The sequence below is a fragment of the Anomaloglossus baeobatrachus genome, unplaced genomic scaffold (genome assembly GCF_048569485.1).
Source record: "Anomaloglossus baeobatrachus isolate aAnoBae1 unplaced genomic scaffold, aAnoBae1.hap1 Scaffold_52, whole genome shotgun sequence".
Classification (NCBI taxonomy): Eukaryota; Metazoa; Chordata; class Amphibia; order Anura; family Aromobatidae; genus Anomaloglossus; species Anomaloglossus baeobatrachus.
Window position 1 is genome coordinate 654,568 of NW_027444564.1, and position 107,482 is coordinate 762,049.

Sequence of the window (107,482 nt, forward strand, 5' to 3'; positions counted from 1 at the left end):
GGGAATCTTCTGGTCCTGAGAAATCCAGGTACAAAGGGGAATACTCCAAAAGGGATCATTAATCTCAATCCTGTTAAGAGTCCCAGCTTGGGACCAGTCCGATTCAAAGGGATAGATTTAGGGAATCAGATAGAAAAGTATTTTGGGGGGGACTGTGAAAATGCAGAATGTTTTTCTTTGTGCTTTTCTACTGTGAGGATACAATGACTCTTCTATAACCAAACTTTCTTTTTTATATGAGTAAGAAGGAAGAGTCTGTCTTCTGATTACTGCTGGAATCAGGAAAGCAAGTATGTGTATATCAAGGTCAGCAGCTGAAGACTGATACAAAGGAACGGAATGTAGATGTGATAACAAATACTGGCGAAAGTCAACATTTATGGCCTGAGGTGCTATGTGTCAAAATCTCTGCAAGATAAAGAGTTGGAGAGACAGTAGGGGGCTAGAGGGGAAGTCCCAAAAAAAGTATAAACGTCACAGGTTTTAATATAGCCAATGGCATACTTAGGAATTTTACTAAAAGATTAACCCATTACTGTTCTCTATAAAAGGCTAGTAAAAATAAAGCAAAGCATTTACAAAAGTGCGTCCAGTTCTCTCTGTGTAGGAGACCATCATCTGACCCTGCAGGGATCCGAATGGAGTCAGCCCGCTCCTTTGGTATCCACAATTCAAATGAAAAAAGTCGATCCAGCACAGTTCCAGTATATAAAATTAAAAGTCCTTTATTGGAAAAGCATTAAAAGTCCATTATGCCATGCTGCGAGGACGCGTTTCGGACTAACAGTCCTTACTCAGTCTCAAAATATCTCTCAATGAATCCAGACTAAAAACATATGGCACAGGACATGAGGTCAGCAATCAGTACAAAATTTGAATATGCAAATATACAAATTAATTCAACATTACACATGCAACCAGACAAGGAAACGAACAAATACATTTTCAATAGAAATACATTACATCATTTTTTATATTTAATCCAGATGGGACCCTCGTTTCCATCTCACAAATCCATTTTACCTCTTTATATTTTAACATTCTTTTTATATCTCCTCCCCTCCTAGGTACCAGAACCTTCTCCATGCCGCTCACCTGCAGGCTACTCAAATCACCTCCATGGACACTGAGAAAATGCTGGGAGGCTCGCGAAGGGCTCCTTGTTGAATTATTTAAGACATCGTACAGTGCAAGAAATCACATAAACGACATTTATAGAACTACAGTTTATCATTGTTCTGATGCTATATTGCTTGCCATTAGTATATGATGAAACATTCTTTGTGTTAGTAACATATTTACACAAACCGCAGGTTTTTCCATCGCACTTATATGAACCACTTACTGACAACCAATTCAATGTATCTGTTTTTTTGGACTTGTTCATATGATCACTGGGGGACAATAATGCACCCAATGTGGCGTTCGTTTTTTAAACAGATTTAACACCTCCCTCCAGTATGCGGTTTAAAGTTTCATCAGCCGACAAAACCGGTAAGAATTTTCTCACAATGTGCACTATGTCATAGTAATTCTTGCTGAATTTAGTTGAAAAAACTGGTTGCACATTGTGAGAATTTCCCTTTTTGTTCTGTTCAAGGTACTGCTCTCTAGATTTGGAGCACACTTCTGTTTTAGATCTTTACAAAAATTTTTGGGAGTAACCTTTAGCAACAAACCGTCTGTCTATTTCCCTATCCTCTTGCTCCAAATCAGACATCTTTGTACAGCAGAGTTTAGCCCTTACATATTCCCCAGTAGAGATATTTTCCACTACAAACCTTGGATGGCAACTAGTCACATGTAGGATTGAATTTCCTGCTGAGGGCTTGCGGTATAATTTACATTCAATAATACCCTTCTCCATGTTTCCCATCAGTACCATGTCCAAAAATTGTATTTGCAGTGGATCACTCTGATATGTGAATCCCAGATTATATGGATTGTTATTAATAAATGAAATAAAATTTTCCGTTTTATTTGCTCTATTTTTCCAAATAATCAAAATATCATCAATAAATCTGAGGAATATCGTATGATATCGAATAATAGTATGTCTGGGCTGAACGGATTTTTTAAATTAAAAATAAATTCCTCCTCCCACCAAAACAAATAAATATTCGCTAAAGATGGTGAAAAACGTGACCTCATTGACCATCCCTGTGTCTGTAAATAAAAATCCCCCAAAAAAGTGAAATAGTTTTTTAACAAAAAAGGGTAACCTCCAGGATGTATTGTTGTAATTCCTGTGAAAAGTCAGAGTATTTTTCCATTTGAGTTTTTAATGCCATTTTGGCCAGGTAATGCGGGATGGAGGTATATAATGTGCATACATCACACGTTAACCAACGATTGCCCACCTGCCACTTTATACCATTTAACACATTAAGTACATGTTTTCTTCCTGAACAAAACTCGGAGAGGCTTTAGCTAAGAATTGGAGGCGTTTGTTTGTCCAGCCACTCCGAGAGATGTTCAGTGACAGACCCTATGCCCAAAATAATGGGCCTGAAACTCAGCGGGAACTGGTCTTTGTGAGATTTAGGGAGAGCATGCATAAGGGGAGTTATTGGATGCAAAGGGTTAAAGTAATCCTTTTCTTTTGCTTTATTAACCCTAATGAAATCCCTTCCTCTAACAAAATTTCCAATGATTTTCTGATGTCACTAATAGGGTTGTGGGATATTTTTTTGTAAATACTGCTATCCTTTAACATCCCCTGTACCTCCCTTTCATATAAACCCACATCCATGACTTCAATCAATCCCCCTTATCAGAATTTTTTATTATTATATTGGTGTTGTGGCACCCTGGACAAGCCAGGTCGTCACAGGTACTGCAACAACACACCCCACACCGTGGCTAGGCACATCAAAGTCAGACAAAAATCCTTGTTGCCTCCCTCCAGGGGCTGATGTCCACACCAGGGGGTGGAACCAGGCAGTTGGCCCCACCCACCGAGGAGTTCACAGTCCTGGAGGCGGGAAAAGGAAGTCAGATCAGTTTGGAGTTGAGAGAGTGAAGTAGTAGAGGAGCAGACTGACCGTGTCCAGGTACGTGGCCCGGGCACATACAGCAAGGTTGGCAGACGGTGGTGACCGTCTGCAGGAGAGGCCGATTGACGTAAACCGTAAGGACCGGGGACGGGAGGTGGCCCGCCGGTACCAGACCGGGGAGCGAAGAGAAGCCAGCACCATTCGGCAGGGCCTACGGACCCCGACCAGGCTTGGAGTCGCAAAACCGACTGTAAAACCGGTCAAATCCGTTAGCGAAGGGAACCTCCTGGGTTTCCCAGCAGCAAAGACCCGATTGAAGGCAACCGCTTAACCCGTGAAGGGAAACACAGTCACCGCCAAGGCTACAGTTCTCAGGGCCAGAGCCTGCGGGCAAAAGGGGCTCCCTCAGCATCCATCCAAGCTGGGGAGCAGGTAACTGGTGGGAAGCCATCAGGACCAGAAACATACTACAGGTGCAGGGAAAGGCAGTCACCGCCAACCTACCGGGAGAAAAGCCACCGCAGCCGTCTGTGGGACCCGTCCATCCAGCCGTTTGTTTTACCGGAGACTTTGCATTCATCATTGGCTGAGTGAGTACCACCGTGCTGTGTGGCACCGCGCTGCCCCCGCACCTCACCAAACCCCGCCATCCACCCTTCCAGTCACCATCACCGGGCCCCGGGACAACCAACCCCTACCCACGGAGGGGGAAAACAACATCCAAGCTGCTCCCTGTCATCGCTCCCGGGATCCCCGTCTAGAGCAGTGGTGGTGCCACAACCTCACCACAACCGTGGGCGGCGTCACGGACAATACCCTTCAAATCCCAAAACCTTCCCCTTTTCACTCACGGGCGAGGAGCGCCGCTCGAGTCCCCGGATCCGGCCCACCGCTCGAGCCACCGAGCAGCAAGCAAAGCAGCCCCAAGCCGGACCCGAGCGTGGTGAGCGCAGCGTCCCCTCCCCGCCCGCGACAGTGTTACTTGTTAATGATTTTACAACCCTTTTTTCTCCTGATGTTAAATTACGGGACACTATACCACTTTCTTTATCTAATTTAATTAGTTCTTTTTCTACAAGGTTCTGAAAATCCTCCATCTGTTGACAACGGGTTTGGGTGGGGTAATAAGATGGGTTAGGTACTCTACTAAATACAGTTCTGTCATTTATATTAATATCAGCCATGCTGTTATCCCCTAATACACGCAAATTTTGCAGCGCCATTTGTTCCGGAAAAGAAACCATTGGAGTTAAGTCATCCCGACACAAAGTCAGCAATACAGATTCATTTTCATCATAGAAATGGTTTTTTTATAGTCAGTCTCCTTCCAAAACGGTTCACATCAAGAATGGTTCCCAGTAAATTAAATTTTGTACTTGGTTCAAAGGTTAAACTTTTTTCCAACAATGTAATTTCATGTGTATTAAGAATAGTAGCAGATACATTGACTACTGAAGATATATTTGCTGTTTCCTGGTGTGATACCCATGCTGGTGATTTCGTTCTGTTTGAATGTTTCCTACCAGCCCTTCTTGGTTTTTTTCTTGATTTTTTCAAACTGGAAACGTGTTTCTTGGCGATAGGGCAGAGGTCGATGGCATAGTTGTTTCAGTTTCTGAAAAGCCCGTATTGCCATCAGAGGTTTCAGGCTCTGTAGAGGAAAAACTCACTCTATTTTCTCCCCATTTATTTTTTCCTCATGATGGATCTAGGGAGATTTTGCCGAAATTGATACCAGGTGTAACGAATCATCTGACCGTGCAGGTATCTGTATGGAGAAAGGTGTCAACATATTGGAGGGAGGTGTCAAGTTTGTTTCACAAAAGAACGCCACATTAGGCGCACTATTGTCCCCCAGTGACCATATGAACAAGTCCAAAAAAGCAGATAAATCCAATTGGTTGTCAGTAAATGGTTCATATAAATGCAGTGGAAAAACTTGCGTTCTGTGTAAATATGTTACTAACACAAAGAATTTTTCATCTTATACTAATGGCAAGCAATATAACATCAGAACAATGATAAACTGTAGCTCTGTGAATGACATTTATATGATTTCTTCTACTACATGCCGACTGCAGTACATAGGTCACACCACCAGGACACTGAGAAAAAGAGTATCGGAACGTGTACAATGTCCTAAATAATTCAACAAGGAGTCCCTCGGGAGCCTCCCAGCATTTTGTCAGTGTCCATGGAGGTGATGTGAGTAGTCTGCAGGTGAGCGGCATAGAGAAGGTTCTGCTACCTAGGAGGGGAGGAGATGTGAAAATAATGCTCCAATATAAAGAGGTAAAATGGATTTTTGAGATGGAAACGAGGGTCCCATCTGAATTAAATATAAGAAAAGATGTAATGTATTTCTATTGAATTGTTTGTACGTTTCCTTGTCTGGTTGCATGTATATTGTCAAAATAATTTGCATATTTGCATATTCAAATTTTGTCTGATTGCTGACCTCATGTCCTGTGCCATATGTTTTTAGTCTGAATTCATTTTGAGATGTCTAGAGACTGAGTAAGGATGTTAAGTCCAAAACGCGTCCTCGCAGCATGGCATAATGGACTTTTAATGCTTTTCAAATAAAGGATTTTTTTATTTTTAAATACTGGATCTGTGCTGGATCGCCTTTTTTGAATAGTGATCAGTTGTTGTATACATGCTCTCAGCACTGACTGACAGCAGGTTCTATTGCTGAGCGGCTGTCAGTCACTGCGGGGGCAGGGTATATATGTGGTAATAGCAGACATTTCCCTTATCTTCCCACCAGTATCGCTCGACATCAGCAATAAAAACTCGATGCTGAAGATGGTTTCTTATTTGGATTTTTTTTTTTACGGGTTTAACAGCAAATACAAAAAAATCACAATAATAAAGTACAATGCAGTGCGGAGTCCTTTAACCCTTTCCATAACGCCCTTCGCTGCCACTTTGATGCCCATATTTGTGCCAGTTTTATTATTTTTGTTGCTGCTTTTCAGTGTATTCACATCCGGGCTCCGCACTGCAGTGTATTATATTGTATTTATTTTTGTAGATAAAAACCTTTAATACAAAATTAAATTCACTGTTTATTTAGTTTTTATTTAATTCTAGTTTTACTGAATCACTGGGGGCTGCCATCTTGGATTTGCTGTGTGTAACGACAGTTACCTTCTTTATGGCAGCCCTCTGTGCATTCACTCTGATAGTCGTGTTCAAACCCTATACTTAATACAGGAAAGCTCCCTGCTGTGACCTGGATGCGCCCCCTGGGCTGTCCAGATCACAGGAGAGGGAGGTGATCGGCACCATCTCTGTGCAGCCCACAGCGTATGCTATGTACTACACTTTCCCCCTGTCACCCGTTTGGCCTGTGAGAGTACTGGGGCCCCTCCCCCTGGCGCCGCTGCTACCATCTCCAATGACACCCTCCCACCGTCCCCCCCTGTTACCCACCCGCCGTCCCCCCTGCTCCGCGGCCACTACCCTCCCTCCCCCGCTCTCCTTGTAGCAGCTGCTGTGGGCAGGGGCATAACTACCATGGTCACAGAGGTTGCCATGGAGGCCTGGGGAGGTTGACTGCATTATTATACATGGAGGCCTGGGGATGCTGGCAGCATTATTATACATGGAGGCCTGGGGAGGCTGGCTGCATTATTATACATGGAGGCCTGGGGATGCTGGCAGCATTATTATACATGGAGGAGTATGGGGCTGCATAATACAAAATGAAGGACACATTATACATGGAATATAGGGGTGCATTATACATGGAGGAGTATGGGGCTGCATAATACAATATAAAGTTTTATGAGGTTACGTTATAATACATGTAGGACTATGGGGGCTACATTATAATATATCGAGGACTGTGAAGCCTACCTTCTACATGGACTATGGGGGTGCATTATAAAACATGGAGGACTACGTGGTACAGTATAATATATGGAGTACTATAGGGTGCATTCTAATACAGTTAGGTCCAGAAATATTTGAACAGTGACACAAGTTTTGTTATTTTAGCTGTTTACAAAAACATGTTCAGAAATACAATTATATATATAATATGGGCTGAAAGTGCACACTCCCAGCTGCAATATGAGAGTTTTCACATCCAAATCGGAGAAAGGGTTTAGGAATCATAGCTCTGTAATGCATCGCCTCCTCTTTTTCAAGGGACCAAAAGTAATTGGACAAGCGACTCTAAGGGCTGCAATTAACTCTGAAGGCGTCTCCCTCGTTAACCTGTAATCAATGAAGTAGTTAAAAGGTCTGGGGTTGATTACAGGTGTGTGGTTTTGCATTTGGAAGCTGTTGCTGTGACCAGACAACATGCGGTCTAAGGAACTCTCAATTGAGGTGAAGCAGAACATCCTGAGGCTGAAAAAAAAGAAAAAATCCATCAGAGAGATAGCAGACATGCTTGGAGTAGCAAAATCAACAGTCGGGTACATTCTGAGAAAAAAGGAATTGACTGGTGAGCTTGGGAACTCAAAAAGGCCTGGGCGTCCACGGATGACAACAGTGGTGGATGATCGCCGCATACTTTCTTTGGTGAAGAAGAACCCGTTCACAACATCAACTGAAGTCCAGAACACTCTCAGTGAAGTAGGTGTATCTGTCTCTAAGTCAACAGTAAAGAGAAGACTCCATGAAAGTAAATACAAAGGGTTCACATCTAGATGCAAACCATTCATCAATTCCAAAAATACACAGGCCAGAGTTAATTTTGCTGAAAAACACCTCATGAAGCCAGCTCAGTTCTGGAAAAGTATTCTATGGACAGATGAGACCAAGATCAACCTGTACCAGAATGATGGGAAGAAAAAAGTTTGGAGAAGAAAGGGAACGGCACATGATCCAAGGCACACCACATCCTCTGTAAAACATGGTGGAGGCAACGTGATGGCATGGGCATGCATGGCTTTCAATGGCACTGGGTCACTTGTGTTTATTGATGACATAACAGCAGACAAGAGTAGCCGGATGAATTCTGAAGTGTACCGGGATATACTTTCAGCCCAGATTCAGCCAAATGCCGCAAAGTTGATCGGACGGCGCTTCATAGTACAAATGGACAATGACCCCAAGCATACAGCCAAAGCTACCCAGGAGTTCATGAGTGCAAAAAAGTGGAACATTCTGCAATGGCCAAGTCAATCACCAGATCTTAACCCAATTGAGCATGCATTTCACTTGCTCAAATCCAGACTTAAGACGGAAAGACCCACAAACAAGCAAGACCTGAAGGCTGCAGCTGTAAAGGCCTGGCAAAGCATTAAGAAGGAGGAAACCCAGTGTTTGGTGATGTCCATGGGTTCCAGACTTAAGGCAGTGATTGCCTCCAAAGGATTTGCAACAAAATATTGAAAATAAAATATTTTTTTTTGGGTTTGGTTTATTTGTCCAATTACTTTTGACCTCCTAAAATGTGGAGTGTTTGTAAAGAAATGTGTACAATTCCTACAATTTCTATCAGATATTTTTGTTCAAACCTTCAAATTAAACGTTACAATCTGCACTTGAATTCTGTTGTAGAGGTTTCATTTCAAATCCAATGTGGTGGCATGCAGAGCCCAACTCGCGAAAATTGTGTCACTGTCCAAATATTTCTGGACCTAACTGTATATGGAGAATTATGGGAAATGCATTATAATACATGGAGGACTATGGGGGTGCATTCTAATATATGAAAGGTTATGTGGGATGTTTTATACTATATGGGGCCATTATAGTATTTGGAGAACTATATACAAGGGGGGAGAAAGATACAAGCAGGGGATGGGAATGTTTTGTGCTGAGGGAAAAAGGCTCTTTCCCTCAGCACCCAGCTTTCCCATGCTCTGCTATACATCTCTCAGCACCCAACTTTTCCATGCTTTGATATGGAAAAGCTGGGTCCTGAGAGAAAGATATATAGCAAAGCATGGGGAAGCTGGGTGCCGAGGACAAGATGGATATCAGAACATAGGAAAGCTGGGTGCTGATAGAGGGATTTCAGATCATGAGAAACCTGGGTGCTGAAGGAAAGCCAAGTGTCAGCGTCATCCCGTAGCTCGAGTGTCAGTGCCATTATCCCGTACCCCAAGTGTTGGTGTAGGTGGAAGGGGGGGCCCAAGTCTGAACTTTGCACCGGGGCCCATCAAACTCTAGTTACGCCACTGGGCGGAGATGAGCGGGACGTAAACATCCCGCCCACCTCCTTCCTTCCGCATTGCTGTCCGGGAGCCGTAGGACGCAGGTAAGATAAGATCTAGATACGCATCACTATAGGCAGGGAACGGTCGTACACCATTGAGGCTTCCATTCAGAAGGGACGGAGCTGCTGGGAACAAGCCAGGGACTTTGTGGTTTCTGTGTGAGTGGTAACCTTTGTGTGATTGTAAAAACATTGCAACAAGTGTACTTGAAGACTGATTGCAATGTATGTAACTGACTTTTTGACTGACTGGCAGTTTTGCTGACAGGTTATGATTTCTTGTATGTGTGTATGTGGATGACCTGCCATTTGTGATGAGCACTGTTGGTTTGGTGAGAACACCGGTATGTTGTGTGACTTTGTAAAGACCGCTCTCACATCCTGGCTACTGACACTGACTGTCCCAGCCTCATGTCTGACAGCTGCCAAATTTGTGGCTTTGAAAGCACTGAACGCTGCCGACTTTTACAGCAAGACACTGTCTCATCTCTGCAAGCAGACGCCGGACGTCCTCCAACTAACCTTTCTCATCTTGCAATGTCCTGCTCTTGCCCACATTCTCAGAGAGTCTGGCATATTATGCATAAATAGCGCATTGCGTGGACTCCATTGTGCCTGTACTACACGACCCTGATCAGCCTCTCACTAACACGGCAATTAATCCGCAGAAACTATATCACGCACCCTGATAATACGCTGCTTGTTATAGGTTTCTCTTTAGTTATTTTTGCTGCTCTTTTGGTGTTACGCATGCAATATCTTACATACCTCTTCAGTGAGCGCTGTTTATAATCACTATCTTTGCTCTGCTGTAAGTGCGAGTCCTTTTTTCTGCCATTTTTGCAAAAAGTGTACTGCACCTTTAAGACATTGAGCTTTGAATTTATGGGCTAAAAATTGTGATACAGGTCTATTGGGACACCCTGATAACATTCCCAGGGTATGATCAGCAGTGCATAGGGTTTTGGTTGTTCTAGTCCTCTCTTTAGCTCCCTTTACTGCCATCTTTGATGTTTTTGTGTGACGCCCTGACAAAATCAGGTTGTCACAGAAAACTGCACACATCTTCGTGTGGGATTCGGGATTCCTCCTCCTTGGCATTCCAACACAACCCCACACAGGTATAAACATCAGCCACAAAAGTCTAGTCACCCCCCCAGGACAATAGTGACACACCAGTGGGCGAGGCCAGGCAGATGGTGACACCCACCTAGGGGTCCTGAGGTGTCAAGGGGAGGGAACAAACAGATAAGCTTACACAGTGGAAGTGAGAGGAGTGGAGTGGTAGTCAGGGGTTGTAGCTCCCGGACTACCTAAGCTGACTAGGTGGCAGACAGCAGAGCAGGGCCACAGATGTCGGAGATCCAGTTGCAGGAGACCTTAAGTGGACCTGGGCAGGGTTATAGCCTGCCGGTGCCGACAGCGGGAATTCGGTCCGGAGGCCATGCACAGTCGGGGTACCTGGACCCTAGGGCGAGGACAGCTGCAAGTACCTTTCCAATTAACCAGCAGGGGACAAGATTCCAAGTCTTGTCCCACTAACAGCCCAGATAGAGCGAGACGGAAGCCCAACGCGGGAGATAAGGCGTCTGCAAGTGCCTGTTAAAATTCCAAGGGTCAGCTCTCGTGGGCCACATCTCCCACAGAAAAGTCACCGGGAGTGGACTTTTCCTGTTTCATAAGGACTAGTCAACACACAAGACAACAACACTAGAGTGCAGGAGGAAGAGCCCCTGTTCTGTCCACCGCTGTGCGGGATCCGAGCACACACCTCCGGAGGCTACCAGTTTCCGGCAGTTGATTTACTATCTGGACTCTGTGTGATTTTATTCAAAACAGTGAGTACACCGGTATCATCCGGTCCAGCCCTGCAGACTGCGTCCCAGCACTCCACTTACACCTGGGCCTCTGGACAACACCTCCCCTACCCGTGGAGGGGATACCATCCTGCTGCCCCGCTCCATCAGCCCCGGGCATCCCATCCAAAGGCAGCAGCGGTGTCACCAAAAATCACCACAACCCATGGGTGGTGTCACTGACAAACTCTCCCCTGTAAATAACCCCCTTTTTCACTTGTGGGCGACGGATGGCTGCACGAGCCTGAGTCCGGCTGCCACTCGAGCCACAGCAACCACCCGGATCCGAGCGTCTGAAGCAGCCCCCCTGCCGTGTTCTATCCCCCGCCCGCAACATTTGTGCCGCCCCTGCATTGGTCGAACCGCTCGGATCCGGGGTTGCTGTGGCTCGAGGGTCTCCGGACCTGGGGGCCCGCGGCCACTTCAAATGTAAAGGGTGGTATTTACAGGGGAGTGAGAGTTTGTGACGCCACCCGTGGTTCGCGGTAAGGTGAGTACTGCCGATGGGAGTACCCGGGGGAGATGGAGTGAGGCAGCCAGATGACGTTCCCTCCATGGGTAGGGGAGGCCCGGGACTCTGGATGGTGGAGTGAAGGGGCGTGGGGTGCAGATTGGAAGCAGGTGAGGACAGCGTACTAACTCAGGCCGTGTTGGTATTGATGCGACCATAAAGCAGACTCTGACACAGAAGTAAACCAAGTCTCTGAATGCCGCTGCCACTTCACGGGAGCTCTAAACCAAGTCTCTGAATGCCGCTGCCACTTCACGGGAGCTCACCGGGAGTCCACTCCCGTTGGTATTGCTGATGGTCTGTAACCTGCCTCCATGCACTAGAATTTAGATGTTTTGAGTGACCCATCTAATTAAAGGTGTCGGGGTCCCACTCCCTACTGTTAAGTAGGAAAGCTGTGCTCTCGATGGCTGACACTTGGGATTTCAGTGGGCCGCATAGGCTGGAAAGCCCTATCCCCCTCTTTGTCTTGGTGCCTTCGATCTCTGAGCTCTTAGGGAAAGTTCATAAAGAGACTATCCTCCACAGGTTAATTATCAGGTTGCGTGAAGCTTCTCCCTGATCTAAGGTCCAGTACCTCGCCGTGCTCGGTACCGGTTCGGTTACTAGATACTCCGGTGCCAACCGTTCTCCAAAACTAAGCCTGGCACCCTTTTCTAATACCCTGCGACCGGGTCTCCGACTCCTCCGGTCCCAGACCACCGTCTGCAACCTAGCCAAACGTCCCACAGGAAGCTCCAACTCCCTCAGCTCCTCACTCTCTGAGGGCTACTTCTCAACTCTAGGGAGCTGCTACTCCCAGCTCCTCACTCTCTGGGAGCTACTTCTGTTCTCTCTAAGCTTTCCTCTCCACTTCCTCTCACTGACTTCCTCCGTCCCACCCGTCTGCTTGACCCCTAGGCGAGTGGCACTTTTCCAACTAGACCACCCACTGGTGTGCTTGACAGGGTGTGGTGTGAGGTGTGACTAGAATTTGAATGCTGATGGAGCAATACCAAAGGTTAGGATTCCAGAACCATGGGGGGGTTGAGTCTTGCACCAGAAGAGAAAGGAGTGCAATACCCTGTGACACCCTGAATAGGTCAGGGGCGTCACATTTTGAGTACCTAACATTCCTCCTGATTGGGCATTGTTTATAGTCATTACCTGCCTTACAATATTTACCTGCTTTCTGTGCCATAGAAAAAAACGTTGAGTGATTTAAGGGTTTTCCAGTGTAGCGTGCTGTACAGCTGCTCATGTGGAAAACCAAGGGGGGAGAAGGGCCCCATATTATTATTTTACCTACTCTGTGATACTGGGATCCCAATTATAGATTAAATTACTGCAGTAAAGTACAATGGCTGCTGGTGTGCCACAGACGTGAGGTACCGGCAGTGCAGTCACTGAAGTGGCAACTCGTGTGCCCCAGACATGGGATATCACGTAGTAGTCACTATTTACCTTGCACAGTGTCGAGTGGTGTGGTGCGAGGTAAGGTCCTACCCTTGAAAGCAACATGGATGCAGAGACATGGTTCTCTGCAATTATTATTGTGGTGTGGTTGTTGTCATTCCGAGTTGTTGCAAGGATAAGAACTACACAGAGTAGATCCTCATCCAATAAGGATGAGGATGTGGAGACATGGACTCCTGCAATTGATGTTGTACAACACATAAAAGGCGCAGAAGCAATCAAAGGCTGTAGACTAATGTTAGTAAAAGGTGAATGCAGGTATGAATGAAACACTGGCTGAACAAACATGGCAGGATTTCCTGACTAACTGTAAGGGATAGCTAGAGCACCATAATAAGTTTGACCAGGCCATAATGTGGAATGAAGTGGCCCAAGAAATGACAAGGACTGAACATAAGCAGAGGCGTATATAGGGGGGGCTGGTAGGGCATCTGCCCTGGGGGCAACTGTCAGTGAGGCGCTGTCGGGCTGCCTGATACAGCGGTGTGAAAGTCTGTTCGGTGGCTGCATTTGCGGCCCTGTAGTGGGAGCCGGCCATTCTCTGAGCGCAGCTGTCATGCTGACAGCCACACTCGTAGAAAGTGCAGCATACGACTCCCACTACTCAATTGTCCTTGTATATGTCAGACGCGAGGACAATTGAAGTGTTGATCGCTGGTGCTGACTTCCGGGTCAGAGTGACAGCTGTCATGTGATCAGGTCAGCTGATCACACTGCTGACCCGAAAGTTAGAGCCGCAGCGCGGAGGTAGCAGAGAACACTGATAAGTTTTCCAGTGGAGCTGAAGACACGGAAGAGGAACAGTATGGGGTGAGAGGGGAGTATCTATACAAACAGTAAGGGGGAGAGAGGGTGGGGGAGGGAACTATCTGTGGACAGAGTATGGTGGGAAGAGAGGATGGGGAGGGGGAAGTATGAGGGGTGATGCATGGGGAGAGAGAGGATGAGGTTTGATGCATGGGGGAGAGAGGATGAGGGGTGATGCATGGGGGGAGAGGTTGATGGGTGATGCATGGGGAGAATGAAGATGAGGGGTGATGCATGGAGAGAGAATGAGGGGTGATGCATGGAGAGAGAGAGGATGAGAGATGATGCATGGGGAGAGAGAGGATGAAGGGTGGTGCACGGGGAGAAAGGAAGAGGGGTGATGCATGGGGAGAAAGAGGATGAGGGTTGATTATGGAAAGAGAGAGGGTGAGGGGTGATGTATGGGGAGAGAGAGGATGTGGAGCGAACTGGAAAGAAGTTTTGAGGACACAGAATAAAGAGCCACATGGTATGAGGAGCGAATGGGCAGGGAGTGAGGAGGAAAAGTATATGGACACACACAAGGTAGGGATGAGACAGTAAGTGATGAGAAAAATGTGAGGGGGCACAGAATAGAGACTGGGTAGTGGAGGGGGGGTTTTATGGAGAAGGGGCAGAATGGGAGGGCAGTGTGTGGCCATAGCAAGGAGGGGGAGAGTGATGAGGGCACAGTTTAAAGACTGGGCGGTATAAGGGGACACAGTGTAAAGGACAGTGTGTAGAGTGGGCTCAGTATGGAAAGGGAGGGAGCGTGGAGGGCATGTACCATAAGAGGGACAGTGTGGGTCATATTTCATGCAGAGAACACAGTGAGGGGCCATTATTTGTTCTGGGGCACAGCGTAGGGCAGATATTTTTAAGTAGAAGTTTTATAATCATTCTGCTATTTTTAGGGGCATCGTGCCGGGATGTGCTGCAGAAGACTGCAGAAGATGGACATCTGCAGAGACGAGATGAGAATGTGAAAAGTAATCATGGCGTCAGGATAAGATGAATAATAGAAACGACTCAAAGACAACATCATCTATAAAGGTACCTGAATGTAAATGTTTATTTGTGATAATGATTATGTCTCATCATTAGGCCTCGGTCCTACTTGCGCATTGGTTCTTATGTAAGCGCAATGGGACCCCCACTAATCAGCTGTTTTTGGTGCAGGTGGCTGGAAATGCTTATTTCTGGATCTGCTCTGTCCTCTGATAGTGTCCGTGGCCGGGTACTGCACATCCGCCTCATTGATTTTAATAGGAGACTGCTGCCACTATTAGAAGACGGAGCAGATCCAGAACGGAGTATTGACATTGCTTGGGATCGCCATCAAAGCAAGGTGGAGGACTGGATTTAGACAGGGCTGGAGCTGTTCAGGCAGACATTCATTGACTGAAGATGGACCAGAAGTTGTTTTTATTGGTCCCACATCTGTAACATCTCACGGTACATTTCAGACTGAGGCAGAAAACCGGAGACAACCGAGTCCTGACCTTTCTCCCCTGCTCCTCCTGCCTAGGACAGCAGACAGAGGCGGGTGAACAGAGCAGGACCCAACCTACAAAGGCCCACCCACAATGCACAACTTAATCAAAGTGCAGTGCATTTCTGCAACTTTGATTAGACATTGTATTTAAGCAACCAAGCAACCCATTTCTATAACAGGTATGCTTGGATTCAGCATCCTTGTGCCAGTATGGCACTGCCTTTACGTCATATAGCAAAATCCTGGTGGTTGGTTCTCTTTAAGATTCCTTTCTCAAAAAATTTTGTTATGAGGAGAGCATATTTTGTTTGCAATGTAGAGAAAGGATCCATAGTTGAAAACCATTAGTGTATGGGGTTGGAGAGAATATTTTTAGCTTCCTTATATTCATCCCTGTTTTGGATGACTATTCCATCCCCCTTGTCAGCGGATAGTTAGTATATCTGAATGATTGCATAATGATTTTAGTGCAACCTTTTATTTTTTATATGGGCTATTTTGGGCAGATGGTAGTGTAAAATTTCTGATTTTATTGAACTCTTCAAACAGCAAGTACAGGAAAGTGTTCAAAAAATGACCTTGGCTTTCAAAGGGATAAAAGCTTGATTTTGAAAAAACATCAATATGTAGTGGTGTGTCATATAGAAATTAGAAAATTCATAAAGACCCAACAACACTCCTATGAAGTTGACCCCCTTCTTTGTAAACAGGTAACTAAAGAGAATCCTTTAGCAGATGTAAGGCTAATCTCAGCTTAAATGCATAAGAATGCAGAAAAGGACAAATTTATGACCGATAGAGATAAGAGCAGCAGTTGAACAGAAAAATAACAGAGAAATTCAAATCCTTTGTTTCCCCTTATAGAAAGTATAAATTGCATTGATATAATAGATACAGTAGGAAAGTCACATTTTTGAATTTGTGCTAAAGTAGAGAATGCAAAGCATTGTTCCGCATTATTGGTAGACTGCTGGGCTCCCGCCAAATGGATATCGGCCAGTAAGATGAAAATATCTATGCAAGGTTTCCTATCTATGTAAACATAACATGTAAAAATCTATGTAAACATAAAATTGTGATAGGAAAGATGTCTGTAATATCTTCCACCTGGGACCTCCAGGGGTGAAGTTATCAAAAAGTTTGGGAATCTCATAATTTTCTATCTTTCACTGAAGTCCAGCCGTGTTATGAGTCACCAGAAGGTAAGTATGTGGGTGTAACTTGTGTTAATAAAAAACTAATTCCAATTATGATCGTCATTCAATGAAAGGAACATTGCTGTGTAGGATTGTTCTACGTTCCATTGGAATCCTTCTCTCCAGAAAACTGAAGTCATTACTGTGACCCAAGTTCAGTAATTTTCCTTTTGTTATTCCCGTTTATTTTATGTAATTGCATATGCTGTATTATTTTGTTCCCTTTTGTTATATATTTGTGTATTTTTATAAACACAGTCTACTTTTCTGATTAAATATATAAAATTTAATAGCGTATGCCTTTGGGATGTGGTTTATAGATTAAGAGGAACAAAGCTATTTGTAACGTTGTACAATCAACCTGTATAAGCAGAGACCCTGACTCCAGCGATGTGTCACTTACTTGGCTGCTTGCTGACGTTTTGAAATTCAGTTTTCTCGGTTTAAAATCTACCAGTTCTCGAAATACTGCTCTGTGTATAACCTCACCCACATCACTGATTGGCAGCTGTGTACAATGAGCATAGACAGAAAGCTGCTAATCAGGGGTGGAGTTATACATAGCTTATGGAGATAGAGGATACATAGCAGCAGGTTACTAGTTCTCTAGTGATAATCCCCTAATGATAATACAGTGATTTTATCAAAACTACAGCAAGCAGCCCAGTAAATGACACATCACTGGAATCAGAGTCCCTCTCTGTCACAGGTGTGTCACGGGTGGTGTCTGGCAATAGAAGGTCACAGCGCTCGGCTGTGCAAAATGTTCCCTAACTTTCTATTTTTCTTGCTGTTAGTATTCTGTGTACTAGGTATCTCCTCTCTGCTGAGTTTTCATCCTTTTACTTTAGGACACTGGGGAGCTCCTTTTTCGTTCTGCTGCTAATTATTTGTATTTCCTCTTGGGTTAAAATATTCTCATTTTTCCTGGACTTATGGTAGAGATATTCAGTTCCTTCACAAGGTCTGGATGCAAGCAGGTGGCTTTCACACACCAGTAGAACCGTTGTTGCTCTTTACTGAACTTCTTACTGAGTTGTCTAGCGGTATGTTTTTTGTTGTTTGCCTTGTTTGTTATCCGTTTGTGTCCTTTAGTACCTAGTGATCTTTATTAAGAGCTCATCCCATCCGTTCCCTATTTAGGGCTCAGTTCAGGGTCAGCCTAGGATCAGGTATCTGGCTCGGCGCATAGGTGTGGAATCTATATAGGGTGGTGAGGTAACTCAGGGGCCCAGCGGTAGGCTTGGTCAAGGCTCTCATCTCCCCTTCCCTAGGCACAGGGTTTCCCTTCTCTTTCGCCGTTCGCTTGGTACTTCACCATTCCTAGCGTGACACTGTCTCTACATTATTCTGATTTTTAATTAAGTGACCGAATCAAATTGAATTCACAAAACCCCAGCATAGGTATCATAAATGTTACTTGCTCTTCATTAGGAGATAGGCCCCTTTCAGTTCTCGTCTCTTCTACACCCATAATCTAAACTGTAATAAAGGTTTGTGGGCAGAGACGAGTGAACCTAAACAGTAAAGTTCGGGGTTTGTACCAAATACAGACTTTATACAAAAAAAAATCAGTGTTAGAGTTTGGAGGTCGGGTGCTTTATGTATCCTAACCACTCGGTCTAGCATCACTGTGCTCGGGTACACTCAGTGCTCGGGCCAGTGCGAGCCGCTTGAAGTGTTTGAATGGCTTTCACGGGGAAGTAAAAACATTGTTAGAGGATGTATTGTGTACAAGGAAAAAACTCAGTCATCCCTCCCCCGGTAATAAATACTCTGTTAATGGCTGGATGCATGTGGGCGGAGACCCAAACTGCCCAATCAGTGACTTCCAACAGGGTTCAGGACCAGTCTGGTTCCCGAACTGAACTCTATCTAAAATATAACAGAAAAAGCTGAACCGAAACTTCAACGGGTCCACTTATCTCTATTTGTGGGTAAACCCACTAAAAAAAATAGTCCATTGGATATCAGACGGATAAAATCCTTTAATTTTTTAAATTACAATAATTATCCTTTGTAAAGGGATCATTTTTATAACAAAGAGTCCAATTTCTACGGTGGCCACGCCTGATTCATGAAGTGGTGCATGCCTCCTCATGAATCTGGAGCGTTTGACGAGTGGCATGTGCCTCCTAGTGTCATGCTAGAAATATTACTCCCATCAGGGACTGGAGTGAAATTTCTGCCATAAGGAACACCACAGCTCGTCATGAATTTAAGGAGCTGTGGTGTCATGCCCCCGTCCCACCCAAACCGAGTCAATATTAGAGTGAAAATGGCAAAAGCCACCAATATTTGGCACAACTATGAATTGATACAAATTTTTGTGACTTTTCAAAGCTTTTGTGCCATTTGTTTGGCATAAAAGCTTTGATAAACTGAGACCAGTATCTTAACAACCTACACATATCTGAATGCAGAATGCGATTCACTTCTCCCTTGTCACGGCTGGGGATAGAAGCTATACCAGCCGTATATTACAATACAAAGGCAAGGGGAAAAGAATGCCTTATCACTAGGGAAAGGGGGAAGTGGTGACCCCTGACAATACAGCTCACCCTCAATGCCTTCACCAACCCTATATAGGTTCTGCACCTGTCGCTGAGCAGGAATACCTCACCCTAGGCAAACCCTGATCTATGCCTAAGTAAGAATGGCAGGTATGAGCGCTTTGTCAACACCACTAACGCTAAGGGAGACAAAAGGAATCAATACAGGGGAGACACAAATGCTACCACCTGAGCCCAGGTACATAGCAAAATTCAAACACTTATCTTAGGAGTAGCTACCACAGAAGTCTGTGGAAAAACAAGAGGAGACGACCACTGTAAACCACAACCAGGAACAACTATAAACCTCACCCAAAGCATCCAAGGGTGAGGTTTATAAAGGAAGTCAGAGGCTCGCAACAGAGGAAAAACTGACAGTTTCCCAGAGTCATAGAGTCCGCTGCTACAGAAACAGAGAACTGTAAGTTAAGAACACGTTCTGCAAATCTCTGGGAGTTTCCAACACTTCTGCCATTGGATTTTCTGCCAGCCGTGACAACGCTGTAACATCCCCTCACTATTTTTGTGCTAAATGCCTACAGCTCTGCCTCAACTCCAGAGGTTTGGAGGCAAAATCATCACATCTAAACAATAGAGAAAGACAGGCATGAAGAATATACTGTACATTTACAAGCATTTATTAACGAAACAAGTTTTGAAATGCAATTATATACAATGTGATAGAATTATGAGTTCCTATCTCCAATCTGGGGCTGCGCTTTTTAGTAAATAAATCAGTGAGCAACCGGAGATTAGTGAATTATCTAAATATAATCCAGTATCAAAACCTTTCACAAATGTTCATAAAGGCTCTCGAAATACCCAACTTACTAGCAAAGTGGAGCTCGAAATTTCATTTTGCGGGATCTTAGTATGCAGAACGGGATCCCACAAATCTCTGCAGCTGCTCTAAGCACGAGACATTGCTCTCTCAACTAATCCAGCGCTGTCACATACTTTTTAAGGTTTTACTGAACTGCTTAAGAAGGATGCCGCAGAGCTGGGGTCGTAGAGCTCACTCTTTCACTGAGAGAGTGATCATCACTGAGGGTTTTGAGATCTCACAATCTGAAGTTCCTTTTGGGGGACATTAGGGACACTTCAAAAAGTTTTGGTACTGGATTATATTTAAAAAATTCACTAATCTATGGCTCTTCACTGTTTTAGTAAATAATAAAGGCAGCCACAGATTTGTTATAAGCACTATTTAAAGGGAAAGTCATTAAACACATTGCACTAGAAACTGGGGGATATTACCCTCGTAACAGTGTCAGCAGCAGATCCCCCCCATAACAGTGCGTCATGACCACATTCTTATGGTTTGAAAAATACGATAAGTTTAAAAAGAGAGAAAATGGTTCTTTCCCTCACCAATTCTTACTTGAGCAATTGTAGCCAATTTTTGGATAAAACCCTTTGAATTATAGTACATCATAATGGCTTCTCCCGTGTGACTCATCTGACAACAGGACCTGATTAATGATACAAAACATTTGGCAAATTCTGAAAGCAAGAATGGCTGCTCTGCTGGTTTTCTGACGATTAGCAAGACTTGATTTACCAGTTAAACATTTCAATTATTCACAACATGATAAAGGTTCCTTCCCTGTGCGGCGCCATCATATGTTTAACAAGATCTGATTTCTGAGAATTACATTTTCCACATTCAGAACATAAAAATGGTTTATTTTGTGTGATTTTTTTGATGGTAAAAAAGATGTGATTTCCTAGTAAAACATTTACCACATTCTGGGCATGAAAATGGCTTCTCCCCTGTGTGATTTGTTTGATGTCTAACAAGGTGTGATTTCCGAATAAAACATTTCCCACACTCTGAACATGAAAATGGCTTCTCCCCTGTGTGACTATTCTGATGTCTAACAAGATATGATTTCCAAATAAAACATTTCCCACACTCTGAACATGAAAATGGCTTCTCCTCTGTGTGAGATCTTTGATGACAAACAAGATCTGATTTCCAAATAAAACATTTCTCACACTCTGAACATGAAAATGGCTTCTCCCCTGTGTGATTTTTCTGATGTCTAAAAAGGTAAGATTTCTGAATAAAACATTTCCCACACTCTGAACATAAAAATGGCTTCTCCTCTGTGTGAGATCTTTGATGACAAACAAGATCTGATTTCCAAATAAAACATTTCTCACACTCTGAACATGAAAATGGCTTCTCCCCTGTGTGATTTTTCTGATGTCTAAAAAGGTAAGATTTCTGAATAAAACATTTCCCACACTCTGAACATAAAAATGGCTTCTCCCCTGTGTGATTTTTCTGATGTCTAACAAGGTCTGATTTCTGAATAAAACATTTCCCACACTCTGAACATGAAAATGGCTTCTCCCCTGTGTGAGATCTTTGATGACAAACAAGATCTGATTTCCAAATAAAACATTTCTCACACTCTGAACATGAAAATGGCTTCTCCCCTGTGTGATTTTTCTGATGTCTAACAAGGTAAGATTTCTGAATAAAACATTTCCCACACTCTGAACATAAAAATGGCTTCTCCCCTGTGTGATTTTTCTGATGTCTAACAAGGTAAGATTTCTGAATAAAACATTTCCCACACTCTGAACATGAAAATGGCTTCTCCCCTCTGTGAATTTTCTGATGTGTAACAAAGTAAGATTTCCGAATAAAACATTTCCCACACTCTGAACATGAAAATGGCTTCACTCCTGTGTGAATTTTCTGATGTCGAACAAGAACTGATTTCCTGATAAAACATTTCCCACATTCTGAACATGAAAATGGTTTCTCCCTTGTAGGAGCCGTTTCATGTTTCACATCCTTTCTGTAACTTTTATTTTGCTTACAATTCTGTGATAAATCGTAATTTTGGACTTGTTTGAAAAGATCAGATGATAAAGCTTTCCGAGGAAGGACCGAAGGTATATCTGGGAGAGCAGCACGCTCTTCATATGTATCATGTGCGATACTTTCATCATCTGTTTTAAATTCTGACGATATTAGAGGTCCATCTGAACTCCTGATACACTCATCTGCTAAAAATAAACACAATGTTATTATTTTTTAATGATATAATTTTGAAAGTAGATTTTTTTAAATGATAACATTAGAAATTAAATTAGGAAACAAATTATTCTGAATCTGTTTTCCAATTTCGAGATCTAAGAGTTACATCTTCGTTAATTCGGGTCTCCCATTCCAAGCACCAGTTCTCTGGAATGTGCTACAGTAAATAATCTGATTGATTGTCGCAATGTGACTGTAGGATAATGAGGGACAGGGGCTCCTATACCGTCTCTCATGCCAGGAGACCTTAGGCTATCCCTAACCTCTGGATTACCCTGAACGTGGAAGGAAGGGAAAGGAGTATGATGGAAATACAGATTACGACAGACGGGAAAACCAAAATTCAGACACACTGCAAACTCACAGAAATAAACAGTGAGAGACTAAGGCGAAAAGCAAGAGCAGGAAGGCAAAAACAAAAAGACAACAAGGGTTAACACCACAGCTGCTCACAGCAATAATGCACAACAACCACTAGTTTGTATCACAACACATCACCAGACCTGTATAGGTAAACTATTGCTGGCATTAATGGAATAGTCCAGCCGGCATATACAGAAGGGGAGCGAATGATACTGGCTCCACAACAGCATGTGATCAAAGACATTAACACGGAGCACAGCAGAGAATAACTCTTGCTAGTCTTACTAAGTATGTGGTTTGACGCCTTCATCTCACTGTGCTGCTCTCAGACACCAGAACAGTTATCATGCAGAGTGCCAGAATGCTGAAATCCATGGATTATACTACGCCCTCTGATGTGCCATCTATATGTGTGCACATGCATAATTTATAGTTAGCATATGTGCTTCCATATTACATAGGTTGTGGATCAGCTGTTATTATTTTGTTGCATATATTCCACTTTGTTGCCCTTTTCCATTGTTATTTCAGCCTTCATATGCACATTGGTTTTATAAATTTATTTATTATACTAGAAGGTGGCCCGATTCTGCGCATCTGGTATTCTAGAATTTACGTATTGTGTAGTTAATGTATGATTTTTGTTTTTATATATATATATATATATATATATATATATGTTGTGTGTAGTTACCAAGTGTTTGAGTGTTTGTGTAGGGCGCTGTACATGTTCTGGGTGTTGTCTGGGTGTGGCGGGGGGTGAGAGCGGTGTTGTTTGTGTGTTGCGTTGTTTGTGGAGCGCTGTGTGTCTGTAGCGTTGTGTGTGTTGCGCAGTTTGTGTGGGTGTGGGGTGCATGTGTGTGTTTTGGGGGGAGGTATGTTTTGTGCAATGTGTGTGTTGTGCGGCATGTGCGTATATTTGTGTGTGCCGCGGTGTTTGTGTGTTGGGTGTCTGTGTAGGGCGGTGTTTGTGGTTCCCAGTGTGTGTATGGTGTGTTGTGCAGTGCGTGTGTGGCGGTGTGGTGTGTGTGTGTGTTTTGGGGGGAGGTGTACACCCCCCATCGTGCTCCATCCCCCATGCTGCGCACCCCCCCATCGTGCTCCATCCCCCATGCTGCGCACCCCCCATCGTGCTCCATCCCCCATGCTGCGCACCCCCCATCGTGCTCCATCCCCCATGCTGCGCACCCCCCATCGTGCTCCATCCACCATGCTGCGCATTCCCCATCGTGCTCAATCCCCTATGCTGCGCACTCCCCATCGTGCTCCATCCCCCATGCTGCGCACTCCCCATCGTGCTCCATCCCCCATGCTGCGCACCCCCCATCAGCCTCCATCCCCCATGCTGCGCACTCCCCATCGTGCTCCATCCCCCATGCTGTGCACCCCCCCATCGTGCTCCATCCCCATGCTGTACACCCCCCATCGTGCTCCACAGTCACACAGACAGTATACACGTACACATCTGATCGCATACACTCACACCCCACTTCTGCCTGTGGTGTCCCCGCAGCTGTGCTGCACACCGTGCTCCTCTGCTTTCTACCGACACGCACACACCTGATCGCATACACGCACACACCCGATCGCATACACGCACACACCCGTTCGCATACACGCACACACCCGATCGCATACACGCGCACACACCCGATCGCATACACGCGCACACACCCGATCGCATACATGCACACATACGCGCACACACACTCACAACATCCGGAGATACCACATGCTTCTGGCCATGTGATCCTCCGGCAGGTCCTGGAAGATCACTGCACGCACAGGATCGCCACCGAGAAGCAAGCGATATCACGGGATGTTGTGAGTGTGTGGATGCGATCTGATATGTGTGTGAGCTGTGTGTGAGAGTGAGTGTGATCTGATGTGTGTGTGTGTGTGTGTTCTTATGTGTGTGCGTGTGTGTGTGTTCCGCCGCTGCAGGACCTTGATACGCTCACCTGGGAGCCGGTGTACGCTGGTAACCATGCTAGACAAGATTACATGGTTATCAGCGTACCCCAACCCCAGCTCGCACGGGAGCCCACACCAGCGTACGCCATCAACCCCAGCAATGCAAGGGTATGTGTCGGCTGGGTTGGCAGCGTACGCTGATGTGGGCTCCCGGGGGTACAGCACTCACCTGGGAGTCGGGTCTCCGTGTCGTTTCGGGGAATGCGTGTAGGGGGCGGGGGCAGAGCGAACGTGCAATGCGTGAGGGGGGCGGGGCGAGAGGCCAATCCGTGTGGGGGTGGAGCCTGGGCGAGCGGCCAATCCGTGCGGGGGGCGGAGCCGAGGCGAGCGGCCAATCCTCTGTTTGTCACCGTAAGGACACAATTTTGGAGCAAGACAGACAGACAGACAGACAGAATAAGGCAATTATATATATAGATTATATCAATGAGTTATTGGATACTGTTAATAACAAAATGGTGGCCATCAGCGCGCATGCATATGTACCCCTCTTTTTGAAACATAGCAATGTCCTTTCTTTTTCCAGAAAGACTTTTTATTAAAGTGACCATGTTTTCTTAGCCGTATTATCTTTGTGCTCCATATATGCAAACTGAGTCTTCTGTACATCTGTAATATATATATATATATATATATATATATATATATATATAAACACACACACACACACACACTCTATTGTCAGGGTTGCAGATATGGAGGATGAGAAAGTTCATCATTATTTGGTCTGTCTATGATGGCACGATCTGTGTACTTGGTTTCCATGGTCACAGAACATGAACCATGTGACCTCCTCACTTCCTCCGTGCTGCTTGACCGCATGCAGATCATGGCGGGCCCGCCTCCCTCTCCACATGTGGAGCTGCACATCCACCAGATACCAATTTACGGTAATCACATTAGCTTTATTAATTGTCCGGTTGATGTTATGTGTCACTTTCCCCTGATGAAGCTGCAATAGGCGGCGACACGTGTCGGGCAGACTGCCTGACTGTCCCTCTTTCCTTGGGTCCCCATATTTTTCTTGCAGCGGTTACCAGGGTCCAGACATGGTATTGTAGTAGCCAGGGATTTATATTCTCCCTTGCACAGTATTGATTTTTCAACTACTAATTCAATGTGTGGGTAAAGGCTTTTTCCTTTTTAATAGGGTATTGTCTTCTGGTTATCCGTGTCATTCATTTTTCCCATAGGGTCTTTATAATCAGTTATCGGTAATGGATTATTATAGAGGCTACTCTTTATAATACATGTCTGGAGACCAATTGTGACATTGTATACCTTGATTGTAGTCTTGGCCATTACAGATGTAACTACCGTATTTTTCGGACCATAAGACGCACTTTTTTTCCCCCAAATGTTGGGGGAAAGTTGGGGGTGCGTCTTATGGTCTGACTATAGGGCTGCGGCTGGGAATGAGGGTGCTGCAGGTCATCGGGGGCACGAGCAGGCAGCAGCAGCGCCTGCCGTGACCACGTGGGCCCGCTCATTACATATGCACGCCCATCCTCCCGCCCATCTCTCAGCGCAGAAGCCGGCGCTGACAGGTGGGCGGGAGGACGAGCGGGGACGAGCGGATAGTAAAGAGCCGGCCGCATGATCACCCCTGGCAATTACAGCCTGGAGTGATCATGTGCGGCTGTATTCACTGCCCCCCGCGCGTCATTACCAGCGCGGGGTGCAGTGAATCAGTGCACTCACCCGTCCCCGTGTGTGGAGCCGGCCCCCTGCAGCATCGCGTCTTCCTGTCTGTGCCGGTCACCTGATCTGTGCTGAGCCGGTCAGCTGATCGGCACAGACAGGAAGATATCGCGATGCAGCAGGGGAACGGCTCCACACACACAGATCAGCGTGCCAGAGAGGAAGATATGATCGGTGCTGGAGGGAGTGAGGAAAAGGTGAGTATAAACGTTTATTTTTTTCTCTGTGCTATAGGATACAGGCCATATACCAGGATGGTATATGAGCACGATGGGGGCATATAGCAGGATGGGAGTACCGTATATGAGCAGGAGGGATGGGGGGGGGTATGTGAACAGGCTGGATGGGGGGGGTATGTGAACAGGCTGGATGGGGGGGGTATGTGAACAGGCTGGATGGGGGGGGGGGGTATGTGAACAGGCTGGATGGGGGGGTATGTGAACAGGCTGGATGGGGGGGGGTATGTGAACAGGCTGGATGGGGGGGTATGTGAACAGGCTGGATGGGGGGGTATGTGAACAGGCTGGATGGGGGGGGTATGTGAACAGGCTGGATGGGGGGGGTATGTGAACAGGCTGGATGGGGGAGGTATGTGAACAGGCTGGATGGGGGGGGTATGTGAACAGGCTGGATGGGGGGGGGTATGTGAACAGGCTGGATGGGGGGGGTATGTGAACAGGCTGGATGGGGGGGGGTATGTGAACAGGCTGGATGGGGGGGGGGTATGTGAACAGGCTGGATGGGGGGGGGGGTATGTGAACAGGCTGGATGGGGGGGGGGGTATGTGAACAGGCTGGATGGGGGGGGGTGGTATGTGAACAGGCTGGATGGGGGGGGGGGGTATGTGAACAGGCTGGATGGGGGGGGGGGGTATGTGAACAGGCTGGATGGGGGGGGGGGTATGTGAACAGGCTGGATGGGGGGGGGGGTATGTGAACAGGCTGGATGGGGGGGGGGTATGTGAACAGGCTGGATGGGGGGGGGGTATGTGAACAGGCTGGATGGGGGGGTATGTGAACAGGCTGGATGGGGGGGTATGTGAACAGGCTGGATGGGGGGGGTATGTGAACAGGCTGGATGGGGGGGGTATGTGAACAGGCTGGATGGGGGGGTATGTGAACAGGCTGGATGGGGGGGTATGTGAACAGGCTGGATGGGGGGGTATGTGAACAGGCTGGATGGGGGGGGTATGTGAACAGGCTGGATGGGGGGGGTATGTGAACAGGCTGGATGGGGGGGGGTATGTGAACAGGCTGGATGGGGGGGGGTATGTGAACAGGCTGGATGGGGGGGGTATGTGAACAGGCTGGATGGGGCGGGGTATGTGAACAGGCTGGATGGGGGGGGTATGTGAACAGGCTGGATGGGGGGGGGTATGTGAACAGGCTGGATGGGGGGGGGTATGTGAACAGGCTGGATGGGGGGGGGTATGTGAACAGGCTGGATGGGGGGGGTATGTGAACAGGCTGGATGGGGGGGGTATGTGAACAGGCTGGATGGGGGGGGGTATGTGAACAGGCTGGATGGGGGGGGGGTATGTGAACAGGCTGGATGGGGGTTTATAGCAGGATCATATACAAGGCAGGAGGATCATTACCAGGATGGGGTACCTTAGTAGAGAATTTGGGGACATTACCCCCATAACAGTGTCAGCAGCAGATCCTCGCCCCATAACAGTGTGTCATGACCACATTTTTTGCTTAAAGTTTTATTTTCCCATTTTCCTCCTCTAAAACCAGGGTGCGTCTTATAGTCCGGTGCGTCTTATAGTCCGAAAAATACGGTACTTCTTGTATTTTGTATGGCCACTCCACAGGGGTCGTCCTTTAAATTATTCTGTTATGGTGTTATATTGTGACATTGTTGTGTCCTGTGGGTGAATTCTAATATAGGAAATATTCATCACAGGTTTAGCCATTTGTCATCTTTTCACTATACCACTTCTTATCCTGTATCCTTATTATTATGTTTTGCGATAGACTATATCCACTATATATGCTACTATTATTCTCCTTTCACTGTACCGCTGCTTTATAGAGGTTTTTTCTATTTTTGCCGTATTTGTATATAATTTTCCCTGGGGACCATATATATATAAAAAAAAATATATTTATCACATAATTATATGTAGTGTATGGGACAGATGGCTGTTTTGTTCTTAAATGATTTTAATCGTCTATCTGTGTTTTGTATGTTCCGGACACAATAAAATTTATATACCTTGTTTATACAGTTAGGTCCAGAAATATTTGGACAGTGACACAAGTTTTGTTATTTTAGCTGTTTACAAAAACATGTTCAGAAATACAATTCTATATATAATATGGGCTGAAAGTGCACACTCCCAGCTGCAATATGAGAGTTTTCACATCCAAATCGGAGAAAGGGTTTAGGAATCATAGCTCTGTAATGCATAGCCTCCTCTTTTTCAAGGGACCAAAAGTAATTGGACAAGGGACTCTAAGGGCTGCAATTAACTCTGAAGGCATCTCCCTCGTTAACCTGTAATCAATGAAGTAGTTAAAAGGTCTGGGGTTGATTACAGGTGTGTGGTTTTGCATTTGGAAGCTGTTGCTGTGACCAGACAACATGCGGTCTAAGGAACTCTCAATTGAGGTGAAGCAGAACATCCTGAGGCTGAAAAAAAAGAAAAATCCATCAGAGAGATAGCAGACATGCTTGGAGTAGCAAAATCAACAGTCGGGTACATTCTGAGAAAAAAGGAATTGACTGGTGAGCTTGGGAACTCAAAAAGGCCTGGGCGTCCACGGATGACAACAGTGGTGGATGATCGCCGCATACTTTCTTTGGTGAAGAAGAACCCGTTCACAACATCAACTGAAGTCCAGAACACTCTCAGTGAAGTAGGTGTATCTGTCTCTAAGTCAACAGTAAAGAGAAGACTCCATGAAAGTAAATACAAAGGGTTCACATCTAGATGCAAACCATTCATCAATTCCAAAAATAGACAGGCCAGAGTTAAACTTGCTGAAAAACACCTCATGAAGCCAGCTCAGTTCTGGAAAAGTATTCTATGGACAGATGAGACAAAGATCAACCTGTACCAGAATGATGGGAAGAAAAAAGTTTGGAGAAGAAAGGGAACGGCACATGATCCAAGGCACACCACATCCTCTGTAAAACATGGTGGAGGCAACGTGATGGCATGGGCATGCATGGCTTCCAATGGCACTGGGTCACTTGTGTTTATTGATGACATAACAGCAGACAAGAGTAGCCGGATGAATTCTGAAGTGTACCGGGATATACTTTCAGCCCAGATTCAGCCAAATGCCGCAAAGTTGATCGGACGGCGCTTCATAGTACAGATGGACAATGACCCCATGCATACAGCCAAAGCTACCCAGGAGTTCATGAGTGCAAAAAAGTGGAACATTCTGCAATGGCCAAGTCAATCACCAGATCTTAACCCAATTGAGCATGCATTTCACTTGCTCAAATACAGACTTAAGACGGAAAGACCCACAAACAAGCAAGACCTGAAGGCTGCGGCTGTAAAGGCCTGGCAAAGCATTAAGAAGGAGGAAACCCAGCGTTTGGTGATGTCCATGGGTTCCAGACTTAAGGCAGTGATTGCCTCCAAAGGATTCGCAACAAAATATTGAAAATAAAAATATTTTGTTTGGGTTTGGTTTATTTGTCCAATTACTTTTGACCTCCTAAAATGTGGAGTGTTTGTAAAGAAATGTGTACAATTCCTACAATTTCTATCAGATATTTTTGTTCAAACCTTCAAATTAAACGTTACAATCTGCACTTGAATTCTGTTGTAGAGGTTTCATTTCAAATCCAATGTGGTGGCATGCAGAGCCCAACTCGCGAAAATTGTGTCACTGTCCAAATATTTCTGGACCTAACTGTATATTGGTGTGCACTTGTTTCTATTGAGGCCTTTTTCTCCACTTTTACTTTGGTCACATGACGTGATGTCAAAAATGTTCTTAAGCAGTCCTATAATTGGCATATAAACACTGCAGCCGCTAGGAGAATGGGGGCCTGTGTAATTGCCCAGTTTGCTCTCCCTTTCCCCTAATATCAGTCCTGCATGCCAGCCTGTGTCCTGTTCAGTTTTTTTAGATTCCTAGAATTAAAAGACCTTTGGTTACATCATGTCACATGACTTCATCAAAGGTCCTTAAACAATCAACCTTAGAATACAACTGATGGGGACCCTAAGAGACTGGGGTTCCTGAGAAATTGCACAGTTTGACTCCTCCCAATACTGGTCCTGACTGTAACTAGGGCTTATTCTCGGTATAGGGCTTATTTTCAGGGAAACAGGGTATTTTTGACGCCCTGGCCAGGCCAGGTAGTCACAGATAGGGCCCCGCATTACACCTGTCCCCTACAAGGTAACACACAGCCGACCATATACACCCTAGTCACCTCCCTCAGGGCTGATGGGCACACCAGGGGGCGGAACCAGGTGGTTGGAAGACGCCCACCAAGGAGTCCTGATAGCCTGAGGCAGGAGAAAGTAGGCAGTTGAGTTGTAGAGTTCAAGGAGAGTGGAGGCCAGGCCTGTGACAGGGCCTGAGGAAAACTAACAGGTGCCAGGGTTGGAGCCCTGGTGCCTTTGGCTAGGAGGCAGACGGTGGTCTCGTCTGCAGGAGCCAGGAAGACAGCTAGGTGGAACCGGGACAGGGTTGTAGCCCACCGGTACCGACCCGGGGAACCGACCCGGAAACCGGAGCACAAAGGGGGGTACTCAGACCCAGAAGCTAGGTCCAGAAACTACTGGGGACTAGTTAATTAACTGATTGAGGCCAGGACTCTAGGTCCTGTCCCACCCAAAGTCCCGAAAGAAGACAACAGCCCACCAAGAAGGGAGAAAAGGCCACCGCCACGGCTCAGAGATCCCATGGGCCAGCGTCTGCGGATAAGGGCTCCCTAGACTGTCACAAGCCGGGAGTGGACTCCTGAAGTTTCAGGCTCAGGTATTCCAACATTCACAAAGGTGCGGGAGAAAGGCAGAGACCACCAGCCGGGTGGGGGACCAGAGCGCAGCCCACCATTATTTTGGTTTACCAGAGACTCGTGTGTTCAATAATAGTGAGTACAACAGCACCCTGCGGTCGCCCATCTCCCTGCACCAACGCCCACCAAGTCCTGGGGCCACCATCCCTGCCCACGGAGGGGTTAACAACTGGCTGCACAACATCTCCCCCGGGTGCCCCGTCACAGCAGCGGTGGTGTCCAACCTCACCACACACCGTGGGTGGCGTCACGAACTCGAATACGGCCCAGCCGTACATATACATCCGGCACACTACTAATTTCCGGTAAGAACCAAGGAGACATAGTAAATTGAAAAAATCTTTTTTCTTTTATTTTGCTTGTGAGATTGTGAAAGAAGTGCTGTACAAAAGTCCGCCAAGACGTTTCGGCCAATCGGCCTTCCTCAGGTCGGACAAACTGGAGAGCAGCAGGAGATGAAGGAGTAGAAAATGAAAGTAGATGTACTTGACCGTATGTTGGACAGCAGGGTAAATGGTGGTATACACAGGAATACCTATGTGGTTATATTGTGAGTAGTGGGTCACTCTCTTGTCAGGAGGGCAAAGTGAGTACAATGTTCCTCTGGTAACCGCAATGTGGTAACCGGAAATTAAGTGTAGGGGATCACCAAGTTTCCTCAAATGTGACACAAGACCTGTGTTAAGGCAAGCTTCCAGCACGCTTTAGTGTAAAGAGATCATTATGCTTCCATGTTCTGTGTATGCTGTCAGCACTCTTAAGTGCTCAGGGATCCTGTTATGCCAAGGCGGTTGTAGCTCAAGTGATTATTCAAGACCAGGGGCTGGAGGACAAAATATGGTCAAGGGGTATATAGAACAAGGCAGGACCTGACCCAGGTAGTTACCTATGGCTCCAGTGATTAGGCATAGGAGGAGGTCCAGGAAAGGTGAAGGGAGTCCGGGCGACTACCGGCGGGTATCAGAGGTGCTGGGAGGCTGAACCGCGCGTCCTGTGCCTCCCAGCACCTCTGATACCCGCCGGTAGTCGCCCGGACTCCCTTCACCTTTCCTGGACCTCCTCCTATGCCTAATCACTGGAGCCATAGGTAACTACCTGGGTCAGGTCCTGCCTTGTTCTATATACCCCTTGACCATATTTTGTCCTCCAGCCCCTGGTCTTGAATAATCACTTGAGCTACAACCGCCTTGGAATAACAGGATCCCTGAGCACTTAAGAGTGCTGACAGCATACACAGAACATGGAAGCATAATGATCTCTTTACACTAAAGCATGCTGGAAGCTTGCCTTAACACAGGTCTTGTGTCACATTTGACGAAACTTGGTGACCCCCTACACTTAATTTCCGGTTACCATATTGCGGTTACCAGAGGTACATTGTACTAACTTTGCCCTCCTGACAAGAGAGTGACCCACTACTCACAATATAACCACATAGGTATTCCTGTGTATACCACCATTTACCCTGCTGTCCAACATACGGTCAAGTACATCTACTTTCATTTTCTACTCCTTCATCTCCTGCTGCTCTCCAGTTTGTCCGACCTGAGGAAGGCCGATTGGCCGAAACGTCTTGGCGGACTTTTGTACAGCACTTCTTTCACAATCTCACAAGCAAAATAAAAGAAAAAAGATTTTTTCAATTTACTATGTCTCCTTGGTTCTTACCGGAAATTAGTAGTGTGCCGGAGTTACCATACTCCAATTACTGACTTTTCTCCAGAGCACCTACGCGAGGTGAGGCAAGGTCTTTCTCTTACGGATTTTGTACATATACATCCAACCCCCCACCTTTTCATGCGGAGTGTCCGCAGGACCCCTGGGTCTGGAGACCCTCGAGCCACCACCCCTGAAAGTCCGGACTCGAGCAGCGGCGGCTGCTGGTCACGGGGGCGGCACATATTCATAAACTCTCTGCAGGTCTTTGAGTTGCCTTCATAACAACATATAGAAGGGACTAGAAACAAACAGCAGAAAAAGCAGAAGCAAAGAAAATACAGCTGAAAAAAACAGAGCAGAAAGCCTAAAAATGTAAACACAAAATTAGTGCAGAAAGTACATGAGTAGATATCTCTTACTGGATAGAGCTGGAGGAAACACATCCTGAGGAACATCGGGATCTTCTTGTTTACAGTCCTGTGGGAGAAGAGGACGGGGACCTCTCTCTGGTGTTGTCCTCTTACTGGATAGAACTGGAGGAGACACATACAGGGACTGAATTCATTCCTTACATACAGATAATTATAGGCCGTGTGTATTTAGTCCTGTCTATTACCTGGTGATGTGAGGGGCTGGGGAACCTCCATCATGACGTCCTTGTACAGATCTTTGTGTCCTTCTAAATACTCCCACTCCTCCATGGAGAAATAGACGGTGACGTCCTGACATCTTATAGGAACCTGACACATACAATGATACCGTCACCCCCGATCCCTTCATAGCGTTACTGTATAATGTCCCAGCAGTGTCACCTCTCCAGTCAGCAGCTCAATCATCTTGTAGGTGAGTTCTAGGATCTTCTGGTCATTGATGTCCTCATGTATCGGGGGGTGAGGTGGAGGCCCCGTGATTGGGCTCAGGGGTCTTCCCCATCCCTCAGACACAGGGGCCTGACAGCGCTCACTAGAGGTCTTCTTCACTACTGTGTAATCCTGGTTATGGAGAGACACAGTAATAAATCTCACTCCAGACATTTCCAGAGTCCTCACCTCTCCAGTTCTGTCCATCTGTTATTCCCATAGATAAGAATGATGTAATGTGACGTCATCAGAATCTCTCACCTCTCCAGTAAGCCGGAAGAGGATCTCTAGGGTGAGGTGTAATATCCTCTCCGCCATCTTGTCCCTATCCATATCCATCCTTGACGGGGCAATCAGGAGAATTCTCTGATATAGAAGATCTCCACTGAGAGGATCCGATATTGTAGGGACCTGAATGGGGAGAAGATGACAATGTAACATCATAAAGAATCCTGTACAGTAATATAATTACTGGAGACTTTATATCCGATCACTGGCTGCAGAAATAACGCTAACATGTATGGCATGAAGGAGAAGACAATTCCTCGTTTTGGGGCTGCAGGAACAGAAATAAAGATTCTTGATCCAATAATATTAAGAAGTGTCTTTTACTTGACATGTATGGCACGTGACTATTTTATAATATTCATCTGTTTGCTTGTTTTGGGGGGGGGGGGGGGTTGTATGTTTGCAGGTTTTTAGTTTTCCAGATTTTTTTGGCTGATTTTTAAACTGCAATTTTTTTTTTAATTTTTTCAAAATTACTGCATAATAATGACACTGAAAAAGATGTGAGTGTGCAGGAGGACGAGAAAACCAACCAGGGCCAGGAAGCTGCTGCCAAGGCAGATAAAATAATAGGATGCAGTGAACGAGGCACAGATGCTCCGGACAAAAACAGTTTTGCCTCTATACAAGTCACTAGTGCGGCCACACTTACAATATTCTGCACAATTTTGGGCTCCAGTGAATGAGGAGGACATAACTGAACTAGAGCGGGTGCAGAGAAGAGTGACCATTAAAGGAATGGAAGGACGGCAATAGGAGGACAGGTTAGCAAGCTTGCGGTTATTCATTTTGGAAACACAAAGGCCAGGAGGCGATTTTATTACAATGTACAAGTATATCAGGGGCATGACTGAGATATTTCTAATGAGCTTTTTACAACTGAGGCCTGCAATGATGACAAGGAGGTTGAGTCATAATCACAGATGGGGATTCTTTACTGTAAGAGCAGTGAGAATATGGAACTCTCTGACATATGATGAAATAATTGTTGATAGACTACAAAAATTCAAGGCGGGCTTGGATGCCTTCTGTAATAAGTATATTATTGAAGGTTGTCAGGACTAGATTTTGTGATGGGTCTGATATTTTTAGAGTCATGAAGGAATTTTGCTCCTTGTAAAGGTATTCACACCCCCGGAACGTTGCACTTATTTTTACATTACACCAACAAAAGTAAATGTATTTTATTAGGATTTTATGTAATATACCAGCATTAAGTAACAAGTATTTGTGAAGTGTAAAGGAAATGATAGATGGTTTTCTAGATATTTAAAAATATAAATCTGAATATTGTGATGTGCATTTGTATTAAGCCCCTTGTAGTGTGATGCCCCTGAGTGACCAACTCCCTCCAGAAGTCACATAATTAGTAAATTGAGTCACCTGTATCATTTATTCTCAGTATAACTACAGCTGTTTTGTGAAGGTTTCACAAGTTTTGTTTGAGAACATTAGGGATCAAATAGCATCTTGAATACCAAGGAACACACCAGACAGGTCAGGGATAAAGTTGTGGGATAAAGTAAAGCAGGGTTCAGTTAAAAAAAAAAATTAGACAAAGTTCTGACTAACCACTTTTCAATCCATCATCCAAAAATGGCAGGAGTATAGTGTGGAGACACAATGGTCAGTGGGTACGGTCGTCCGCTGGCCTGGCTGTCTTCAGAAAGACCGCTCAGACCAGGACTCATCCCACTGAACACCCGCACTCCTTCCTTGTGGGCAGAACACTACTCAGACAACACAGGGTGAGGGAACCACACCTTGATAGGACGTTACTGGTTCACCAACAGGAAAAATCATATTGTACATTTCCAGAAAGATCCCAAGATGGTACAAGTGACAGAGTCTCATCCATCCATTGTCTCGCATGGGATTAGAAACTTTGCGACTTCGGGGCTTCCTGGGCCAACTATCCCAGTTAGCAGCAGCTCGCTTTTGATGAGCACCCACTGAGAGGAGATAGCGGCAAGCTTAGAAAGATGACTGAGCACAGCATGATATGTAGCCAGGCAACTGAACTGTCCTCACCTGGGTTCTCCAGGCACAATTGTGGGCTCAGCATTGAGCAGTGAAGCAGATCTGTGATCTTCCAGCTAAAAATGTGGATTTTAGGCTGAAGTCCTGCAAAATTAATGTGGAAAGAGGAGCAAAGCCCTTTTATACCCCTCAGTTCTCAGTTCAGGGTATTGTATCTTACAGGATTGGTGGGAGATGGCTGTTCTCTCATTGGTTCAGTTCAATTCGACTGCATAATATTCCTCTATCAGAATGGGTGAAATAATGAGAGAGGGATCTTTACCATCCTTTGAGGATTTACAGACCCAATCCCCCTCTAGACAATTAAAGTGGATGCAATATATACAGCTAAGGTCATTTGTAAATTCCAAATATGGTGGGGGGGGGGGGGGGACGATCTCCCCGAATAATACCGACCACACCATTTGAACAACTATTCTCAAGGGAGACACCACACCAGATCTCATTAATAAGTAACCTATTAAATAGACAAGGGTCGGGGGACCCCAATTATATCCGGGCATGAGAGAAGGAATTGGGATACGACCTCACAGAGGAAGACAAATAAAAGGCATATATATTCTCCCATAAAATATCTGTAGCGAGTAATGAACAAGAAACAGGTTACAAGCTACTGACGAAGTGGTACCAATGCCCCACTAGAGTCCATAAGGCATTCCCTTTGGTATCAGATCGTTGTTGGAGATGCGATAGGGAAAAGGGAACCATGGCGCACATATGGTGGGAGTGTCAAGGAGTGGCCCCATTCTGGTCAAAGGTGTATCAGATTTATAATCAAATGACGGAGGAACGAGTCGCGCCATCATTCAAAACCGCAATTCTATCAATCCTTCCCGGATCCATAGGGCAACAGAAAAAGAGTCTGCTGCGCTTCTGTCTAATAGCGGCACAAGCAGTTATCCCACGGCACTGGCAATCGACGACGCGACCTAGTATGACAGAGTGGCTGACGGAATTCTCCCATATATTTCATATGGAGGAACTCATCAGAACTCTCAGACTCACAGGAAAAATGTGTGAGGTTGTGGCAACCTTGGATATCATTTAAGGAAACAGCGGTCTTTTCTAATATATTCCGGTAGCAGTATCCGGTCCCCCCGTTTCCCCTTGTCATTGTCTTTAGATCTCTCCTCTCTTCTTGGTTCTCTCTTGATCTTAATTCCTTGTTTCATATGTATTAAGTTGGAATAAATCATTATGTTCCAGGGGTCCAGAGACAGCTGGATTAATAGTAGAGTCTGCAGTGGAGTTTGAGGATTACCCCAAGAGTACAGTGATAATAATACAAGGCAGAAATGATATGAATATATGAGAGTATGATATGTATATACGCTGTGTTTGATATTAACGTAATACTTTCCTATACTCTTCTTTTTCTTGTTTTCTGTATTTCTTAAAATTCTTTTAATAAACACTGATTGATTATAATATTCCTCTAATTGAAAATAGTCACAGAGGCTGAGGCAATCCATATTTAACAGGCAATAGGGCTCCGATCAGTCTGACATTAAACAATGGCTAACTTCTCTTGATTTGGCAATCAAAGAAACAAAAGATCTGGCCTAATTAAGAACAGTTCACCCCTCACACAAATCTCCAGATGCTTAGTTGTCACATATAGCACAACTGTAAAACGACAAAGACATGGCCGTCCACCGAAAATGACATCCCAAGCAAGGAGAGCACCAATTATAGAGAAGCAGGTAAGAGGCCTACGGTCAGTGGAAAAGCAGGAGCGATCCAGAGATCAGGGGGAAGAATCTGTCCACAGGACAACTATAATGCCTGCTTTACACGAGACGACCAATCGTGCAAAGTATCGTCGGGGTCACGGTTTTTATGACGCACATCCAGCATCATACAAGATGTCTCGTGTGACACCTCCTAGCGACGCAGTATCGCTCACAGTCATGTACTCGTCGCTAGGTTTTATAAAATTGTTTATTAAACATGGCGCTGCTTGTTCATCGTTCCCGTGGCAGCACACGTTGCTCCGTGTGACACCACGGAAACAATGAACACAGCTTACCTGCGTCCCGCGGCACCCGCCGGCTATGCGGAAGGAAGGAGGTGGGCGGGATGTTTAAGTCCCGCTCATCTCCGCCCCTCAGCTTCTATTGGCCGGCGGCTGTGTGACGTCGCTGTGACGCCGAACGTCCCTCCCCCTTCAGGAAGAGGATGTTAGCCGCCCACAGCGACGTCGCTCAGCAGGTAAGTACGTGTGACGGCGGTTTAACGACTTTGTGTGACACAGGCAGCGATTTGCCCGTGACGCACAAACGACGGGGGTGGGTACGATCGATTGTGAAACCGCACGATCGGTCGTCTCGTGTAAAGCAGGCATAAGTCATAAACTCCACAAATTTGGTCTTTATAGAATAATGGATATTTTTAAAAGCAAAAGAATAAGAATTGAAATTTTTATCATACACGCCTTCATCCAATTTACCTGAGATAGAGCTGTTTTATAAAGTAGAAGGGGCAAAAATGTCACCTCTAGATGTGCAAAGCTGGTAGGTGCATACCCCCAAAAGCCTGGCAGCAGTAATAGTGAAAGGTTTGTCCTGCAAAGTATTCACTCAGGGGGCTGAATACTAATGCACATCACAATTTTCAGAGTTAAATTTCTTAACATATTTAGAAATTCATGTATAATTTCCTTTATACTTCACAAATGTTTGCTGCTTTGTGTTGGCATCACATAAACACCCAATAAAATCAATTTTTTGTGGCTGTAATGTAAAAAAATGTGAAAAAGTTCACCAGGTGTGAATAGTTTTTCTTGCACCATTTTGAAACAAAAAAATAAAGGGAAGACAAAAAAAGTGACTTAGAAAAACGCAACAGAATTGATGAGTTGGATGTAAGTTTTGTGGTATGGAGCCCGTTATACCGGCAGACGGGATGTGACCGGAGGCAGAAATATTCAGGGAAGTGAAAGATTTTACACTTTCTAGATAAATCCTCTCTTCCCGGGATGTAACGGCCTCTAATGCCGGGATCACACGGCCGGATAAAGAATCATCACAGCTTCATCCAGAAAACTAGGACAAGTCTTTTCTTATTTGTCATCCATATACAATCCGGTATTTACAGCCGCTATTAATAATTTACAAGACCATTTACAGCTTCCTCCATTACAGAACTGCAATGTATCCGTAACGCAATGTCTGCTGTATGGTGGAGCTGGTGGGAATCTGATGGTTTGTGCAGACACAGACCTGAATGGACGAGTCTCCTCCGATTTACGGAAGGCACTAGAGGATGCTGGGATTATTCTCACACGCAGATTCAGTCAGTGAGAAAGAAAATCCTCCATCTGCACTGCCACATCCAATAACAATGGTCTGAGGGCGAGACATTGTGTTATTTTATGGACAGCACTGAAAATACAGTAGTGTGAACGAGGACTAAAAGGAATCATCAAAGCTCTTATCTCTCCTAATCCTGCCATCTCCACCACTCTCATTACACAAGTATGTAACGGGGTGCCGGGGGTGCCTCAGGAGTCGCTGAGTCGGCCGCTTCATGCATCAGGCTAACCCTCGGCACAGCCGTCACTAATGGGAAAGGGGAATGTTTTGTGGGGCAGAGTGTGGATGGCAGGAGCGCGCTGACCGACTCAGGAAGACTCCGCAGACAGGCATCAGCTGAACCAAAAGGCATTTCATTACACATGTCTTCAAAACAGTCTCGGTACACAAATCTTGCAGCATCAAATCACAATTCCTGCCGGGGAAACTGTTCCTGTTTTCTCTGTTCAGGGGCCTTGCCCGGCTACTCTCGTTTACTTCACCTAGGCTCACACTCCGGTTAATGCAGACTTGACCCACACACTTCTGCTTCGCCGGCTAAGCCTCTTCGGGTCCCACCTGTACACTGCTGGTTCCCGATCCGGACACTTTCCTTTCTCTCTCTCTGGCTAACTGCCACAATCGCTCCCACACTCTGCCCCTGTTGCTCCTTCTCCCCCGTCCCAGCAGACACTACACTTTTTCTCTACAGCAACCTCTCACCCTCCCCCCTAGACTGTCCGGCTCCTCCTCTCTCCTGTACTGTTCCTATGGGGACAGCCGTCCCACCCTGACATCTAGGGGAGAAAACCCGTTACTACCATAAAACACAATTAACATTAATATTAACATCTTTAGCTACCCCAGCGTGGGGTGTCTTCAGGGGGAAAACTGCACCTCCGTGTAAGGGGTCCGTCCGCCCCTTACATTCCTCCCCTCTTTTTGCCTTAGCCTCCCGGCAAGGCTCGAATCTGTAAGACAAAACCTAACCAGCAAGGCAATCTCTTGATAAAACTTTAAAACCTTCACATAAAACACGATCAATGGGCACGCAAGTCCGGCGCCCGGAGTCCCTCCAAGGGAGCTCCCGGTCTTTGTAGCATGTTTGCCCGGAGGCTCTCCCAGCACTTACGGTCTTTGTAGGCAGGAAGCAACAGACAATAAAATCTCCGTCACAATCACGGAGGGAGTCTTTGCACAGTCCGGCATCAGGCTCCTTCCGGGCTCAGTAGCTTGAACGTTGCTACAACTATAAATCTTCACCGGTTCTTCTTTTTTTTTTCTTTTTTTTTAACAATACCGGTTCTCAACGCATATATGTCCATCACCTCCGATAGCTGTGATTCACGCGGGGTGGTAGGCGCGCAGCCATTCAGTCCGCTGGGCCCTAACATATTCGGAGAGGGATTGGCCTGGCAAGCGGCGCAGCCTTCGGAATGGTTCATAATTGGCCTGTGACTCTGATTCCTCTGTCTCCGGTTTTGGCTCTTCGGCCCCCGGCGGGCGTGACGGGGTAGCTGGACGGGACAGCTGTGGACTCCCAACAACGACCACCGGGTGCGTCACCATACTCTGGCGAATCGCCAATACCGCTGGCGTTCCCTTTTCCGGCTCAGCTACCGGTCCTGTAACTACTTCTGGCGACACCGCCAGCGTGTTTCTTGGCCGACCAGTCTCAGCCAGCACCGGTCTCTGCTGCGTACGTCTCCGGTACGGACATTCCTCCCACTCGATCTCCTGTTGCCACTGTGCGGCCTCCAGAGCAGTGGGCATCCGGGTCACCCCCACTGCAAACAGGCCCCGACATCCCACTTCTCTCCGGAACTTCACTTTCTCCCCTGGGTACAGGGTATGGAGGCGTTGGGGTAACCCCTCAATGTCCAGATTGACCCGGTTATAAAAGAAGTGATCCCCGGTCTCGTCGTCTTCTATGAACCCGTATCCCTCGGCCTGATTAAACTTGACCACGGTGCCAATGCTACACTGCCGGTCAAATTCTTCACTAAGGGGTCCGGCCATCATCTCCCGGGCCACGGTCTCGGCCAGTAGCCTTTCTTGCACCGGATCTATCTCAGGCGGCGGGGACTGTCGTCGGGTTAGGGGCGCCGGCTTTACCGGTTCCCAGAAAAATCCCCACTCATCTTCCTCAAACTCCGGGGCATGTTGCTCTCCCGGGGCCGGAACTTCTGTGGAGGCTGGAGGTCCTACCTTGACTGGCGTAACCACCTCCGGACTCTGAAGGGGTGTTCCCAGTGTCTCGCTTCCCGGCTGCACTTGCGTCTTGTAAGTGGCCCGGACCTCCGTGGATGTTTCTCCGGTCACGGCATCCCACGAAGTGACCCACGTTACTTTTGCGGGCCGCTCCGGACCTCCTGGCACAACCGGTAGCTTTATGGTAAGTGCCTCCTCGGCTACACTCCGCCTCGGGCGTCCTCTTCCCAGTCTGGTAGTCACCAGCGCGCCCGCGGCAGCTCGCTTCTTCGTCTGCGTCTCCATTTTACTTAATGCCAGTTGCTGAGTTGGCGTCTCCTGTGGCTTTTCCTGTACAGGCACCAGGGAAGGTGGAGACGGGCCTACTTTTCCCGCTCTTGGATACACTCCACCCCTAGCCTCACTCACTAGGTCAACCCAGCATAGGCGACGCCTCTTTTTCTCTGTAGCACCGGCCGCATCGCTCGTCTTCATCAGCATCTTGGGGCCGGTACCTCCCCTCTTTGGGCGGCGCACTCTGCACTTCTTTTTCTTCGCCGGCCAGCTCAGGGTTCTTCGTTTGGCGCCAATTCTTCGCGCGCTCACTGTGTTCGTGAAGATGGCGGCCATTTTAGCACCGTCTTGCGACTGGTCCAACGCTTTAGGCACCACTTGATCTTCACATTCTTGGATCGGGACCCCCCGCAGATAGTCTGGATCCTGCCGACTACGCCACATGTAACGGGGTGTTGAGGAGAGCCATAAGATGAAATACTTAATTAACCTCTGAACATAGAGCACTGTGGGAAATGTGTTCAATGAAATGAATTCTCTATACATAAGCCAGTCACTCTAAAGAGGAAGCCAAGATGGCCCCCGATGACATCACAGACCCTACCATCAGCATGGATCCACCAGATGATGTCCCTCCCATCACCATCACCATGGATCCATCCGATGACGTCATAGACCCGCCTACAATGACGCCCACCAATCAGCTCATGGACTAACACATTGTTCAACCCACTGACCAATGGACACATCCAAGTATGCTCACTGTGGGGCTGTCCATGCCCCTTTGCAAGGTTATATCAGAGCAAGCTCAGTTGTAATAAAGCAGAGCATGGGCTGACTTCTGTCGAGGAAAGATGAATATCCGACTGTGTCTGATCTCATTTTTCAAGCATGCACTCGATCCATACCATTTAGACCAGGCAGTAGGCAACTAGTGATCTCTGATTAAGAGTTCACCTTAACATTATTGGTGCCCAACGTGGAGCCAATAGACGGAGACACCTGAAATCCTGATGAACCGACAACTGGAATGGCATGACGTGCTGGACACCCCAGGAAATTGATCACTTCCAAACGAGAGTACGGTAGGTCTGCTGATTTTTCATAATCTGTAGTCTTCCCGTGGTTTCGGTGGGATGTGTGGCACTGATTGCCTGACTGTGTCCGGTTTGTTGGGGTATCTGTTGACGGGCAGACGGGTCTCATGGCTATTGGCCATATTAATCTCGGAAGAACCGTCACATATTCAGTTGCCTGCTGCCTCTTCTGTATTTGTCTTGAGGAGAGATTGACTGGTAGTTAAGAGAGCATGTGGGTTTATGAGTTCTGTTAGTTGTCGCCTGTGATATGGTTTGTGGTTCTAGTGGAAACTTAAGTAGTTAATACGGTTTGGTACAAGACCTAGAGATATAGGGCAGGTTTTAATTGGTCAGGTTAGGCACGTGTTTTTCACGGGCTCTCAAATTTGTTGATATGGTAAAGGATATTGTCTGTGGTATAGTATACGGTTGTCGCCTGTGGTACAGTTTATGGCTCTGTGAGGAAATACGTGGGACTGCTGGTACGTGGTAATCTTGGGGCCTAGCGCAGTGTAGCGTGGAATGGCTGGTACAGATACCATTGGGGCATAGCGTTTAAGTTGCGCATTGTGGCTGGTACGTGGTAGTCTTGGGGCCTAACGCTGGACGTGAAATGGCTGGTACGGATACCATTGGGGCTTAGCGCAAGCTTGGGTGATATAATTGGTATGAGGTATCTTGGGGTCTAGAAAAAGCGCTGGACGTGAATCGGCTGGTACGGGCACCTTGTAGCCAGGGGTGACACCATTGGTGTCTTTATGAATTACGGACCATGTAGAAACTGGGCAGGGACACCGTGACGAGGCGCCTGCTGCAGACTTAACAAAAACATTACTTAGTGTTCAAGTTGTGTGTCAGTTGTGAGTCATCGTCTCCTGTCTTTGTTTGTTGGTTTTGTTGGTGTTGTTTATCTTGAAAGAAAGATTGAGAAATTGATGTTGTGTCTAGTTGTGCCGGAAAAATCCGGATGAAAGTGGACTTTGTTGGGATGTGGGGACTCTAGGCCGCAATCCTGTGATAAACCATGTGCTATTTTTGGTAGCAGCCATTTTAGGTCAGATTTTAAAATGGTGGACGAAGCACATGGCTGAGGCATGATTGAGACAAAGAAAAGGAAGTGAGTCAAGGGATGTGTGAAGAAGACCATGTGCTCTGTAAATGTTTAAACAATGGATTGGATGGCGTACTATATACTTAGACAGAAAAATAAGTGTTTTTATCTATAATTAGACTTAGATCTAGGACATATGTGTGTGTGTGTGTGTGTGTGTGTGTGTGTGTGTGTATAAATATATATGTATAAGTACAGACTATAGAAAATGGGGAGACAAAGTTTGAGCAGATGTGAGGTCAGTTTTCCCTTTTCTCTGCCACATGTTCCTACAGATTTTAAAATGGTGGATGAAGCACATGGCTGAGGCATGACTGAGACAAAGACAGAGAGTGAGTATGGGGATGTGCAATGGATTGGATGGAGTACTATATACTTAGACAGAAACATGAGTCTTTTTAACTGTAGTTGGATCAGGACTGTAGATATCTGAATGTGTGTATATGATATATATAAATGTATGTGTGTGTCTGTATAAAATCCAGACTATGGAATATAGGGGGAAATAGTTGAGAGAAAAAAAAAAAAAGTTTACCTTCCCCTCCCCCCACATGATGCTGAAATCCCAACAAAGAGAAGGAAATCACGTGCTGTGGAGCCATTTTCTACAGGCCTCAGTGGAGCTGACAAAACTGCAGCCACTGAATAACATGAAGTGTTAGTAAATGTTTATAGCATTAAAAGATGGAATATTGAATGATTGGGTAGTTGTGGAAAACACTAAATATAGATCCAGTGTGCAGGTTGGATTGAGTCAGGATAGTCACAAGGAGCAATATCTTATTAATTAGTAAGCAATAAAAGAATAAGAGGAAAACCTTAAAATAAACGTACCTTAAAACAGATCTGATGAAAATAAATAAATATTCCATTCTGATAGATTGATCCTGAGAGTTGTATGTTTTAAAAATAAATAAATATATAAAAGATAAATATATCCATGTGAAGAGAGGTCGCAATGTTGAGTTGTCTTGCAGAAGAAAAAAAAAAAAAAGAAACAAAACCTGTTTTTGGCTACAGGGGGAGGAGGAAAAATACAGGTTTACCACTAGAGTTTCAAGTTACAAGGGGGGTTAGTCCTATCTATTGTTTTGTCATAAAAAGGCAAAAAGAGGGAAGAGAAAAAAAAAAAGGGTTTCCACATTTAATTCATTGCAAATTATATTGGAAAAAAGGTCATTGACAATAGTTTTTTTATGTTACTAATTTTATCCTAAAGGAATAAAACTGAATTGTGGAAATGTTTAGATTTATTGGTAGATACAAGAGCATAGGAAGCTGTTTAATCAGATGGATTTCTATGGTAAAGCAGCAATTTATAAAAAAGTAATAGTATTCATGGACAGAATTATCACAGAGATGCTGAAAATTTCCTGATAATTTCCTCAATTTTGCAAATATGAACGCCTCTATATCCACAGGTTGTGTTATCATTAAGATTATAATTGTTGTTAATAATAATAATCTTTATTAATAATATATTAATAATTACAATAATTTGGTTTAAGGTATGTGGATGATTTATGGCATTCTGTGGTTTATATATAATGTATTGAATCATCTGTTTTCTTTTTATAGAAAGAAAGATTGTAATGCAAATTTCTGTGGTTCAAGCGAAGGTTGAAAAGCCATTGAAATGGATTTCCATTATGAAATGATACATAACACAATATTTCTGGTGTTCCCGGTTAGGTACAATCTACACAATGTGACTTTTATTCCTAAATGTAGAGCTCTGGGGCCACACATTTTTTTAATCTAATTATGCTTTGGATAATAGATTCAAAAAGGGGGGGGGAGATGATGTGGAAAGTCACGCCTATTGCTAAGTTTTTAATTTGTTCATCGATTGGGTTTTTCTATTAAGTGTTCTTTATATTTTTATCTGTAAGGAGGATACAGCAGACAGACATACATCTCATGATTGCTCTGATGTAACAAGAATTGTCAGGTTTTGAACACGTCTCAGATGAGCCCATTGCTAATGCAGATTTTGAGTTTTTCCGTAGATGGATCCAGATACCAAGATGCTGGTTGATTCTGCACTGGATATGCTGAGGTTACGCAACATGAGGTAATAAAAATCAAACCACTCCATCCTCTCTCATCGGAATAGGAGAATGAGTTGCAGATTTGCGATCACTGTGGTTTGTAGAGCGGAAAGGGGTAAGATAGTCAAAATGTGGATATAGGCAGCAGCCGGAGGAGATGCTCGCACAGGTGCACAACAAAGAAGCAGTGAATGGGCCTAGAGTTGAGAGTCCTTTACCAATGCAGACCAGTACCTCGGTGGCTCCTGTCACGTCGTCCGTGACATTGGTCACTCCTTGTGTTCTTAAATCCTTACAGGAACAAGCGATTCAGCAAGGAACGGAGTGTGAGACGCAGGGAGCCAGTGACTGAGGAAAATCTGTGGATAAAGGGCGGTAAGCTTTCTCTGCCGTGAGCGTTCTACTCAATAATGGCCCAGGTAACCCATGTGACAAAGGTGTTGGGATGGACAAGATATGGGCGGCACCACTGCTCAGTACCCAGGTGGCCACACACATCCAGTCTAGTAAAACGTGTGCCTATTAAGGTAGAAAAACTGTAAAGACCTCGTAGCAACACCCCCCTCATCCGCTCTACTGCTCCGGTGATTGCAGATTAGTCATATACATCTACCATGAGTAGGTTTATATGAGTTTTATGCGTGTTGTGTGAGTTTCTTTTCAGGCCTGCTCTGAAACATATCCAGTGTGGAAAACATTACTGCTGAAAAACTCATGGTGCTGGTGGTATGTAAAGATGGAGTTCCTAAAAAGCGGTAAAAGAATATATTCTATACCAGAGGTCACTATAGAGATCAGTACCTGGGGATGCCCCTGATGAATCCCCGTCTCCCATTGTGAAGAGGGGAGAAATGCGTTGCGCTTCTTTCAAGCTAAATGTCTGACAAATATGCGTTTATTTTATTAGCCTGAGTGTGAATTGGACAGTGGAGGGTCTGTGATTGGACGAGATCTCCTCATGACTTTACCTGGCCTTATTATTATGATATTTATACAGTGGGTACATGTTATACATGTGAGATATTTAATTTCTTTTAGGGTTTGGTCCTTCAATTTGCTTTATCATATTGATTTAAGCTACCAAACAGCTATGTAAAATATAGAGTTTGAATATTTAATCTTTGGGAATTAATTGGATATATATAATTGCATATTGACGCCTCTTTATCCCCGGTATCTCATGGATTCTATATTCCCTCACTGACATTAGCAGCACGTATAAGCTTAGCAGTGTAGGGATAGGGAGGGTGAGCCGTCGGTGAGCGGGGGAGGCAATTCGCCTTATAGGGTGCCGACCTCCGCTGCGAGGTAGGGAGAGTTTAGGGCTATTGCCCCAATCCCTGCCCCCTCCTTTATTGGAATATTTAATTGTGTCTATAGTCAAATGGGTGTATGTTGTTTGGAATTTTAATGATTATAACATAATCATGTAACGATCCACAAGATAATGGTGGACGCTGCAAATCATGTAATAAATGTTCGTTTTCCTTAATAATTAGATCTTTATATAAGGTATTTTTGGTTTAGTACCTAGAACGTGATTATATTTCTCACAGATACTGCAGATACAGTGTGATATCCTGACCAGTGATGTACGAGCCGTATACAACTGCCTATATAGTGTGTTAAACATGTGTATCCTCCAATTCCAGATCCTAAATCAGTGTCAGGAGCACGTGGTCTCCAGCCAGGAGACTTGGTGATCCTAAAAAGACAAGTCAGAATGAGCCATGAGTCAGAATCAGGTGGACCGATCCAGCTTATCCCAACCACAGCAACTTCCATGAAGCTTGAGGGAAAACCCATCTGGAGACAACAACCACTGTAAAGAGTCCATCGTACCAGCAAAATGAGGGTCACAACACACATAGTGCTGGATTCTCTCACATAGAACCTTATGGAGAATTTCTAGATTGGGGATGATACATGGGAAATAACCATAACCAAGGGAACAATGGGTACAGGAACATTACAAAAATAAGGGCTCATGGTGGGAAAAACATTATCTGACCTGAACCAATCAATTATTTTAAGGGTTTAAGTGACTTTTTAAGGATAACATACACTTGTAGGTAACTGGTATTGTTTTATTTGTTGGTATTTGAAGCCGTAAAAGTGCTACTCTGTGTTACTGAAAGTAATCGGATCCATGGGAAAGGAAATCTTGTTAAAGGCCTCCTGGTGGTAGATTATAGACCCGAGACAAGAAGAGATCCATTAGTGTTGTTATACAATCAGGTGTATTCGGGTAGAAAAGTCTCGAAGACGCGGACAGCACTCGGATATTGACTGAGAATCAGTCTTTCAGAAACAGTAATGCTAAAAGCTGCAGCATAACAGTAAGAAGCTTATTCTTACAATTGCCTTACTCTTTCTAATCGATTAATCTCAAATTCTGAGTAAGCTCTTCGGCATTAAATAGTCTGTTCTAAGGACTGGTTTGTTACCTATACCTCTGTGAACTGTGTGTGCGGGATGTGATCAATTCTCTGATCAACAGTCTGTACCAGTGGGGGCAAAGGCTTAGCATTGCTTGTATAGGGGATAGCAAAATGAAAAGAGTTGCAGGTAAAGCATTAGAGCTGATTTGTTAGAGGACCACAGTAGGGTCAGAAGGTTAATAAAGTATTTAGGGGGGACTGTTGAGGAGAGCCATAAGATGAAATACTTAATTAACCTCTGAACATAGAGCACTGTGGGAAATGTGTTCAATGAAATTAATTCTCTATACATAAGCCAGTCACTCTAAAGAGGAAGCCAAGATGGCCCCCGATGACATCACAGACCCTACCATCAGCATGGATCCACCAGATGATGTCCCTCCCATCACCATGGATCCATCCGATGACGTCATAGACCCGCCTACAATGACGCCCACCAATCAGCTCATGGACTAACACATTGTTCAACCCACTGACCAATGGACACATCCAAGTATGCTCACTGTGGGGCTGTCCATGCCTCTTTGCAAGGTTATATCAGAGCAAGCTCAGTTGTAATAAAGCAGAGCATGGGCTGACTTCTGTCGAGGAAAGATGAATATCCGACTGTGTCTGATCTCATTTTTCAAGCATGCACTCGATCCACACCATTTAGACCAGGCAGTAGGCAGCTAGTGATCTCTGATTAAGAGTTCACCTTAACAGGGGTGCCGGGGGTGCCTCAGGAGTCGCTGAGTCGGCCGCTTCATGCATCAGGCTAACCCCCGGCACAGCCGTCACTAATGGGACAGGGGAATGTTTTGTGGGGCAGAGTGTGGATGGCAGGAGCGCGCTGACCGACTCAGGAAGACTCCGCAGACAGGCATCAGCTGAACCAAAAGGCATTTCATTACACATGTCTTCAAAACAGTCTCGGTACACAAATCTTGCAGCGTCAAATCACAATTCCTGCCAGGGAAACTTCCTGTTTTCTCTGTTCAGGAGCCTTGCCCGGCTACTCTCGTTTACTTCACCTAGGCTCACACTCCGGTTAATGCAGACTTGACCCACACACTTCTGCTTCGCCGGCTAAGCTTCTTCGGGTCCCACCTGTACACTGCTGGTTCCCGATCCGGACACTTTCCTTTCTCTCTCTCTCTGGCTAACTGCCACAATCGCTCCCACACTCTGCCCCTGTTGCTCCTTCTCCCCCGTCCCAGCAGACACTACACTTTTTCTCTACAGCAACCTCTCACCCTCCCCCCTAGACTGTCCGGCTCCACCTCTCTCCTGTACTGTTCCTATGGGGACAGCCGTCCCACCCTGACATCTAGGGGAGAAAACCCGTTACTACCATAAAACACAATTAACATTAATATTAACATCTTTAGCTACCCCAGCGTGGGGTGTCTTCAGGGGGAAAACTGCACCGCCGTGTAAGGGGTCCGTCCGCCCCTTACAAGTATAACACATATAATACTGGAGGATAAAACAAGACCGAGCACAAGACCTTCACAGCTGTCTACACATCATAGGGAGATTTCATGGCACCTTCTCTCCATCTACCTGATGATCCTGAGGAACATCGGGATCTTCTTGTTTACAGTCCTGTGGGAGAAGAGGACGGGGACATCTCTCTGGTGTTGTCCTCTTACTGGATAGACCTGGAGGAGACACATACAGGGACTGAATTCATTCCTTACATACAGATAATTATAGGCCGTGTGTATTTAGTCCTGTCTATTACCTGGTGATGTGAGGGGCTGGGGAACCTCCATCATGACGTCCTTGTACAGATCTTTGTGTCCTTCTAAATACTCCCACTCCTCCATGGAGAAATAGACGGTGACGTCCTGACACCTTATAGGAACCTGACACATACAATGATACCGTCACCCCCGATCCCTTCATAGCGTTACTGTATAATGTCCCAGCATTCCCAGCAGTGTCACCTCTCCAGTCAGCAGCTCAATCATCTTGTAGGTGAGTTCTAGGATCTTCTGGTCATTGATGTCCTCATGTATCGGGGGGTGAGGTGGAGGCTCCGTGATTGGGCTCAGGGGTCTTCCCCATCCCTCAGACACAGGGGCCTGACAGCGCTCACTAGAGGTCTTCCTCACTACTGTGTAATCCTGGTTATGGAGAGACACAGTAATAAATCTCACTCCAGACATTTCCAGAGTCCTCACCTCTCCAGTTCTGTCCATCTGTTATTCCCATAGATAAGAATGATGTAATGTGACGTCATCAGAATCTCTCACCTCTCCAGTAAGCCGGAAGAGGATCTCTAGGGTGAGGTGTAATATCCTCTCCGCCATCTTGTCCCTGTCCATATCCATCCTTCACGGGGCAATCAGGAGAATTCTCTTCTATAGAAGATCTCCACTGAGAGGATCCGATATTGTAGGGACCTGAATGGGGAGAAGATGACGATGTAACATCATAAAGAATCCGCTGTAATAATACAATTACTGGAGAGAATAAGGGGAAACATATAATGAGAACATTCTGGGGGAACATTATACTGTGTGGGGGCAGAAAGGGGCCGAGGACCGAGGGCAGAAAGGGGCCGAGGACCGAGGGCAGAAAGGGGCTGAGGACTGAAGGCAGAAAGGGACCGAGGACCGAAGGCAGACGGGTTTCCTCACTTCTGGCCTCTCATAGTTGGGTCGAGTGAATCTATCAGAGACAAAGGAACAAAAGCTTCATGATTCATAGAAATCAGCAAGAGAAAAACACCAAGAAAGTCTCAGCGCTGAAGGGGTTAATGCTGCCTGTGACCAATAATGGGGAATAACCACACACCTCCACCTGCAGAGCCGCTGTCATGTGTGACAGTCATGTGGTTTCTGGCTATAGAAGGTCACAGTGTCTGGCTGAGTAGAATGCTCCCTGACTTTCCATTGTTCCTGCTGTCAGTATTAATTTCCTGCTGGATTGATCTCTCCCCCTTTTGGACCCAGCAGGAGCTCGCCTTACACCAGATAATCAGCATTGTATGGGTGCTTAAATACCCGATACTTCCTTGGACTGATGCTGGTGATATTTTTTAGTTCATTCAAGCCTTGGTTGCAAGCAGGTGACTTGTACTCCTCTGTGGTATTGTCGCTGGTATCTTCTACCTGTGTCACCTGTAGATAAGTAGTTCATGCATTTCCCTGTGTCCTCCTTGTGTCTTTAGTGGGGTTGATGAAGAGCTCGTCCCACCCATTCTCTATTTAGGGCCCAGCAGTAGTTATAGCTAAGGTCAGGTATCCGGCTCAGCGCAGAGGTGCGGAACCTATCTATAGTAGGGAGGGACCCAGGGAACAGCAGTAGGTTTGGTCAGGGGTCACCAGCTTCCCTTTCCCTAAAAACAGGGTTTCCCTTACCTTCCTACTTGGTGTTTCCCAACCCCATATCTAGAGTAACAGCCTCACAGTATACATGTGGCTGCTCTGTGCTTCCAGGACCTGTGATGATGTCACATGGAGGGGAGGAGTCAGGGGTCACATGATCAGCTCCTCAGTGTATGCAGGACTCTGCTGTGCTGGTTGTCATGGTGCTGGATGAGGGGAGGTTTATGTGTGGGGTCAGGAGGGGTTTACAGTGTGGATGTAGCAGAGCCGTGTGTGTGCGAGGTGTACGGAGCGGAGCCGCGTGCGTACGAGGTGTACGGAGCGGAGCCGTGCGTGTACGAGGCGTAAGGAGCGGAGCCGTGCGTGTACGAGGTGTACGGAGCGGAGCCGTGTGTGTGCGAGGCGTACGGAGCAGAGCCGTGTGTGTACGAGGTGTACGGAGCAGAGCCGTGTGTGTACGAGGTGTACGGAGCAGAGCCGTGTGTGTACGAGGTGTACGGAGCGGAGCCGTGTGTGTGCGAGGTGTACGGAGCAGAGCCGTGTGTGTATGAGGTGTACGGAGCAGAGCCGTGTGTGTACGAGGTGTACGGAGCAGAGCCGTGTGTGTACGAGGTGTACGGAGCAGAGCCGTGTGTGTACGAGGTGTACGGAGCGGAGCCGTGTGTGTGCGAGGTGTGCGGAGCAGAGCCGTGTGTGTACGAGGTGTACGGAGCGGAGCCGTGTGTGTACGAGGTGTAAGGAGCGGAGCCGTGTGTGTACGAGGTGTACGGAGCGGAGCCGCGTGTGTACGGAGCGGAGCTGTGTGTGATCGGCTTTATATAGGCCTCGGAAGCTCCATACATGGAGCACGCTGGATACTAGCAAAACCCAGTGTGGAGCACAAGAAAGTTTAGCGGACCGGGGTATAGGGAGAAGAGCCCAGACCAAGGACAAGGGTGTGACAGGACCCCCTCAAAGGGACTCCCCCAAAAGACTTTGTAACTGCGCCATTGAGAACCATGGTCTTGGTTTTCTGTCAGGGGGTCACAGTGAGGTAATGGAGGCTGTAGGGAGACAGGAGACTGAAAGCCGTGGACGGACATGGAGCAGATATCCTGGAAAACCTGGGACGAGCAGCAGAGGCACTACCAGTCACAGGTATACAGCAGAAGCCCTGGAGACCTCAGACAGGCTGCAGAGGTACTGACACCCACAGGCAGACAGGTAACTGAGGTATTGGAAGCCGCAGACGTCCTGGAGACCTCAGACAGGTGCAGACATACTGGAAGCCACAGGCAGATTGGTAGCTGAGGTGCTGGAGGCCACAGATAGTCTGGAGATGTTCTGGAGACTGCAGACAGGTCGCTGTGCACACACAAACTAATAGTCCTAATACCAGGACACAGGTGAGTATCTTGGTAGCCTTATATAGGCCAGTTAAGCTCAGCACATGGAGTGTGTCCGGCTACTTGCAAAGCCCAACGTGGAGCACAGGAAAGTTTAGCAGAGCGGGGGAAGGGGCAGATCCCAGACACGGGACAGGCGTGTAACAAGTGGATGTGGTCAGACAAATATCCAACAATGATCTATAAAATTGTGACAACTCTGAATTTCTCTTCCCCTTACATCTATTGATTATTTTCTATTGATCTATTCTCCCCTTTATCAGTGAATACCATTTATTTTTATCCTTTATCAAGTAAAATAATAATTGCAGATAGTGAAAGTCATTCTTCTGTTACCCAAATCTCTGCTGAACATTACACAATGCACATATCACATTCCTCTAAATAATGGGCACAATCTAGTTATACCTTTATCAATCCATTCTGTGACATTCCCAAAGTGCTCACAATTTCTGTTCTTCCAGATGAGTTTGATATGAGTTGTGTTCCTTTTTTGGACATTTATTTTTCTTCAGATGCTTCCACCAATAAAGTTGACTGCAGAATCTTCCGGAATACAATCGCGGGTAACTCCCTTCTTCATGCGGGGAGTCGCCATCCCAGGCATGTCATCAACAACATTCCCACTGGGGAGTTCGTCAGGGCCAATAGATGCTGTAACACTGAAACGGCATATCCCTATGAATGCAGGATCATTGAGAACAGGTTTGCCAATAGAGGCTATTCAAGAAAGGTGGCTCTGGAGGCTAAAGATAAAATGTCAGATATTACCAGGGACCAGCTTTTACTGAATAAACCCTCCAGAACAGATGGGTGTAATCGTGCAGTTGTATTTTCTATGAAATACAGCATTGATTATTATTCCATTATCAATATTGTTAAAAAACATCTACCTATTCTCAATACGGATGAAATCTCCCAAAACATTTTGCAAGAAGGAGTTAAATTTGTTTCCAAAAAAAATGGCACCATTGGATGTATTGTGTCTCCGAGTGACCATACCAGCCGGCGCATTGCTGTGGGGGCTGGAAGTCACGATAATTGGCTTCTACAGTAGGGTCATACAGGTGCGGCAAAAAGCTGCGCGGTTTATGTAGATTCATGAGTAATGGAAACAAAGTTAGCTCCTGCGCTACTCCTAAGGTTTATAATATTGATTCCTTTCTTAATTGTGGGTCGTGAGGTGTAATTTATGCTATTACCTGCACTTCTTGCCGACTTCGGGATGTGGGGAGCACGAATCGTGCGCTTAGGAGAAGAATCTCTGAACACGCGTACGACGCTAATAATGTTAGTAGCAGGAGCTGCTCGGGAGCTTCTCAGCATTTCACCAATGTGCACGACGGCAAACTAGATGCCTTAGCGGTAAATGCTATTGAGAAGGTGTCTGTCTCCAAGAGAGGTGGGGATTAAATAAAACACTCCACATTAGAGAAGCACAATGGGACTTTTATTCTTAATACTAGAGTTCCATTTGGACTGAACCTTAAGAATTAATTAAACAACATTTATTAAACCCTTTTTTTTCCTTCAGGCCACTGCCAGGTGGGATAATATGTAATTTAATTATGTTAAACAACTGATCCACATGTAATTGTATTATGTCAGTTCCGGTTCTTGTCTTTGTAAATCGTGTGTGCAGTCAGTGATGCTATGTGATCAAGGACGCTGCAACATCTGAAACGCGTCTTGTGTATGTTACGCACCAAGCCATACTAATGGCTATTTTAATGGAAATTCAATAAAGAGTGAAGTTTTATTCTACCTACTGGACTGGGGGCTGGATCTGTTTTTGTGATTGGATCTAGGAGTGGCTTTCCTTCCGTGCACCGTCCTCGATTATCTCCGCTGGGTGAGCTGGAATTCCCCTTGTCTTGGAAAGCATCCTAGTGCAGGTATGGTACTGCCTTTACTTCATACAGCAAATTCCTGCTGGTTGGTTCTCTTTAAGATTCCTTTCTCAGAAGCTTTTATTATGAGGAGAGCATATTTAGTTTTACAGTGGGTACGGAAAGTATTCAGACCCATTTAAATTTTTCACTCTTCGTTTCATTGCAGCCATTTGTTAAATTCAAGAAAGCTGATTTTTTTTCTCATTAATGTACACTCTGCTCCCCATCCCCCATCTTGACAGAAAAAAACAGAAATGTAAACATTTTTGCAAATTAAAAAATAAACAAACAAAAAACAAAACTGAAATACCACATGGTCATAAGTATTCAGCCCCTTTGCTCAGTATTGAGTACAAGCGCTCTCCCTTTTGAGCTAGTACAGCCATGAATCTTCTTCGGATCCTGGATTTGCGGATCCTCTGACATTCTTCCTTGCAGATCCTCTCCAGTTCCGTCAGGTTGGATGGTGAACGTTGGTGGACGCCATTTTCAGGTCTCTCCAGAGATGCTCAATTGGGTTTAGGTCAGGGCTCTGGCTGGGCTGGTCAAGAATGGTCATAGAGTTGTTCTGAAGCCACTCCTTTGTTATTTTAGATGTGTGCTTAGGGTCATTGTCTTGTTGGAAGGTGAACCTTCGGCCAAGTCTGAGGTCCAGAGCACTCTGGAAGACGTTTTCTTCCAGGATATCTCTGCACTTGGCCATGTTCATTTTTCTTTCAATTGCAACCAGTCGTCATGTCCCTGCAGCTGAAAAACACCCCCATAGCATGATGCTGCCACCCCCATGTTTCACTGTTGGGATTGTATTGGGCAGGTGTGGAGCAGTACCTGGTTTTCTCCACTCTTACTGTTTAGAATTATCACCAATATGTTCTAATCATCTCATCAGACCAGAGAATCTTATTTATCATAGTCTGGGAGTCCTTCATGTGTTTTTTTGCAAACTCTATGTAGACTTTCATATTTCAATGAGACGTCCGTAGGGCCACTCTGCCATAAAGGCCCGACTAGTGGAGGGCTGCAGTGATAGTTGACATTTTGCAACTTTCTCCCATCTCCCTACCGCATCTCTGGAGCTCAGCCACAGTGATCTTGGGGCTCTTCTTATTTTCAATAATGTTTTATTACATGAAGAAAGTATATTTAACAATATTCATGAATTATGAATTGGCTTCAAACTTTCAATACATATATCTCATAGTATAAATGCTTAGAATTTTATTTTATATGAGAGAAAAGGAAAAGATGGGAGGGATGAGAGGGGTAAGAATATTTTAATAGGGAAGAAATCAGGGGAAGAATAACGTAAGTGGGTAATAGGGAAGGAGGTTGGGGAAACATTCCTGCTTATTTAGTTCATGTAAAATATTGTTATGATCGCTTATTATTAACAAACAATTGTTTAAAATACATAATATAACTCTTAACTCTATAGGGCCTATTAAAGAAAAGAAGAGAAAACAGAAAAGGGAGAAAAGAAAAGGAAAGAAAGGGAAATCAGCAAGGGGACCGGGGGGAATTAAAATTCAAATCTTAGATTAAAATATCCTTGGAGAAAGGTTGCTTTTAAATCAGGAAATGCCGATTGTGTCACTGATCTATGGACTCCAGCGTTTGTGGTAGGAGGAAAATGTATTGTTTATAATTGCATGTCTTTCTTCATACTTATGATGGGTGGATAGTAAGTTAATGATTTCATTAATATTTGTGCATTCTTTCGTTTTCCACTTTGCTGCTATTAGATTTTTAGTAATTAAAAAGAGGTGAATGGTGATGGGAACATGGGATGGATCAGGATTTTCAGTTCCTAGAGACAACAGGGCCATATGTGGAGAGATAGAAATATTCCATTTTGTAATTCGGTTCAGCAATTTAAAAATTTCAGACCATAAAGTTTTAACCATTGGGCATTTCCAGAAAATATGGATTATATCGCCTATTTGGTTACACCCCCTCCAGAGAAGACACGTTTTTGTTGAATTTGCTTATTCTTGAGGGGGAGTAGTACAAATGGCTCAGGAGTTTATAGTAGGATTCGTGCAGTGTAGCACAAATGTTTGAGCTATAAGTCGCTTTTAGGGCTTTTTCCCATTCCCTTTCAGAAAATTGTTGCTTTAAACTATGTTCCCATTTAATCATGTAGTCCATTTTTTTAAAACTAATATCTTCGTTGAAGTTGTTGTAAATGCTCCTAGTGCTCCATATTTGCTTATTAGCCATGTTACTGTATAGCGTGCTAACAATTTCTGGAATTGGATGTTTGAAGGCTAGTAGGTTTTTTATGGTGGATCGTAAAGCAATAATTATCCTGAAGTCATTGTCTGAGATATTATATTTTATCTTGATATCCAAGAAGGTGATAAAGTCTATTCCATTATATAAATCTTTTAACTTTTTTGGACCCTGTTTTCTCCAATTTGTGGGAATATTTTCTCTGGCTATATAGGCCGGGAATGTAAGAGGAAACTCTTTTATCTGTTCAAATTTAGTAGTGTCCAGTTTATTTTTATTTCCCTTAAGGTTTTTCCAGATCGCGATTGTAGAGGCCAGGGTGGGGTGTACAGGGAGAGGAAGGTTAGTATTTTGCAAATAGCGTAAAATAAGATGGCCAAGCGATGCATAGCTATTATAATCTAGTTCCAGATCCATCCATGCGTGAGATTGATTGTTCTGAATCCAGTATATGCTTTGTCTAATTATGTTTGATTTGTAATAATTTAATATATTTTGTAAACTGTAACCTCCTCTTTTTTTGTGTTTCAATAAAACATGCCTAGCAATCCGCGGCCTCTTGTAGTTCCAGACATAGCATTTCAGGATGGTATGTAAATTACTCAAGTAATAGGGGGGGGATTAAAAGGGGAATGGATCTAAAATAATATATCTTTGGTAAAATCATCATTTTGAATGCATTAACTCTCCCCAACCAAGTGATTTCATGTTTTTGTAAATTAGTTGCTTCTTTTTTGGACTTTATCAATTAAATCTTTCATGTTTATGTCTATTAGAGATTGGAAATTATTTGTAATTTTAATACCCAAGTAGTTCAAGAACCCATCTACCCACTTAAAAGATGATTGATTTTTTATGTTGCTAATGACCCGATTGTTTAGAAAAAAGGGAAGGATTTCAGATTTTTCAGCATTTAGTTTATAGTAGGAAATTTTGCTAAATAATTCCAATGTGTTTTGTAGTTCCATTAAGGAGTTTATCGGGTCAGAAAGAGTGAGAATTATGCCTTCAGCGAATAACCCTAATTTGTGATGTCGAGCTCTGGTTTGAATTCCTTTTATTTCTGGGTTAGATCTGATATATTCTGCCAGCGGTTCAATAGCTAGTATAAATAGTAAAGGGGATAAGGGACATCCCTGACGGGTTCCATTTGATATTTTGAAGGGACTGGAAAGATGATTATTAGAGAATATTTTTGCGGTGGGGTTGGAGTACAGGGCCAGGATGGTATCAATAATTTGTTGGTTGAAGCCGAATTTAAGAAGGGTTAATTTTAGATACATCCAATAGATTCTGTCGAAGGCTTTTTCTGCATCAAGAGATATAATCAGGGATGGTATCTTTTCATTTATACGAGAAATCAAATTTAAGATTTTTCTTGTACCATCTGGAGTTTGCCTTCCTTCTATAAATCCCACCTGGTCGTTGTTTACTATTCCCGGCAAAATAGTTTTTAATCTTTCGGCAATCAATTTCGCGTATATTTTAACGTCCGAATAACTTCCACATATCTAGGATGCAGTGTGATTCAATTCTCCTTTGTCATGGTTGGGGATCGAAGCTATACTGGCCGTATAATACAATACAAATAGAAGGGGAAAAGAATACCCCATCACTAGGGAAAGGGGGGAAGTGGTGACCCCTGACAATACAGCTCACCCTCACTGCCCTCACCAACCCTATACAGATTTTGCACCTGTCGCCGAGCAGGAATACCTCACCCTAGGCAAACCCTGATCTGGGCCCTAAGTAAGAATGGCTGGTATGAGCTATTTGTCAACACCACTAACGCTAAGGGCGACAAAAGTAAATAATACAGGGGAAACACAAATGCTACCACCTGAGCCCAGGTAGATGGCAAAGGTCAAACACTTATCTTAGGAGCAGCTACTACAGAAGTCTGTGGAATAACAAGAGGAGACAACCGCTGCAGACCACAACCAGGAACAACTATAAACCGCACCCCAGGGGGAGGTTTATAAAGGAAGTCAGAGGCTGGCAACTGAGAGGAAAAACTGAGTTTCCCAGGGTCATAGAGTCCGCTGCTGCAGAAACAGAAAACTGTCAGATAACAACACATGCTGCCAATCTCTGCAATTTTCTAACACTCGCTGCTACCGGATTGTCCGCCAGCCATCACACCTCTGTGACATCTCCGCACTATTTTTGTGCGAAATGTCTACAGCTCTGCCTCAACTCCAGAGATTCTGAGACAAAATCATCAGATCTAAACAATAGAGAAAGACAGGCATGAAGAATATATATTTTACAAGCATTTATTAACAAAACAAGTTTTGAAACGCAATTATATAGAATGTGATATACTTCAGAGTTCTATCTCCAATCTGGGGCTGCACTTTTTAGTAAATAAAGCAGTGGGCAACCTGAGATTAGTGAATTATCTAAATATAATCTAATATCAAAACCTTTCACAAATGTTCCTAAAGACTCTTGAAATACCCAACTTACTAGCAAAGTTGAGCCTGAATTTCCATTTTGTGGGATCTCCGTGTGCAGAGCGGGATCCCACAAATCTCTGCGGCTGCTCTAAGCACGAGACATTGCTCTCTCAACTAATCCAGCGCTGTCACTTGCTTTTTTTAAGGTTTTACTGAACTGCTTAAGAAGGATGCCGCAGAGCTGGGGTCGTAGAGCTCACTCTTTCACTGTGAGAGTGATCACTGAGGGTTGTGGGATCTCACCACCTGGAAGTTCCTTTTGGGGGACATTAGAGACACTTCCAAAAATGTTGGTACTGGATTATATTTAGAAAATTCACTAATCTGCGGCTCTTCACTGTTCTAGTAAATAAAAAAGGCAGCCACAGATTTGTGATAAGCACTATTTAAAGGGAAAGTCCTCAAACACATTGCACTAGAAACTAGATATTACCCTTGTAACAGTATCAGCAGCAGATCCCCCCATAACAATGCATCATGACCACATTTTTTGCTTCAATCTTTATCCCTATATTCCGCCGTCAAAACCTAGGTGCGTGTTATGGTCCAAAAAATATGATAAGTTTAAAAAGAGAGAAAATGGTTCTTTCCCTCACCAATTCCGGCTTAAAGGGAAGGTGTCGTAAAAAAAAAAAATCAATAACTGAAAAAATGTAAATTATTAATGTTTTAATGTTTTGTTTAAAAATTATTTGTTTTTAATTGAGCAAAATATAAAAAAAATTAAAAAGTTTGATATTTTCCACTCTTAAACACAAGGGGGAGCAGCTTCTGAAATCCTACAGAAATCCTACTGTAGAAATAGCCTGGATTACAGCTGCAGTAAAAGTGGGCGGAGTCTGCTTTCCTGTGTGTGATGTCACCTCCCCCTCCCAATCTGGGGGTTTCAAAAAGTATAAGAGGGAATGAAGTTTAGGATCACAGTGCGGAGCCATTTTGCTGGTGACCAGAAATGTCTAAAGTGTCACCAAGGACAGCAGACAGTATCACACAGGAGATGATTAGATACAGCTCAGCAGACAGTACCACACAGGATAGGATTAGATACACAGCTCAGCAGACAGTATCACACAGGAGAGGATTAGATACACAGCTCAGCAGACAGTACCACATAGGACAGGATTAGATACACAGCGCAGCAAACAGTACCACATAGGACAGGATTAGATACACAGCGCAGCAAACAGTATTACACAGGAGAGGATTAGATACACAGCTCAGCAGACAGTACCACATAGGACAGGATTAGATACACAGTGCAGCAAACAGTACCACATAGGACAGGATTAGATACACAGCGCAGCAAACAGTATCACATAGGACAGGTTTCGATACACAGCTCAGCAGACAGTATCACACAGGAGAGGATTAGATACACAGCTCAGCAGACAGTACCACATAGGACAGGATTAGATACACAGCTCAGCAGACAGTATCATACAGGAGAGGATTAGATACACAGCTCAGCAGACAGTATCACACAGGATATGATTAGATACAGTTCAGCAGACAGTATCACACATTATGGGATTAGATACTCAGCTCTGCAGACAGTATCACACAGGATAGGATTAGATACAGCTCAGCTGACACTGAACTTGAAGAAAAAAAAAGGATCCAGCAGCCAAGTTCCAATTGATTTAAATTATTTTCTTTATTCAACAAAGATAAAAGGGTTCTTCCATAATAATAAAATCCAATTTACATGGCAGGGTAGAAAAAACGGAACGCGTTTCGGAGTGACAACTCCTTACTCTAAACAAAGCCATATGAATCACATTGCCATTATAAAGGGTAACATACAATTAGAGGGTGGGGAGAAAAAATTAGAACCCTATGTGCAATCACACCCTGTGACTGACAAAAAGAAAAAAAATAGAACATTTTCACAGACATAACAAATAACATTTATAGACTATTCCAAATGTTCCAAACATAAAATCTTGTACAAAAATTTTTTTTTTCCTTTTTCCCTCATCAGGAAATGTGCATACCATGAAACCATGTTCATACCGCAGTTTACAACATGACTCTATAATATTACCACATTCATGCAACCACTTAACATAAACTCTGATGTAATATAAACTTCTACCCATAAAGGGCGGCAGACTAAGACATGGCATGATCATTAATAGAAAATATAGTGATCCGTTATTTTTATCACTATATTTCTCTATAACAAAGGATCATTCACATTTTTCAATCATCAATTTGAAAAAACAGTACCAGAGAGTGCACAAACAGCAAATCTAAATTATTACCGCATTTATTTAGATCTAAAATATTACCACATACTAATAATCTATTAATGTGAACATGAATGCAATATAAGCGTCTATCCATAGGGGGCAGCAGGTTTAACGGCAGTGTGAACACGCTCTGAAACTGCAGAGAAACAAGAATTCATTTATCAAATTATACCAAATTTCTTTTTCTTCTTGTTTCTCTTATTTTTAAGAAACCATAAATGTGCAAACAAAAATAATGAAGGAAACATTCGGATGAACTCCGGTAAAATACTCAGTTGCATGATATAAGTACCATACACATTTTATAAAAAAAAGAAAGGAGGAAGGAAATTTAAGCTAAAAAGGGGAGCAGAAAGTGGTTGCAACTATTAAAGTCTGCATGACAAAATAGAAAATGATTACAAAACACATTACGGAGATCGTGTTAATTGGCCGATACCATTACGTTGAGCATCACAATGCATTTAAGATTTCATTCCTGATATTTACACCATTTGGAACTCTGCTGTTCAGTAAAATCATCCACTTTGCTTCTCTGCGTAATAGAAGTTTATTTAGATTGCCACCACGTGTGGGCACTCACTTTCTCTGCTGCACTCACCTTAAGTGAACTTAGATCTCCTACGTTTGATCGGGAAATGTTTAGAAACGGCAGGTGTACGGGTGGTAGTATGGCTAACGTCGTATATATGCTCTGATATACAACGCCGCAGGGATCGAGTAGTATTACCCACATATTGAAGACAACAAGCTTCACATGTGATCACATATAATAATTCATTTGTGCTGCAGTTCATCAGTGATCTAAGTTTAATCTCTGTTCCTGAGTTGCAAGATTTAATAACCGTTGTATTTTTCATATATTTACACAGACCCCAATTTCTTTGGGAACATTTATATGATCCTGTTGTGGGGAGCCAGTTGCGTAGAGCAATGTTAGTGTTTCTGGGTTCCAGTGTGATCACTGGGTGATAAGGCATTGGCCAGGGTGGCGTTTCTCCTGGATACAAATCTAATCACTTTACTTGGAATTTTTTTCAATACATCATCCACCTCTAGTATGGGCAAATATTTCTTTATTGTTTTAATGACCCGATAATAATCTGAACTATAATCTGTTGAAAAAACATCAGGGGCAGAATCAGTAAACCATGTAACTTGGATTTTATTATTATGGAAGAACCTTTTTATCTTTGTTGAATTAAGAAAAAAATGTTTAATTCAATTGGAACTTGGAAGCCGGATCCTTTCTTTTTCTTCAAGTTTAGTGATTGTCTGCAGCCCGGTCTGGCTGTTTCTTGATGCCTGCACCGTTCCTTTTAATAGTTCTCCAGATGGGTGAGCTGGTAATTTTTCCTTTTATTGAGCTCAGCAGACAGTATCACACAGGATAGGATTAGATACACAGCTCTGCAGACAGTATCACACAGGAGAGGATTAGATACATGGCTCAGCAGACAGTATCACACAGGATGGGATTAGATACAGCTCAGCAGACAGTATCACACAGGATTGTATTAGATACACAGCTCAGCAGACAGTCTCACACAGGATAGGATTAGATACAGTTCAGCAGACAGTATCACCGGTACACACACAGGCCGACAGGAGGCAGGCGGGGAGGGGAAAGCTGGGCGTCTTATTGGAGACGGTAGCAGCAGTGGTGGGGGGAGGGGCTCCGGTACTCACATGTTCTGCATGCACACGCGCACAAACACACACAGCTCTGCTGCACTGCATGCAGGGGGGATAGCGGATGGCTGGGAAGAGCAGAGGGAGGGGGTGTCATTGGAGACGGTAACAGCAGGAGGAGGGGAGGGGAGGTGGCCCGGCGTCCCGTACTCACACATCGCGGCGGTTGACAGGGGTAAAGTGGAGCAAACAGCAAAGGCTGTGAGCTCCACAATGATGGCGCTGATCTCCTCCCTCTGCTGTGATCTGGACAGCCCAGGGGGCCCGTCCAGGTCACAGCAGACGCCTTCTCTAATGTTACTAAATGGGGTCAGAGCCCCACTATCAGAGTCTATGCCCAGGGGGCTGCCATAGTGGAGGTAACTCATTACAAACACCAAATCCAAGATGGCAGCCCCCAGTGCCTTCATTAAAATTAGAATTAAATAATAACTAAATAAGCAGAGATTTTAATTTTGTATTAAATATACTGATTTTTTTATGTGTCACAAACACCGAGGTATCGTTACAACACATCTTTAGGTACATTGCCCAGTTCGGTCAAGTTAGTTATTATAAAGTTAACATGAGCAAATCTTTGATACTTAATATGGGAATTTCGGAAGACATTAAAAAGAACTTGGAGGCTGAATTCCCACTGACCTGGGTAACAGATAAAATCCCCTACCTGGGCATTCACCTGACTTTCCCGATCAAAAATTTACAAAAAGTTAATTACTTAAACTTAATGCAAAATATAACAAAAGAGATGCAAGCATACCCTAAAACATTAGTCTCCTGTATAGGCCTTGTTGCCATAGTTAAAATGATGATCTTGCCCCAGGTTTTGTACTACTTTCGTAACTTACCTATTAAAATTTTATCATGCACTCTAAACAGGATCCAGTCAGCCCTAACTAGCTTTATAAGGAACCGTCAAAGTGTGAGAATCTCGGCGAAACTTCTCTTTATGCCAATAGCAGCGGGAGGTTTGAGGTGCCCTGGTGTTAGAGCATATTACCAGGCTGCACTGGTGGACCAGCTTAGATATTGGTGGAGGGGAGACTTAACTAAAGCCTGGGAACAACTGGAAACACAACTAGTGAAGCACCTCTCTATGGTCTCCTTTATGTGGCATCTCCGCCTCACGAAAAAGGTGAGGATTCCAGACTATCCAACAGTACGGGTGGGTACAAATATGTGGCTATCGCAAACAGTTGGGCACAGGCTGATTCCCATAAGGATCAATAAGATTCCGATGTTGGCTATCAGTAGAGTAATTCCCTTTGCCAATCTAGATGAGTGGATATCAAAAGGCATATCTACGACAGGTTGTATTATGTCAGGGGGGTCCTAATGAATTTCTCAGATATCATTGACAAATATGGAGTACACAGCAGGGATTTTTATAAATATCTCCAAATCAGGCACCTAATAGCTGGCGTATCATCAGAGCAGGACACCCTTATAGCCAAATATGAAAATTTCTTTACAGTTAATAAAGATTCGGCTAAAAGGATCTCAGTAGCATACGAGGCCCTGAACTCGGTGCAGCCCCCCACACTCTCTACCATATGTGAAAAAATGGGAAAAAAGATTTAGATACTCGTTACTTGAAGGAGCAATGGGTGCATGCGTTCCAATTGCATAAAAAGATGTTGCATTGCATTAATCATCTAGAGACCTCCAGAAAGATTCTTTATAGGTGGTATTATACAACAGTAAGATTAAACAAAATCTTCCCGCATTCCTCAGATACATGCTGGAGGGGTGAGAACTCTCCAGGTTCGTTAATTTACATGTGGTGTGAATGTGGAATAATCCAACAAGTTTGGAGAGAGGTGCAACAATTACTGAGTAAAGTTTTGGGCTATGCCTTTGATTTGGGGTCGGGAACAGCTTTGCTGTCTTTAGGATTAGAAACTATGACCTATGATGATGCAGTTATTACCGCCCATCTCTTGACAGTAGCTAGAGCTAGCATTGCAAATAAATGGAAACAACAGTCTGTACCGTCCATTCAAGAAATTATAACGAAAATGCAGCACAACTGTATTATGGAACATATGATTGTCAGCAAGAAAAATAAAGGTTTCCAGTTTGAAGTGTCCTGGGGGAAATGGTTAGACTTTTCTAGACTATCGTACCATTAACAGCTGTTAAGATGAGTAATTTCTAAACTAGCTTAATGTTTAGTGTGATGCATATTAAAATGGAAGAGTGGCTCCAGAAGAATTGGACCAGGTATAAGAGAATGGGATATCAAGTGTGGAGGAGGGGGAGTTATTCACATATAATGCGTTGTCAAGTGAATAAACCATGTTCATGGTGTCTGTGGGGTCCGGGTGCACACGTTCATTCATCCAGTTAGGTGCAATTCAATGTATTGGTTGTACTTGATTATACATGTAAAATCTTACCATATATATTGGTTTCTTTAATCATTATAAATATGTCAAAAGAAGCGGGTAAAAGGAGATGTTACAGTATGTACTTACTATTGTTTGAAAAAAACAAAAAATTTGTTACAAAAATATTGATTTTATAATCACTATTAATACAAAAATAAAAAAAGCAACACCTTTCCTTTAAGCAATTGTAGCTGATTTTTAGATAAAACCCTTTGAATTATGGTACATCATTATGGCTTCTCCCGTGTAATTCATCTGACAACAGGACCTCATTAATGTTAAAAACACTGGCAAGTTCGGAAAGCGAGAATGGCTGCTCCGCTCTGTTGGTTTTCTGATGTCGGCAAGACTTGATTTACCAGTTATACATTTCAATTATTCACAACATGAAAAAGGTTCCTTCCCTGTGCGGCTTCTTTAGATGTTTAACAAGATCTGATTTCTGAGAATTACTTTTTCCACATTCAGAACATAAAATTGTTTATTTTGTGTGATATTTTTGATGGTAAACAAAGCTTAATTTCATAGTAAAACATTTAGCACATTATGGGCATAAAAATGGCTTCTCCCCTGTGTGATTTTTCTGATGTCTAACAAGGTATGATTTCTGAATAAAACATTTCCCACACTCTGAACATGAAAATGGCTTCTCCCCTGTGTGAATTTTTTGATGTTTAACAAGGTCTGATTTCTGAGGAAAACATTTCCCACACTCTGAACATGAAAATGACTTTTCCCCTGTGTGAATTTTTTGATGGTAAACAAGATTTGATTTCTGAATAAAACATTTCCCACACTCTGAACATGAAAATGGCTTCTCTCCTGTGTGAAGTCTCTGATGTTTAACAAGATCTGATTTCTGAATAAAACATTTCCTACACTCTGAACATGAAAATGGCTTCTCCCCTGTGTGATTTTTCTGATGTCTAACAAGGTGTGATTTCTGAATAAAACATTTCCCACACTCTGAACATGAAAATGGCTTCTCCCCTGTGTGATCTTTTTGATGTCTAACAAGGCTTGATTTCTGAGTAAAACATTTCCCACACTCTGAACATGAAAATGGCTTTTCTCCTATGTGAATTTTTTGATGTTTAACAAGGCTTGATTTCTGAGTAAAACATTTCCCACACTCTGAACATGAAAATGGCTTCTCCCCTGTGTGATCTTTCTGATGTCTAACAAGGCTTGATTTCTGAGTAAAACATTTCCCACACTCTGAACATGAAAATGGCTTTTCTCCTGTGTGAATTTTTTGATGTTTAACAAGGCTTGATTTCTGAGTAAAACATTTCCCACACGCTGAACATGAAAATGGTTTCTCCCTTGTAGGAGCCATTTCATGTTCCACTTCCCTTCTGTAACTTTTATTTTGCTTACAGTTCTGTGATAAATGGGAATTTTGGACTTGTTTGAAAAGATCAGATGATAGAGCTTTCCAAGGAAGGACTGGAGGTATATCTGGGACAGCAGCATGCTCTTCATATGTATCATGTGTGATACTTTCATCATCTGTTTTAAATTCTGAAGATATTAGATGTCCATCTGAATTCCTGATACAGTCATCGGCTAAAAATAAACACAATGTTATTATTTTTTAATGATATAATTTTGAAAGTAGATTTATTTTTGTTAAACCATAACATCAGAAATTAAATTAGGAAACAAATTATTCTGAATCTGTTTTCCAATTTCGAGATCTAATGCCGGCGTCACACGGTACGATATATCGGGCGATAGGTCGTCGGGGTCACGTCGTTAGTGATGCACATCCGCCATCGTGTGACATATCGTACCGTGTGACACCTCCGAACGACTATGAACGAGCACAAATACTCACCTTATCGTTGCTCGTTGACACGTCGTTCATTTTCAAAATATCGGTCCTCCTTCTGTGCTCCGGTTGTTCATCGTTCCTGAGGCAGCACACGTCGCTCCCTGTAACACCCTGGGAGCGACGAACACAGCTTACCTGCATCCCGCCGGCAATGAGGAAGGAAGGAGGTGGGCGGGATGTTACGTCTCGCTCATCTCCGCCCCTCCGCTTCTATTGGCCGGCGGCTGTGTTACGTCGCTGGGACGTCGAATGTCCCTCCCCCTTCAGGAAGAGGATGTTCGCCGCCCACAGCGAGGTCGTGCGGGAGGTAAGTACATGTGACGGCAGTTACCGACTTTGTGCGCCACAGGCAATGAATTGCCCGTGATGCACAAACGATGGGGCGGGTGCGATCGCTCATGCGATCGCACGATATATCGTCCCGTGTGACGCCGACATAAGAGTTACATCTTCGTTAATTCTGATCTCCCATTCCTAGCACCAGTTCTTTGGAATGTACTACAGTAAATAATCTGACTGATTGTCGCAATGTGACTGTAGGATAATGAAAGACAGGAGCCTCCTATACTTTCTTTCATGCTAGGAGATCTTAGGCTATCCCTAAACTCTGGATTACCTTTGAACGTGGAAGGAAGGGGCAGGAGTATGATGGAAATACAGATTAAGACAGATGGGAAAACCAAAATCAGACACACTGCAAATTCACAGAAATAAATAGTGAGAGACTAAGGAGAAAAGCAAGAGCTGGAAAGCAGAAACAAAACGACAACAAGGGTTAACACCATAACTGCTCACAGCAATAATGCACAACAACCACCAGTTTGTATCACAATACCTCACCCGACCTGTATAGGTAAACTATAGCTGGCATTAATGGAATAGTCCAGCCAGCATATACAGAAGGGGAGTGAATGATATTGGCTCCCGTACAGCATGCGATGAAAGACATTAACAAGGAGCCCAGCAGAGAATAACTCTTGCTAGTCTTACTAAGTATGTTGTTCGACGCCGGCGTGTCCCTGCGCTGCTCACAGACATCAGAGAAGTTAGCAGAGTGCCAGAATCTGTAATTTCTACAGATCCTGATGCCGCCATGACAGTTGTCGATGCCTGCAATCATCTTGTTGTGACATTGATCCACAAGATAGACAATTTCAAAAAGGGGTTTTTATTTGAAGACGAAAATAAAATAGACAGATGCCAAATATTTAATGAGCTTGTTCAGGACTGTAACATTGATGGCCTATCCTATATAGGCTTTGTAACCAAAGCAGGTAGCAGGGTCTTGCTGTCTGTGCAGATAAACATTAGGGCTTCAATTCATCAAGACCGGGGATGTACACTGTCAGGGACTTGAGTGAGATTTCTGGCATAGGGAACATCACAGTTTGTTATGAATTAAGGCCACTTTACACACAGAGATAAATCTTTGGCAGATCTGTGGTTGCAGTGAAATCATGGACATATTGTTCCATTTGTACACAGCCACAAACCTGGCACTGATTGTCCACAATTTCACTGCAACCACAGATCTGCCAAAGATTTATCTCTGTGTGTAAAGTGGACTTTAGGGAAACGGTGGTATCACACCCTTTTTCTGGCCAAGCTCTGCCTATTTTTGCAAAGCTGGTTAAAATTGGCGTGAAACCTCCAAAAGTCGCACAATTTATTTTTTGTACATTCATTTTTTATTGACTATAACATGGCTATGATGTATAAATGTTTGGAATCAGCGGTACAAAAGGATGTTGATGAAATAGAGAATCATGACTGTAAGGCACTAGACTGTTAATGTAACGCCCGTCCCCACCAGGTCCTCTCACCTGCCCAGCCCCAGCATGGTCCTCACGCGCAATCCCGCTCCCAGCCTCCGGCAGTGGCGTCCTTCCTCTTACCTGTCCCTCGGCTCTGCAAGCTCTGCTTCTGATTCGAGTTCTGCTGGGGTCCACTCTCACTCCCGGGTCGTACGCTCTGCTCCTGTGTCTGCTGCAGGCCACACGCAGGTCTGCAGTAAGTGATCTTAGGCTGCGTGCGAGGCCGTGCCCCCTTTCTTAAAGTAATAGCGTCCCATTGCCTGGGGGTGACCTTAGTGGTCACCTGTTACCTAAAAAGGTATATAAGTTCACCTTTCCTGACAGAAGGCGCCCGAGCAACGCTGCTTATAGTGCATTGCTAGTATTCAGGTCCCTGTGTGCTATTGTATTGTATCTTTGCATCTGCTGCCCATTCCTAACCTTTGTCTTGTCATAGTGCCATACCTGCTGTGGACGGCACACCTGAGCCATACCAGTGCCATACCTGCTGTGGATGCCACACCTGTGTCATACCTGCAGTGGATGCCACACCTGTGTCATATTCATGCCATACTTGTTGTGGACCCTGTACCTGTGTCATACCTGCTGTGACGTCGCATCGGTATCATCTCTGTTGTGCCTCATCAGGAAACACCGACATCAAACGTCTAAGAGACTGTACCTGGCCTTAAGAGACTGTCGCTACTGGTCCCTGGCTGCCGTGTGTTTAGGCCCTTTGGGGAATGCACCACACAGTCCTTTTATAGGGGTTCGCTGCTGGTCGCTTTCTCATGGGAGTCCGGTGCATGGTCCAGTGGGTCCACCCCTGGACGCTCGCTGCCACTCAGTGAGCATAACAGTTTGCTCAGGCCATGGACTCCGCCGGGACCAAGCCTACCCACCTGGCCGACATGCAACAAGAGCTTTCCCGCCAACGTGAGACCCAAGCAAAGCTAGTGGCACACATGAAGTCCGTGGAATCCCGTCTGGCATCCAAGCAGGCCTCCGAATCCTCTGACGACCCACAGCTTGTAGAAATACAGGAGGAACTGTCTCGCCAGCACGAGGCTCAGAGACGCATGTCCGAATATATGGCGTTCGTGGACTCTTGTCTGTATGCACTGCAGAACCCGGCTTCATCTGCTACCTCTGAATCAGTGGGATCATCTACATGCATGGGCAGATCCCGCTTGGCCTCCCCACAAATGTATGTGGGTGACCCAGGATTGTGCCGCGGGTTTCTGAAGCAGTGCTCTTTGCACTTTGAGCTGTCGCCTTTGCAACAGGTGACTGACTGCTCCAAAATAGCATTGATCATGTCCCATCTGACAGCTTGGGCCCTGGCATGGATGAATCCACTCTGGGAGAAGAATGACCCGATCATCCAAGATCTGTCCGTCTTCCTCGACACCTTCCGCAAGGTGTTCTATGAGCCTGGACGCCTCTCTTCTACTACCTCTTCGCTCGTGAGAATCCGCCAGTGGAATCTCACCGTGGGACAGTATGCACTCGAGTTCCGCACTCTGTCCTCTGAACTCAGGTGTAATAAAGATGCATTGGTAGCTGCCTTCTGGGAGGGATTTCCAGAACAATCAAGGACGAACTGGCCGGCCGGGATTTACCTACTACCTTGAAAGATCTGATCTCCCTGGCTACCCATACTGATCTCCGCTTCCAGGAGCGTGCCAGAGAAGTCACCCGTGAGAGGAGAACCTCGCGTCTGGCGCCCACCTTCCAGCAACCAATGTTGCCTCCTTCCACCAGGCCTACTGCTCTGCATGAGCCCATGGAGGTCGATCGCGTCAGAGTCCAGACTGCAGCAGAGGAATCTGAGGGCGGCAGGAGAATGCTTTTACTGCGGAAATGCCAAGCATCTGATTCAGGACTGTCCAGTAAAGCTGGGAAACTACTGAGCCTAGGGTTCGTCGGAGAGGCCACCCTAGGTCACGCCAAGTCCTCTTCTTTTCTCCATGAACCCGTATCTCTGTCCTGCGGTCCCATCCATCCCATCGGAGCGTGTGGTCCTGGATTCTGGCTTCGCCGGGAACTTGATCCAGCAGGCTGTGGTGGATCAACACCATATTCCTGTCCGATGTCTTGCTACTCCCATCAGTGTTTCCACCGTGAAAACCGTGAAAAAGCTTAACCGCTTTCTGAACCCATCCGGTACGTCACGGAGACCTGTGAAATGCAAGTGGGGCTACTGCATTCGAAGACGATTGCCTTCCACATGCTTCCCGGTATGGCGCATGCTCTGCTGTTGGGAATACCCTGGCTTCGGTCACACAAGCCGGTATTGGACTGGGATTCAGGAGATATACTCCAATGGGGAGCGTCCTGCCACAATAAGTGCCTGATCCCGGTGCTTCCTCCGCACCCACCAGTCGAGCTGGCCAATCTTCCCGGGTTGCCCTCCGCCTACTGGTCCTACGCCGATATCTTTGACAAGAAGGAGGCTGAGATGTTGCCGCCACACAGACCCTATGATTGTCCCATTGACCTTCTCTTCCGGAACAAGTCCTCCTCGTGGGCGCATCTATCCTCTGTCGCAGGAAGAGACCCAAGCCATGTCCGACTATATAAAGAGGAATTTAGCACAAGGCTTTATCCAAAAGTCCTCCTCTCCTGCCGGAGCGGGCTTCTTCTTTGTTGGAAAAAAGGACGGGGGTCTACAGCCTTGCATTGACTAAAGCAGATTGAATAAGATCACGGTGAAGAACAAATACACGCTACCTCTTATACCGGAATTACTTGACCGCATTTGAGGTGCCAAGATCTTCTCCAAGTTAGATCTCTGGGGCACATACAATCTGGCCAGATTTGGTAGGGGGACGAATGGAAGACGGCGTTCAACACTCGTGATGGGCAATATGAATATCGAGTGATGAACTTCGGGCTTAGTAACGCTCCGTCAGTTTTCCAGGCGTTTGTGAACGACATCTTCTGTGACCTTCTTTACACCTTTGTGGTTGTGTACCTAGATGACATCCTTATCTTCTCTCCATATCTGCCTACCCACCGAAGACATGTCTGTCTAGTCCTGCGGAGGTTGAGAGAACCGCCTTTATGCCAAACTCGAGAAATGACTGTTTGAGCAGACCTCGCTGCCCTTCCTTGTCTACATAGTCTCAGATACCGGTCTGAAGATGGATCCAGAAAAGCTGTCAGCCATACTGAAGTGGCCCCGTCCGGAAGGGTTGAATGCTATCCAGAGGTTCCTGGGATTCGCCAAATCTTACCGGCAATTTATTCCACACTTTTCGTCTCCGGTGCATCCCATATCCTCTCTCACTCGCAAAGGGGAGAACCTAAAGAAATGGACCCCGGAGGCTGAAGGAGCTTTCCTGTCTCTTAAATGGGCCTTCACTTCTGCTCCAGCATTGCACAGACCCGACACTAACAAACAGTTTATCCCTGAGGTAGATGCCTCCTCCTCCAGAGCCGGTGCAGTCCTTACACAGAAGACTACCGAGTGTAAGACAGTAACCTGTGGCTTCTTTTACAAGGCTTTTTCCCCAGCAGAATGAAACTACTCGATTGGCGACCGAGAGTTGCTGGCAAGCAAGTTGGCCCTGGAGGACTGGCAATATCTGCTGGAAGGGTCGGTGCATCCAGTCATCATCTATACCAACCACAAGAACCTGGCATATCTTCAAACAGCTCACAGGTTAAACCCACGGCAGGCTCAATGGTCATTGTTCTTCGCCCGCTTCAATTTTGTCCTGCATTTCCGTCCAGCCAAGAAGAACCTGAAGGCCAATGTGCTGTCCCGGTCATTCCTGTTAGTGGATCAGGAAGAAAAGCCTCAGCACATCATAGAGCCTTCAAAGCTAATGGTGGCACCGGTTGATATGCACCAACTTCCTCCCGGTAAGATGTTTGTCACTGAGATCGATAGAGAACGTGTACTCCAGTGAGGACACTCCTCGAGAATAGCAGGAAATGTGGATTAAAAGGAAATCTCTACAATTGATCTCCCGGTACTACTGGTGGCCAGGACTCCAACAAGATGTCCTAGAATTTCTTTCATCCCTTTTCTTCCTGTGCTCGGAACAAGATCCCGAAGATGCTTCCAGCCGGTCCTGTGCTTCCTTTACCAGTACCATCTGCTCCTTGGCAACACATCGGCATGGATTTCATCACGGACCTGCCAAAGTTGTCTGGTTGCACAGTGATCTGGGTGGTGGTGGACAGGTTCTCCAAGATTGTCCACTTCACACCACTTACCGAGTTACCTTCCGCCCCAGTTCTCGCTAAACTGTTCATCCAGCACATCTTCCGGCTACACGGCTTGCCTCTCCATATTGTGTTTGACAGAGAGGTCCAGTTCATTGCTCAGTTTTGGAGAGCAGTCTGCAAGATGATCGTTGTGAAATTGGACTTCTTTTCTGCCTATCATCCTCAGTCCAATGGTCAAGCAGAATGCATTAACCAAGTCCTGAATTCTATCTTCGCCACTTCGTGGACGAACACCCCAGCAACTGGGTCAAACTCCTTCCATGGGCCAAGTTTTCTTATTATAACAATCGCGAAAGTGAGTCCCTCCGTCAAGTCCTTCCGTTCCAGGTGGTTTATAGATAGCAAACCAAAGTTCCGTGTCCTGTGACGTGTTCTTCGGGCACCCTGCAGCTGATGACCTTGTGAGGTCCTTCTCCGACATCTGGGCTGAGGCTAAGTCTGCTCTGGAACGTTCCTCTGTCCATATGAAGAGACACACTGACAAGAGACGTCTAGATGCTCCTTCCTTTCATCCCGAAGACAAGGTCTGGCTCTCATCCAAGTATATCCACCTGAAGATGCTGTCATACAAGTTGGGTCCCCGCTTTATTGGTCCCTTCGAGGTGCTCCAATGGATCAATGAGTTGTCCTACAAGTTGAAGCTGCCATCTATGCTTTGCAGCCCGAACTTTTTCCATGTGTCCCTCCTCAAGCCAGTTGTTCTAAGCCGGTTCCACAGGAATCCTGGTGCCCCGCCTCCTCCGGTCTGTCAGGAAGACGTCTATGAGGTAAAAACCATCCTTGCGGCTAAGGAAGTCCGAGGTAAAACCTACCACCTAGTAGATTGGAAGGGGTTTGGTCCTGAGGATAGGTCGTGGGAACCTGCGGAGAATGTTAATGCCCCTCTTCTCCTGAAGAGATTCCTGATGAGGGGTGGGGCTTCGGAGGGGCGGGGGGGATAGATAAGGCCCGTCCCCGCCAGGTCCAGAGGGTGGCACTCTTCCTCTCACCTGCCCAGTCCCAGCGTGGTCCCCACGCGCACTCCCGCTCCCAGCCTCCGGCGGCATCCTTCCTCTTAGGCCCCCTTCACACGTCAGTGATTCTAGTACGTTTGTGTTTTTTTTTTTTATACGTACCAGAATCATTGACATACGCAGACACATCAATGGGTCTGCTCACACATCAGTGATTTTTCACTGAACGTGTCTCTGTGCAGTGTACACGCGTGTCCGTGATTCTGTACGGAGACAAGTCCGTTTTTTCTGGCATCACTGATGACCCACGGACCACACTATGGTGTGATCCGTGTGTGATCAGTGAAACACGTACCAGAAAAACACTGACATATCAAATAATAAACATTTTCCACTCACCTTGCCAGCGACGCGCTGTGCAGCCTCTGCTCTCTGCAGCGCCTGCCCCGCTCATGAATATTCATTATAGCAGGAACAGCTGACCAGGAAGTAGCTGCAGAGAGCGGTGGGCGGACGCTGCAGAGTCGAGGAGTTCAGCACCATGGACAGCAGGAGCGAAGGCAGGTGAGTAACGTCCATATGCAATCACGGATTGCACATGAACAACCCACGTGTGCCATGAATCACGGAACACGGAGGGACATGTGCATGTTTTACACGTCAGTGAAGAACGTCAGTGTTTTTCACTGACATGTGAAACAGGCCTTACCTGTCCCTCGGCTCTGCAGGTTCTGCTACTGATTTGGGTTCTGCTGGGGTCCGCTCTCACTCCCGGGTCGTGCGCTCTGCTCCTGGGTCTGCTGCAGCTTCTTCCTGCTTGCAGGCCACATGCAGGTCTGCAGTAAGTGATCTTAGGCTGCGCGTGAGGCCACACCCCCTTTCTTAACGTGATAGAATCCCATTATCTGGAAGTGACCTCAGAGGTCACTTGTTACCTAAAAGGTATATAAGTTCACCATTCCTAACCTTTGTCTCATCCTAGTGCCATACCTGCTGTGGACGCCACACCTGTGTCATTCCTGCGGAGGACGCCACACCTGTGCCAGGCCAACCATCTGTCTTTATAAAATCCTTCTCCAGTCTTCTTTCCAAGCTTATTTAGCAATTCACTGGGGGCAAAAAGGGAGTTTGCAGGTTCCATCTGGTACCAAACATCAATGGCTTATTTACTAGTGTCAAGACCAACATAATCCAAAAGCTCAAAAGGACCCATTGGGTAACGGGCTTCCAATTTCATTGCAACATCCATGTCTTAGATGCATGACCTCTTTCATGAAGAAGCACGAATTCCATTAGGTATGGTACCAGAAGACGGTTAACAATGAACACTGGGGTGTCCTTACATGATACCGGCATCTTTCCTAGTGCTTTACTGAAGTCCATGAGAGAGTCAGAAGTCGTTTGGCTAGTCACTGGTGTCTTAATGACCTCCACCAGCTTCATCATTGGTACTGGATTAAAGAAATGCAGCCCTCCGAACTGATCCTGCCTAGTTGTGGAATTGGCTATGTCAAGAAGAATGTGTTGCTGGCAAATATGGTGTGTTCTGGTGCAAATTTGTCCAGTATCTTGATTAGTGCGTTTTTCACTTCCAAGTTTTCTATTATGGCTTCCACCACCAGATCAGTGCTGTGCACCACGGCCGCTGGGTCTGTGCTTCTGCTGAAGTTAGAGAGGGTTTTGCTGATGAACTCTGCAGCTGCCTCAGGCTTGTCCAACATCTTCTTAGTGACCCTTTTCAAGTTGTCTTCAATTCATTTGGCAAACTTTTTCAAGATGTCATCAGTCTGGTCCACTAAAACAAAAGTGTGTCTGGTTGCTGCAGTTACCTGCGCTATCCTGGCACCCATCAGGCCTCCTCCAATCACAGTCACGTGTTTGATAGTCAGCTTCTTCGCGGTGGCGCTGGAGGTCATACAATTCGCTATGAGCCACCAGCAAGAGGAGGCCATGTCTGCTTGTACTGCTGGGAGCTGAAGGACATGCGAGTGATGTCAGCACAGCGCGCCGTGATGATTTAGTCGCACAACTTTTTTCACAAAGTGAAAGTCAAAGTGATTGATTTCTGTCAGAATTCTGGCATAATTGCTTTGAAGAATCAGGTTCTAGGTGTCAAATCTCCTTCTGAAGGTGTCTCCATTCCTCCCAGGGTAGTTTGCCAGTAGTTCACATTCTCCACAGCAATAATTTTATTAGATATTTTTTGGTAGTTTAACAATGTGGTGTTTCAGTGTGCGGCTGTAACTCTTTTTTTTTCTATTATTCAGCTATCTACACACACACACACACACACACACACACACACACACACACACACACACCAGCCTGTCACCTCTTCAGCTTTATACTCCTGCAATTAAGAGAAATTTGGTCACATAACGTGATGTCAAAAAGGTTCTTAAGCATTCCTATAATCGACATATAAACACTGGGGCCGCTAGAAGAATGGGGGCGCTGTGAAATTGCCCAGTTTGCTCTCCCTTTCCCCCAATGCCAGTCCTGCATGCCAGCCTATCTTCTGTTCAATTCTTTTAGACTCCTGCAATTAAGAGACCATTGGTTACATCATGTCACATGACTTCATCAAAGGTCCTTAAACAATCAACCTTAGAATACAACTGATGGGGTCCTTAAGAAAGTGGGTTCCTGAGAAATTGCGCAGTTTGACTCCTCCCAACGCTGGCCCTGACTGTAACTAGCACATATTTTTAGGAAAACAGGGTATTCATGAACCTTCTGCAGGCCTTTGAGTTTCCTTCACAACAACATAGAGAAGACACTAGAAATAAACAGCAGAAGAAGCAGAAGCAAAGAAAATACAGCCTAAAAAAACAAGAGCAGAAAACCTAAAAATGTAATCACAAAATGAGTGCAGAAAGTACATGAGTAGATATCTCTTACTGGATAGAGCTGGAGGAAACACATCCTGAGGAACATCGGGATCTTCTTGTTTACAGTCCTGTGGGAGAAGAGGACGGGGACATCTCTCTGGTGTTGTCCTCTTACTGGATAGAACTGGAGGAGACACATACAGGGACTGAATTCATTCCTTACATACAGATAATTATAGGCCGTGTGTATTTAGTCCTGTCTATTACCTGGTGATGTGAGGGGCTGGGGAACCTCCATCATGACGTCCTTGTACAGATCTTTGTGTCCTTCTAAATACTCCCACTCCTCCATGGAGAAATAGACGGTGACGTCCTGACACCTTATAGGAACCTGACACACACAATGATACCGTCACCCCCGATCCCTTCATAGCGTTACTGTATAATGTCCCAGCATTCCCAGCAGTGTCACCTCTCCAGTCAGCAGCTCAATCATCTTGTAGGTGAGTTCTAGGATCTTCTGGTCATTGATGTCCTCATGTATCGGGGGGTGAGGTGGAGGCCCCGTGATTGGGCTCAGGGGTCTTCCCCATTCCTCAGACACAGGGGCCTGACAGCGCTCACTAGAGGTCTTCTTCACTACTGTGTAATCCTGGTTATGGAGAGACACAGTAATAAATCTCACTCCAGACATTTCCAGAGTCCTCACCTCTCCAGTTCTGTCCATCTGTTATTCCCATAGATAAGAATGATGTAATGTGACGTCATCAGAATCTCTCACCTCTCCAGTAAGCCGGAAGAGGATCTCTAGGGTGAGGTGTAATATCCTCTCCGCCATCTTGTCCCTGTCCATATCCATCCTTCACGGGGCAATCAGGAGAATTCTCTTCTATAGAAGATCTCCACTGAGAGGATCCGATATTATAAGGACCTGAATGGGAAGGAGCCCATATGGAAAATTAATATAATAAGATAAGGGAGTTGAGATATCATTTGAGTAGTAAACATGAAATGTGCTATGTAAATAGTACAACTGTAAAAGTAGCACATTATTTTTTATAAAAAAACACAATCCTTTATACGGCAATGTGAGCGGAGAAAAATAAAAGAGCAATTGCTCCCGTAATAAGAGTAGGGAAATAAAAACAGGGCAATGGAATTAGGATTTGATGTATTCTTGTCTCTAACGGAAGAAGAGGGGCCACACATGGCGTACGGATCTGTGCACTCACTGACGCGCAATTTACCGCCCATTTCTTGTTCGAAGGCAGCAAAATAGTGAAAATTATCCCAATTACAAAATGTGTTCACATTATATTTCACTCCGAGACTAGAAAAATTATGTAAATAAAAAAGTTTAGATATTCTAAACTGGTTTCGGAGCTCGTAGACTTTACATGTCCGGGCCATCTCACTCCTACTCTGCAGTGATGTTCTACAATATCATTATATAGCAATGCATCTATGCGCAAACATGTAGCAACGGAGAGGAAATCCGTCCATCTCTACATAAGGAACAGACGGTTTATTACTGCCTCTGCCTTCTCTGTCACTGTATACATAGCTCTGCGGTGCAAAGCAGTGGGAACAGCGAGAGACCTGACAGCAACACAAATCTCTGTGTGAGAGCCCATCCACCATCGGTACTTGCCAACTGTAATTGTTTGGGGTCTGGTCTGGGGGGCGTCTGATTTCTTTTGAGGGTGTCCACTTTCTTTTGGGGGTGACTGCTTTGTTTCATAAGAGTCCTGCTGCATTCTATACATTTTTTAGATCCTTGGACAGTTCCCTATGGAACTACAACTAGGGCTTATATTTGGAGTAGGGCATATATTTAAGTATAATCAAAAAATCCCCAATAATCCTACTAGGGCTTATTTTCAGGGTTTCAAGGAAACAGGGTAGAAAGAGCTGACGGTGCTTCCTCCTCCATACACAGAGGATATGTGATCACTGCTGAGTCATTATATCAGCCCCAGTTACAAGGGAAGGAAAATGAAAATAAAAATACTTAAATAGAGAACTAACCCCCTCCCCCCGAATGCGTGACATATAGGAAAATACCACTGTCAATCCACATCTGTGTTATTAGCCCTGACCAGATAAAAACAGCCAAATATACAAAATAATAAGTGTTACAAAATAGCTAAGAAATATTTACATGTGGCCATAAACATAATATAACAGTGTCCGGCTTTCAGTCATAGGAATGGCATGAATGTGGTTTTAGTCCCCGCTCAGTATACAGTGATCAGTTGTTGTATACGCGCTCTCAGCACTGACTGACAGCAGGTTCTAATGCTGAGCGGCTGTCAGTCGCTGCGGGGGCAGGGAATATATGAGGTAATAACAGACATTTCCCTTATTTTCCCACCAGTATCGCTCGACATCAGCAATAAAAACCCGATGCTGAAGTTGGTTTCTTATTGATCGAGTTTCTTATTTGGGGCTGAGGTTGGTTTCTTAATTGGATTTTTTTTTTATTTTTTTTTTTTTAAATAGGGGGGCTTTTTTTTCTTTTATTTCAAATAAAGGATTTTTTGGGTGTCTGTTTATTTACTTTCACTTACAGATTACTGATGAGTGTGTATCATAGATGCCTGCTATCTCTAATCTAGCGCTCAGTGGCAGCTGTGGACTGCCATTAACTCCTTATTACCCTGATTGCCACTGCACCAGGGCAATAGGAAGAACCGCGTCCAGCACCAGAATTGGAGAATCTTATCGATGTGCCACTTCTGGGGCGGCTGTGGGCTGTTATTGTTAGGATGGAAAGGGCCAAATAACGATGGCCCTTCCCACCCTAATACTATCAGCCCCCAGTTGTCTGCTGTACCTTGGCTGATTTTAGAAAATGGGAGGGGGGCCCACGTCATCTTTTTTTTATAATAAATCAAATAATTAAAAAAAAAAAAAAAAAACGCTTAGGATCTCCTCTATTTTTAGTTTAAGTTTTATTATAATTTTACACAAAAAGTAACATCAACATCAACATTGCAAATCAATTTATCAGTATATGGAGTAATTATATTGAGAAGGCATGTACAGTCATGGCCAAAAGTTTTGAGAATGACACCAAAATTATATTTTCACATCATCTTTTGCCCTCTGGTTTTTAATTGTGTTTGTCTGATGTTTACATCACATACAGAAATATAATTGCAATCATATTGTGAGTACCAAAAGTTTATATTGACAGTTAGAATGAGTTAATGCAGCAAGTCAATATTTGCAGTGTTGACCCTTCTTCTTCAGGACCTCTGCAATTCTCCCTGGCATGCTCTCAATCAACTTCTGGACCAAATCCTGACGGATCGCTGTCCATTCTTGCATAAGCAATGCTTGCATTTTGACAGTATTTGTTGGTTTTTGTTTGTCCACCCGTCTCTTGATGATTGCCCACAAGTTCTCAATGGGATTAAGATCTGGGGAGTTTCCAGGCCATGGACCCAAAATCTCAATGTTTTGTTCCATGAGCCATTTAGTGATCACCTTTGCATTATGGCAAGGTGCTCCATCATGCTGGAAAAGGCATTGCTGGGCGCCAAACTGCTCTTGGACAGTTGGGAGAAGTTGCTCTTGGAGGACATTCTGGTACCATTCTTTATTCATGGCTGTGTTTTTAGGCAAGACTGTGAGTGAGCCGATTCCCTTGGCTGAGAAGCAACCCCACACATGAATGGTTTCAGGATGCTTAACAGTTGGCATGAGACAAGACTGGTGGTAGCGCTCACCTCTTCTTCTCCTAATAAGCGGTTTTCCAGATGTCCCAAACAATCGAAAAGGGGATTCATCTGAGAAAATGACTTTACCCCAGTCCTCAGCAGTCCACTCCCTGTACCTTTTGTAGAATATCAGTCGGTCCCTGATGTTTTTTCTGGAGAGAAGTGGCTTCTTTGCTGCCCTCCTTGAAACCAGGCCTTGCTCAAAGAGTCTCCGCCTCATAGTGCGTGCAGAAGCACTCACACCAGCCTGTTGCCATTGCTGAGCTAGCTCGGCACTGCTGGTAGTCCGATCCTGCAGCTGAAACAGTTTTAAGATACGGTCCTGGCGTTTGCTGGTCCTTCTTGGGCGCCCTGGAGCCTTTTTGGCAACAATGCAAGCTCTCTCCTTGAAGTTCTTGATAATGCGATAGATTATTGGTGCTATCTTTGTAGCTGCGATACTCTTCCATGTTAGGCCATTTTTGTGCACAGCAATGATGGCTGCACGTGTTTCTTTAGAGATAACCATAGTTAACTGAAGAGAAACAATGATACTAAGCACCAGCCTCCTATTAAAGTGTCCAGTGGTGTCATTCTTACTTAATCATGACTGATTGATCGCCAGCCCTGTCCTCATCAACACCCACACCTGTGTTAATGGAACAATCACTAAAACAATGTTAGCTGCTCCTTTTAAGGCAGGAATGCAATGATGTTGAAATGTGTTTTGGAGATTAAAGTTCATTTTCTTAGCCAATATTGAGTTTGCAAGTAATTGCTGTTAAGCTGATCACTCTTTATGACATTCTGGAGTATATGCAAATTGCCTTTAGAAAAACTTAAGCAGTAGACTTTGTAAAAATTAATATTTGTAGCATTCTCAAAACTTTTGGCCATGACTGTAATTACAAAAAGATAAGTCTAATTTATATCCCAACAGTTAACATAAATAAACATCTCCTCCGTGGAAGCTCAGGAGGTTTTAAGATGGTGAGTAGGCTAGTAAGATTGTTAGAGAATAGTCAGCCAAAATATGCTGAGCAGCCATGTTGTACCTAACAGCCATCTTAGACAGACTTGAGCAAACTAACTTTGCAGCTAATGAGATGCATTGGCTAGAGTTCTCCCCCCAGAGAGGAGAAAGAGATGATATCAGTGTTATTAGCAAGTATAAGAAAAAGTTCAAAAAGGTTGATTTGTATAGAAGAATACAATTGCGTCAGTTGATAGATGGTGATGTGTAGTCATGAATAGCAGGTATATTGAATTGATAAAGACACAAAGTTGTCAATAGAGTTGTCAGTGTTTGCAGAGTTATGTGAAGTAGAGGCGCCTTCAGGGATCAGAGATGTCAGCCATGACAACATTACTGAATTAATTAAAAGTATCATGGAGGCCCATAGGAATCCAATAGTGTTTACCACAATGCTCGTAAATAATGTCATGATGTATCATTATATTCTTTGTTCTCTAATGTGTACGCCTTTCTCTGCAGTATGAGCTTTCCTTTGTCTAACATGTATAAAAGCTCCCACACGTCTTTCGGGGGCCACTTCTTCTTCATCTGTTGCTAATTCTGCTGTTCTGCAAGACACCTGCGTGTGTCTTCCTGCCGCTAACCTGTCTTATGTGCTCTGTTGCTATCTCGGAATAAAACTTCAGTCTTTGCTTGGAACGGATTGTCTACAACGTCTTCTTAGCTCTCGAGGTCTACGGACATTTTTCTTTCAAGTGGCGAGCTCAGCTAAGGAGGAGAAGCCAGGACGGTGGCTGCCTCCAAGAAGAACCTAGAAAGAATTTGTGGACGAGAGCTAAGGACTGGAAGGGAAAAAGAAGAAAAAAGCGTTGCGCAACGTGGAAGTCACTCAAAGGAAGCCAGCCTGAAGAGAACCACTCACGAGTGCATCCCAGTCTGCCTGATTGTTTTTTTTATTTATTATAAGAGACTAAGGACTATAGAGATTTATGTTTAACTAAGAGAAACCTCTTTGTGAGTTTATCTACAAGGACGTGGAGAACTGTTTTTGTGCCACGGTAGCAAAGAGGCTTTAAAAGACGGAGGGATACGCCTGGCAAGCGTAGTGAGTGAGGCTGGAAAGCAACTACATCTCACTTGGTCGACTCAAGCCGGCACACGGGTCTTCCATACAGAGAGGTGTGAGTATCTAACTCTTGCTTGAATCGCATTGGTTGATACTAGAGCAGACTAAAAACTAGTCCTTGTAGACCACTGAACTGATATGGAGTGGTTAAAAAGACAGGCAGAAAGGCACGCTGACACACCCCAGGTGGAAGGGGTTAATACAGAAGTTACATCGTTAAAAAGGATGCACTGGTTTGTGCAAGAGAATAGAGAATTAGACAGAAAGAAGATGCTAGTTAGGGAAGGGTGCCGAGTAGCGGCTTTGTGTAAGACAGTGATGGCTTTTGATCAGACAATTGGACAACAGCCTCAGAGACAGCATATTAGTGGGGTCATGTGGAATAGAATAGTGTATGGGGAGAGAGAAGTGTGGCACCCTGGACAAGCCAGGTCGTCACAGGTACTGCAACAACACACCCCACACCCCGAGATAGGCACAACAGCCACACACACAAATCCTTGTTGCATCCCTCCAAGGGCTGATGTCCACACCAGGTGGGGTGGAGCCAGGCGGTTGGCCCCACCCACTGAGGAGTTCACAGTCCTGGAGGCGGGAAAGGAAGTCAGTGAAGTTTTGGAGAGTGAAAGAGTGAGGAGTAAAGTGGTAGAAGAGGAGTAAGAGCAAACTGACCGTGTCCGGGTACGTGGCCCGGGCACCTAGAGCAAGGTTGGCAGACAGTGGTGGCCGTCTGCAGGAGAGGCCGATCAACGCTGAACCGTAGGACCGGGGTCGGGCGGTGGCCCGCCGGTACCGAACCGGGGAGAGAAGAGAAGCCAGCACAAATCGGCAGGGCCTGCGGACCCCGACCAGGCTTGGAGTCGCCGTTAAACAGGTCAAATCCGTTAGTGACCGGAACCCCAGGGGTTTCCAAACAGCCAAGACCCGACTGAAGGCAACCGTCCAACCGAAAGCAGGGAAATACAGCCACCGCCAGGACTAGAATTCCCAGGGCCAGAGCCTGCGGGCAAAAGGGGCTCCTCTGGCAAATACACACGCTGGGGAGCGGGTTACCGGTGGGAAGCCATCGGGACCGAAGATACACAACAGGTGCAGGGAAAGGCAGCCACCACCACCCGTCCGGGAGTGACTACCGCAGCCGGCTGCGGGACCCGTCCATCCAGCCGTTTGTTTTACCGGAGACTCTGTATCCATCATTGGCTGAGTGAGTACCACCGTGCCGTCCAGCACCTCGCCAACCTCTGCCTTCCCCGACTCCTTACCGGGCCCCGGGACAACCAACCCCCTACCCACGGAGGGGAAAAACCCCATCCAAGCTGCTCCCCGCCATCGCTCCCGGGATCCCCGTTACTAGCAGCGGTGGTGTCCAACCTCACCACAAACCGTGGGTGGCGTCACGGACCATACCCTCCAACCCCAAACCACCCCTTTCACTCACGGGCGAGGAGCGCCGCTCGAGTCCCCGGATGCGGCTCACCGCTCGAGCCACCGAGCAGCGGCAAGCAAGCAGCAGCGCCAGACCCGAGCGTGGTGAGCGCAGCGCCCTCCCCGCCCGCGACAGAAGCGCAGTTGAATGAGACATTAAAGCAAGCAGAGGTAGCACAAAGGGAGGGGTATGAGCTCCTAGACCTGCATGCAGTGATGAAAGAGTCAAGAGGACAAACCTAATGCCACTTCTACCCCTAAAATAGCTCCCGGCCAGGCATCCCTGATACATCTTAAATTTATTAAAAACCTGCCCAATTGGGATGAAAGTAAAGGGGTGTTCCAAACCAATGTTCTTGGTTTTGAATCATGGTTGAATAAGTTTCAAATTGAGTCCACAGAGGATGCTACCCGATACTTTCTGTCCTTTGTTCCTCCTGAATTTATGTTCCACTACAAATTACAAGAAGGAAGAGGGATTCATTATGACCTTACAGATTCTCAGGGGAGGATGAAGTTAGTGATCTCCCAAAAGCTAGGAGGGAGAAAGCCTACTCCAGGATTGTTAGAGTCCTTTAAAATTAAAAAAGGGGATGAGCTTAGAGTTGAAACAATTAAGTGGGTTGCAGCGTAGTGTTTGACAAGTCATTGAGTAGCATCGATCAAGGGGATAGGAATGCGATGATGGAACAGTTTGGGAAGAAAGTACCCTTGGACAGGGCTTTCAAGTTAAGAGTTTTGAATAATGTTGAATCTATTGAGGATGTGGTTGAAACCTTGTTAACCAATGTGAAATCTACCACTTTGATAGGATTTGAAGGCTCCTGTATACAAGCAAAAAAGAGTTGCCCAGTGAACCTGAAATTTCAGGACACAGGGGGATCGAAGCAAAGGGGCCTTCGATGTGCTTTTTGGGTAAATTCACAGGTGAACTCCACTATTTTGGGAACTGATGTACTAGGAGAAATGGGAATTGTTGTTGATTTATGTAACCAAGTTCTGTGGCGTGACAAGAGAGCCACTGTTTGTTCTGTTATTGTGCCTGTGGAAGAAGAGCTGGAGAGTGGGTTGGAAAAACAGGGCGCGGTCGTGAATAGAAACTCCCTGTGCAACAGCCCCATCCTGCCTGTCAAAAAGACAGATGGTAGCTTTCGCATGGTTGTGGACCTGAGACTTGTAAATAAGTACACTCCATTAGCTGCTTACTTTGTTGCATCCGTCTCTGAAGTCATGTCGCAGCTGAGGAATGAATGTAAAGTGTTTTCATGTCTTGACATTGCAAACAGATTTTTCTCCGTACCCATTGTGAATTTTTCCAGGGAATTTATTGTGGATTTTGCTTGCCTTGCTAAACCACTATATGAGCTCCTAAAAGGTATTGAGAATGATTATGTCCAAATCATTATCGAAGCCCTACAGGCCTTTGACGGGTTAAAGCGGGCTCTCACTGCAGCCATGGCATTAATCAACCCTGATCCCTCCCAGCCCTTTTACATCCAAGCCTGCACAGGGGATGTATCCATCTCATCTGTGCTTTTGCAAGAATGGCCCAAAGAAAATTCTGAAATTGCAAGTCATTTACATGCCTTGGGTTTTTCCGCTCAGTTGTTAACGTGCGTGGAAAAGGGCTTCACTTTGTGCATGAAGCATGTACTGGCTGTTCACTGGACGATGAATCAAGTAAGACACATAGTCGGATCTGCTCCTTTGATTTTACCAGCGATTCTGCTGGCCATCCGTGCTGTGGCTTCCAAATCCACAGGAATTTCTCCTTTTGAATTAATGACGGGAAGACAGATGCCTGTTCATTTGCCAAGTGACCTTGTATCTCCTTGCCCAGAACAAGCTATAGTACAGAGGGATCAGTGGCACCAAAACCAACAATAGATTTAGCACCTTTAGCAGTATTTTGCTTTTCAGATGGCTAAAAGTTGTGTCGATCCTATTGAAAAATCCTTTCAATCCAAAAGTGTTACACAAGCTCACATCATAGTTAAAAACGTCAGATAGAACTCAAGTGATTGGCCCCACAGTTTTAGGAGTACATAGGTTTAGCAAGCAAAGAGACAAAGGTGTTAAAATTATTCACGTTGATCAATGCAAACTTCTTAATATTGGTAAGAACTGATACCTCACTTTTATTTTTCCCGCAGGTCCCTAACCATGGATCCGACAGAGTATCTGCAGGTGGTGTTTCACACTATACAGTGGGACTCTGATAGTGTGACAGAGGGAGAAGATCTGGAGATTCCAGAATTTGGGGAGGAAAGGAAAACATGGATCAGAATATTTAAGGACTCTTACAGGACTCATTACTTTGGGACTCATACTTTCATTATTTTTTTTGTTTTTTGTATGTTTTTGCAAGGGATGTGGGCCCTCCATGTATATGCTCAATCTGATCTCTTGAAAAAAACTGGCTTACAGGTGTATGAGTCAATGTGGTCTCTCGATAATCCTATCTATGGCAATTCACCCTTGGGTAGCTCAGTGCTGTAAGTTGTACTCTGGACAGAGTACAAAAGGGGGAGTTATTAGAGAATAGTCAGCCATAATGTGCTGAGCAGCCATGTTGTACCTAACAGCCATCTTAGGCAGACTTGAGCAAACTAACTTTGCAGCTAATGAGATGCATTGGCTAGAGTTCTCCCCCCAGAGAGGAGAAAGAGATGACATCAGTGTTATTAGCAAGTATAAGAAAAGGTCCAAAAAAGGTTAAATTGAATAGAAGAATACAATTGCGTCAGTTGATAGATGGTGATGTGTAGTCATGAATAGCAGATATATTACATAGTTACTTAGGTTGAAAAAAGACCTAGGTCCATCTAGTTCAACCTTATATTGAATTGATAAAGACACAAAGTTGTCAATAGAGTTGTCAGTGTGTGAAGAGTTATGTGATTAGAGGCGGCCTTCAGGGATCAGAGATGCCAGCCATGACAACATTTCTGAATTAATTAAAAGTATCATGGAGGCCCATAGGGATCTGATAAGTTTTTACTGCAATGCTCGTAAATAATGTCATGATTTATCATTATATTCTTTGTTCTCTAATGTGTACGCCTTTCTCTGCAGTATGAGCTTTCCTTTGTCTAACATGTATAAAAGCCCCCACACGTCTTTCAGGGGCCACTTCTTCTTCATCTGTTGCTAATTTTGCTGTTCTGCCAGACACCTGCGTGTGTCATCCTGCCACATAACCTGTCTTAACTGCTCTGTTACTATCTCGGAATAAACTTCAGTCTTTGCTTGGAACGGATTGTCTACAACGTCTTCTTAGCTCTCGAGGTCTACGGACATTTTTCTTTCAAGATCTGAGTAAGAAAAGGAGTAGGAAGGGGAAAATTAAACAAGGCCTTGAGAGGAAGGAACAAGAAGGATCACAGATTAAGCAAGTGGGAACAAACATAAGGAAAGTTCGAGGGAAAAAAAAAAATGTCATCCAGCCTGCGCGGGCCCCCCCCAAACAGGGATGGACCAGTTCCTGCTCATGTTAGTCCCCCTCGGCTAGCCATGAGTCTCTATCAGGCGAATCCCTGAACAAGATCCATGGGGTCCATAGGTCTAGGACTCTCACTGATGTTTCCGTGGTCTGTCCGATCAGTTCCTCCAATCTAAACATGTCATTCAATTCTGTAATCAAGTCCAACTTAGAAGGGGTTTGTGTCTGTGTCCAGAATCTAGGTATGAGTCTTCTCGCCGCCGCTAGGACGTGTCGAAGGAGACTTTTTTTGAATCTAGAAATCGAAAAGTTGCAGAGCGATAAAAGCGCGAGCTCTGGGGAGGGAGTGACTCTGCGCGTTGAAAGCCGGTTAATAAAATCAAATGCTGCCAACCAGAAGCTTCTAATGGATTCACATGACCACCATATATGCATGTATGAGCCTCTGTCTCGTAAGCATCTCCAACAGGTGTCCGGAGTCGTTGGGAACATCGCATGGACAGCAGTGGGACAACGGTACCATCAATATAGTATCTTGTACCCCTCTCCTGTGTCAATGCGCTGAGTGAAGATTTCTATGTACAGAGCAAAATTTTTGCTCTATCATCTGTAGTCAGGGATCTGCATAAATCGACCTCCCAGCTAGAGAAGAAGGTGGGTGGGTCTACTGATGCAATTCTACTTTCCATAAAAGTTTTGTAGAGCAGCGATACAGTATGTTCTGGAGGGTCCCTCACCTTGCAGAGCAACTCGAAGGGCAACAATGATCTAAAAATGTTTCCCTGTGGGTGGAGAGAGCTAATATAGCTCCGTAGTTGTCTGTGAAAAAAACATGCGTGGGGGGGGCTGGGAGTTCTGAAATAGGTCACTGACAGGTATAATAGTAGTTGGAGAACTAAAATATGATATCGTCGGATGATCTGCTCTATGTTTCTGTAGGAATTTAGTTCTATTAATTCCAGCTGAAAAGAGTGGGTTGTCATAGCTAGGTATGAGGGGATTAGGGGTTGAGAAGAGGCGCAAGAGCCTTGATCCTTGTCTGACGGGATCTCCTCTATTTTTCATCACCAGCCAAGGTACAGCACAGAGCTAAGGGTTGCAGCCCGCAGCTGCTGCTGCTCCTGCGCTGGATATGAAAAATGGGCGGGACCCCACTTCATTTTTTTACCCCCCAAAAATTAGAAAAAACGCTGTTCAAGCGAGCTATCCCTCTATCGAGCTATTCTGTTATTTCTTTCAATCTATTCTATCAATTATCCTAGTCCTATCATATTTTATTTCTCTTTTAAAAAAACACTTTAACAAAAATGCAGCAGAATCGCAGCATCATTACAAGAGTTTTATTACATTTGCAGGCTCTCTGGGACAAGGGGCAGTTTTGGTTGCAGTTTGTGTGCTGAAAAAACTGCAGTGTGCGCATATAGCCTTACATGACTTTGGGGGACTGATATCACCCCAACATTATACAGTGATGTCTCACATCAAAGTCTGGTCACTCCAACTGGGTCCAAATGGGTTCTGGGCATCAGAACTGGCATCAAACAGGGCAAATAGGCAATTCACCGAGATTTAAATAAGTAACTGGTGTTTTATAAAGTTAACGTCACTTTGTTGATAAAAACCTGTAAAAAAACCTAAGAGGGGCTGCTGATAAGTTTTTGGCTTTGTGATCTTTTTTTGTTTCTATGGTAATGAATGTTACATCACATGAAAGCCTTATGTGTCTAATATATGATTTCAAAATTTTGTGTTTGTTGCTTATGGCAACAGTGTTCTATGCATGCGGGAAAACAAAATGGCGGAGTCTAACACGATATTCACAGCAACTGAGAGCAGAGGAGGGATAAAATTCTTGTTTCTGCTAGGAAAGCCCGTGATGGATATTTATGGTGATATGTCGCAGACATTGGGGGATCAATGCCCTTCATACTCCACAGTTAAGAACTGGGTTGCTGTTTTACCAAGTATTTAAAGGGATCGGATACAGCTTTAAAGAAGGCGATTCATTTTATTATAATGATTAAATGATTACAGAAAATAGGAAATAGTGGGATATTGCGTACACTTTTGCATAATATAAATCACAAAGGTAAAGTACTTACATTGCACACTACATCAGAAAAACTACACGCATCATCTGCCCGGAAACATCAGCTGTGAGAAGCAAAACAGCGAAGACAGGGAAACTCCTGGGATCCACACTGTGGTGTAATGGGCGTCCCCTCCACAGGTAAACAGGCTTCCGACTTTGCTGTACTCTTCATTAGTCTATATCTCACTTGAGAACAAATTGCTTGCGTAACTAAATGTTACACAAACTCTAATAGGTTCCATTTGTTCAATATAGTATCTCTCATCTGAGTGGCCAACTCTTCAGATGTCAACTTACACCAGACAAATACGTCACCGGATGAGACATGCCAATGGCTCCTGGTTTTAGATGTTTTACCATACTATAAACACGCACATTCTCAGTAAACATTGATAAGAAAACTATGTGCTATAAACAGGTATTTTCTCACTAGAACTATAATTCCAGGTGACTGAGAAAATTACAGAGAAAACAAGCTAATAGAAACTACTGTATAACTGTTGCAGTCCAATATCTTAAAGGGTTTCTTAAAGACAGACTTCCAATATGGATTCCTGTTGGCCACTAACATGTTAACACTACAGTTGCCAAATGTAAAATAGGCCACTTCAGCACCAATGATGAGGAACGTCCTGGACAACCGAGAGTGGTTGTTGTTCTGAGATCGTTGATGCTTCGCACAACCTCATACTGGAGAATCCACAAATTTCAGCTAAAGCAATAGCAGACATCATGGGGATTTCCCGTGAACGTGTTTGTGTCATTATCCATGAACATTTGGACATGAGGAAGCGATCTGCAAAGTGGGTCTCCAAATGTTTGACAACAGATCAGAGAAGCTGCGAGTGAAAGCTTCTCGGTCCATTTGTCAGCATTTCCGCATTGATAACTTCCTGGATCGACTGGTCACTATGGATGAGACCTGGATTTATTTGTATGACCCTGAAAACAAGGAGCAGTCAGAAGAGTGGAGGCACAGTGGTTCTCCTCGTCCAAAGAAGTTCAGGGTGCAAAAATCCGCCACTAAGGTGATGGTGTCTGTGTTCTGGGATAAGGAGGGAGTGCTGCTAGTGGACTTCCTTCAAAAGGGTTCCATTATCAATCCAAGGTATTACATTGAACTTTTGGACCAATTGAAGGCAGCTCTGAAGGCCAAAAGGCGTGGCAAGCTGTCCAAAGAAATCATGTTCCTACAAGACAACGCCTCCGCTCACACTGCACAAGCGCCCCCTCAAAACTGGCACAGCCGGGCTTCCAGCTGGTGACCACCCACCTTATTCACCAGATATAGCTCTTTCCGACTCTTCTGTTTCCAAACCTGAAGAAACACCTCAAGGCACCAAATTTCACACCACTTCTGATGCCATGGCTGCTACAGATGCCTGGTTTGAGGCACAACCGAAATCCTTCTTTTTGCTAGGCTTACAGAACTTGGAATAGCGATGTAAGAAGTGTGTTGTCATCAGTGGAGAGTATGTTTAATAAATGGAAGGTTTCATCATCCCATCTCGTTTCTTTCTGGGTAAAGCCAAAGACTTATCAGCAGCCCCTCATAAAAACCCGAATAAGAAACAGACTTCAGCCTCGTAATAAGAGCAAAGAAACAATGAAGGAGAGAAAATAACAGAGACCCTGCACCTACCTCCACCTGCAGAGCCGCACACTAGATATATAATACCCTGCACCTACCTCCACCTGCAGAGCCGCACACTAGATATATGGCTGCTCTGTGCTTACAGGACCTGTGATGATGTCACATGGAGGGGAGGAGTCAGAGGTCACATGATCAGCTCCTCAGTGTATGCAGGGCTCTGCTGTGCTGGTTGTCATGGTGCTGGATGAGGGGAAGTTTATGTGTGGGGTCAGGAGGGGTTTACAGTGTGGATGTAGCAGAGCCGTGTGTGTACGATGTGTACGGAGCAGAGCCGTGTGTGTACGAGGTGTACGGAGCAGAGCCGCGTGTGTACGAGGTGGACGGAGCGAGCCGTGTGTGTACGAGGTGTACGGAGCGGAGCCGTGTGTGTACGATGTGTACGGAGCAGAGCCGTGTGTGTACCAGGTGTACGGAGCGGAGCCATATGTGTACGAGGTGTACGGAGCAGAGCCATATGTGTACGAGGTGGACGGAGCGAGCCGTGTGTGTACGAGGTGTACGGAGCGGAGCCGTGTGTGTACGATGTGTACGGAGCAGAGCCGTGTGTGTACCAGGTGTACGGAGCGGAGCCATATGTGTACGAGGTGTACGGAGCGGAGCCGTGTGTGTACGAGGTGTACGGAGCGGAGCCGTGTGTGTACGAGGTGTACGGAGCGGAGCCGTGTGTGTACGAGGTGTACGGAGCGGAGCCGTGTGTGTACGAGGTGTACGGAGCGGAGCCGTGTGTGTACGAGGTGTACGGAGCGGAGCCGTGTGTGTACGAGGTGTACGGAGCGGAGCCGTGTGTGTACGAGGTGTACGGAGCGGAGCCGTGTGTGTACGAGGTGTACGGAGCAGAGCCATATGTGTACGAGGTGTACGGAGCGGAGCCATATGTGTACGAGGTGTACGGAGCGGAGCCGTGTGTGTACGAGGTGTACGGACCAGAGCCGTGTGTGTACGAGGCGTACGGAGCGGAGCCGTGTGTGTACGAGGTGTACGGAGCGGAGCCGTGTGTGTACGAGGTGTACGGAGCGGAGTCGTGTGTGTACGAAGAGGAACCGTGTGTGCACGAGGTGTACGGAGCGGAGCCGTGTGTGTATGAGGTGTGCGGAGCGGAGCCGTGTGTGTATGAGGTGTGCGGAGCGGAGCCGTGTGTGTACGAAGTGTACGGAGCGGAGCCGTGTGTGTACGAGGTGTACGGAGCGGAGCCGTGTGTGTACGAGGTGTACGGAGCGGAGCCGTGTGTGTACGAAGTGTACGGAGCGGAGCCGTGTGTGTACGAGGTGTACGGAGCGGAGCCGTGTGTGTACGAGGTGTACGGAGCGGAGCCGTGTGTGTACGAGGTGTACGGAGCGGAGCCGTGTGTGTACGAGGTGTACGGAGCTGAGCCGTGTGTGTACGAAGTGTACGGAGCTGAGCCGTGTGTGTACGAAGTGTACGGAGCTGAGCCGTGTGTGTACGAAGTGTACGGAGCTGAGCCGTGTGTGTACGAAGTGTACGGAGCTGAGCCGTGTGTGTACGAAGTGTACGGAGCGGAGCCGTGTGTGTACGAAGTGTACGGAGCGGAGCCGTGTGTGTACGGAGCGGAGCCGTGTGTGTACGAGGTGTACGAAGCGGAACCGTGTGTGCACGAGGTGTACGGAGCGGAGTCGTGTGTGTATGAGGTGTGCGGAGCGGAGCCGTGTGTGTACGAAGTGTACGGAGCGGAGCCGTGTGTGTACGAGGTGTACGGAGCGGAGCCGTGTGTGTACGAGGTGTACGGAGCGGAGCCGTGTGTGTACGAGGTGTACGGAGCGGAGCCGTGTGTGTACGAGGTGTACGGAGCGGAGCCGTGTGTGTACGAGGTGTACGGAGCGGAGCCGTGTGTGTACGAGGTGTACGGAGCGGAGCCGTGTGTGTACGAGGTGTACGGAGAGGAGCCGTGTATGTACGAGGTGTACGGAGCAGAGCCGTGTGTGTACGAGGTGTACGGAGCGGAGCCGTGTGTGTACGAGGTGTACGGAGCAGAGCCATATGTGTACGAGGTGTACGGAGCGGAGCCGTGTGTGTACGAGGTGTACGGACCAGAGCCGTGTGTGTACGAGGTGTACGGAGCAGAGCCGCGTGTGTACGAGGTGGACGGAGCGAGCCGTGTGTGTACGAGGTGTACGGAGCGGAGCCGTGTGTGTACGATGTGTACGGAGCAGAGCCGTGTGTGTACCAGGTGTACGGAGCGGAGCCATATGTGTACGAGGTGTACGGAGCAGAGCCATATGTGTACGAGGTGGACGGAGCGAGCCGTGTGTGTACGAGGTGTACGGAGCGGAGCCGTGTGTGTACGATGTGTACGGAGCAGAGCCGTGTGTGTACCAGGTGTACGGAGCGGAGCCATATGTGTACGAGGTGTACGGAGCGGAGCCGTGTGTGTACGAGGTGTACGGAGCGGAGCCGTGTGTGTACGAGGTGTACGGAGCGGAGCCGTGTGTGTACGAGGTGTACGGAGCGGAGCCGTGTGTGTACGAGGTGTACGGAGCGGAGCCGTGTGTGTACGAGGTGTACGGAGCGGAGCCGTGTGTGTACGAGGTGTACGGAGCGGAGCCGTGTGTGTACGAGGTGTACGGAGCGGAGCCGTGTGTGTACGAGGTGTACGGAGCAGAGCCATATGTGTACGAGGTGTACGGAGCGGAGCCATATGTGTACGAGGTGTACGGAGCGGAGCCGTGTGTGTACGAGGTGTACGGACCAGAGCCGTGTGTGTACGAGGCGTACGGAGCGGAGCCGTGTGTGTACGAGGTGTACGGAGCGGAGCCGTGTGTGTACGAGGTGTACGGAGCGGAGTCGTGTGTGTACGAAGAGGAACCGTGTGTGCACGAGGTGTACGGAGCGGAGCCGTGTGTGTATGAGGTGTGCGGAGCGGAGCCGTGTGTGTATGAGGTGTGCGGAGCGGAGCCGTGTGTGTACGAAGTGTACGGAGCGGAGCCGTGTGTGTACGAGGTGTACGGAGCGGAGCCGTGTGTGTACGAGGTGTACGGAGCGGAGCCGTGTGTGTACGAAGTGTACGGAGCGGAGCCGTGTGTGTACGAGGTGTACGGAGCGGAGCCGTGTGTGTACGAGGTGTACGGAGCGGAGCCGTGTGTGTACGAGGTGTACGGAGCGGAGCCGTGTGTGTACGAGGTGTACGGAGCTGAGCCGTGTGTGTACGAAGTGTACGGAGCTGAGCCGTGTGTGTACGAAGTGTACGGAGCTGAGCCGTGTGTGTACGAAGTGTACGGAGCTGAGCCGTGTGTGTACGAAGTGTACGGAGCTGAGCCGTGTGTGTACGAAGTGTACGGAGCGGAGCCGTGTGTGTACGAAGTGTACGGAGCGGAGCCGTGTGTGTACGGAGCGGAGCCGTGTGTGTACGAGGTGTACGAAGCGGAACCGTGTGTGCACGAGGTGTACGGAGCGGAGTCGTGTGTGTATGAGGTGTGCGGAGCGGAGCCGTGTGTGTACGAAGTGTACGGAGCGGAGCCGTGTGTGTACGAGGTGTACGGAGCGGAGCCGTGTGTGTACGAGGTGTACGGAGCGGAGCCGTGTGTGTACGAGGTGTACGGAGCGGAGCCGTGTGTGTACGAGGTGTACGGAGCGGAGCCGTGTGTGTACGAGGTGTACGGAGCGGAGCCGTGTGTGTACGAGGTGTACGGAGCGGAGCCGTGTGTGTACGAGGTGTACGGAGAGGAGCCGTGTATGTACGAGGTGTACGGAGCAGAGCCGTGTGTGTACGAGGTGTACGGAGCGGAGCCGTGTGTGTACGAGGTGTACGGAGCGGAGCCGTGTGTGTACGAGGTGTACGGAGCCGAGTATGTACGAGGTGTACGGAGCGGAGCCGCGTGTGTACGAGGTGTACGGAGCGGAGCGGCGTGTGTACGAGGTGTACGGAGCGGAGCCGCGTGTGTACGAGGTGTACGGAGCATAGCCGTGTGTGTGTACGAGGTGTACAGAGCAGAGCCGAGCATGTACGAGGTGTACGGAGCAGAGCCGCGTGTGTACGAGGTGTACGGAGCGGAGCCGCGTGTGTACGAGGTGTACAGAGCGGAGCCGCGTGTGTACAAGGTGTACGGAGCAGAGCCGCGTGTGAACGCTGTGTACGGAGCAGAGCTGCATGTGTACGAGGTGTACGGAGCAGAGCCACGTGTTTACGAGGTGTACGGAGCAGAGCCGCGTGTGTACGAGGTGTACGGAGCGGAGCCGTGTGTGTACGGAGCGGACCGTGTGTGTATATGTATGGAGCAGAGCAGTATTTATATCACGTGTATGGAGCGGAGCCGTGTGTGCGAGGTGTGCAGAGTTGGCCTGTGTGTGTACGAAGTGGAGCCGCGTGTGTACGAGGTGTACGGAGCGGAGCCGTGTGTGTACGACATGTACGGAGCAGAGCCGTGTGTGTACGGAGCGGAGCCGTGTGTGTATGACATGTACTGAGTGGGGCTGTGAGTGTGCAGTGAACCAGAGTAGACACTGCTAGAATGTCCCCTGAAGGGCCATGTGTTCCTCTATAACAGGGGTGGGGAACCTATTTTATTGGCCGGGGCCATTTGGAAATTTCTACCAACCTTCGGGGGCCGCACAAAATTATCAATGTGAAAATGACCCGGCTATATTTGGTCAAACAATTAATTAACTTACCCCTACCGTGGCGGCCGGAGCAGCTTCTCTTTGGTGCGGCTGTGATGTTCGGTGATACTGTCGCGGGCGGAGGAGGGGACGCCGCGCTCTCCCACTGCTCGGGTTCGGCTGCCGCGGCTGCTGCGGCCTGCTGCTGCTGCTCGGTGGCTCGAGCGATGGGCCGGATCCCGGGGACTCGAGCGGCGCTCCTCGCCCGTGAGTGAAAAGGGATTGGTCTTTGGGATTGTTTATTGTCCGTGACGCCACCCACGGTTGTGGTGATTGTATGGACACCACCGCTGCCCTGTATGGGGATCCCGGGAGCGATGACAGGGAGCAGCAAAGTTGTTGGTTCTCCCCTCCGTGGGTAGGGGGTGGTCGTCCCGGGGCCCAGTGATGAGTTGGGGGATGAGGGATGGCGGGGCGGTGCAGGGCTTGGTGGGGTGCAGGGACGCGGGGGCAGCGCTGTGCCTCACGGCACTGTGGTACTCACTCAGCCTGAGACGGGGACACAGTTCTCGGTAAAACACACGGCTGGAAAGATGGTTCCCACGGACGGCTGCAGTTGCTTTTCCCCAGTAGTTGACGGTGACGGTCCCTTTTCCTGCACCTAAGATGATGATGGTAGCGATGGGTTCCCACCGGTAACCCGCTCCCCGACTTGGTTATGGGCCGGAGGAGCCCTACTTTGCCCGCAGGCGCTGGCCCTGAGAAACTGGTGCCCTGGCGGTGGTGGTGTCTCTCTCTAACGGTTGGACTGTTGCCTTCAATCGGGACTTGGTTGTTGGGAGACCCAGAGGTCCCCTTCACTGACGGATTTGGCAAATTCACGGCGACTCCTAGCCTTGCCGGGATCCGAAAGGCCCCTGCCAATGGTGCTGACTGATCTTCGTATACCGCTCCAGTACCGCCGGGCCACCACCTGTCCACGGTCCTTCCGGCAACCTCCAAGCAGCCTCTCCTGCGGACAGTCACCGCCGTCTGCTGACCTTGCTATCTCAGTCCGGGGCACACACCCGGACCAACTTCAGGCTTTCTTAACTGTTACTTTTTCTGTCACCACTCTCACTGTCCTCCTCTACCACTTCCTTCTACTTCACTCCCTTAGCTTGAACTGCCTGGTTTCCCGCCTCCAGGGTTGTGAACTCCTCGGTGGGCAGAGCCAACCGCCTGGCCCACCCCCTGGTGTGGACATCAGCCCCTGGAGGAAGGCAACAAGGATTTTTGTGTAGCTTTGGTGTACCTATCTGGGGTGTAGGGTGTGGTGGTGTTATGACCTGTGACCCCTGGCTTGCCCAGGGCGTCACATTCCCCCTTAGCAAAATGCAGACCGTCCGCGGGCTGCCCGTCCAACACCGGTTTTATTTTCTGAAAAGATATAAAAGGTAAACATACATATAAAATAACTTCATCCCACATCGGGAGGTTCATTTCTTAAACGTTACTAACATTTTAAACGGTTGCAGCTGCCGCTCTCTCCCACCCAAGTAACCTGGCCCTGATGCTGCCCCTAAAACCCAGGCAGCACCCCTTGACCCCAGTCCTGAACCAGTTACCCGAGCGGGATCTGTCCTTCCCCTCCAGAGGGTAGCCACCGGTTCCTGTGGTGGCTGGGCCCCAGCCTGCTCCACTGCGGGCCCTCCCTCCAACCTGCCTCTCCGGAGGCGGTAACGGTTAGCTGCAACAACAGATTTTATTTACAAGCCACTAACGTTTGTGGTTGCCCTGCAAGTTCACGGGCTTGTCCATAGAGAGTTCTCTATGCAACTTTTGAAGGGTCCCTACGGGGACAACAATGCCGGCAACGGCCGGTTCCAATCACGGTAATCAGGTAAGACTTCGGTGATCACTCATTTTCTCATAAACTTGCAAACTTTTTAAACACACATACTTTCTTCACACTGGTGGTCAGTACCGGGACGGTGCAACGGTGCTCCGCTGCCATCATTCTGAGTCCTCGACATCGCCTGAGGGAGGGGGCGCAGCGCTCACACGGGACTCCTGGCTGCCCCTCAACTTAGCATCCAGCGCGAACCACCCCCTCTCCCCACAGTGCCGGGTGTATTGGACTATGTCGCCCGGCATCAGGTTACGACCGGGGTGCTCCTCTGGCAGATGAGCATTCACATCCCGCCGGGCTATAAACACTTTGGCCTCCAGGCCCGGTTCATAAATAAATCCATAGCCCCGGCAGACATCAAACCGCCTCACCTGCCCTTCATACAGCGGGCCCCGGACCCGGAAGGTAGCTTGTCTCAGGCTCTCCTTCTCCCGGATCGTACGGGCCACCATCTCCGCCTTCTTTCTCTCTCTTTCACCGATTTCCAGGCCCAGCGGTACCGGCTCCCTGTCCCAGTACGGCGCTGCTGCGAGCTCCGGCGCACGGGTCGGGCCCCGCGAGACCTGTTGGACATTGCCCACTGCTGGTACTCTGGGCGACAGGTCCCGCGGTGACTTGGCCTTAGACGCTGCCTTGCATCGGCAACCCGGCGCAACCTCAGCCGAGGTGTGGGGGATGGGCACAGGGGCTTTCCGCGGCTGGGCCTTCGGCACGGAGCGGACTGTCGGCTCCGGCTCGGGGACTTTCTCGGGGGACGCCTCCGGTTCGGTTTTCGGGGCTTTCCATGGCAGCACCTCCGGTCGACTACGGGCTCCGGCTACAGGTCGGCCCGCCTGGGCGGGCATGCAGGGTATCGCTACCGGTTGCGGTAGTAGCGGGCCTAGTGGCGGGGTCACGGCTTCCGAGACGGGTGGCGAGGGAGGCAGCAGGGCGAGAGGGTTTAGACCGGGTCCCGCAGCCGCGATGACCGGCCCTTCAAGGGCATCGGGGCGTGGGTCACTCACCCTCCCTTCCTCCGCTTCCTCCTCTCGTCTCCGCACGGTCGCTATGACATCCGCCATGTCGGTCTCCCACTCCTCCATGAGGAGCTGCATTTTGACCTGCAGCCTCTGGTAGAGCTGCGCGGTCCGGATCTCCACCCACGCCGCGGTTCCAGGCGCGGGGGCTATGGTGCTGCGGGACGGCATCCACATGTTGCTGGCGGCTTCTCCCAGGAACAAGATGTTTGCAGAGTCCTGGCGTCCCTGCTTTTATAGCCGCGGCTACATGCGACCAGTCGCCATATCGTCCCCCTTAGCCTCTTTCCGGCCCCTCCTCTATCGGGGCGGGGTCTTGGCCTTCGCGCCTCCGCTACTCGAGAAGACGCTCGAGCGGGAACTTTTCATGCCAAAGATGGCGACTTCCGAAATTTTTCGGCCGGACACCTCCGACGGTTACAAGGTGCACCTCTACCCAATGGCAGAGCGGTAAGATCCTGTTCGTGACGCCAAGCTGTCGCGGGCGGAGGAGGGGACGCCGCGCTCTCCCACTGCTCGGGTCCGGCTGCCGCGGCTGCTGCGGCCTGCTGCTGCTGCTCGGTGGCTCGAGCGATGGGCCGGATCCCGGGGACTCGAGCGGCGCTCCTCGCCCGTGAGTGAAAAGGGATTGGTCTTTGGGATTGTTTATTGTCCGTGACACCACCCACGGTTGTGGTGATTATGTGGACACCACCGCTGCCCTGTATGGGGATCCCGGGAGCGATGACAGGGAGCAGCAAAGTTGTTGGTTCTCCCCTCCGTGGGTAGGGGGGTAGTTGTCCCGGGGCCCAGTGATGAGGTGGGTGGATGAGGGATGGCGGGGCCGGTGCAGGGCTTGGTGGGGTGCAGGGACGCGGGGGCAGCGCTGTGCCTCACGGCACTGTGGTACTCACTCAGCCTGAGACGGGGACACAGTTCTCGGTAAAACACACAGCTGGAAAGACGGTTCCCACGGACGGCTGCAGTTGCTTTTCCCCAGTAGTTGACGGTGACGGTCCCTTTTCCTGCACCTAAGATGATGATGGTAGCGATGGGTTCCCACCGGTAACCCGCTCCCCGACTTGGTTATGGGCCGGAGGAGCCCTACTTTGCCCGCAGGCGCTGGCCCTGAGAAACTGGTGCCCTGGCGGTGGCGGTGTCTCTCTCTAACGGTTGGACTGTTGCCTTCAATCGGGACTTGGTTGTTGGGAGACCCAGAGGTCCCCTTCACTGACGGATTTGGCAAATTCACGGCGACTCCTAGCCTTGCCGGGATCCGAAAGGCCCCTGCCAATGGTGCTGAGTGCTCTTCGTATACCGCTCCGGTACCGCCGGGCCACCACCCGTCCACGGTCCTTCCGGCAACCTCCAAGCAGCCTCTCCTGCAGACAGTCACCGCCGTCTGCTGACCTTGCTATCTCAGTCCGGGGCACACACCCGGACCAACTTCAGGCTTTCTTAACTGTTACTTTTTCTGTCACCACTCTCACTGTCCTCCTCTACCACTTCCTTCTACTTCACTCCCTTAGCTTGAACTGCCTGGTTTCCCGCCTCCAGGGCTGTGAACTCCTCGGTGGGCAGAGCCAACCGCCTGGCCCACCCCCTGGTGTGGACATCAGCCCCTGGAGGAAGGCAACAAGGATTTTTGTGTAGCTTTGGTGTACCTATCTGGGGTGTAGGGTGTGGTGGTGTTATGACCTGTGACCCCTGGCTTGCCCAGGGCGTCACAATACTAATCATGTTGCTTCTCACAATTACTTTTCTAGGTTTGTCTCGGTCTAAAGCGCAGTCAACTCTTTGTCATAATAATATTTGGTAAATCATATACATCACAAAAGACGCTAGAGGCACCTATAACACATAGGAGACACTGGGACTGTTCTATATACATTACAGGAGTCACTGAAGGCACATACATCACTGGAGGGGCTGGGGGCATATACATCACATTGAAAACGCTGGGACTGACGTATACACAACACAAAGGAAACGCTGGGATTGCTGTATATACAGTCAGGGCCAGAAATATTTGGACAGTGACACAAGTTTTGTTATTTTAGCTGTTTACAAAAACATGTTCAGAAATACAATTATATATATAATATGGGCTGAAAGTGCACACTCCCAGCTGCAATATGAGAGTTTTCACATCCAAATCGGAGAAAGGGTTTAGGAATCATAGCTCTGTAATGCATAGCCTCCTCTTTTTCAAGGGACCAAAAGAAATTGGACAAGGGACTCTAAGGGCTGCAATTAACTCTGAAGGCGTCTCCCTCGTTAACCTGTAATCAATGAAGTAGTTAAAAGGTCTGGGGTTGATTACAGGTGTGTGGTTTTGCATTTGGAAGCTGTTGCTGTGACCAGACAACATGCGGTCTAAGGAACTCTCAATTGAGGTGAAGCAGAACATCCTGAGGCAGAAAAAAAAGAAAAAATCCATCAGAGAGATAGCAGACATGCTTGGAGTAGCAAAATCAACAGTCGGGTACATTCTGAGAAAAAAGGAATTGACTGGTGAGCTTGGGAACTCAAAAAGGCCTGGGCGTCCACGGATGACAACAGTGGTGGATGATCGCCGCATACTTTCTTTGGTGAAGAAGAACCCGTTCACAACATCAACTGAAGTCCAGAACACTCTCAGTGAAGTAGGTGTATCTGTCTCTAAGTCAACAGTAAAGAGAGAAGACTCCATGAAAGTAAATACAAAGGGTTCACATCTAGATGCAAACCGTTCATCAATTCCAAAAATAGACAGGCCAGAGTTAAATTTGCTGAAAAACACCTCATGAAGTCAGCTCAGTTCTGGAAAAGTATTCTATGGACAGATGAGACAAAGATCAACCTGTACCAGAATGATGGGAAGAAAAAAGTTTGGAGAAGAAAGGGAACGGCACATGATCCAAGGCACACCACATCCTCTGTAAAACATGGTGGAGGCAACGTGATGGCATGGGCATGCATGGCTTTCAATGGCACTGGGTCACTTGTGTTTATTGATGACATAACAGCAGACAAGAGTAGCCGGATGAATTCTGAAGTGTACAGGGATATACTTTCAGCCCAGATTCAGCCAAATGCCGCAAAGTTGATCGGACGGCGCTTCATAGTACAGATGGACAATGACCCCAAGCATACAGCCAAAGCTACCCAGGAGTTCATGAGTGCAAAAAAGTGGAACATTCTGCAATGGCCAAGTCAATCACCAGATCTTAACCCAATTGAGCATGCATTTCACTTGCTCAAATCCAGACAAGATGGAAAGACCCACAAACAAGCAAGACCTGAAGGCTGCGGCTGTAAAGGCCTGGCAAAGCATTAAGAAGGAGGAAACCCAGCGTTTGGTGATGTCCATGGGTTCCAGACTTAAGGCAGTGATTGCCTCCAAAGGATTCGCAACAAAATATTGAAAATAAAAATATTTTGTTTGGGTTTGGTTTATTTGTCCAATTAATGTTGACCTCTTAAAATGTGGAGTGTTTGTAAAGAAATGTGTACAATTCCTACAATTTCTATCAGATATTTTTGTTCAAACCTTCAAATTAAATGTTACAATCTGCACTTGAATTCTGTTGTAGAGGTTTCATTTCAAATCCAATGTGGTGGCATGCAGAGCCCAACTCGCGAAAATTGTGTCACTGTCCAAATATTTCTGGACCTAACTGTACACATCACAGGAGACACTGGAGGCACATACATCACATGAGGAGCTGGGGACATATATATGTTCCCAGCCCCTCCTGTGATGTAAATGCCCACAGCCCCTACTGTGATGTAAATGCCCACAGCCCCTCCTGTGTTGTGTATGTCCCCAGTGTCTCCAATGTGATGTATAAGTCACAGGAGACGCTGAAGGCAAACAACACAAGAGGGGCTGGGGGCCATACACATAACAGGAGATGCTGGGGGGCATACACAACGCAAGAGGGGCTGGGGGCACAAACATCACAAGAAGGGCTGGGGGCAAAGACATCAGTGAGGGGGGTACAGACATCACTGGGGGAACACAACACTGGGGGTAATACACAGCATTGGGAGGGCACACAGCACTGCCCACCAGTAATGTTAGGGCGCTCTGCACACAGCACCTGCAGAGCCCTGACATTACTGGGGAGCCACAAACCTGAGCAGACACACAGCATGGGGTGAGGGACACAGCACTGCTCATTGCACTCAACTCTGGGGGGATGGTACACAAAGTACTGGACGGGGAGCAGAGTGCAGGCGCGCACACACATAGCACCGGAGGGAGGGCAGAGGAGCGGACACACCGCTCCGGAGGACAGAGGGGCAGGCACACCACACGAGACAGAGGGGCGGGCACATCGCTTCGAAGGGCGGCAGAGGGGGCAGATCGCTCCGGAGGGCAGAGGGGCGGGCACACCGCAAGAGAGGACAGAGGGGCGAGCACACCGCACGAGAGAAAAGAGGGGCGGGCAGATCGCTCTGGAGGGCAGAGGGGCGGGCACACCCCACGAGAGGAAAGAGGGGCGGGCAGATCGCTCTGGAGGGCAGAGTGGCGGGCACACAGCACGAAAGGACAGAGGTGCGGGCACATCGCTCCGAAGAGCAGAGGGACGTGCACACACCGCTGATCACGCTAACACTGGACAGCAGGAGAGCCCATTGGTTCGCCCAAACAGTGCATGTGGTCATTTAAAGTGCCGGCGGCCCCAGCACTGCAGCCCCCGGTAATCTGCCCGGGGGCCGCTTAAAAGGTCATGGCGGGCCGCATGGGGCCCGTGGGCCGGAGGTTCCCCGCCCCTGCTCTATAATGTTGCGCATTATCTGTGCCTTCTGAAGCCTTGCTCTGAGAGTTGTAGCATCTACACTGACCGCTGCTGGCCGTTCTCAAAACTACCTTTGCCTTATATAGTAAAAGGAAGTGACGCAGCAGTGAGGACATTTCCGGGTCCTTTTCGGACAGGAAAAATAGAGAAAGATGTCTGTGTCTGAGGACCCAGGAGGTGAAGACTAAGTATTGGTGGGAGAGGTGTATGAATGCTGGAGGCGGTGGGGCTACTTCCAGTCACTTCTATCCTCTAGCAATGGTGTCTGGTAAGGAGAAGTAAACTCTCTGTGGAAAGGAAAAATCCAGGCTGCCATTTATCCTAAATCAAGGTGGACCCCGAACATAGCGAGATCCAGAAAGCCACAAACTGCTCAAAGCCACTTCATAGTACAGATGGACAATGACCCCAAGCATACAGCCAAAGCTACCCAGGAGTTCATGAGTGCAAAAAAGTGGAACATTCTGCAATGGCCAAGTCAATCACCAGATCTTAACCCAATTGAGCATGCATTTCACTTGCTCAAATCCAGACAAGATGGAAAGACCCACAAACAAGCAAGACCTGAAGGCTGCGGCTGTAAAGGCCTGGCAAAGCATTAAGAAGGAGGAAACCCAGCGTTTGGTGATGTCCATGGGTTCCAGACTTAAGGCAGTGATTGCCTCCAAAGGATTCGCAACAAAATATTGAAAATAAAAATATTTTGTTTGGGTTTGGTTTATTTGTCCAATTACTTTTGACCTCCTAAAATGTGGAGTGTTTGTAAAGAAATGTGTACAATTCCTACAATTTCTATCAGATATTTTTGTTCAAACCTTCAAAATTAAATGTTACAATCTGCACTTGAATTCTGTTGTAGAGGTTTCATTTCAAATCCAATGTGGTGGCATGCAGAGCCCAACTCGCGAAAATTGTGTCACTGTCCAAATATTTCTGGACCTAACTGTACACATCACAGGAGACACTGGAGGCACATACATCACATGAGGAGCTGGGGACATATATATGTTCCCAGCCCCTCCTGTGATGTAAATGCCCACAGCCCCTACTGTGATGTAAATGCCCACAGCCCCTCCTGTGTTGTGTATGTCCCCAGTGTCTCCAATGTGATGTATAAGTCACAGGACACGCTGAAGGCAAACAACACAAGAGGGGCTGGGGGCCATACACATAATAGGAGATGCTGGGGGGCATACACAACGCAAGAGGGGCTGGGGGCACAAACATCACAAGAAGGGCTGGGGGCAAAGACATCAGTGAGGGGGGTACAGACATCACTGGGGGAACACAACACTGGGGGTGATACACAGCATTGGGAGGGCACACAGCACTGCCCACCAGTAATGTCAGGGCGCTCTGCACACAGCACCTGCAGAGCCCTGACATTACTGGGGAGCCACAAACCTGAGCTGATACACAGCATGGGGTGAGGGACACAGCACTGCTCATTGCACTCAACTCTGGGGGGATGGTACACAAAGTACTGGACGGGGAGCAGAGTGCAGGCGCGCACACACATAGCACCGGAGGGAGGGCAGAGGAGCGGACACACCGCTCCGGAGGACAGAGGGGCGGGCACACCACACGAGACAGAGGGGCGGGCAGATTGCTCCGGAGTTCAAAGGTGCAGTCACACCACACGAGAGGACATAGGGGCGGGCACATCGCTCCGAAGGGGGCAGAGGGGGCAGATCGCTCCGGAGGGCAGAGGGGCGGGCACACCCCACGAGAGGAAAGAGGGGCGGGCAGATCGCTCTGGAGGGCAGAGTGGCGGGCACACAGCACGAAAGGACAGAGGTGCGGGCACATCGCTCCGAAGAGCAGAGGGACGGGCACACACCGCTGATCACGCTAACACTGGACAGCAGGAGAGCCCATTGTTTCGCCCAAACAGTGCATGTGGTCATTTAAAGTGCCGGCGGCCCCAGCACTGCAGCCCCCGGTAATCTGCCCGGGGGCCGCTTAAAAGGTCATGGCGGGCCGCATGGGGCCCGTGGGCCGGAGGTTCCCCGCCCCTGCTCTATAATGTTGCGCATTATCTGTGCCTTCTGAAGCCTTGCTCTGAGAGTTGTAGCATCTACACTGACCGCTGCTGGCCGTTCTCAAAACTACCTTTGCCTTATATAGTAAAAGGAAGTGACGCAGCAGTGAGGACATTTCCGGGTCCTTTTCTGACAGGAAAAATAGAGAAAGATGTCTGTGTCTGAGGACCCAGGAGGTGAAGACTAAGTATTGGTGGGAGAGGTGTATGAATGCTGGAGGCGGTGGGGCTACTTCCAGTCACTTCTATCCTCTAGCAATGGTGTCTGGTAAGGAGAAGTAAACTCTCTGTGGAAAGGAAAAATCCAGGCTGCCATTTATCCTAAATCAAGGTGGACCCCGAACATAGCGAGATCCAGAAAGCCACAAACTGCTCAAAGCCAAGATAGGTATAGAGGCCAAGATGCTACCTACTCCCAGGAGGAGCTTGCACCCAGTTCCACCACTGTTTTATTTTGTATACATCTTTTTGTATTAATAAATCCATTTTTATGGACCTTGGAGTGGAGACACTTTTTCTTCTTCTGTGAATAATCCTTTGAGACATTTTATTTCTCATCTGAGTGTGCTCCTCGTGGCTCGTTATTTTTCAAGGACTGGAGCAGCTTTCCTTCAGCCACTAAACTGTGAAGCTAAACCCTGGTGGTGCAGGATTAATTTATTTTTTATATTTGAAGCCCACTAGAGGTCACTAGCATCCGCAGAAGGCTGCAATAGAATGGTCGATCAAGCCGTAATTCAGTACCAGGAAGTCACGTAGGTACAGAAGGATAAGTGGAGCTGGAGTCAAGTGAGAGCCGAGGGTCGGAAAGACAGGAGGTATCGTCAGGGGCCGGAGGGGAGCAGAGCTGTAGTCAGATAGCAAGCCTGGGTCTTAAAGCGAGAGTACAAGTAAGTATAGAGGGAGTGGAGACAGGATAACAAAGCAGAGAACGGGTTAGGGGGACAGAGAGGTAAGACAAGACAGGAAGGACGGAGGTCAGGGAAACGAGTACTAGGTAGCTAGCAGCATCAGAATAGACTCACAAGAACCAGAAACACACACTGCAGAGCAGGAACTATTCACTCGTGGCGTACCAAGGAAAACAGTTCCAAGATAAGG

The 107,482-nt window shown here is 46.5% G+C and overlaps 2 protein-coding genes and 1 pseudogene across 2 annotated transcripts; all 3 read right to left on the minus strand.

Moving 5' to 3' along the window:
* Positions 1-19,807: 19,807 nt before the first annotated feature.
* Positions 19,808-64,953, minus strand: LOC142282748 (uncharacterized). Its single transcript, XM_075333025.1, has 4 exons — positions 64,849-64,953; positions 61,975-62,098; positions 33,198-33,311; positions 19,808-22,049 (listed from the first exon to the last, which is right to left on the minus strand). Exons 1-4 carry the CDS (start codon positions 64,951-64,953, stop codon positions 20,713-20,715), a joined length of 1,680 nt encoding a protein of 559 aa, XP_075189140.1. The 3' UTR covers positions 19,808-20,712.
* Positions 64,954-66,220: 1,267 nt separating this feature from the next.
* Positions 66,221-67,594, minus strand: LOC142282757 (uncharacterized). The gene has a single exon (XM_075333034.1). The coding sequence runs from the start codon at positions 67,381-67,383 to the stop codon at positions 66,589-66,591; it is 795 nt and encodes a 264-aa protein (XP_075189149.1). The 5' UTR covers positions 67,384-67,594; the 3' UTR covers positions 66,221-66,588.
* Positions 67,595-75,746: 8,152 nt separating this feature from the next.
* LOC142282756 (hydroxyacyl-coenzyme A dehydrogenase, mitochondrial pseudogene) lies at positions 75,747-76,818 on the minus strand (annotated as a pseudogene).
* Between the last annotated feature and the right edge of the window lie 30,664 nt (positions 76,819-107,482).

Excerpts from the sequence above, each read along its gene's own strand:
- LOC142282748 (XM_075333025.1), bottom strand. The coding sequence starts at position 64,953 with ATGCCTTTTGATATCCACTCATCTAGATTGGCAAAGGGAATTACTCTA. Across the intron at positions 33,312-61,974 it reads TTTAGATCTAAATAAATGCG|TTCTATCCAGTAAGAGGACA; the intron begins GTAATAATTTAG and ends TGTCTCCTCCAG. Across the intron at positions 22,050-33,197 it reads GTTTCCTCCAGCTCTATCCA|ATGAGTGTATCAGGAGTTCA; the intron begins GTAAGAGATATC and ends TATTTTTAGCAG.
- LOC142282757 (XM_075333034.1), bottom strand. The coding sequence starts at position 67,383 with ATGGCTCCTACAAGGGAGAAACCATTTTCATGTTCAGCGTGTGGGAAA.